Here is a 144179-nt window from a genome sequence, read left to right on the forward strand (position 1 = left end):
TCCTTCATTCCTGTCTACTTGCCTTAACTCCCAGCATAGATTGGCACACACACACAAAAAGGTGCATTGTCAGGGCTTGTGGACCGCATACATATCTGAATAAATCAATGAATGATTATCTCACTTTTCGCCTGGCTTTGGGCAGCACGTACTCTGAGTCATATTTAATTCCCTTGCTCCCAGGCTGAACTCTTTAAAAGATCCTAATTAGATTCTTAGAAGAAATAATACCCATCAGACAAACAAATGACAGGAGGTTGCCTGTGGAGCTAAACTCCCGGCTGGGAAAATGTAATAAGAGGGCCTATCCCTCTGGGGACTAGACAGATATGGGAAAAAAGGTCATGCCAATTCTTAGCAGGCGCACTGCCCATAAATAGTGTCCTTCAGGGATCAACGCCCCATTTGCTGATAGTCTGATGAGGAAGAGGGAACACTTTTATGTGACTATAAGGACGTACTTTTTTGGATGAAATTAAGCTCCAGAGTGTTCTGGATTGTTAACAAGGGTGTTTATAACTGAAAAGACTGTATTATGAGGAATATTTCAGAACCATCTCTATTCTGCACCTTGTTAAGCAAGTTTTCCTGGGAAGGCATAAGACACTTTTATGTTCTTGCCTATTTATTATTCTCCTTGTGAATACACGTAGTTTGTCACAGTATCCTATTCAGTCTCAAAAGGAACCTCTGAAATTTTCTAGAACAACCAGCTCACTTTACAGATGAGGAAATCAAGAACCAGACAAACATGTTAAATTTTGCATGATTTAATATCTGGCTGAGCAGGCTGTGTGCTGCACAACTCTAGGGGGTGCTATGAACACAGACTGTTGTATGAATGGCACCTCCTGGAATTGTACAGCTTAATGGTCCTATATGCTTCTATGGTGAAGAAAGAATGGTCTTAAATTTCTATGTTTAAAAAATGATTTTTTGTTGCTTTGAATGAAAAATGTACATACATTTCAAGTATCGTTTGACTAGATGAATTCACGAATATTAGCATAGCTTTGCAAAGTAAGATTCTTAAACTCCTGAAAAGTTCCATATTTTTTGTGTTCTTTCTGAGAGTCAATATTCCATTGTAGCTAAGAGCTCAGACTCTGGAATCAGGCAGAAATGTGATTTGACCATTGATTAGCTGGAACCTTAGGCAAATCGTGTTAGGTCTCTAATATCAGGCTCTTTCTTTATAGTATGAGCATAATATCATCACTGGGCTGGAAAATGTGGCCTACAAATTACCCATTCCCCCTACTTCTTTGTCTACTCTGAATTTGTTCCAGTTAAGAGTGGGCTCACTCTAGACTATGGATGATGGTTGGTCACTAAGCCAATCAATTACTCAATTCCATTCCCTGCTTTCCCAGACTCCTTTGCAGCTAGATGGTCATGTGATCCCATTTTGGCCAATGGGAGTGTTGCTGCCATTTCCAGGAGGTTCCATTACACTTAAGCTCGTTTCATGATTTTACAGAGTTGTATAGGTCCTGAAGACTGGGTCCAATTGGGAAGAGCTACCAGTTGGGTCAATTGGGTCCAATCTACCAAGCTCTCAATCAGAAATCAGAAAGCCAGGTTCTCACTCCAGCTGTGCCAATGGTCCTGTTGTGTGGCCCTGGGCTAGCCTCTTTCTAACTGGGAATCTCAGTTTTCTCATCTGTGAAGTGTAGGGGTTGGACGGTGCCTGGGAGGTTCTTTATTCATCTATTTAGGCAGAGAGGACTCTTCAGATTGCATGTCTGGCCACTCTCTCCCTGTTATCCTTTTAGCTCCTCTGCAAGGAGAAGGTGCTAGTTTGCTCCATCAAAGTCCTAGACACTTTCTGGGCCATGTGTCCCTAGTATCACTGTGTGGCAAGGGCTGTAGCTCTGCCCTTCTTCCCTGTCACAGGCTGTGCAGTGCTCTGATCTAACAGCCTGCCTGAGCTCTTTCATGTTGCCTTACATGTGGGCCACTGGGTTGGGGTCTATATGGTAAGACTCCAATATTTATATGAATGGACTGGGAGGCGGGATGGGACTAGAACGACTGTTCAGGTTACAGACTAAACCAAGTGCTCTAATCTAACTTTCTTTTCTCTCTCTCTCTTTTTTTTTCTCTCTCTCTCTCCTTTGACAGGGCCTCGCTCTGTCACCCAGCTGTAATGCAATGGTGTGAGCATAGCTCATTGCAGCCTCAAACTCCTGAGGTCAAGTGATATTCTAACTTTTTAAAGGGAGCTCTACATTGGTGATGATTAGGTCCAGATTCAACCATTAATAAAGATGTGTTTTGATTCCCGTTTGGCTGCTGCTTCTTGCACGTAGCTCCCTAAGGAAATATGGCAGGAGGGTGGAGTGAACAGGAGGGTGTTAGGAGCTGGATTACAAGATCCAGGAATTCCTGGGTCCCTGTTCTCAGTGACATCAAAAAGATGAGCAAAATCACAACCCAAGCTAATCCCTACTTAACTTTCAACAAGTGTTTCTGAAACACCCAACTTCTGGCACCTCCCAGCCAGCTCTGATGTTCTGAGATGCAAATTCCTACTACCTTGGTTGGGATCAACACTGAAGTCCAAACTCCCATCCTCCTGGTGATTTGTGGTTTCCTTCCCTGAGACCTGAATACCAGTGGTGGCTCCATGGGGGCAGCACTGGGAGGTTTAACATTTCCCATCCCCCAGTTTCTATTCGCCCACCAATGTTTAATATGGGCACCTGGCATTTTCTTATCGTGATGTGGTAGCAAAGGTCCCCATCTTCAAGTCTTCTTCCCTACTAGAGTCTCAACTCTAAGTCCCTTCTTGGGTCTCCTCCTCAGAGCTACCTTTTCTGAATAGCCCCCAAAGATTTACACTTGCTAAAATAGCAGAATGGGTTCTGTTCAGACACAATACTTCGGTGAAAAATTAACATCAGACTGGCACAGCTGAATCCTGGCCCTGGCTTCGAACAGCTTTGTCGGGGGGTTAGCTCTGCAAAGGCTGGAGTTTATCTAAGGCACTAGGAACCCCGGGGCATTGTCAGGCCTTGCACTTTTAATGTGAAACAGACTATTGTTGAGGACACAGGCAAGCGTTTTTAAATTGGTCATGCACAACGTATTCTTTTTCTTTTTCCCAGGCAGGATATAAAGAAAAAGAGAATGGCCGGGCACAGTGGCTCATGCCTGTAATCCCAGCACTTTGTAAGGCCGAGGCAGGAAGATCACCTGAGATCAGGAGTTCGAGACCAGCCTGGCCAACAGAATGAAACCCTGTCTCTATTAAAAATGTAAAAATGAGTTGGGTGTGATGGAATGTGCCTGTAATCCCAGCTACCTGGGAGACTGAGGCAGGAGAATCGCTGGAACCTGGGAGGCAGAAGCTGCAGTGAGCCGAGGTCGCGCCACTGCACTCCAGCCTGGACCACAGAGTGAGACTCCATCTTAAATAAATAAATAAAGCAAACGAGCAAAAGAGAAAAGGAAGTGGGTTAGTTTACAGAAACCCCAGTGGGTGAATGGGTGGGAAAAGAAGAACTTGATTCATTATCTGGTCCAGGTAGTTACTATGCCAAGCTCTATAGCAGATGTTCAGAAAATAGAGTGGTGAAGAAAAGGACAGTCCTTGCCCTTGTAGGGTTCTGGCCTAGGGGTGAAACAGATGAGTAACTAACATACAGGCTAGCCTCGGCCAGTGCCTCTCATAATGTAATGTTCCCATGAACCACCTGGGATCTTTCTGAAATGCAGATTCTGATTCAGTAGATTTGGGTTATGGCCTGAGATCTGAGATTCTGTGTTTCTCACAAGCTCCCAGGTGATGCTAATGGTCCAAGAACTACACTTTGGTTGGCAAGGATCCAGGTATTAAAAGCACGGTCAGTCAGGTGGAATCATATGTGCTTGTAGTCCCAGCTACTCAGGAGGCTGAGGTGGGAGGATTGCTTGTACTGGGGAGTTAAAGGCTGCAGGGAGCTATGATTGCCCCATTGTACTCCAGCTTGTCTGAAAAAAAAAGACTTAATGTGACTTGGATTTGGCAGAGGCTCAGCTGTTTTTGCTCCTTCTGTTTCTTATTCATGCCTGCTGTCACGTTGCTCTGGAAGGGGCATGTGTAAGAATCTGTGTGGAACCACTCTGTCCAATATGGTAGCCACAGGTGTCTAATCAACGCTTGCAATGTGCTTAGTGCCACATGTTGAAATGATAATATGTTACATAAACTGGGTTAAAGAAATGTATAATAAGGCTGGGTGCGGCGGCTCACACCTATAATCCCAGTGCTTTGGGAGACCAAGGCGATCGGATCACCTGAGGTTGGGACTTCGAGACCAGCCAGACCAACATGGAGAAACCCCATCTCTACTAAAAATACAAAATTAGCCGGATGTGGTGGCACGTGCCTGTGGTCCCAGCTAACTCGGGAGGCTGAGGCAGGAGAATTGCTTGACCTAGGAGGTGGTGGTTGCTGTGAGCTGAGATTGTGCCATTGCACTCCAGCCTGGGCAACAAGAACAAAACTCCGTCTCCAGAAAAAAAAAAAGAAAGAAAAAAGAAATGTATAATAAAATAAAATATGCAGTAAAGTATGTTATGAAAATTGATTTCACTGTTTCCTTTTACCTCTTTTAAAAATGTGGCTACTAGAAAATTTTAAACTAAATATGAGGCTCACATTATGTTTCTATTGGCCACCATGCTGTTCTTGTGACAGTGAGCGAGTTCTCAGGAGATCTGGTGGTTTTACAAGTGTTCACAAATTCCTCCTTTGCGCTTCTCTCTCCTGCTGCCATGTGAAGGTCCTTGCTTTCCCTTTCCCTTCCGCCATGATTGCATGTTTCCTGAGGCCTTCCCACCCATGTTGGAACTGTGAGTCAATTAAACCTCTTTCCTTTATAAATTACCCAGTCTTGGATATTTCTTTTTTTTTTTTTTTTGAGACGGAGTTTCGCTCTTGTTACCCAGGCTGGAGTGCAATGGCACGATCTCGGCTCACTGCAACCTCCTCCTCCTGGGTTCAGGCAATTCTCCTGCCTCAGCCTCCTGAGTAGCTGGGACTACAGGCACGCGCCACCATGCCCAGCTAATTTTTTGTAGTTTTAGTAGTGATGGGGTTTCACCATGTTGACCAGGATGGTCTTGATCTCTTGACCTCGTGATCCACCCGCCTCGGCCTCCCAAAGTGCTGGGATTACAGGCTTGAGCCACCGCGCCCGGCTTGGATATTTCTTTATAGCAGTGTGACAATAGATGAACACAATATTTAAAAAGAAGAAAAAAAGAGAGAGATTGCAGGTCTCAGAGTAATGCGCTTTGGCAGGGCACCACATCAAGATGATGTGGGAATGGTAGATGAACAGAGGGAAGACGTGGAGTGGGGATGAACTTAAGGACAGCCTCCCAGACCCTGGACTGGTGCTGAACACCCCAACCCAGGGGCTTACAACACTCCTCACATTCCAGACCCAGATGAGTAGAATTATGAAACAGAAAATCTTGCTCATTTTGCACAACTGAATCACAGGGGATAAGTGTCAAGTTTGCTGTGGAGCATTTCACAGTTGACTAAGTTGTACCAAAAGGTTTTCATAAACAAAGATGATCTGTCTGAGACTAGAAAGTGTTTGTGCCTTGTAATGCATCGGTTTGCAGGGGAAGAGTTGGTAGGAGGCTCAGATATGCCTGTAAAGATCCCAAGTAATACCTGATAGGCAGTTCGGTAGGAGTAAAGGTCGCTTTCTCAGAGAAGCTGAACTGACAGCATTAGAGCTAACTTGCCGTCAAGGGGACCAGCCCCGCTTACTAACTACATGGTTACTCTCTGCAGCATTTTCTTTGGAGGTGGGAATTGAGAAGCGGGAGAAGTCTCTCTGGGTCACTCCAGATCCAGGGGAAAGGCTTACAGTTATTGGCTGAACTTACCCCAATACGAGGATTGAGGGTTATGCACTTGGTGTTGGATGCCATTCTTTCTGAGACTGTGGTGGGGGATCCACTCTCCTCGTCAGGGAGGCAAAATGTGGTCCACCAGTGAAGACAGCCCAACCACAGAGAAGAGTCACTGTTAACTCAGGGTATGTCAGGAGACACTTCCTCCTTCTGAAGGTTCCACACTGTTTTCCTTTCTATTTGTGTTTTTTTTTAGAGACAGTCTCACTCTGCCACCCAGGCTATAGTGCAGTGGCGCCATCACGGCTTACTGCAGCCTCCACCTCCCAGGTTCTAGCAATGTTCCTGCCTCAGCCTCCCAAGTAGCTGGGATGACAGGTGCATGCCACCACACCTGGCTAATTTTTTGTATTTTAGTAGAGATGGGGTTTCAGTGTGTTGCCCAGGCTGGTCTCGAATTCCTGAGCTCAGGCAATCCACCCACTCGGCCTCCCAAAGTGCTACGATTACAGGCATGGGCCACTGTGCCCGGCCTGACACTGCTCTTTTAATTCTTCTCTCCCTTTATCATCCTTCCCCTTCTCCTGCTTTCCATGCATTGTATACATGACCTGTACCAGAGGGGTGAAGCCTACAAGCCTTCAATGCTGAGCAATGGGAGCATGAAAGCTTCTTTTTAAAATTTTGAGGCTGGTCTCAAACTTTTGAGCTCAAGTGATCCACCTGCCTCAGCCTCCCAAGGTGCTAGGATTACAGGTGTGAGCCACCGTGTCCAGTGAAGGTAGTTATTATTAAACACCATGAAGTGGTGGCAGCCCTTGTGACTGGGGCTCCGTTCTGGATCCTACTCTCTTCATTGTCTTCCACCCAAGTCCCACAAAGAATACTGGGGTTGTTTCTGGGCAAGGATGAGAGTAAAGTGAGACACACTTTAAGAATCTGGAGACAACAGATGCTGGAGAGGATGTGGAGAAATAGGAACAATTTTACACTGTTGGTGGGAGTGTAAACTAGTTCAACCATTGTGGAAGACAGTGTGGTGCTTCCTCAAGGACCTAGAAATAGAAATTCCATTTGACCCAGCAATCCCGTTATTGGGTATATATCCAAAGGATTTTAAATCATTCGACGATAAAGACACATGCACATGTATGTTCATTGTGGCACTGTTTACAATAGCAAAGACCTGGAACCAGTGCAAATGCCCATCGATGATAGACTGGACAGGGAAAATGTGGCACATATACACCATGGAATACTATGCAGCCATAAAAAACAATGAGTTCGTGTCCTTTGTAGGGACATGGATGAATCTGGAAACCATCATTCTCAGCAAACTGACACAGAACAGAGAATCAAACACCGCATGTTCTCACTCCTAGGGGGATGTTGAACAATGAGAACACAGGGACACAGGGAGGCGAGCATCACACACTGGGGCCTGTTGGGGGCACTGAGGAGGGACAGCGGGGGTAGGGAGTTGGGGAGGGATAACATGGGGAGAAATGCCAGATGTATGTGACGGGGGGGATGGAGGCAGCAAACCACATTGCCATGTGTGTGCCTATGCAGCAATCATGCTTGATCTGCACATGTACCCCAGAACCTAAAGTACAATAATAAAAAAAAGAATAAACTATTTTTTAAAATTGAATTTTTAAGTTTTTCAGAGACAGAGTGTGGCTCTGTCACCCAGCCTGGAGTATAACTGTGGGACCATAGCTCACTGCAGCCTTCAACTCCCAGGCTCAAGCCGTCCTCCTGCCTCACCCCCTGAGTAGCTATGACTCCAGATGTGCCCCATCATGCCCAGCTAAAGGATAAACTCTTAAACATGTGAATTTCTTTTTCTTCACAGAGTTCTCTAGCCTCGGAAATATTTGGGTTTAAACTTGCAGAGGGAAGTGGCTGTTCTGATCGTTTGGCTTTTTTGTTTCCTGTTTTAGTTCTCAATTCGGGAGAAGGGGATGTGCTGTGGATGAAGGAAGAGACAGTGCAGGGATGACTCAGAGGAGAAGGGGAGAAGGTACTGGAGTCCCCTAGGTGCGATAAGGAAGAAGACATTTATGTCACGAGGACAGGATTGGTGACATGAACATAGGACCTGGGCAGTGGCATAAGTCCAGTGCTCAGAGGGATCCCCTACTTGGTTTGATGCATTGCTGTAGTCACCTTGCAATCCTTAGTAATTTTGAATAAGGGGTCTTGAATTTTCATCTTGCACAGAATCCTGCTACTTTTCTGTAGCCAGATCTGCACAAACGTAAGTCTTAGAAGTGGAAGGGAATTGGCATTGAGATGCCTACCATGTGGGTCATCCAGGGACAATCACCTTTGCAACACATGCCCTCCCAGAGTCCTCAACATGAGTACATTCCATTGACTGGAGACAGAAGACTTGGATGGGTATAAGGCTGACTTTAACGAGGGGTATCACTATAACCAGGTGGGCACTGTCCCTTGAGCATCTGTTAAACTGTCACTTACAACACTGACTGCCCTTATCCACAGGGCATCTTGACCCATCATGATTTTTCTGCAAATGGGAATAATATAAGCTACCTGGTGTTTCTGTCTCATCATTTTCTTTTCTTTTCTGGGAACTATCCATCTCTTGTTCTATATGTTTCTAGTGGGGCTATGAATCTTGGTGTGCTACCCCTCTCCATAGGCATGGACAAGTGACGCAGGCTGGGCCAATTGCAGTGCTACATTCTCCCTTGCGCCTGCCATTGATCCAGGGTAGTACTTTAGGAGCTACCAAAGTTGAGATTACCTCCATCCCCCTTTGATTGCATTGAAATGGAAATTGCAGGTCACTACAAGACAGGGAAATCAGAGCATTTTACTCTTCCACAATCCCCTGTAGTAACATTGCAAGACTTTGCTTTCACTATTCCTGTTCTCTGTGTGAATGTGGCATTTGTCAGTTGCTTTGATGGGCAGTGGTCCCTGGAGCTGGTGCAGGTCACTCAGTGATGAGGTCAGACAACAATGGCTCCAGAAACATGACCAGAAAACCATTTCAAAAGTCAGAATGTTATGGCCCCTTTCATTGCCTTACACAGGGCAGAAACCAGGCCATTTAGAAGTATTAATTAATTTATTTATAAATGTCATTTATATTTTTGAGACCCTGAAGGGACCTTTTACATTGATCTTTCATGGAAACATCTAAAAAGGAAGGAAACATAATTCTGAAAGACAATTTGACAGAAGATCCTTTCAACATAGAATAAAAAAAGTTTAGCAAGAGCTTTTCATTTTCTTTTCTTTTTAAGAACAGCTTTGTTCACATATAATTTACATACCATAAAATTCACCATTTTAAGTGCACAGTTTAATGATTTACAAAATGATCACACAATTTAGCGATTCACAGTCATGCAATCATCACCATAGTACAGTTTTAGAATGTTTCCATCACCACCGCCACCCCCCAGTCTGTGCTGTCTACATCCATTCCCCATTTCCCATTCCCAGTCCTAGGACACCACAAGTTTACTTTCTGTCTTTGTAGATTTTCCCTTTCTGGATATTTCATATAAATGGAGCCATACAATACGTGTTTTTTGTTTTTGTTTTTTCCCAAGGAGGGGGTGGTGGTACGGCTGGCTTCTTTCACTTAGTATAACATGTTTGAGGCTATCTAAGTTGCAGCATCCATCAGCAGTTCATTCCTTTTTATTGCAGAAAAGCATTGCTTTGTGTGACTATACCATATTTTGTTTATCCATTAATCTATCAATGGACCTCTGGATTGTTTCTACTTGTTGAAAATTATGAATAATGCTGCCATGAACATTGGCATGTAAGTCTTTGTGCAGAGCGATGGCTCTTTAGACAATGCTGAATTCTTTCTCCCCCAGAGAAACAAGCTCTTTCCTGGCATAGTACATAGGTAGGACTCATTGAGCCTTATTTGAGAACAATGGATAAAGTGTTAAAACTCTTCTGCTACCCTTGAGAAGGCAAAACTGCTATGGGGGTGTCAGAAGATCTCAGGCTTTCCTTAGGACATTTTCCTATGTTTCTCTTAACAAGGAGGGACAAGATCCAAGTAGGGCCATTGGGCCTTTTCTGGATAGATATAGATGGATGTCTAGAAAATCTCTTTTCTCATTGGGATTGCTGTGCTAAGAAATTGTAAAGCTGACATCCACTAGTGCCATTTGTCCACTTTTATAGAAGGAGAATGTCAACAGAATTCATTCATTCATTGATTCACTCATTCATCTAACAATATTATTGGGTGCCTTCTACGTGCGAGGCACTGTTCTATACATTAGCGATTCAACTGTGGAAGAAACAAAACCCCTGTGCTCAAAGAGTTTACTTCTAGTTGAGGAAACAGAACACAAAAATATATTTTTATGTGATACATCACATGGTGATATGTATTAGGGAGAAAAATTAGGCAGAGCAGGGGAACTGAGAGTTCCTAGGCAAGAATAAAGGTTGGTACTTTAAAGAGAAAAGTCAAAGGAGATCAGATCAAGAAGGTAAAGTATTATCTAATGCTGTCTAACAAATCACTCTACACTTAGCTGCTGAAAAGAACAGATATTTATTAACTTACAGTTTCTGTAGTCCAGGAGTTGGGCATAGCTTAGCTAGATCTTCTACTTCAGGATCTCTCACAAGTCTTTAATTAAGGTGCTGGCTGGGCTGTGTTCTCATCTGAAGGCTCAGTGAAGGAAGGATCAGCTTCCAAACTCATGTGGTTGTTCACAGAATTTCAGTTCCTCTTGGTCTGTTGGATTGAGGATCTCAGTTCCTAGCTAGGCACCCTCACTTCTTTGCATTGTGGGTCTCTCCAACATGCCAACTTGCTTCTCCAAAACAAGCAAGGGAGGGAATCTGCTGCCAAGAGAGAAATTACTGCTGTATGTGGCCTAATCACAGAAGTGATATCCATCACCTGTGATAGGTCCTTCCCACACTCAGTGGGAGGAGATTACACAGGGGTGTTAATCATTGTGGGCCATCTTAGAATCTGCCTGTCATAGAGGTGAAGGAGTGAGCCATGGAAGATTTCAGAGGGGTGGGTGAAGCAGGCAGATGTTTCAAGTGCAGGGGCTCTGGGCTGGGAGCTTTCCTGGTTCTTGAGGAACAGCAAGGAGGCTTGTGTGGCTAGAATGGAACGAGGGGAGGGTAGTAAAGATGGGAACAAAGAGGTAGGTGATAGAGGGCCAGGTTATGTTGAATCTTTTTGACTTTAACTGAGATGGAAATTTACTGGAGGGCTTTGAGTAGAGGAATGACATAGTATGATCTATGTCTCTACAGCTCATGTGGGCTGCTGGTTGAGAATAGAGTATCAGGTAAGAGTCAGTGCTGGAGAAAATGGAGAGTCCAGCTAGGAACCTACTGAAATAATCCAGGGGAGAGATAATGGGACCTCAACATCTCTCATGGGACCTCATGGGAAATAATGATAAATTGTTAGATTCTGGATATATCTGGAATGTAAAGATGACAAGATTTGACAGGGCTTTTCTGATTAGGCATAGGGTACAAGAGAATCATGTATTTTTATATCTATATCTCAAGGATGGCTCCAAGGGTACTGACTTGAGCAACTTGGAGAGGGAAGACAGTGGGAGACACGGATTTAGGAGATTAAGAGGCAGGTCAGAAATTTGGTTTTGGAATATAAAACTTGTTATGCTTCTTAGACAGGGTTGGAATGTTTTTTTTTTTTTTTCTGTAAAGGGCCAGATAGCAAATATTTTGGGCTTTGCAAGCCCTACAGTCTCTGTCACAATTCAACCCTGCCACTGCTGCACGAAAACTCTCATAGAAAATGTGTGTTCCAATAAAACTGTATTTATAAAAACAGGTGGGAAACTGGGTTTAACCATAATTTGAGAGCCTCCTTTCTTATACATGCAGATGGAGAAAAAGCGGCCGGTTATATATGGTGTCCTGGAATTCGGAGATAGCATCCAGGCTGGGAACACACCTTGGAAATTTGTGTAGATGGACCAAAGAAAGAATGAGAGGTGGAGAGGCAGAGAACCAGCTTCATGGCTGGAGCTCCTGAGTCCGGATCCACCAGAAACTCGGGTACGTCAGTCACTCATGTAGATTCTAGCTGGGCAGCTACACGCCCAGCCATAACTCTATTTCCACAGGAGAAAGGAAGGTGGAATTTGGTGGGTATCTTGCATTTTCTGCTAGATAACAAGGCTCTAAAAGGCAGGCAGTTGGTCAAGGCAGAAAGAGAGAAAGAACACCTTGCTGGTGTTGGTGTTGGTGTGACTGATGGGTGCCCCCAATCATGATGGGCCCCAGATCATCACATGAGACCTGGTTATTCAGAGGAAAGGGAATTATATGGCAGAGTAGGTACCACATGCCAGGCACCATGCCAGGAGCTTTCAACTCCTTCATTTCATCTGTGCCTCCAACCATCTGGGATGTCATATATCCCAGGAAAGCGGATTACATGCCCACTTGCTGATGAAGAAACTGAGGCTCACAAAACTGGTGAGCAACATAGTCCCTATTTGAACCCAGATCTCTGTGACTCCACATTCTTTTGACTGTGTCCCACCTGCTTGGGGACAGGGTCTCTCTGCCTTCTGTTCCTTTTCATGCTTCCTGTGGAAGTGGGCTGAGCCCTCAGGTGTGTGCAGGGGTAAATGCATCTATTCTAGATCCTTGCTACTCAATCTGTGGTCTGTGGACTAGCAGCATCAGTGTCACTTAGAACTTGTAAGCAATGCAGAAGCTCCCAGCAATCCGATTGCTGGGTTATACCCAAAGGAAAATAAATCATTCTACCAAAAAGACACATGTACTCATATGTTCATCGCAGCCCTATTTACAAGAGCAAAGACATGGAATCAACCCAAGTGCTCATCAAGAGTGGACTGAATAAAGAAAATGTGGTACATACACACCATGGAATACTATGCAGCCGCCAAAAAAGAATAAAAATCACATCTTCTGCAGCAATAGGGATGCAGCTGGACGCTGTTATCCTAAGGGAATTAATGCAGAAACAGAAAACCAAACACCAAGTGTTCTTTTTTTTTTTTTTTGAGACGGAGTTTCGCTCTTGTTACCCAGGCTGGAGTGCAATGGCGCGATCTCGGCTCACCGCAACCTCCGCCTCCTGGGTTCAGGCAATTCTCCTGCCTCAGCCTCCTGAGTAGCTGGGATTACAGGCACGTGCCACCATGCCCAGCTAATTTTGTGTATTTTTAGTAGAGACAGGGTTTCACCATGTTGACCAGGATGGTCTCGATCTCTTGACCTCGTGATCCACCCACCTCGGCCTCCCAAAGTGCTGGGATTACAGGCTTGAGCCACCGCGCCCGGCCCACCGAGTGTTCTTACTTGTAAGTGGGAGCTAAACATTGGGTACACATGGACATAAATATGGGATCACAAAGCACTAGAGATTCCAAAAGGGAGGAGAAGGAAGGGGGGAGGGTCAAGGGTTGAAAAACAATCTTTTGGGTACTGTGTTCACCATCTGGGCAACAGAATCATTATGAGCCCAAACCTCAATATACACAATATACACACGTAACATCACACAATATACCCACGTAACAAAACTGCACATGTACACTCGAACCTATATTTTAAAAAATAATAAATAGGTTTTAAAATGCAGAATCTCAGGCCATGACCCAGACTTACTAAATCTTTCACAAGATTCCCTGAGTGAAATGCACAGTAAACTTGAAAACATCATGGTTCTCACACTTCAGCCAGCATCAGAATCACCTGGAGGATCTCTTGGCCCCTAGAGGCTCTGATTCAGTCCGTGTGGGAGGGACCTGGGATTCTGCATTTCTGGAAAGGTCCCAGGCGATGATGATGCTGCTAATCCAGGGACCATGCTTTGAGAACTGCTGGTCTACAGTGTGCCAGGTGCCAGGGATCTGGGCTGAGCTAGACAAAATCCCTGTCTCGAAGTTGCTCACAGCCTCACATGCCCTCCTCCCTGCCTTCAGAGGAAACACCACATCAGATCCAATGCTTCCTCCCTTGTCATAAGTGCCAGGAAAGCAGATGTAATATGCTGACCCTTGTAACCACATCAGTGCTAACAATGCTTACGCCTACCCTGAAACTCTCTTTGATTTCTGCAGGTAAATCCTACCTCTGTTCTTCCTAGCAGCTGCTGAGAGAGGGAACAGGTGGTCACCAGCTTTCTACTAATAACCCTTCATATGTTTGCAGCCCATTATTAAATTGCCCTCAGATTTTCCTTCTTGAAGACTACATAATTAGCTACCGTTTTCTGAATCATGGGGTGGAGAGGGTTTGGCTGGCTATAGCTACCAGCCTCGGGAACATTGGTGGTGGAAATTCTTGAACCGATGTGGAGGCTGGAGGGGATGGGGTGGGGGCTTCAGGGGGTTTCAAAAGTGAGACCATCAGACTCCTTCTCCTAAGCAAGATTCTTAGGATTTAGCAGACAGGATGCAGGATGAAGAGATGTCTGGGAGGAGGCAGGGACCGGCTGGAGGTCAAGTGCCACGGATGAGTCAAACATCTTCAGGGCTTTATGAGCACCACTGGGCTCATCCTGCCCCTCTGTGCAATCCCCCACCCTGACCCGTTTTAGCCAATGGAACATCCCTTGGGGTCGGGGGTCAGGGGTGCAGCCTAGCTGGTGGTGCGCATTGTCCTAGGCAGGAAGTATGTGAACATCACCAAAATGATGTCCCAGCATGCCAACATCAAGGTCAAAGTTTAGACCACCTGCATCAGCATCTCTAGGGAAGCTTGTTAGGAAATGCAAACCCCCAACCTCACTTCTAAATCTATTGCATGAGAATCTCTGGGTGAGGAGTCTGAAAATAAGGCGTTTCAGGATATATCACAGCTCTCTACTTTCTGTGCACAGCCAAGTTTGATGAATGGCTGTCCTCTTGTCTGATGTGTTGTTTTCTCTTCTCAATCATATATATATATATACGTATATATACGTTTGTATATATACGTGTGTGTATATATACACGTATATATATGTGTGTGTATATATACGTATATATATGTGTGTGTGTATATATATATATATATATATTTTATTTATTTTTTTTTTTTTGAGACAGGGTCTTACTCTGTTACCCAAGCTGGAGTATAGTGGCGTGATCTTGGCTCACTGCAGCCTCAACCTCCCAGGCTCAAGCAATCCTCCCACCTCAGCCTCCCAAGTTGCTGGGAAAACAGGTGCACACCACCATGCCCGGCTAATTTTTGCATTTTTTGCAGAGATGGAATTTCATCATATTGCCCAGGCTGGTCTGGAACTTCTGAGCTCAAGTGATCTATCTACCTCAGCCTCCCAAAGTGCTGGGATTACAGGTGTGAGCCACAAACAAAAAAAGAAATTGTTCTCAGTGTAAATAAAGCACCTAGTACAATGACTAGTAATAATATAACCTGTCTGCGTGATGTGTTTATATTTTTAAAATAAAAAATAGTACTAGCTAGCATTTATTGAGTAAATAAATGGCGGCAGGCACCGTGAAAAGGGATAAATCTAGATTGGCCCACTAAATCCTCACTCCCACTAAATGGTGCCTGTTAGTATCCTGTTCGCTGAGAAGGAAGCTGAGCCACACAGAGAAGCATGTCCAAGGTCACACGGCTAGTAAGTGGCAGGCTGGCTCCAAAGTCGAGGATTTTACCTTCCATGTTATCCCTTCTTCCTCTCTAACATGATCTTCTCTTCCAACTAAGAAATTAAAAAAAACAGAGGACTGGGTATAGCGGCTCATGCCTGTAATCCCAACACTTTGAGTGATGGAGGCAGGAGAATTGCTTGAGCCCAGGAGTTCAAGATCAGCCTGGGCAACATAGTGAGACCTTATCTCTGCAAAAAAATTTCTTTTAAAAAATTAGCCAGGCATGGTGGCATGTGCTTGTAGTCTGAGCTACTTGAGAGGCTGAAATGGGAGGATCACTTGAGCCCTGGTGGTCGAGGCTGCAGTGAGCTGTGATTGCACCACTGCACTCCAGCCTGGGTCACAGAGTGAGACCCTGTCTTGAAAAGAAAAGAAAACTAAAAGAAAGGAAATTAAACTTATGCTTTTAAGCAGAAGAAACAGAATTACTACTCATGAACTACACGTCAGTGTTTCGAGTATATTTTTCTCTTTTGCTTTATATCACGCCAGCCTGGCAGGGAAGCAAACCCATTCTGCAGATGAGGAAAATCGAGGCTCGCAGAGGTGAAGTGACTTACTTGAGATCACACAGCTATCATGTAAGCAAGACTGGACTTCTAGAAGTCAGATCTCTTGCTATCAAACCACATGGCCCCTGGGGAGGATGGAGATGAGAGGGGTCTGACTCCCATGTGGGGTTACCTGCTTATGTCCGCTCTTGGGATCATACTTAACAAGAGGCTGCCATTCCTACTTCAGACTAAGCTGTTTAATTAGCCTGGGACCTTCTTACTTCCCTGGCATTCAAAAACACTGGCCAGGGTTACAGGTACAGCCAAAACAGGATCTGAATGGCATGTTCAGGAAGCTGTATAATTAAAACGGACCTAGGAGACAAGTGCCGCCAGCCTCTATGGCAGAAATAGAAAGTCACCTAACCAGAATCTGTGTTGTTCATATGAATGCCAGGGCTGCTTTTGCAGTTCTGGTGCTTTTTAATTATAATAGGTATTTTCAGGACCGTAGTTTGCCTTGGCATCGCTAACTACCTATCTAAGGATCCTGAAGAGAAGACCGTTATGATGTGTAATGTGTCTGCCATCCAGGGCTGGGTGGGAGGGGGTTCAAAGGAAGAAGGTGAAAAGCCTGGTTCCTTTTAGAAGCTGGAGATAAAAATGAGCCCCTGGGTGCCTTCGGGAGGTGACTGAAGTCTCATTCCCTGCTCATCAGCTTTGAATATCATTCTGTGTTAAGACGGTGTGAATTTCAGAACCATCTAATCTGCCCATTGGACACCACTTCCTGCGTGTTCCAACGCGACCTCCCTGTGGCCACGTTTTTTGTTTTCTTGTTTGTCTCCCAGCAGCTGTTTCTTAGAGAACCTACTCCTCCCCTCTCTATGTAGCCTTTGTGGAATCACAGCTCATGGTTCTCACACATGCCTGGTCGCCTGGTCGCCTGGTCACCTGGTCCAGGTCAACCGAAGCAGAGTACAGGGTCCTCTGGACAACAGTAGGCAAGAAACTTAAGTAGGACCAGAAGTTTCAATATGACCTGAAGATCTCTTTTCTTGCTGGGCACAGTGGTTCATGCACCTCAGCCTCCCAAAGCACTGGGATTACAGGCATGAACCACTATGGTCTAAGAAGAATCAGTATTCACAGTTCAGAGCTAAGGAATCCGGGAGTGGCCAACCTAGAGATTCACTCCGTATCTGTGAAGGATGTCTGAGTCTCCTGCCTATCCCATGGAATGCAGGCTGTACAGGCAATTGAGGCCCTTTGTTTTGAGTTAAAGAGCCAAAACCCTTGGTGAAAGGGCCGAAAGGAAGTTGCTTAGATAGAGAGTGCTAAGTGAAAATGCTATATAAACTACATTTTTTTTTTTTTTTTGAGACAGAGTCTCACTTTGTCACCCAGGCTAGAGTGCAGTGGCACGATCTCAGCTCACTGCAACCTCCGCCTCCTGGGTTCAAGCTATTCTCCTGCCTCAGCCTCCTAAGTAGCTGGGACTACAGGCACGCACCACCATTCCTGGCTAATTTTTTAAAATTTTTAGTAGAGACAGGGTTTCACCATGTTAGCCAGGATGGCTTCGATCTCCTGACCTTGTGATCCGCCCGCTGGCCTCCCAAAGTGCTGGTATTATAGGCATGAGCCCCTTTGCCCGACAACTGTGTGCTTTTTATATAAACAATCGAGGCTCTTTGTTTTGGGTTAAAGGGCCAAAAGGAAGTTGTGAGGTGGAGGGCGCTAAGTGAAAATGCTGTGTAAATGGCATGCTTTTTTACATAAACAGTAGAGGTTCTCCTGTCCAGCCCGCTGTCACTGGATTGTCTGTGTATGTAAGTTCCTCCAATAAACCCTGTCTCAGTGTCTCTAAGTCTCTTTTTTGGCCTCTTGGACATGGCGCCATACCATTTCTATAAAAGTTAATGGTGGTCTGGCATGGCATGCCTTGGGCAAATGATGTCATCTCTCTCTCTCTTTTTTTTTTTTTTTTTTTCTGAAACAGGGTCTTATTCTGTTACCCAAGCTGGAATGCAGTGGCGTGATCTCAGCTCACTGCAGCCTCAATCTCCTGGGCTCCAGCAATTCTCCAGCCTCAGCCTCCCAAATAGCTAGGACTACAGGTGTGAAAATTAGCCGGGCTAATATTCGTATTTTGTAGAGAAGATTTTTGTTGGGTTTCACCATGTTGCCAGGCTGGTCTTGAACTCCTGGCCTCAAGTGATCCACCCACCTCGGCCTCCCAAAGTGGTAGGATTACAGGAGTGAGCTACTGCACCGGGCCAACCTTGCCTCTTTATGCCTCTTCTCACGCAAAGGGTGAGATAGTACTAGTGTCTACCTCATAGTAATCAGAGAATTAAAAGATTGAAATTTGTGTAAAGGGCTGAAAACTGCCTGGCACACAGACCTCAACAAGGGTTAACTTTTTTTTTTTTTTTTTTTTTTTTGAGACAGTATCTTGCTCTGTTGCCCAGGCTGGAGTGCAGTGACACACTCTCGGCTCACTGCAACCTCCGCCTCCCAGGTTCAAGTGATTCTCCTAGCCTCAGCCTCCTGAGTAGTTGGGATTACAGGCACCTGCCACCAGGCCTGACTAATTGATGCATTTTTACTAGAGACAGGGTTTCACCATGTTGGCCAGGCTGGTCTTGAACTGACCTCAGGTAAAAAGGGTTAACTATTTTCACTTATGGGAACACCTGGCAAATTCCTCCATCTCCCTCAAGTGCCCCCAGGGAGCACCTGTCCCAATAGGCATCCTCCTCTGTGAGGCCCACTTCCCACCTGGCACGCCTTGCCATCAGTGCTGGAGAAAGATTGTGGATATGTGCCACAAAGTGGTGAGGAATGGCCACTTTGGGTTCGTTCCTGGACTTGTGCGTTCATAGGTCAGTGCCCCCAGCTACCAGCTGTCAGGCCTTCGTAGAGGCTTTCTTTCTCTGCACACCAGCCTCTTGTAAATTGCAGATAATCATAGCACCTCCCTCAGCAAGCTGAGTGAATAAGGGCAACAAAACAACTATTGAGTGCCTACTCTGGCTGGACAGGGTGCTAGCTAATAGGAGTGACCAAGGTACTGCAGGCTGAAATGAAATAATACTTGTGAAGTGTCGAAGTTTGTATGCCTGCAGAATCATAACTGCTCAATATGCATTACATGCTATATACTACAAACCAAATATATCACACTCAAAAATGTATAGGTCTGCTAGACTTTTAGACAAAAAATATATGCATCTGAATATCACATTTTTTGTTACTTCCATATTCATTTTCTCATTTTTCCCACCAAACAGCCCTGGAGGATAGGCAGGGCGGAGATTGTCTCCCGTTTTTACTGAGGAAAAGACAGAGGCACTGGGAGGTTAAAACTAAAAGGCTGATAAGCTGGTGCCCAGCAACAGGAGATGGCTGGGCATATTAGAAAGAAATCTGGGCTGGCACAGTGGCTCACGCCCGAAATCCCAGCACTTTGGGAGGCTGAAGCGGGCCGAACCCTTGAGGCCAGGAGTTCGAGACCAGCTTGGCTCACATGGTGAAACCCCTGCTCTATTAAAAATACAAAAATTAGCAGGCATGGTGGCGTGCGCCTATAGTCCCATCTACTTAGGAGGCCGAGGCACGAGAATCCCTTGAACCCAGGAGGCAGAGGTTGCAGTGAGTCAAGATCGGGCCACTGCACTCCAGCCTGGGTGACAGTGAGACTGTATCAAAAATAAAATAAAAAATCCAGCGGAGACCAATGTCCCTCCTCGAATCTCCAACTGGAGAGCCAGAAGCCTTGGGCTGGGAGGTTTGGTAGAGCCTGCGGGTCCAGGGCGCCCCAGCCACGCGGACAGGCAGGTGAGGGCGGCGGTGGACACGCCCCGGGGCGCACGCTCGCTGGCGGCCGGCTGCGGGAGAACGAAGGAGCGCGCCAGGCCGGGCACCCCCGCTAGACGCTGGGTGGCGCTGCCGGGCCGCCCCGCGCTAGACCTGTTGCGTCCAGGGCGCAACTCCGGCAGGTTTAGGGTAAAGGGGCGCTCCGCTCTCTCCGCGCGACCCCTGCAGCCCTGGACGCAGCACCTCCCTTTGGGGCACTCTACGCCCACCTTAACCTGAGGCTCCCAACCAAGCAGCCTCGGCGAGCCACACCGCAACCGTGCTAGGCGCGTCGGGTGGGGCAGGAATAAAGTTTTACCAACCCAGTTTGGGGAGAGGGCTGGATAGGGAGGACCCTCCCTGCTGCAGACTTCATGGCAGGCTGCACTGTGTCCCCTCCGCTCCACGGCCGCCTCGGGGACCCTGCTTTCGGTAGGTGCCAGCCCCCGTGCCAGCAGGATGGACTGACCTGTGTACCGCCCCCTCCCACCCCCTTCCCCATCCGCATCCCCTCCCCCGCCTCCCGTGCGCTCGGGCCCCAGCGTCTCCGGCCCCGCCCGCGCTGGGGTCGCTGCAGTCCCCGCGGCTGCCCCGGGCTCCCTGCCCAGGCGCCCCGGCCTTATTCCAGCCTGGGGAGCGCCTCGGGAGGGGGAGCACGGGACAGCGAGGGAGGCCGAGGCGGGGGCCCTGGGCGCCCTATCTCTCCGAACCGGGGAGGCGGCCCCGATTCCAAGAGCCGGAACGCAGGGAAAGGCAAGGACGGGGCGGCCGGCGGAGGGGCGGGCGCCGCTCATCAGCCACGCCAGTCACGTCTGGGGCCACCGGCTGCCTTTTTCTTCCTTTCCCCCCTTGTTTTCTTCCCCCTCGGCTGTTGGCGAGGGCAAAGTGGCCGTGGCGGCGCCATGCCCGGGCCGGAGTGAGTGCGCGCGGGCGAAAATGGCGTACATCCAGGTAGGGCTGACGCTGGGGGCAAGGTCCGGGGTGGGGGTAGGGGGTGCCGCGCCCCCTCCGGCTGGGAGTGCGCGGAAGGGAGGGCCCACGGCTAGGCTCCCACAAACTTGCTTCAAGAAAAAGGGTGCCCGTGCGCGGTCAACCTGTGCAGCAACAGGGGTGTGCCCCGGGAGGAGAGACTGGGGACCCGCAAACCCCGGGATGGAGGGTCCTGTGTAGACTCTGCAACGCGCGCCCTTGCTTCCTGGGGAGGGAATGGGGGGTGGGGTGGACTTTTCTTCCCCCACCCCCGTCCCCTGTCCCCCGTCCCCTCCTTCCCCTTGGCACCCCACCCCAGGGGAGGGGCCGTGGGGAGGGCCGCCCGGGGCGCGCCAGCCGCCCGGCCCGCCAGCTGCCGTTGCCGTGGTGACGGCTCCGGCTAATTGGCCGGCGGAGCAAGCCTGAGGCAGCTGTTCCGACCAAGAGGGACAAGGACGTCGTCTCTCCCGGGCACTGGGTGCTGAGGGGTGGGGGACACCTGGTGGCCAGAAGCGCGCTGGTGAAGAGAAAGGAGCCTGCTACTTTAGTCCGCTGCATTGGGGTCTGAGAGATGTGGACCCTCTTAACCTTGAAGAAACGTCCCCCAAGAATCCTTGGGCTGAAATAATTCTGAAATAATTTCTAAGCAGCCTTTCTGGGCGGGAGGGGGTGAAGGGGTGGACCGGGCTTCTTCACGAAAAGACCTTTCTCCTCTGCACTAAGGGAAGTGACCGCAGGTCAGCGCCAAGGTCAAGCAGGCAGACCCGCAGTGAGACCAGTTGAGCTGTTTGCTTCTGGGGCTAGCGCTTCTGAGCTGGGCGGAGAAGCTTAGACTCCCACGTCCAGGGTGCGCCTCGGCTCACATCTTGTCCCCTCAGCCACAGATGGGGGTGCTGCTGGTCCCCCCATTCCCCTCTGGCTCACATATCCCCTCAATCGTGTCCTTAGACACTTAAGCCTGCCAGGAAACTCCATGCTGTGTCACCTGGCGGAGCCTCTTCCGTTCCTCTCCTGCTTTAGATTCCCTGGATTGGCTTATTTCCTGAAATCGACGGTTTCTCTTTTCAAGTTCAATGAAGGTCACATTACTGTCCACCCACTGTGTGCTGTGTGTTGTGTGTTGTCCAGAGGCCATTCAATAGTCGCCCGACAAACACCTGTGTGACCACCTACTAAGTGCTGGCACTGAGGATACAGTGATGAAAACAGCACAGTTCCTGCCCCTCTGAGTGCATAATTTAGTGAGAAATGAACATGATTACTGGCTCCTTGGGTTCTTAATGGCCGCCTTCAGCACAGAGAAATTAAGTGACTTGCCCAAGGCCACACAGCTGCTTAGAGGTCAAGGTGGGATCTCAAGAGGGGATGGCGGTTGATAGGTTAAGCATTTCATATGACGATGATCCAATGATGTTGGTTTTTCTTTTAGAACAAGGTGTTAACTTTTTTTTCCTGTAAAGTGCCAGATAGTATTCTTTTTTATTCCCTGGGAGGCTCACGTGCTCTCTGTCACAACTCTTCCTGTCTGACTATAGCACCAAAGCAGTTATAGACAGTAGTAAATGAGTGGGCATGGCTGCGTTCCAATAAAACTTTATTTGCAGGCACCAAAATGTGAATTTTGTATACTTTGCACCAGTTAAGAGGCATGCATCTTCTTTTTAGTTCTCAACCATTTAAAAATGGTTGCAAATTATTCTTAGCTCAAGGGCTGCAGCAAAACAGGCTGCGGGGCTGGTTTTGGTCTTGAGCCTTAGTTTGCCAACCTCTGTTTAGCTTGAATGGGTTCTCTTTCTTCCTCTTTCTGGTGTGAATTAGTTCTCTTCCATTGGTGTCAAACACATGAACCCAGGAGACGCAACGCTAGAAAGACTCAGCATGCAGCATGCCTGGGAACGTCAGGGCACCTTCTTTCATCTTCTTTGGTTTCTCTCTGTTCCTTGACATTCATCTTGCACCTGGGCTTTGAGAAAGCTGGGGAGGATGTTTTTCAGCAGGGGTATGAGGTGGCCTCATCTCTGTTCACTTTGGTTTCATAAATGGCCTTTTTTGACCACCACACGTCTAGGAAACACTTCCCTGTATTCAGAAAATAGTCATAGATTATTATGAAAAAGTATCACTTTATCCTAAACATTCTAAAACACTTTTTCATGAAAGCCCTATGAGGGCATAATATTTTGCTGTTTTGTGCCCTGCTGTACCTTCTGGGACAATACCTGGTGCCTACTGGGTTCCACTAGGTCTTGACGGTCACCTAACTCTCATCACAGACAGGGTGCATTTTATTTTTCAGCTGGACAGCAAGCATTTGCATAGTCAGTGTCCTGTTCCACCTCAACAGCACCCCTTTGAGGTACAGAGCAGCTTTTCCACTAAAGAGGAAACCGAAGCTCAGAGAGGCCCCTGACTTGCCCAAGTCACATGATCAGTTGATGGTGAGACTAGGACTCTAGAACTTCTTGACTCAGCTTGTTGCGTGGCCCCTTAGCACCTTTGGGTCTTGTTCTGTGTATGGTTTTGGCTTTAGAGACATTTGTAATGAATGCCTTTAGGCTGTTTCCCAAGCTGTTGTTATTCCCTTATCACTTCAAGGATTTTGAATTTTTCACAAGCCATGTACCACCTGCGCTACTACTATTATTGTTATTATTATTTTAGATGGAGTATCACTCTGTTGCCCAGGCTGGAGTGCAGTGGTGCGATCTCGGCTCACTGCAACCTCCTGGCTCAAGCAATTCTCCCGCCTCAACCTCCCCAGCAGCTGAGATTACAGGCACCTGCCACCACACCTGGCTACTACTTTGTATTTTTAAAAGAGACAGGGTTTCACCATGTGGGCCAGGCTGGTCTCAAACTCCCGACCTCAGGTGATCCACCCACCTTGGCCTCCCAAAATACTGGGATTACAGGTGTGAGCTGCTGCACTCAGCCCTACCTATGCTATTATTAACTTAATTTTTTTTTCTATAAATGGGCTCACTTTAATTTTTTACCTTAAAAAAATCGTATGATAAGGAAACATTATGTTACGACTCTTACAGGAAATCCAGATCATGTGACATAGGCAGAAGGCAACTAGAAGAATAAACATAATTGGAATAATGCCACATTACCGAATTCTAGGTGGATGTGGCTATCTCCAAGGCTCTGAGCTAGATCAACTTTGTTTAAAAGGAAGGGGTTGGGGGAGGTAGGAATTGTTAAGTGGTAAAAAGACGTTAACATACAATGGTATGAAATTGAGACTTTCTCATCCTTGAAGGAGAATGGGGGGAGGGAGGTAATAACTTTCTCCCCATTGATTCAAAGTTCTGAGTTTGAGTCCCACCTCAGTTCACCTCGGGACATGCCCGAGGTTGGGGTGCAGGACTTCTAACCTATTTAGTCCACTTGGCCTATTTGGAAACCCATCTTAAAGAGAAGGAGGGAGTCTGTGCCTTGAGAACCCAGGAGAGGAAGATGGGGAGGCGGGGTGGGACCACAAGAGGAAGGGAGGGCCTCCCTCCTCAAGAGGACCAGATTAGGGCTTCCTTTTTAGTTCCATCTATTTGTGGGTGGTGATAGGAAACACCCCACTATCACCATTGGAGCAGAATTGGAAGGTAGGGCCTCCGGGAGGGCGGGGGACCCAAGTACCATCCACTGTGTGCCTGCCTGCATGTTAGCTAATCATGTCCTTTCGGGTTGGCTACATGGCTATTTCTGTATAGGAAGGTTTGCTCTTCTCCTGAAGTGTGGCTGTATTGGATAGCATGACTATCTATCCGCCCGCTCTGATTCATAACAGCATACGGTGCAAATCAAATCGAAATGCTAGAGTTTCCCATTTATTTGGTGTTGGTTAACCAGGAGGCTACCAGCAGCCCTGAAAATAGCAACACCTTGTTAGGAAGTCAGCTCCCTTCCCAGGATGGTAAGTGGAAATATGCAGGGCTTTTTTTTTTTTTTTTTTTTTGTAAATTTTTTTTTGAGTTGCTGGAATATTGCTAAACTGGTCTTGTCTCTCTTTAACCCCTTCATTCCCTTATACCCTTGGCTTCATCGTGGATCTTAAAAGGGCAGCTGGAACCATTAAACGAGGTGGGTTCATTTGATGATTTGTTTGGTCTGGTTTCTAATCAAGAAATGCCTGACTTTCATTTTGGAGTCTTATGTGGGGCTGTGGGGATGTTGAATATTCGACAATAACCTGGTGTTAATAACAGCTCAGTTTCCATTCCTTTCTACCGAAAGGAGATCCCGGTTTTGAAAAGACACCAGTTGACAAGCTTCCCTCTCCACCTCTACTTATTCCGTTTGATTATCTCTGTCTGTTTCATGTCACCGAGATTCTTTTTTAAAATCTTTTTCCCTGCTTTCCAGAAGACAGAGTAATATGCATTCTGTTTCAAGAACATATTGTATAGCCCTCATGATGTCCTATAAACCACCCACATGTCAAGAAAGACGTTCACATAAACTACAAAAGAAAATACCTGCAAATGTTTTGCTTGCTGCTAATGGCTCCAGCGAGTTGATGTTTGCTATCTTTGTGCCTGCAGTTGGTAAATAGAAATGGAAAACATTTTGTTCTAAGTGCTGAGCAGCAGAGCCAGAACTCTTGAATGTCTTTTTCCCATCCAAGATCGGCTGCTTGTAATTTTGGGTGTTGTTTCTCCTCTTCCTCTTCCTCACTCTGCCCACCTCCCCTCTCCCCCTGCTCCCCACCCCCCTCCCCCAATGGCCTCAGGGTTTTCTTTCTAGAATCTCTGATCTGCTGCTGTGCAGATGGACCTGCCGGCACTGCTGTCAGAAGTGCTACGAGTCCAGCTGTTGCCAGTCGAGTGAGGATGAAGTTGAAATTCTGGGACCTTTCCCTGCTCAGACCCCTCCCTGGCTGTAAGTAAAACGGCTCTGAACTTCTCTGAAAGCAATTTCAAGACTTTTCCCTTTTTCTAAGAAGGGGGCTGGGGGCCTGGGCCACGGGAGGGAGGATTTGACGGGCATGAAAGAGCAGCAGGCTGAGTTTCCATGGACATCTTTGCTGCAGACTGGGGCTATGTTCTGTACCCCTCATTTTGTTCAGCAAGCCGGCAAGACCAGCTGGTGGTGTGGTTTTAGTTCACCTAGTAGCACATTGGGCCTTTGGAGATATGGACTGTGTAATGCTAAGTGTGTGGGAATTTTTAGTCATGTGGAATGTTGCTCTGAGCAGAACAGGTCTGTGAGCCTCTGTATTCTTCAAGCGCTAACCACATTCTGAGGTTTCCATCCAAGTCAGTGTGACAAGATTTCCTGGCATCCAGTCCAGGGCCTGCAAGTAGTAAAGGCTCGATCAATATCCATTGCATGGATGGGTAGACGGAATAAAGAAACAAGTGCCTTTTTGCTGCTCTGAACAAGAACTTCAGCAACAGGGAAGCAGAAAAGCACCTCCGGGCTCCATCCTGTCCTCCAACGCTGTTTATGTTCTCTCTGGCATCTTTCATTTTATTTCTAATTCGCTCTCCTCCCGCGCCTGCATACAACATCTCCATCTGCCAGTCGCTCAGATATTTTGGGAACGCAGTTTTGAAGCTTCTCAGCCATGTGTCTGGTCCACCTCTCCGTGACTGAGAGAGGGATGTGGTCAGAGAGCCTGGGTACAGTCAAGAAGGTCAGGGCTGGGAAGGGTCAGGAAGTCATCAAGCGAGCTGCTCATGACTCCGAGGGGCAGGCCCAGGAGGGAGAGACTGCAGCCAGGACCCACAGCTGGAGCCTGGCAGGGTGGAAGGAGAGAGTGCTGTCTTAGCTCAGTCCTTGGCCTGAGATTCCAAAAGTCTCTGGTGCCCCGTCTTTCTCTCCAAGTTGGGGCTCATGCCTCAGGCCTCTCATTTTCTCTTCTGAGAAGCAAGTATCAAATATTTCCATAGCAAAATGGCTCCGTATCCAGGCTGTGTAATCTCAACGGCTATTTCTAGTTCTGTGACCTCAAGCAAGTTGTTTGATGTCTCTGTGCCTTGATGTCCCATCTGTAAAATGCGATGCTAGAAAGAATAGTTTTTCTATCAGAGTTGTTGTGGGGAGTCAATGAATCTGGTATGTGGAAAAGTAGTTAGGAATGCTTGATACCTTGTTGGCGATTATAAATGTAAGCAACTCTGGCTGGGCGCAGCGGCTCATGGCTGTTAGCAGTTTGGGAGGCAGAGGGGGCCGGATCACTTGAATTCAGGAGTTCAAGACCAGCCTGGGCCACATAGGGAGACCCCTCCGCCACCCCAAGCTCACCAAAACATCAGAAAATTAGCCAGGTATGGTGATGAGTGCCTGTCGTCCCAGCTACTCTGGAGGCTGAGGTGGGAGGATTGCTTGAGCCTAGGAGATGGAGGCTACAGTGAGCTGTGATTGCACCACTGCACTCCAGCCTGCGCAAGAGTGAGACCCTGTCTCAAAAAAAACAAACAAACAAAAAAGTAAATGAGATATGCATATAATATGCTTAGCACAGAGTAAATGTTCTATGAGCATTTATTTCTGTTAGTATTAGATATCAATAGAGATTAATTAAACTGATATAAACACAGTGTTAAGGAACTCTTCCATTATTCATTATTCCTAAGTTGTGGCCTGACTCCTGCAGGCGTGTGTAAAGTTGAGATTTTTAGTGAAAGCAACTCATTAATCAAGACATAATACACAGCTGCGTGCTGTGGCTAAAGTCTGTAATCCCAGTGCTTTGAAAGGCTGAGACGGGGTGACTGCCTGGGGCCAGGCGTTTGAGACCAGCCTGGGCAACACGAGGAGACCCCTATCTCTACTAAATATTTAAAAATTAGCTGGGCATGTTGGTGCCTAGCATTCCAGCTATTCAGGAGGATCGCTTAAGCCCAGGACGTCAGGGCTGCAGTGTGCTATAATATACCACTGCTCTCCAGCTTGAGCAACAGAGCAAGACTTTCTTTTTAAATTTTTGTTTAAAAAAAAAAAAAAAAAAGGATTCCACGGGTCTATGCAGCAGAAGTTAGTTCAGTCCATCTAATGTCTTTAAAGCTATGCTCACAAGATTGCCAGCTCCACGTGGGCAGGGATTTTTGCCTGTCTTGTTCACTCAGAAAAAGTTACTGATTGGCAGACTATCCTACAGGCAGAACCTGAATCCTAAAAGTGCCAGTCATCCAGTTGAAAAGTTAACCTTGGTTCCTTTTGTAGTTATTTTTCAAGCACATGGTGTGCCAAGCACTATGGTATACACAGGGCTACATAGGATCCTGTGACTGTGTTCAGGGAATTTTCAATCTCATGTAGTAGGTAAGGCAGGTGTATAAGTGAGGTTGCCTCCTAGAGTTGTGGATTTACACCCTGCATACCATATATGACAGTCCCGCATAAGGTCTTGTTATGAAAGAATTCAGGAATGATGGCTTCAGGCATAGCTGGATCCAGGAGCAGAAATGATGTCAACAGAGCCTTTCTCACGCTCTCTCTGTTTCTTCTGTATAGGCCTCATTCTTAAGCTTGTTTTCCCCATGTGGCAGCACTCGACTTGCATTCGGTTGCCATTGTATAAAAAACAAACAAATAAACAAACAAAACCAGAAAAGACTCCCATTAGCCTCGCTTGGATTATGTACCAATCACTTTCACTTGGAGGAAATGGTGCTAGAATCATGCTGGTTACCTGCCCACCCAAGAAACCAGGAAAATAGTCATTACCACCTGAAACACATGAACTAAACTACTAGACCAGGGGTTGGCAAGCTTTTAACATAAAGGCCCAAATAGTAAATATATTAGCCTCATGGGCCATATGGCCTCTGTTGCAGCTATTTATTTCTACCATTGCTGTGCGAAAGCAGCCTTAGACAGTAAATGAACGGGCACGCCTGTGTTCCAGTAACCCCTCATTTACAAAATCAGGTAGTGAATTTGGCTCTGTAGTTTGCAGACCCCTGTAATAGACAACTGGGGGGTCACAACTGGGTATCTCCCCAGTAGAGAGGAGGGAATAGAATACAGAAATGGGCAGAGACCACAAATGGACGCTGCGTCTGGGAGGAGCTGGGGGACGCATGGAAAATGAGCCTACAGGCTCAGGTTGAACTGGGTCTTGAATGCTGGAATGAGGAGTTTGGATTTTCCTCTGTACCGGGGGAGACCCTTCATAGGTATTGAAAATTGCTGTCAGGTACCTATTTGCCCCCTGGATATCCAGATGTTGAGTGTTACAGATGCACAGCCTAGGTTTTGATGCTTAGTTGGAGGACAGTTGTGTTTGGCCTTGCTGACCCTTTGTGTAAGCAGGGGCAAGAGGGCTGGGACCCTCTGGGCAGACACTTTTTTTGGTTTTGTCGCCAGTAGAGAAGTGGACTGGAACTTTCCCAGCAGGGCCAATATACCACACAACTCCAGGTGGCACCATTCACATGGTGGCCATTATGAATGGCACCACCTAGGGTTATGCAGTCTGCAGCCTGAACAACTGTACATGACCTTCATGCTTCCCAGGATGAATGTGGTCTCTTCTGAACCCTGTGCAATGCTTAACACGTTTTTGGCACTCAGCATAATGCAAAATGGTAAGAGAAATCTGTAAAGGGAAGATAGGCTAAATCATTCAAAAAGCAAATTTACAGCTTGTGTTTCCCCAGATTTATTTACCAAGCGGCCAGCTGCATGTTATCAAACAGACAGGAAGTAGAAATATCAAGTGTATGGGCTTTGCAGTGCTGTTCCTCCTGTGGCATTTGAGCCAAGAGCCATGGGACTTGCCTCTGTGGACTGGCACGTGGCAGAATGAGTGACCCTTTGTGTGTGCTGTGCATGTGATCTTGGGCATACAACATTAATTGTCACATGTGCTCATGTCCTGTGGGCACCCGACTTTTCTTGGCTGGGCTGGGCTGGTGAAGATTAGGAAAATTGTACAGTCTGACCGGTGCGTTTTGAAGCAATGCCAGAAAGACCCTCATTGAAGAGTGAATTAAAGTCAAGTTGGTGGGTTGGTTGTCGAACAAGCATGTGTTGAATACCTACAATGCGCAGGGCTCTTACAGGTCTCTCAGAGATGCCCGACTTGGAGACATTTAGAGTTTAGCATGACTGGCTCAGTTGTGGTTCTACCATTTAACAGTGGTGCAAATTATTCATCCTTCCCCCAACCTGTATTAGTTTGTTTTGTGTGGCTGTAGAGGGATACCCAAGACTGGGTAATTAACAAGGAAAAGAGATTTATTTGGCTCGGTTCTGCAGGCTGTCCAAGCATAGCTCTAGCTTCTGCTTCTAGTGAGGGCCTCAGGAAACTTACATCCACGGCGTAAGGTGAAGGAGGGAGCAGGCATCATATGGTGAGAGCGGAAGCAAGGGGAGAGGACGTGCCCCACCAGCAGATCTCATGGGAACTCATACAGTGAGAACTCACTCATTATTTTGAGGCCAACACCAAACCATTCATGAGGGATCTGCCCCCATGATCTAATCACCTCCCACCAGGCCCCACCTCCAACATTGGGGTCACATTTTCAATATGAAATTTGGAGGAGAAGAACATCCAAACCATAGCAGGGCTTCTCTGAGGAGGTGCTGTTGAAGCAGAGACCTCAGTTATGGGAAGGAATTAGATAGGTAGAGGGAACAGGAAGAGCTTTCTTTTTCTTTTTCCCCTTCCTCCCCTTCCCTCCTCTCTCCTCCCCTTTTTTGTTTTTGAGATGGAGTCTTGCTCTGTCACCCAGGCTGGAGTGCAGTGGTGCGATCTTGGCTCACTGCAACCTCCACCTCCCGGGTTCAAGCAATTCTCCTGCCTCAGCCTCCCAAGTAGCTGGGACTACAGGCACGTGCCACGACGCTCAGCTATTTCTTGGTATTTTTAGTAGAGAGGGGGTTTTACCATTAGCCAGGATAGTCTTGATCTCCTGACCTTGTGATCTTCCGTCCTCGGCCTCCCAATGCGCTGGGATTACGGGCGTGAGCCACCTCACCTGGCCAGACACCCGGCTCGGCCAAAACGTTTCAGTCCTTCCTTCCTTGGAAGATGCTGCTGCTGTCGTTTAAGGGAGGTCCACTGCAGCCTCAAACTCCTGGGCTCAAGTGATCCTCACACTTTAGCCTCCTGAGTAACTATGACTACAAATGCAGGTCATCACACGCAGCTAATTTTTAAGAAGTTTTGGTAGAAATAGGATCCTGCCATATAGATGCAGTATGATCTTATGTCTGTCTCCGCCCCCCATTCCCCCTGCCCCCCATTCCCCCTACCCCCCACGCCCCTGACATTTCATCTACTACCTTCACCTTTTACCAACCAGGAGCAGGGAGCAAGCAGATATTCCATTTTCCCCCTTATAACATACCTAATCTTGCCCTGGCTGTGACCCTAATACCTCTTAAAATTTTTTTTATTTTAATTTATTTTTACTTTTTTATGATGCAATCTCACTCTGTCACCCAGGCTGGAGTGCAGTGGTATGATCTCGGCTCACTACAACCTCTGCCTCCCAGGTACAAGTGATTCTCATGTCTCAGCCTCCTAAGTACCCGGGACTACAGGTGTGTGCCACCATGCCAGGCTAATTTCTGTATTTTTAGTAGCGACAGGGTTTCGCCATGTCAGCCAGGTTGATCTCGAACTCCTGACCTCAAGTGATCCACCCACCTCAGTCTCCCAAAGTGCTGGGATTACAGGCGAGAGCCACTGCTCCTGGCTCCTGATACCACTTTTGAAGAGCATCAGATCAGTCTCATTTCATGCACAGGATGGGTCTGAAGACCTCATAGAATTCAAAACTTGCATGTTTCAAGATGAGTTTCTCCGTAGACTTTAATGTCAAGTTGGGGGGATGCAGTCTCGGAAGCCATAAATCTGCAGCCATTATGACTTCGGGGCATGTTGTTAGCAGCGTCAGTCTCAAAACCACATCACCCGCTGTTTTTCTACTTCCTCTCCCATCCCTCCAGCACCCTTACCCAGCTTTATGAGTATTGGGTGTGTGGGTGGGTGGATCTTAAAGCCACCTCTGTTGTAATAGTATCAACTAAGCTGAGCATGAAGGTATGCACCTGTAGTCCCAGCTACTCGGGAGGCTGGGGGTGGGAGGATCACTTTGAGCCCAAGAGTTTGAGTCCAGCCTGGGCAACATAGTGAGACCCTGTTTCTTTAAAAAAAAAAAAATAATACACAAGAGCAGAAAATCAAACACCGCATGTTCTCACTCATAGGCGGCTGTTGAACAACGAGAACACATGGACACAGGGAGGGGAGCATCACACACTGGGGTCTGTCAGGGGGAAATAGGGGAGGGACACCAGGGGGTGGGGAGTTGGGGAGAGATAGCATGGGGAGAAATGCCAGATATAGATGAAGGGGAGGAAGGCAGCAAATCACACTGCCATGTGTGTACCTATGCAACAGTCTTGCATGTTCTTCACATGTACCCCAAAACCTAAAATGCAATAAAAAATAAAAGAAAAAAATCAATGAATTGATCGATTGATCAGTCAATTAAAAATGTTTAAAAATGTACTGAGCGCCTGTTTACTATATAACCAAGCCCTGTTCTAAGCATAATTTTATTTATTTTGTTTTGAGACAGGGTCTCTTGCTGTGTCACCCAGGCTGGAGTGCAGTCGCTCAGTCATAGCTCACTGCAGCCTCGGACTCCTGGACTCAAGCAGTCCTCCCATCTTAGCCTCCCAAGTAACTATGACTGCAAACACAGGTCATCACGCCCAGCTAATATTTAAATTTTTTTGGTAGAAACAGAGTTCTGCCATGTTGCCCAGGCTGGTCTCGAACTTTCACGCTCAAGTGATCCTCTTGCCTCAACTTCCCAAAGTGCTGGGATTACAGTCGTGAGCCATCAGGCCTAGCCGACTTTCAGTAGAGGTGGGGTCCTGCTATATTGCCCAAGCTGGTCTCAAACTCCTGGCCTCAAGCGATCCTCATGCCTTGGCCTCCCAAAATGCTAGGATTATATGTGTGAGCCACCATGCTCGGCCTTTAAGTATTTTATATGTATTAACTCATTCAGTGTTTACAACCACCATTTAATGTGGGTACTGTCAATATTTCCACTTTACAGATGGGGAAATGGAAGTATGGGAAGGGAAAGGGACTTGCCCCAGGCCACCTGGCCAGGGTTCAGCCCCAGAGGTTCTCTCAATCACTACCCTGTATTACCTTCCTTCTCCATCCGTCCTACTCCCGTCTTTCCCAGTTTCTCAGCAATTCTTTATTGCGAGCACATTGAGTGACGGCTGCTGCTAATTTATAGCTGTTTCTTTACATCAAGCTTCTGTTCAGAAATTGCTGGTTTTCAGGACCATTTCTGCCACTCAAAGAACCCTCGAGTGATACTGTTATCGGATATTTTTAAAATATCTTAAATTAAGGGCCGGGCGCGGTGGCTCAAGCCTGTAATCCCAGCACTTTGGGAGGCCGAGGCGGGTGGAGCACGAGGTCAAGAGATCGAGACCATCCTCGTCAACATGGTGAAACCCCGTCTCTACTAAAAAACTACAAAAAATGAGCTGGGCATGGTGGCGCGTGCCTGTAATCCCAGCTACTCAGGAGGCTGAGGCAGGAGAATTGCCTGAACCCAGGAGGCGGAGGTTGCGGTGAGCCGAGATCGCGCCATTGCACTCCAGCCTGGGTAACAAGAGCGAAACTGTCTCAAAAAAAAAAAAAAAAAAAAAAAAAAGATCTTAAATTATAGACACAGTGGCTGTTGAAATAGCAGAAGACTTGTAACCAAAAGCAGAAGTTTGAATGCTTGTAAAACAACCAGACGGTTCACTCAGGGCTGGAGATTGACAGGTCTCGGGCTTCGCTGAGCCAAAGTGGCGCCCCCACGTGGCGACAGCCGAAGTATACACAGCTCTCTGCCCAACCCCAGCTTTGAAATTATGCAAGTTCTTGACAGATTGTTCTAAATTGGGGAGTATTTCTTCATATCATTTCACATTTTGTGCAAAAAGCAAGACGTTGTTGAGCGTTTAAGGACACCACAGTATTTCAAATTTGCATTATTCCATGTTGCATAAAATGGGTGTGAGAACTGTTTCATCATGGGTTTTTTTTTTTTTTAAATATATATTTTCTTGTGTTTTAGGTTTTGGGGAACATGCAAGATTGTTGCATAGGTACATATATGGCAATGTGGTTTGCTGCCTTCCTCCCCATCACCTATATCTGGCATTTCTCCCCATGTTATCCCTCCCCAACTCCCCACCCCTCACTGTCCCTCGCCTAGTTACCCCCCGACAGATCCCAGTGTGTGATGCTCGCCTCCCTGTGTCCATGTGTTCTCACTGTTTGACACCCGCCTATGAGTGAGAACATGCTGTGTTTGATTTTCTGTTCTTGTGTCAATTTGCTGAGAATGATGGTTTCCGGGTTCATCCATGTCCCTACAAAGGACATGAACTCATTGTTTTTCATGGCTGCATAGTATTCCATGGCATATATGTGCCACATCTTCCCTGTCCAGTCTATCATCAATGGGCATTTGGGTTGGTTCCAAGTCTTTGCTATTGTAAACAGTGCTGCAGTGAACATTCGTGTGCATGTGTCCTTATAATAGAATGATTTATAATCCTTTGGATGTATACCCAGTAATGGGATTGCTGGTCAAATGGAATTTCTATTTCCAGGTCCTTGAGGAATCGCCACAGTGTCTTCCACAATGGTTGAATAAATTTACACTCCCACCAACAGTGTAAAAGTGTTCCTGTTTCTCCACATCCTCTCCAGCATCTATTGTCTCCAGATTTTTTAATGATCGCCATTCTAACTGGTGTGAGATGGTGTCTCAATGTAGTTTTGATTTGCATTTCTCTGATGACCAGTGATGATGAGCATTTTTTCATGTGTGTTGGCCTCATGTATGTCTTCTTTTGTAAAGTGTCTGTTCATATCATTCGCCCACTTTTGAATGGGCTTGTTTTTCTCTTGTAAATCTGTTTTAATTCTTTGTAGATTGTGGCTATTAGCTCATTGTCAGATGGGTAGATTACAAAAATTTTTTCCTATTTTGTTGGTTGCCAGTTCACTCTAATGACTGTTTCTTTTGCTGTGCAGAAGCTCTGGAGTTTAATTAGGTCCCATTTGTCTATTTTGACTTTTGTTGTCAATGCTTTTGGTGTTTTAGTCATGAAGTCCTTGCCTATGCCTATGTCCTGAATGGTTTTGCCTAGGTTTTCTTCTAGGGTTTTTATGGTGTTAGGCCTTGTGGTTAAGTCTTTAATCCATCTGGAGTTAATTTTAGTGTAAGGTGTCAGGAAGGGGTCCAGTTTCTGCTTTCTGCACATGACTAGGCAGTTTTCCCAACACCAGTTATTAAACAGGGAATCCTTTCCCCATTGCTTGTTTTTGTCAGGTTTGTCAAAGATCAGATGGTTGTAGATGTGTGGCGTTGCCTCTGAGGCCTCTGTTCTGTTCCATTGGCCTATATCTCTGTTTTGGTACCAGTACCATGCTGTTTTGACTATTGTAGCCTTGTAGCATAGTTTGAAGTCAGGTAGTGTGATGCCACCAGCTTTGTTCTTTTTGCTTAGAATTGACTTGGCTATGCAGGCTCTCTTTTGGTTCCATATGAAGTTTAAGGTGGTTTTTTCCAGTTCTGTGAAGAAGGTCATTGGTAGCTTCATGGGGATAGTGTTGAATCTGTAAATTACTTTGGGCAGTATGGCCATTTTCACGATATTGATTCTTCCTAACCATGAGCATGGAATGTTTCTCCATCTGTTTGTGTCCTTATTTCATTGAGCAGTGGTTTGTAGTTCTCCTTGAAGAGGTCCTTTACATTCTTTGTTAATTGTATTCCTAGGTATTTTATTCTCTTTGTAGCAATTGTGAATGGCAGTTCGTTCTTGATTTGGCTCTCTTTAAGTCTGTTATTGGTGTATAGGAATGCTTGTGATTTTTGCACATTGATTTTGTATCCCGAGACTTTGCTGAAGCTTCTTATCAGTTTCAGGAGATTTTGGGCTGAGACAATGGGGTCTTCTAAATATACAATCATGTGGTCTGCAAATAGAGACAATTTGACTTCCTCCTTTCCTAATTGAACACTTTTTATTTCTTTTTCTTGCCTGATTGCTCTGGCTAGAACTTCCAATACTATGTTGAATAGGAGTGGTGAGAGAGGGCATCCTTGTCTAGTGCCAGATTTCAAAGGGAATGCTTCCCGTTTTTGCCCATTCAGTATGATATTGGCTGTGCATTTGTCATAAATAGCTTTTATTATTTTGAGATATGTTCCATCAATACCTAGTTTATTGAGAGTTTTTAGCATAAAGGGCTGTTGAATTTTGTCAAAGGCCTTCTCTGCATCTATTGAGATAATCATGTGGTTTTTGTCTTTGGTTCTGTTTATATGGCAGATTAGATTTACAGACTTGCGTATTTTGAACCAGCCTTGTATCCCTGGGATGAAGCCTACATGATTGTGATGGATAAGCTTTTTGATGTGCTGTTGCAATTGGTTTGCCAGTATTTTATTGAAGATTTTTGCACCTATGTTCATCATGGATATTGGCCTGAAGTTTTCTTTTCTTGTTGAGTCTCTGCCGGGTTGTGGTATCAGGATGATGTTGGTGTCATAAAATGATTTGGGAAGAATTCCTTCTTTTTGGATTGTTTGGAATAGTTTCAGAAGGAATGGTACCAGCTCCTCTTTGTATGTCTGGTAGAATTCAGCTGTGAACCCATCTGGACCTTGGCCTTTTTTTGGTTGGTAGGCTGTTGATTGCTGCCTCAACTGTAGCCCTTGTTATTGATCTAGTCAGGGTTTTGACTTCTTCGTGGTTTAGGCTTGGGAGGCTGCAAGTGTCCAGGAATTTATCCATTTCTTCCAGATTTACTGGTTTAGGTGCATAGAGTTGTTTGTAGTAATCTTTGATCGTGGTTTGTATTTCTATGGAATCTGTGGTGATATCCCCTTTATTGTTTTTTATTGCATCTATTTGATTTTTCTCTCTTCTCTTTTTTATTAATCTGGCTAGTGGTCTACTTTGTTGATCTTTTCAAAAAACCAGATACTGGATTTATTGATTTTTTGAAGGGTTTTTTGTGTCTCTATCTCCTTCAGTTCTGCTCTGATCTTAGTTATTTCTTGTCTCCTGCTAGGTTTTGAGTTTTTTTTTTTTTTTTTTTTTTTTGGTTTTTTCTCCCTTAGCTTTTTCAATTTTAATGATAGGGTGTTGATTTTAGCTCTTTCCTTGATTCTCATGTGGGCATTTATTGCTATGTATTTTCCTCTACACTGCTGTAAATGTGTCCCAGACATTCTGATATGTTGTGTCTTCGTTCTCGTTGGTTTTGAAGAACATCTTTATTTCTGCCTTCATTTCATTGTTTATCCAGTCAATGTTCAAGAGCCAGTTGTTCAGTTTCCATGAAATTGTGTAGTTCTGAATTAGTTTCTGAAATCTGAGTTCTAACTTGATTGCACTGTGGTCTGAGAGACTGTTATGATTTCCGTTCTTTTGCATTTGCTGAGGAGTGATTTACTTCCAATTATATGGTCAATTTTAGAGTAGGTGTGATGTGGTGCTGAGAATAATGTATATTCTGTGGATTTGGGGTGGAGAGCTCTCTAAATGTCTATTAGGTTTGGTTGGTCCAGGTCTGAGTTCAATTCCTGTATATCCGTGTTAATTTTCTGTCTCGTTGATCTGTCTGATATTGACAGTGGAGTGTTAAAGTATTCCACTATTATTGTGTGTGGGAGTCTAAGTCTCTTTGTGTGTCGTTAAGAACTTGCTTTATCTATCTGGGTGCTCCTGTATTGGGGTGCGTATATATTTAGGATCAATAGCTCTTCTTGTTGCATAGATCCTTTTACCATTATGTAATGTCCTTCTTTGTCTCTTTTGATTTTTGTTGGTTTAAAGTCTATTTTATCAGAGACTAGAATTGTAACTTCTGCTTTTTTTTGCTCTCCATTTTCTTGGTAAATCTTCCTCCATCCCTTTATTTTGACCCTATGTGTATCCTTGCATGTGAGATGGGTTTCCTAGATACAGCACACCAATGGGTTTGGCTTTTTATCCAATTTGCCAGTCTGTGTCTTTTGATTGGGGCATCTAGCCCATTTACATTTAGGGTTAATATTGTTATGTGTGAATTTGATCCTGCCATATTGATTTGATCCTGCTAGCTGGTTGTTTTGCCTGTTAGTTGACACAGTTTCTTCATTGTGTCGACGCTCTTTACCATGTTTTTGGAGTGGCTGGTACTGGTTGTTCCTTTCTGTGTTTAGTGCTTCTTTCAGGAGCTCTTGTGAGGCAGGCTTTGTGGTGATGAAATCTCTGAGTAATTGCTTGTTTGCAAAGGATTTTATTTCTCCTTCGCTTATGATACTTAGTTGGGCTGGATATGAAATTCTAGGTTGAAAGTTCTTTTCTTTAAGGATGTTGAATATTGACCCCCACTCTCTTCTGGCTTGTAGGGTTTCTGCTGAGAGATCCCCTATGAGTCTGATGGGCTTCCCTTTGTGGGTAACCCGACCTTTCTCTCTGGCTGCTCTTAGCATTTTCTCCTTCATTTCAACCCTGGTGAATCTGATGATTATGTGCCTTGGGGTTGCTTTTTTTGAGGGATATCTTTGTGGTGGTCTCTGTATTTCCTGGGCTTGAATATTGGCCTGCCTTGCTAGGTTGGGGAAGTTTTCCCGGATAATATGCTGAAGAGTGTTTTCCAGCTTGGATTCATTCTCTCCATCACATTCAGGTACACCTATCAAACGTACATTAGGTCTTTTCACATAATCCCATATTTCTTGGAGGCTTTGTTTGTTTCTTTTTATTCTTTTTTTCTCTAATGTTGCCTTCTCATTTTATTTCATTGAGTTTATCTTCAACCTCTGATATCCTTTCTTCTGCCCAGTCAATTCGGCCATTGAAACTTGTATAAGCTTCACGAAGTTCTCGTGTTGTGTTTTTCAGCTCCATCAATTCATTTATATTCCTCTCTAAGCTGTTTGTTCTTATTAGCATTTCGCCAAACCTTTTTTCAAGGTCCTTAGTTTCTTTGCATTGGTTTAGAACATGTTCTTTTAGCTCAGAGAAGTTTCTTATTACCCACCTTTTGAAGCCTGTTTCTGTCAATTCATGAGACTCATTCTCTATCCAGCCTTGTTCCCTTGCTGGTGAGGAGTTGTGATCCCTTGGAGGAGGAGAGGTGTTCTGGTTTTGGGTATTTTCATCTTTTTTATGCTGGTTTCTTCTCATCTTTGTGGATTTATTTACCTGTGGTCTTTGTAGTTGGTGATCTTCAGATGGAGTCTCTGAGTAGACATCCTGTTTGTTGATGATGAAGTTATTTCTTTCTGTTTCTTAGTTTTCCTTCTAACAGGCCCCTCTGCTGTAGGACTGCTGGAGGTCCACTCCAGACCCTGCTTGCCTGGGGATCACCTGCAGCAGCTCCAGAACAGTAAGCATTGCTGGCAGTTTCTTCTTCTGCTATCTTTGTCCCAGAAGGATACCTGCCAGATGTCAGTCTGAGCTCTCCTTTATGGGGTGACTCTTTGGATATACAGGGGCCAGGGAGCTGCTTGAGGAGACAGTCTGTCCTTTATAGGAACTCAAGTGCTGAGCTGTGAGCTCTGTTGTTCCATTCAGAGGTTCTGGGCAGGTACTTTTAAGTGTACTGCAGCAGAACTCATAACCGCCTTTTCTTCCCAGGTGCTCTGTCCTGGGAAGGTAGGGCTTTATTTATAAGTTTCTGTCCTGCTGCTGCTTTTTTTCAGGGCTGCCCTGCCCAGCGAGGAGGCAGCCTAGTCACAGTCTTCCAGCAGAGGCGTTGCTGAGCTGCTGTGAGCTTTGCCCATCTGCTGTGTGAACTTCCCTGCAGTCCTGTTTATACAGGTGTAGTTAGAACTGCCTCGGCAATGGCGGCCTGCCTCTGTAATGGCGGACTCTCTCTGTAATGGTGGGCTGCCTTGGCAACGGCAGGCTGCCCTCGGCAATGGTGGACCACCTCTGTAGTGGTGGAGTGCCTCGGTAAACGCCCCTCCCCAGAGCTGGACCATCCCCAGTTCAGTTGTGCTTGCTGTGAAACTCTCAATCCAGAGCATTTCAGATTGCTGGTGTTTGTGGGGATGGGACCAGCCATGCCTGATCACCTGGCTCCCTGCCTCAGACCGCTTTTTTTCAGTTAAACGGGTGACTCTGTCTCCCAGGCGTTCCAGTCACCAGTTGAAATGGTGCCCAGATTTGTGTGAGTTCTTGTGCAGAGACCTGCTGCGCCAGTTGAAACAGCCACACTGGGGGCTTGTGGGGCTTTTCTGCCCGGGAATCTCCTGGCCTGGCTCCGTGTTTCAGCCCCCTTCTTATCAGTTGAATGGTGACTCTGTCTCCCAGGTGCTCCAGTCGCCAGCTGAAAGGGCACCCCCACCCATGTGAGTTTTTTATGTGGAGACCCGTGTGCCGGCCGAAACAGCTATACTGGAGACCCGTGCACTCCTCCACCAGGGAATCTCCTGGTCTGTGGGCAATAAAAATCCATCTGGAAATGCGGCGTCCACTCACCCTCCATGCTCTCGCTGGGAGCTGCAATCCAGAGCTGCTTCTACTCGGCCATCTTGGATCCCGCTTCTCATCGTGGGTCTTAACCCCCCAGGGACGTAGATGTCAGTCCCCGGGAATTCCTGGACAGCCATTGAGACCTATCCTTTCCTATAGGATGGCCAGCCGGAGCAGTGACAAGGATGGCGACTCTGTCCACACGGCCAGCGAAGTCCCACTGACCCCACGGACCAATTCCCCAGATGGAAGACGCTCGTCTTCAGACACATCCAAGTCCACATACAGCCTGACGCGGAGGATTTCGAGTAAGTATCTGTGCTGTGCCCGTCTGGGGACCCTGGCTGGCTTTCCCAGACGCTCTCCCAAGGAGAGTCATATCATGAAGGGCAGGGTTGTTGCTGGAGGAGGGCAGCAGAGTAGGGTGACAGTCCCGGAGACAGGGAGAGAGAGAGATAATGACAGTGTGACAGAGGAGGGCATCGCACCTGATTGCTGCTGAGTTTAATCAAAAGCAATCATTTTGCTTGATTTTTGCTTTTATTAATTTTAGGTTTAATTGAATTGGCTGAATTGATTAACATTGTCAGTGTATATCATTTCAGATCCTGAAAGATGAGTGTGGCTATATTATATAGGAGGGCTTGTTAATTCTGGTGACTTCGGGGGCCAGGTGGGTTGCATCAGTGGCCGAGTGCAGAGGTTGATCAGAGATAAAAATTGCCTCAGTATAGTGATGACTGGCAGCTGCTGCTCTGTCTGGAGTGTTTACTAGGGCAGGGTGGGGACTTTGGCCAATTGAAAAGCTAATGTCCTGCCGGGCGCGGTGGCTCAAGCCTGTAATCCCAGCACTTTGGGAGGCCGAGGCGGGTGGATCATGAGGTCAAGAGATCGAGACCATCCTGGTCAACATGGTGAAACGCCGTCTCTACTAAAAATACAAAAAATTAGCTGGGCATGGTGGTGCGTGCCTGTAATCCCAGCTACTCAGGAGGCTGAGGCAGGAGAATTGCCTGAACCCAGGAGGCGGTGGTTGCGGTGAGCCGAGATCGTGCCATTGCACTCCAGCCTGGGTAACATGAGTGAAACTCCGTCTCAAAAAAAAAAAAAAGAAAAAAAAAAAAAAAGAAAAGCTAATGTCCCATTGAAAGGAGGGCAGGGTGGCTTTTACTCACCCCTGGCCAATGGTAGCTGTATGGGATAGGGCTCCCGGTATTGTCTGATTTTTTTTAAAAGAGATATTGGCAATCTGGGTTTTTTTTTTTTTTTTTAAATATGTAACATTCTTACTTTTAAGCCTAAATGAACTGTATGTGTGACTGTCAAAGTTGGCCACCCAATTTGTCCACTCTGTTGTGTGGCATATGTGTTTGACGAAATGGCATGATTTGGGGGAAGAGGAGAAAAGAGGATAAACACCCAGAGACTCCCAATCCCCTTCTGCTTCACAAAAGTATCTGTGCTCTCTGTGAGCCGATGTCTGAAATTCATGAAACAGAGGGAGAAGCTTAAAATGGGTGAAACAAATTCATTCAGGTAGAGATCATTGGTGTCAAACCTTCCCTGGGGGGAGAGGGAAAATAAAAAAGTAGGAAAAAAAAAAAGAGTTCAAGGGCATAAAATGGTGAAAAACAGAGGGAGCATTGGACTTCTATTTAGGCCTCGGTCTTCCCATCTGTAAAATGAGAGGGCTGGTCTAGATCTGTGCTGTCTGGTATCACAATCACCAACCACGTGTAGCTGTTGAGTACCTAAATGGTACAAGACTGAATGTTACTGATATTCTGTAAGTGCAAAATACATACTGGACTTTCAAGAGAGTAAGAAAAAAAAAAAAAAAAGAGGCCAGGTACAGTGGCTTATGCCTGTAATCCCAGCACTTTGGAAGGCTGAGGCAGGAGGATCACCTGAGGTCAGGAGTTCAAGACCAGCCTGGCCAACATGGTGAAACCCCATCTCTACTAAAAATACAAAAGTAGCCAGGCATGGTCGTGCATGCCTGTAACTCCAGCTGCTTGGAAGGCTGAGGCAGGAGAACTGCTTGAACCTGGGAGGCAGAGGTTGCAATGAGCCGAGATCACGCCACTGCACTCTAGCCTGGGCAACAAAAGTGAAACCCTGTCTCAAAAAAAAAAAAAAAAAAAAGCCAATTTAAAATAACTCACTAAAATATTTTTGTATTGGCTCCATGTCGAAATGATTTTATATTAGATATAATGGGTTAAATAAAATATTAAAATTAATCTTGCAGGCTGGGCACGGTGACTTATGCCTGTAATTCCAGCAGTTTGGGAGGGTGAGGCAGGTGGATGACTTGAGGCCAGGAGTTCAAGACCATCCTGGCCAACATGATGAAACCCTGTCTCTACTAAAAATACAAAAATTAGCCAGGTGTGGTGGCACAACCTGTGGTCCCAAGGCTGAGGCATGAGAATCATTTGCACCTGGAAGGGGGAGGCTGCAGTGAGCCGAAATCACGCCACTGCACCCCTGCCTGAGCAACAGAGCAAGACTCTGTCTCAAGATAAATAAAATTAAATTAATTTTGCTCTTTTTTTTTTTTTTTGTATGTTTTAAAAGCTGTGGCTGCCAGGACATTTTAAGTTACACGTGCGGCTTACATTTCTGGCTTGCATTATCTTTCTGTGGATAGTGTGGGTCTAGATGATTTCTAAGTCTCATGCTCAGCTCTCAACATAGGTGATTTCCATTTAGCACACATCTATCAGAGTACCTCCCATGCCTCAGGCAAATGTCTCAGAAAGACAGCTGTGTGGGCAATTAGCAAGAATGCCACGGGCTCATTGCTAGAAGAGAGGGATGTGCAGATGTTAGAATGATGAACTTGGGATCAATGGACTTGGCTGGTTCATGGAAGGGAGAGAGGCCGCCTGTATGCGATGAGGTTTGAGTATGAACCTTGAAGTATGATCGTTCCCATTTATTGGTCTGTGCCTACGAGCACATCCTGTGCCATGCCCTTTCCATGCTCTGGCTCAGTGAATCTTCACCGCATTCTTTGAGGTGGGTGCTATTATTGAGTTTGTTTTACTGATGGGAAAATGGAGCCCCAGAGAGTTAAAATAATATCCCTGGAGTCACATGACTCACTGGTAATGAGCACATGAGTAGTGACAAGTAGTGACTAAGTGGTTGAGTTGGGATTTCACCCAGACACTCTGGTCCCAGAGCTCCCTCTCTTAAAGTGGAGGCATCATAGGATAATGGTTACAGCCAGACTCAGGCCAGCAAGGCCAGCCTGACCCCTGGCTCCTCCACCTGCAAGTGTGTGACCTTTGAGAAGTTACTTAAAGCTTCTGTTTCCTCATCTATAAAGTGGGGATAATAGTAATTATCTAAGAATTCAAGGGAATGTGGAGATTGTACATAGGAAGTGATGTAATGTACGCAGTCCTGTAGAGCAGTGCCTGGCACCTGGCTGCCCTGATAATGGCAGTGGTGACATAGTACCACCATAGTGTCTGTCAAAGAATCAGTGAGTATTTTAGAGTGTGGAGAAAGGTGGCAAAGATTATTTTGAAGCAGAGCAAACAATGTAAGCATCTGCTCACCTATAAAGTGGCCCAGGTCAGCCCCATACATGGCGGTCTTCACTGTTATTTCTGGTGGCTCTCAGGTCTTGAGTCAAGACGTCCCAGCTCTCCACTCATCGATATTAAACCCATCGAGTTTGGCGTTCTCAGCTCCAAGAAGGAGCCCATCCAGCCTTCGGTGCTCAGACGGACCTATACTCCTGACGACTATTTCAGGAAGTTCGAACCCCACCTGTACTCCCTTGACTCCAACAGCGACGACGTGGACTCTCTGACGGACGAGGAGATCCTGACCAAGTACCAGCTGGGCATGCTGCATTTTAGCACCCAGTACGACCTCCTGCACAACCACCTCACCGTGCGTGTGATCGAGGCCAGGGACCTGCCACCTCCCATCTCCCACGACGGCTCTCGCCAGGACATGGCACACTCCAACCCCTATGTCAAGATTTGTCTCCTGCCAGACCAGAAGAACTCGAAGCAGACTGGGGTCAAACGCAAGACCCAGAAGCCCGTGTTTGAGGAGCGCTACACCTTCGAGATCCCGTTCCTGGAAGCCCAGAGGAGGACCCTGCTCCTGACCGTGGTGGATTTTGATAAGTTCTCCCGCCACTGTGTCATTGGGAAAGTTTCCGTGCCTTTGTGTGAAGTTGACCTGGTCAAGGGCGGGCACTGGTGGAAGGCGCTGATTCCCAGTTCTCAGGTAAGGGTTGGGTTTGTGGTGTCTCCTCCTGGGAGCTTTTTAAAAAAGTGATTATTTTTACTTGACTGTTTAAAAGGGTTTTTTTTGGATTTTTAAAAGTGTTTATCTTTTTATTTTTACTTTTTTGAGACGGAGTCTTGCTCTGTCACCAGGCTGGAGTGCAGTGGTGCGATCTCGGCTCACTGCAACCTCCGCCTCCTGGGTTCAAGCGATTCTCCTGCCTCAGCCTCCCGAGTAGCTGGAACTACAGGCACATGGCATCACACCAAGCTAATTTTTGTTTTTTTTTAGTAGAGATGGGGTTTCACCATGTTGGCCGGGATGGTCTCGATCTCCTGACCTCCTGATCTGCCCACCTCAGCCTCCCAAAGTGCTGGGATTACAGGTGTGAGCCACTGTGCCTGGTCAAACTTTTTGTTTTGAGATAATTTTTGACTCACAAGAGGTTGCAAAAATAGCAGAGAGTTCCTGTGTCCTCTGGATTCAGCATCCCACAGTGATAATGTCTTACAGAACCAGGAAATAGACATTGGTAACTAACCTAGAGCTTATTTAGATGTCACTAGTTTTTACATGCATCACTTGTGTCATTCTGTGAAAGTTATCAGATATATAGATTCACGTAACCACCATCACTCTGGAAGCCTCTTTAAAATCATTGATGCTGAGTTATTTAATAAGGAGAGTGATTGCCCAGGGTATAAAGCTATCAATCATTTTGACTTTCAGAAATTGATTTTGAGGGAAAAAAGTGAAGGCTGGAAAACAGGATGATGCATGGATGTTTTTCAAGCCAACTGTTAGACTGGCTTCCTTCCCCCTGTCCAGCCCAGGGAAATATGGCTGGCTGCTCAGGAAGCCACCCACGGACCAGGCTGTGTCTCCGGTCCGCTGTTGGGCATTCCTGCATCTTAGAGGGTAACCGTCGACCCACTGTGGGTAGAAGGACATGGGGAGCCCAAGGAAAGGAAAAGACCTAGCCATGCAGAGGCCTATCAAGCCCCTCCCCACTGGGGACCACAGTCCTGTGGATGTGGGCAGGATTAATTTCTACCAAACACACTGAGGTGCTTCTCAAAGCTGTGCTCTGAAGGCTGGGTGCAGTGGCTCACGCCTGTAATCCCAGCGCTTTGGGAGGCCAAGGTGGGCGGATCATGAGGTCGGGAGTTCGAGACTCACCTGGCCAACATGGTGAAACCCCGTCTCTACAAAAAATACATAAATTAGCTGGGCGTGGAGGCAGGTGCCTGTAATCTCAGCTACTTGGGAGGCTGAGGCAGGAGAATCGCTTGAACCTGGGAGACGGAGGTTGCAGTGAGTCAAGACCGCATCATTGTACTCCAGCCTGGGCAACAGAGCAAGACTCTGTCTCAAAAAAAAAAAAAAAAAGCTGTGCCCTGCTGGCCAGGGATTTGATAACCCAGTATCACATTTGGGAATGCTTGTTTTAGTTATTTTTCATTTTTAAAATGATTTAAATTTTTTATTTTTGTAGATTTAGGGGTACAAGTGCAGTTTTCCATGGATGTGTTGTGTGGTGGTGAAGTCTGGGCTTTTGGTATCATCACCCATATTGCACAGATTATACCCATTATGTAATTTCTTGGGGTGCAGGTTTTAAACATTAGGACAAGAGGGACTGTTTCACTGTCAGTGTGTGTGACGTTAGGACAAGAGGGACTGTTTCACTATCAGTGTGTGTGTGGGGTGTGTGTGTGTGTGTGCATATCTTCAAAGATAGGAGATTTATTCCTTTCTTAATTTGGATTTTCCAGGAGGGAGACCCTCAGACACAGGAAGTCATTTGTGAGGGAGGTGACATCAGTAAGAAACACCAGGAGGGAGTGAGGAAGTCACATAAAGATATGTTTATTCAACTGACTGGCCACCTCTGGGGGTAGCTGGACCTTAAGCCTGCTGGGGAAGCTGGGAGCCCGTGCAAAGCACATGCTACAGGGTACAGGGAGGGAGCTGGGGTATTTAGACACCAACTCCTCCCAGCCATTGGATGAGGACAGTGGGAGGCAAGGAGGTTAATGCCCTGGCACTCTGGCCTGCTGTGGTGGCAGGTAAAGCCACCTGTGACATCCACAGATGCAGAGTACCACAGGAGCTGGTAGCTGGACACCAGGCTGTGAGCAGTGACATGGGGAGGGCAAGGACATAGAGGGGCAGGGTGTTAAGCAGCGTCAGCTGGGATCCTAAACCAGCACTGTGCCATTCCTCTTGGCTGATCTTCCTTCCTATCACATAGTCAGAATCTATGGGTGCTTCCTGGGTGTCTTCCTTGATACTTGATATCACTGGGATTTCAAAGAGTTGCACCGTCTCACCCAGCTAGAAACTTACAGTTTAACGAGGGAGACCCACTAGACTTAACAAATTCTATCTTGCCAAACTCCATTCTTAACTTCAGTGGATGTTGGAAACAGATGCTTGGTGCTGCAAAGAAAAAAATCAGCACTGAGACAAAGGATGTGTCAGCCAGCAATTTTCACTTCCTGGGCTGCAGGAAGGGTACTCTCGCTAGCCATCGTGCCATGAGAGTACAATGAATAAAGGAAGAGCAGACATATTTTATCCCTTACGCATTTGGGGGTCATCCTTACTGCTGTGTCTGATCTCTGTTGGCTGGAGCCAGACCTCACAATCTAAACTAAAAGCTGATTGATTAACAGCTTAAAACATTTTAAACAGGCAAGGGGCATAGGCTGCAAGCTGAGACACGCCTGTGGGCACGTCCAGCACAGATATTTTGGTTAAAGTAAAAGGACATAGAATATGCTACGTGCCTGTAAGCGCATGTTTAACAGCCACATATCCGGGCTTAACAAAGAGTTATTAGCACACTTATGATTTATTCTTTAACAAGAAAGGGAACTTTAAAGAGGAACTTTTCTACTTCCCGCAGTGGAAGACTTGGAGATACAGAGAATCTGGATGTCTGCACACCTCACTTCCTTTAAGTGGAGGCTCAGGTGTCACCTTTGCAGCTAAGTCCTCCTGCCATATCGCTGCACTTTGGTTTCCTCCCTTCTTCCCTCCTTCCCTTCTTTTCTCCTTCCCTCCCCCCTCTGTTTCCTTCTCCCTCCTTCCCTCCCTTCCTCCCCCTCTTTCTTCTTCTTTTCCTCCCTCCCACCTTCCTCCCTCCCTTCCTTTCCTGCTTCCTCCCTCCCTCCCTTTCTTTCTTTCTTTCTCCCTCCCTCCCGCCTCTTCCCTTCCTTTTCTCCCTGTCCTGTGGGATGGCTGGTGTAGGAACCGCTACGGGAGATGGAGAAACAGGGGAGGGGGCTTTGGCCACCATGAGGTCAATAAGAGTTGCCTTCCAGGCCAGGCGCTGTGACTCACGCCTGTAATCCCAGTGCTTCGAGAGGCTGAGGCAGGAGAACCAAGTGTCACCTTTGTAGCTAAGACCTCCTGCCATATCATTGGAGTTTCAAAGAATTGCTTGAGTCCAGGAGTTCGAGACCAGTGCGGGCAACACAGTGAGATCTCATCTGTACAAAAAATAATTTAAAAATTAGCCAAGCACGATGGTGCATACCTGTAATCCCAGCTACTTGGGAGGTTGAGGCAGGAGGGCCTCTTGAGGCCAGAGTTCGAGGCTGTAGTGAGCTATGGTTGAGCCACTGTGCTCACTCCAGCTCACTCCAGCCTGGGTGACAGAGCGAGACCCTGTCTCTTAAAAAAAATAAAAGTTACCTTTCCATTGGGAGCCATTTGGTGACATGCAGAGAAAATGGCTTTGGGTCCAACCTGCAACCTTTTCCCCACTGCCTAGCTGTTGCTGGACCCCTCTGCTCCCTCACTTCACCTTACAGCAAAGAGGTGAGGAGTAGACCAGATAACCCTGTTGAAGGGCCTGAAGGATGATGAGCTCTCCACAGTGGCAGCCCCGGTTGTCAGGAGTGGATGTCTTCCATTGTGAACCCATTCAGAGTGAGCCTGTGACGCATCGCCTTCCAGTACACTAAGCAGTAATCACACCTGGTGAATATCTAATTGGGTAGACAAGAGGCTGGGAGTGTTTCCCATCACTCCTGACGTGCAGCCTTCTTGCAGCAGAGGAGCTGGCCATCTCCTGAGCTGAGCTAATCTCGGAGCTGCCGTCTCCCTTACATCTGAAGAGGGACAGCAGGGCCTGTTTCATGTCACTGCTGGAGCAGGTTTCTCCCAGACAAGGGCTGGCTCGTCACCCTTGATAGAGCTGTAGGCCATGCCTTAGTTCCATGGGGACCTTTGGGTGCCTCTATGAATTGAAAGTATTCATGTGCATAGGGCTGAGTGCAATGGCTCACACCTATAATCCCAGCACTTTGAGAGGCTGAGGTGGGAGGGTGGCTTGAGCCCAGGAGTTCTAGACCAGCCTGGGCAACATAGTAACATTCTATTTCTACAAACATTAAAAAAAAAAAAAAAAATTAGCCAGGCATGGTAGCATGTGCCTGTAGTCCTAGGTGTTTGGGAGGCTGTGGCAGGAGGATTGCTTGAGCCCAGGAGTTTGAGGCTGCAATGAGCTATGATTGTACCAGTGCACTCCAGCCTGGGCAACAGAGTAAGACCTCATCTCTAAAAAAATAAAATGACAAAATGTGTCTAAAGTTGAACTATTTCAGGCAGGTCAGCTGCTCTAATTGCTCATCTGATTTACACTCTGGTCTGTCACACTGGGGCTTCCAGCCTTGCTGGTGCTGTTGTCAGCCCGATAGTGGCTGTAAATGCCTTTCACTGTGGGTTTGACTCTTCAATCCTGGCTGTAAACGCCTTCTCATTCCTGATGATGATGAATGTTTTCTTAGTACTGTTCTAAATAGTTTTTTGAAGTGTCATCTGGACCCTTAAGATATTTGTTTTTGGCCGGGCACGGTGGCTCATGCCTGTAATCCCAGCACTTTGGGAGGCCGAGGTAGGCGGATCTCGAGGTCAGGAGTTCAAGACCAGACTGGCCAACATGGTAAAACCCTGTGTCTCCTAAAAAATACAAAAATTAGCTGGGCTTAGTGGCTCTTGCCTATAATCCCAGCTACTTGGGAGGCTGAGGTGGGAGAATTCCTTGAACTGGGACCTGGGAGGCAGAGGCTGCAGTGAGCTGAGATCGTGCCACTGCACTGCAGCCTGGGCTACAGAGCGAGACTCCATCTAAAAAAAAAAAAAAAAAAGATATTTGTTTTCCTTCTCTTCACCCCTCTTTATTATTCTTTGTTTTTTCTTCTCTCATCTGCTTATTTCTTCATTCTGTTTTCCTTGAGGTCCTATTATATACCTGGCATTTCTAGTTGGATTAATAACAATAAATACCACACAATTCCTAGCAGCAGGAACTTCCATTCTGGTGGGAAAGACAGTTTGGTAAACAGCAAGTTTGGTAAACATGTGCTGCATGCAGTAATAAATTTGCAGTCACTCATTTTGAGTTTTTATAATTATTTTATTTTTTTTAGAAACAAGGTCTTGCTATATCGCCCAGGCTGGAATACAGTGGTGCAATCACAGCTCACTGCAGCCCCAAATTCCTGGGCTCAAGAGATCCTCCCACCTCAGCCTCCTGAGTAGCTAGGACTACAGTTGTATGCCACTGCACTTGGTTAATTTTTTTAAAAAATATATTTTGCAGAGATGGGGGTTTCACTATGTTGCCTAACCTGTTCTCCAACTGCTGGCCTCAGGCAATCCTCCCCTCTTGGCCTTCTAAAGTCGCTGAGATTAGAGGCATGAGCTACTGCACCCTGCCGGGACCCATTTTATTAAGAATGATGAAAACTGGCCTTGAAAATTGGCACCATATTGAAGACTGAGGTACCATCTCTCAGTAATGCCAACATAGTAGGTCTTGTACCATTGGAGTGGATCAAGATGTTATTTGCTCACATTTGTGGAGCAAATGTATTTTTTTTTTTTTTTTTTTGAGATGGAGTTTCGCTCTTGTTACCCAGGCTGGAGTGCAATGGCGCGATCTCGGCTCACCGCAACCTCCGCCCCCCGGGTTCAGGCAATTCTCTTGCCTCAGCCTCCTTAGTAGCTGGGATTACAGGCACGCGCCACCATGCCCAGCTAATTTTTGTATTTTTAGTAGAGACGGGGCTTCACCATGTTGACCAGGATGGTCTCGATCTCTTGACCTCGTGATCCACCCGCCTCGGCCTCCCAAAGTGCTGGGATTACAGGCTTGAGCCACCGCGCCCGGCCCGGAGCAAATGTATTTTAGGCAGAAGTTTTAAATGATGAAATCCACTAGGGAGGTGATGCTATATGGGTATTTCTCTTTGAATATCAGACTCATACTTAGTGAGGCAAGAAGTTCACACAAAGAAAGGCACTGGAGACTCTGACTGAGGGAGGAATGTGCTCCTATTGCCCAGCTCGTGCCTACTCTGGAATTTGTGCTGGCTGTCTTACACGCTGCCAACAATCATATGAAAAAAAGCTCATCACTGATCACTAGAGAAATGTAAATCAACAACACAATGAGATACCGTCTCACAACAGTCAGAATGGCTCCTATTAAGAAGTGAAAAATAGGCCAGGCGCGGTGGCTCAAGCCTGTAATCCCAGCACTTTGGGAGGCCGAGGTGGGTGGATCACGAGGTCAAGAGATCGAGGCCATCCTGGTCAACATAGTGAAACCCCGTCTCTACTAAAAATACAAAAAATTAGCTGGGCATGGTGGTGCGTGCCTGTAGTCCCAGCTACTCAGGAGGCTGAGGCAGGAGAATTGCCTGAACCCAGGAGGCGGAGGTTGCGGTGAGCCGAGATCGCGCCATTGCACTCCAGCCTGGGTAACATGAGTGAAACTCCGTCTCAAAAAACAAAACAAAAAAAAAGGCAAAAATAACAAATGTTAGGTTGTGGAGAAAAAGGAACACTTATATACTATTGGTGGGAGTGCACATTAGTTCAGCCATTGTGGAAGACAGTGTGGCAATTCCTCAAAGATCTAAAGACAAATACCTTTTGACCCAGCAATCCCATTACTGGGCATATACCCAAAGGAACATAAATTGTTATAAAGACACATGCACAGGTACATTCATTGCAGCACTATTCACAATAGGAGAAGCATGCAATCCACCTAAATGTCCATCAGTGATAGACTAGATAAAGAAAATGTGGTGCATATATACCGTGGAATACTATGCAGCCACGAAAAAGAACAAGATTATGTCCTTTGCAAGAACATCGATGGAGCTGGAGGCCATTATCCTCAGCAAACTAACACAGGAACAGAAAACCAAATACTGAATGTTCTCACTTATAAGTGGGAGCTAAATGCTGAGAACACGTGGACACAGAGAGGGGAGTACACACACTGGGGCCTTTCAGAGGTAGAGGGGGAGAGAGGGGGAGGATCAGAAAAAACAACTCATGAGTACTAGGCTTAATACCTGGGTGATAAAATAATCTATACAACAAACCCCCATGACACAAGTTTATCTGTGTAACAAATCTGCACTTGTACTCCTGAACTTAAAAAAAAATTAAGTTCTGCCAAAAAAAAAAAAAGAGAGAGAGAGAGAAACCAAGCTGGTTGTCTTTGGCTGGGTTCCCTAGAAGCAGAGCTGGAGATGGAGATTTGGATGCAGATTTGTTGCCAGGGCTGCCATAACAGAGCACTACAAATTGAGTGGCTTAAAGCAACACAAATTGATTGTCTCAGAGGCCTGGAGGCAAGGAGTTCTGGGTCAAGGCATTAGCAGGGCCATGTTCCCTCTGAAACCTGGAGGGGAAGCCTTGCCCCTTCCTCACTTCTGATGATTGCAGACAGTCCTCGGAGCTCCCTGGCTGGACCTGCATCACTCTAATCTCTGCCCCACCATTACATGACCATCTCTGCCCTGTGTGTGTCTGTGTCTCTTCTTAGAAGGACACCAGTCATATTGAATTGGGACCCACCTACCGAGACCAGCTCGGCCGTAGAGACCCCCATCCAGGTGATGCTGAAGGAACTAAGAGTCAGACACCCAGGTAGAACAGCAAAGTGGGCTCTCCAGGGGGCCAACAGCCTCCCGAGCTGAGAGCCTCAGCGGGCTGACAGCATTTTGGGCTGAAGGCCCCAGGTAGACACTGACTCCTGCATTTAGTCTCTCTGAACAGGTGATCATTATTAACAAAAAGGTGTTCGGTATTTTCCCATAACACAAAATATGCCAAGTAGGCAGCTGGTGCTCGCTAACCATTGATCACAGACAAACCCAAAAGTATTCTACACGAGGGAGCCACGGGGGCAGGGTCAGATAGCTTAAAGAACTGTTTTAACCGGTGTGCGGTATTGATGCATTGTCCTGCCACTTTGGAATGCCCCAAGTAGTTTTCTACTGGGGGGGGGGGGGGGGGGTGGGCAGCTAGGTTTTCCTTGCCATCATTCTTCCTAGCAAACAATATATTCTATCATACACTCAGCTTCTTAATATTCATACACTTAGCATTTTTCAACAACTTAACATTTCTTAACACCCACCCTATTCCAATGTGACCTCATCTTAATTTAAATAACCACATCTGCAATGACCTGATTTCCAAATAAGGTCCCATTCTGAGATACTAGGGGTCAGGGTTAGGGCGGCAACCTGTCTTTTTTTTTTTTTTTTTTTTTTTTTTTGTGAGACAGGGTCTTTTTCTGTCACCCAGGCTGGAATGCAGTGGTGTAATCATAGCTCAATGCAGCCTTGAACTCATGGGCTTAAGCAATCCTCCTACCTCAGCCTTTCACGGCTGGGACCATGTGATACTGCAAGTGTACACCAACATGCCCAGATAATTTTTAATTTTTTTGTAGAGGTGGAGTCTCACTATTTTGCCCAGGTTGGTCTCAAACCACTGGGTTCAAGAGATCCTCCTGCCTTGACTCTTCAAAGTGCTGGGATTACAGACATGAGTCAGTACAGCTGGCCTGATTGCTGATTTTCATTAGAGGCTAACATCTGCTTTCACCAAGTGGTTGGCTGATTAGTGGAACGGGAAGGAAACGAGGCAGTTGTGTAATGGTACATAAGGCAAAACTATTCCGTTTCTTCTTTTCAGCCTATTCTAATGGTGTATGGGGTTGGGCTAACTCTTAGGGTCTAGTTATACTTTCTCCTTGGAAAACCCATATGAAAGATGAATGGTGGCTTACGGGGCCAGCATATAGGCACCTCCTGGTTCCAGGCAGAACATCCCGTCCGTCTAGCAATGCCCCATCTAACTGCATCTTTGATCCTGGCATTCAGGAAACAGCAGTTAATGGGGGTCTCAATGTTAAGGTTGGTTGGAAGATGATGGAAATGAGACCATAGAGTAAGTGGGATGAGGGGATTGACATAGACATAAAATTATACTGGCCATTTAGAGAAATCCTGCTTACCTGAATGGATTGAAAGCCATTGAAATCTGTGTAGGCTCAAGTCTTTAAAAAAATTATTAGCCAACATGGTGGAACCCTGTCTCTACTAAAAATACAAATATTAGCTGGGTGTGGTGGTGGGCACCTGTAATCCCAGCTACTTGGGAGGCTGAGGCAGGAGAATCACTTGAACCTGGGAGGTGGAGGTTGTGGTGAGCTGAGATTACACCATTGCACTCTGGCCTGGGCAACAAGAGTGAAACTTAAAAAAAAAAATTATTAGTTTTAATTGTGGGGAAATACACACAACATGAAATTTATCATCTTAGCCATTTTTGACTGTACAGTTCGGGGACATTAAGTACATTCACATTGTGTGAACATCATCGCCATCTAGAACTCTTGCGAAACTGAAACCCTACACCCATTAATCAATAACTCCCCATCTCCCTCTCCCCCCAGCCCCTGGCAACCAACATTCTACTTTCTATGAATTTGACAGTTCTAGGTACCTCATGTAAGTAAAGTCATAGAGTATTTTTCTTGTGACTGGCTTGTTTCACTCAGGATAATGTCTTCAAATTTCACCTATGTCGTAGCATGAGTTAGAATTTCCTTTTTTTTTTTTTTAAGGCTGAATAATATTCCTCTGTGTGTGTGTGTGTGTGTGTGTGTGTGTGTGTCATATTTTATGTATTCATTCATCCATTAATGGACACTTAGGTTGCTTCTACCATTTGGCTATTGTAAATCATACTGCTATGAACACAGGTGTGCAGATGGCTTTTTGACCAATAGTGTGTGTATTTTTTAAGCTATAAAAATATCCACAGTGTAGTGGTTCATTTTCTCTTGAGTTCATGTGGCTTGGGGAAGGAAGAGCAAGGGCAGTGCAGAGATTAGATGCTCTCTGGTCATGCAGAACCTTTCTGAGCATTAGGAAGGATACACAGTTGTATCCATTAGGCAAGACTCATCCAGTATTCCTAAGGTTTGTGCATTTCGCTGTATATAAATTTAATCTAAAAAAAAAAAAACCCACCACGCTGGGCGCAGTGGCGCGCACCTGTAATCCTAGCGCTTTGGGAGGCCAAGGTGGGCAGATCACAAGGTCAAGAGATCGAGACCGTCTTGGCCAACATGATGAAACCCCGTCTCTACTAAAAATACAAAAATTAGCCAGGCATGGTGGCATGCACCTCTAGTCCCAGCTACTTGGGAGTCTGAGGCAGGAGAATCACTTGAACCCAGGAGGCAGAGGTTGCAGTGAGCCGCGATTGTGCCATTTGCACTCCAGCCTGGGTGACAGAGTAAGACTTCGTCTCAAAAAACAACAACAAAACCCCGCCATGAACAAACACTGAACCCTGGTTAATGATACACCTGTCGAAATGTGTAGGGGTGCCATGGTCTGAATGCTTCCTAAATTCATATGTTGACATCCTAACCCTGAGGTGATGGCATTAAGAGGTGGGGCCTTTTAGGGGGTGATTAGGCCATGAGGGCAGAGCCATCATGAATGGGATTAGTGCCCTTGTAAAGAGGCTCTAGAGAGTTGCCTTGTCCCTTTCTCCATGTGAGGCAAAACCAAAAGGTTCCATCTATGAGGAACGGCCTTCAGCAAACATGAAATCAGCTGGTGCCTTGATCTTAGACTTCCCAGCCCCCAGAAGCGTCAGAAGTAAATTTCTGTTGTTTTCAGGCTACCCAGTTTATGGTATTTTTGTAGCAGGAGCCTCTATGGACTAAGACAATGGAGAACTGTGCTAATGTCAGCAACTTATTTTGAAATGCATTCAAAAAAGAGCGATAGATAGATGGATAGGAATGAAGCAAATAGAGCATATTTAAAAAATAATTATAGCATTGTTAATATCAGTAACTGTTCATTATGGAATCTAGCGGATGTATCTAAGAGTGTGCACTGTATGATTCTTTTTTTTTTTTTGAGATGGAGTCTCGCTCTGTTGCCCAGGCTGGAGTGCAGTGGTGCAATCTCAGCTCACTGCAACCGTCACCTCTCAGGTTCAAGCAATTCTCCTACTTCAGCCTCCTGAGTGGCTAGGACTCCAGGCACGTGTCACCACACCTGCTAATATTTTGTGTTTTTAGTAGAGATGGGGTTTTACCATGTTAGTGGATGGTCTTGATCTCCTGACCTCATGATATCCCACCTTGGCCTCCCAAAGTGCTAAGATTATAAGCATGAGCCACCATGCCTGACCATACTGTATACTTATTTAAGCCTCTGTGTATTTGAAAGTGTTGAGAACGTAAGCCACAGCCAGGCACACTGGCTCACATATGTAATTCCAGCATCTTGGGAGGCTGAGGCAGGAGGATCTCTTGAGGGCAGGAGTTTGAGACCAGTCTGGCCAACATGGTGAAACCCCATCTCTACTAAAAATACAAAAATTAGCTGGACATGGTGGCGCATGCCTGTAGTCCCAGCTACTCAGGAGGCTGAGGCAAGAGACTCACTTGAACCCAAGAGGCAGAGCCTGCAGTGAGCCAAGAACGCTCCACTGCACTCCAGTCTGGGTGGCAGAGTGAGACCCTGTTTCAATAAATAAATAATTCAATAAATATGGACCTGGGTATGGTGGCTCATGACTAAAACCCCAACACTATGTGAAGCCAAAGTGGGAGGATCACTTCAGGCCAGGAGTTCGAGACCAGCCTGGGCAACATAATGAGACCCTGTTTCTACAGGAAAAAGAGAGAATGTTCATAAGAAGATATTGGGGAGCAAAAGACAAGAAGTACAGATGCCAGTCAGGAAAAGTTGCTGTGGTCTCTTAGGTGACAGGTGGTGACGATCTGGGCTCCGTGTAAGGTGGCGGTGACAGAGGATGCAGTTTGAAAGCAGAGTCTTGGATGTGCAGGAGCAGCCTTTCAGGAAACTGTAAACAAGGAATATCAAACAGTGCAGGGGCAGGGGTGGGGTGGGTTTCTCCTACCCAGATGGTTCTCTTACTTTAACAAGCATCAGAATCACCTGGGAGCTGTGACTGTGGAGGCTCCCAGACTTCAGCCTCCCTGATTCTGATTTCCCATGTCTTGGGTGAGAGGCCCATGAACCTGCACTTGAGCCAATGGGCTGGGAGATTCTAATGCAGGTGAATTCTGGACCTCAACCTGAGAAACTCTGGGTGGCTGGTGGAAGGTGGGAAGGGTTCAGCCGTTTAAGCTGGGCAGACTTGCATCTAAAACTTGGCTCTGCCACTTACGGGTTGGATGTTGTGATGATTTCATGAGCTGGCATGGCAAGGACGGTGCCCGGGTGGCTCGAGTGCCCGGTGTGCAGGGTGCACCCCATACAAGGCAGCCATTAAGATGATATTTTATGGAGCCATTCTGGGAAGAAGCAGATTCAAGTTAAAGTGCTCTTAGGAATTCATGGAGAAGAGTTCTGAGCCCTGTCAGGGTATGATATCTTACATTACAAAGCCAGACTGCCCACTGAAGAGGAACGTTTGATTTGAGTCTGGAAGAAGAAAATGTGTTTAGTCAAAAATGATATTTGCACACCCAAACGCTGGATATTTATGTTTCTGAACATTGCTTCAACCTGAGGTTTGCTCTGTTTAAAGAAAAACCTTTTAGGTTTTTGATGTCTGGAATTCAGGCATTGTGGCTTAGGAAGCAGAGTCTCTGTGTGTGGTCACTAAAAAAGCTGTGTTTTCCAGTGTCTGCTGACATCTGGGAGAGTCATCTGTCTTCCTAGATTGAGCTCTCTAGAAACAGACCTCAAGAAAGAGATGGGAGTGCGTGCATTATCTTTAGGAAGTGATGCTGAGAAACACCAGAAGAGAAGGGAGAAAATGAGACCAATAAAGGGTCTCACCACTATGGGCAACTAGAGCTTAATCCTACTGGGGAACGCAGTGTAGCCTACCCTAGGGGCGAGGGAGCTGGGGTATTTATTCACCCATTCCCATCTGGCATGGGTTGCAGGCTGCTCCCAAGAGTCCTTAATTCCCTGGGCTCCTACCTCCAGCTAGCCTTATGGACATGAGCAGGAAGGACTCCACTGGCCAGAGACTTAAGCAGAGATATAGGGCTGACAAAAGGTCGTCAATGGAGTCTGTTCTGGTTGGGGCTAGGTGCTGCGGTGGGCACCTTTAGCACTGCTACACTTTCTCTTGCCACCCTCAGGGCTCAGAATGCAGCATCTTCCATGCCTCTTCTTCTTCCTGCTTGCCGTCTCTCTTCATTTCCCCTTTCCTCTGATCAGGAAGGGCGCAATGCAGATGAATAATGCTGGCTAAGCAGAAACCTGTAAAGAAAAAGATGTTAGTTTCCCCTTCTTATAGAGACACCCAGTCTTTGCAAATGATTGTCTTGGCAGCCATGTCTCTCTCGGCTGTTGGGGGAACGGAGGACAAGGAAAATCTATAGCTGCCTCTACTCAGTGAGTGCTCCCTTTTACATGTTGATACTGGGAGTAAGGAGGATTGTGAACACTGCGGAACCGCCTCTCTGCCTCATAAATCCCAGAGATGTTCTGGCTCCTGGGTACTTCTCCTTGGTCCTCGCTTCGGGCCAGGGCAGCATGTTCTGGGGTCAACAGGACACACCATCACTCAGCATCCTACAATACCCTATGGGGTATCAGTATAGACATCAGCATTTGTTGTTATTCATGTTGGTACCTTTATTTATTTATTTATTTATGAGAGACAGGGTCTCACACTGTCACTGAGGCTGGAGTGCACTGGTGCTTTCATGATCACTACAGCCTCAAACTCCTGGGCTCAAATGATCTTCCCACCTTAGCCTCCCAAGTAGGTGGGACCACAGGTGTGAATCACCACGCCTAGCTAATTTTTAAATGATTTTTTTTGTAGTGACGGAGTCTTGCTATGTTGCCCAGCCTGGCCTCGAACTCTTGGCCTCCCAAAGTCCTGAGATGGCAGGTGTGAGCCATCATGCCCAGCCAAATAAAAGCATTCTATTCTTGATATCTTTAGCACTTGGAAGGAACTCAGTAGATGTCTTCTGAATTGAACAAACATTGCTGTATAAAGAGCATGTGTGTTTGAATTCGACTGACCTGGTTAAAAGTTCCAGCTTTGGTCGGGCGCGGTGGCGCACGCCTGTAATCCCAGCACTTTGGGAGGCCGAGGAGAGTGGATTACGAGGTCAAGACATCGAGATCATCCTGGCCAACATGGTGAAACCTCGTCTCCACTAAAAATACAAAAATTAGCTGGGTGTGGTGGCGCGGACCTGTAGTCCCAGCTTCTCGGGAGGCTGAAGCAGAAGAATCGCTTAAACCTGGGAGGGGGAGGTTGCAGTGAGCTGAGATCACACCATTGCACTCCAGCCTGGGCGACAGAGCGAGACTCTGTCTCAAAAAAAAAAAAAAAAAAAAAAAAGAAGTTCCAGCTTCACCATTTCCCAGCTGTGTGAACTTGGGTCTGTCCCCCAGGCTGTGAATTAGGGATAATAATTCTTCCTGCATGGAGAATTGAGGGAGCATTGTGAGGGCAGTGATGGTGGCAAGCTCTCACATAGCACTCACTGTGTGCCAGCCGTTCTGCTAAATGCTTTTGTTGTGTGAACTGTTATCATCATCCCATTTTATAGATGGAGAAACTGAGGGATGCATTAAGCAACACACATAAGCCACAGAACTGGGACTTGAACCCATATCATCCAGCTGCAGAGGCTGTACTCTCAGCCACTCTACTCCACGGCACTGCCTCTTTCATTTATTTATTTATTTTACCTTTAAAAAAACATACTCTCCTTTGTTTTAAAGAGATGGGGGTGCCAGACATGGTGGCTCACTCCTGTAACCCCTGAGCTTTGGGAGGCCGAGGCAGGTGGACCACCTGAGGTTAGGAGTTTGAGACCAGCCTGGCCAACATGGGAAACCTCGTCTTTACTAAAAATACAAAAATTAGCTGGATGTGGTGGCGCACACCTGTAATCCCAGCTACCCAGGAGGCCGTTGCAGGAGAATCACTTGAACCCGGGAGGCAGAGGTTGCATTGAGCCGAGATCACTCTGCTGCACTCCAGCCTGGGCAAACAGGCAAGACGCTGTCTCACCCCTGTAATCCTAGCACTTTGGGAGGCCAAGGTGGGAGGATGGTGTGAGTCAGGAGTTCAAGACCAGCCCGGGGGAACAGAGTGAGATTCCCATGTCTATAAAAAATTTAAAAATTAGCCCGATAGAGTGATGTACATCCACAGTCACAGCCACTCGGGGGGCTGAGGTGGGAGGATCGCTTGAGCACAGGAGGTGGAGGTGGCAGTGAGCTATGATGGCAACACTGCACTCCAGCCTGGGTGACAGAGCAAGGCCCTGTCTCAAAAAAAGACATCGAAACCAAAAAGACACAAAAACAGATGGAATCATGCTATACATGCTGAATAAATGGTGATTGGGAACCCAGATGCCAGGTCACAGGGAGGGACCTGAGGAGGGAACATGCCAGGAAGAGGGGAGATGGAGGCAGTATTGAGATTGAAACCACAAGGAACTGGCTTAGAATCGGGTTTGTGTTTCAGTTTATACACTTTGGCCATAACCGTGCCCCAGGCAGACAGCACATAGATTTTTTTTTTTTTTTTTTGAGACAAGTCTCACTCTGTCACTCAGGCTGGAGTGCAGTGGCGTGATCTCAGTTCACTGCAACCTCTGATACCCAGGTTCAAGCGATCTCCTGCGTCAGCCTCCTGAGCATCTGGGATTACAGGTGCCTGCCACCGTGCCTGGCTCATTTTTGTATTCTTTTTGGTAGTGACAGGGTTTCACTATGTTGGCCAGGCTGGTCTTGAACTCCTGACTTCATAATCCACCTGCCTTGGTCTTCCAAAGTGCTGGGATTACAGGTGTAAGCTACCATGCTCGGCCTTTTTTTTTTTTTTTCCTAAGACAGGGTCTTGCTCTGTTGCCCAGGCTGGAGTGCGATGGCGCGATTTTCGCTCACTGCAACCTCTGCCTCCTGGGATCAAGCAATTCTCCTGCCTTGGCCTCCTGAGTAGCTGGGATTATATGTGTGCACCACCACGCCTGGCTAATTTTTGTATTTTTAGTAGAGATGAAGTTTCACCACGTAGGCCAGGCTGGTCTCGAACTCCTGACCTCAACTGGTCCACCTGCCTTGGCCTCCCAAAGGGCAGGGATTACAGGTGTGAGTCACCAGCATCCAGCTGAAGAATTTTTTTTTAAAGACTTTATTTTTCAGGGCGGTCTTAGGTTCATAGGAAAATTGAGAGGAAGGGACAGAGGTTTCCCATGTACTCCCTGCCCTCACACATATATAATCTCCTTTGTTATCAGCATCTCCCGCCAGAATGGTGCATTTGTTACAACTGATAAACCTACACTGACACATCATTATTACCGCAAGTCCATAATTTACATTAGGATGGTCTTGGCGTTTTGCATTCTACGGGTTTGGACCAGTGTATAATGACATGGGTCATCGTTGTAATGTCATCCAGAATAGTTTCTCTGCAACATTCCTTTTAAGCCGAAATACTTGATAATTCAAGGTGCTCAGAATTATATGCTCATTGGACCCAGTACTTGGAAACTGCCTGGAGTTATAAACGCTTCCAGCCTGCCTTGCCAGCTGCCAAAAACAGCCTGGTAAACAGAGACACCTTACTGCATTTTGTATTTGGAGGTCACTCACCACCTGGTACCTTACTGGCCAGGCTGTTGACAGGGCAAATGTCAGGTTTTTCAATGAGAAATCCCTCTTTAACTTGCCCTGAGCTGTAGTCAGCCTTGACCCTCTCGGTAGAGTCCTGGCCTTCGTGTGTGTGTTAAAATTGTCTCCCGTGCAGGTTCTGATGAACAGCAGTGTTTTGGCAATGTTGTACAGCCAGAGTTGGGCCCAGGCCAGAGTCTTGCCAAGCAGCCATTAACTAGAAGGTTCTTTTCACATGGTCCTTCATGTTTGCTTTCTCCTTAAGTAGAAATTGATTTTGCATTTTAGACATCACCATGCACTTGTTTGTTTGTTTTGTTTTAAGAGACAGGGCCTCTAAAGAAAGAGGACAGGGTTTGTTTGTTTGTTTGTTTGTTTGTTGTGACAGGATCTCACTGTTGCCCAGAATGAAGTGCAGTGGCACAGTCACAGTTCACTGTAGCTTCTACCTCCTTGACTCAGGCAATCCACCTGCCTCAGCCTCTTGGGTAGCTGGGACCACAGACATAAGCCACCGTGCCTGGCTAATTTGCCCAGCCATGTTGCTCAGGCTGCTCTTGAACTTCTAGCTCAAGCAATCCACCTGCCTCAGCCTCCCAAAGTGCTGGGATTACAGGCATGAGCCTCCATGCCCAGGCTTAACATGCACTTTTGATTCCTAGTTATAAAATGAACTAGAAGAGGAACCAGGGATGATTTGAACAAGCTTCCCTATTATATAGACTAGAGAGCTATAGCACAGAAAGGCTGAGTGACTTGTTTAAAGTTACACAGCTTTCAGGCAGGAGGTCTTGCCATACTGTACCAACATGCACTTCTTTACCTCACAAGGGAAGTGATCTCATGATGGCTAAAAGCATAGACCCTGGAGTCACATAGACTTGGCTTCAGGTCTTGGCTTTGCTATCCACTAGAGGTGTAGGCTCAGGTGAGTTACTTGTCATCTCTAAGCCTCAGTTTCTTATTTCCTTGTCTGTAAATAGGGATCATGTGGTGTGCTGGCTCCCAGAGCCGATTGTTAAATTTTCAGGAATTTTGCAAGCTGGTTGATATACATTATCACATTGACAGCTAGTAACCAGCTATTGTGTATGAAATTGACAAGCGTCATAAGTTAGAACCTGTTTCCCTGCACGAGAACTCAACATTTACCATCACAACACTGATCACAGTAGTATTTACTTCAAAGGGTTATTGTGGGCAGTCAAACTTAATCCTTACGAAGCACCAAAAGCAGAGAGAGCCTAGCACGTGTTTACAGCGGTGCCATGTTGTGGTCAAGAGCACAGACCTCGTGTCCTTTAATTTTCAGGTCAGAGCCAGTCCAACTATTTCCAGCAGCGTGACTTTGGGTAATTGCTCAATGCCATTGAAGATAATCATTGCTAGGTCTCCCTGAGTACTTACCTTGGATCAAATACTGCTCTAAGGGCTTTCATTTTCACCCAAGGGCCATTATTATTCCCATTTTACAGTTAAAGAAACTCAGGCACAGAAAGTTTGAGTAACTTACCCAAGGTCATGAAGTTAGTGAATGGAGGAGGCTGTGTTCAAATCCTGGCATCTGCTCTTAACTTTTGCCCTGTCTCACTGAGGCTCAGCTTGTTGGAAAATGGAAAGAATAACAACCCCAACATCAAGTGTCACAGGCTGTCATCTGATAATGCCTGTGGTATGAGGCAAGGCCTCAATTAATGTGAACTTGCTACTGGTAACACGAAATAAATGTCACTGGCCGTCATTACCGTGATGATTGCATTGAAATCTTCCTAGCCAAGAAATTTCATCTCAGTTTGAGTAGGAGAATAAAGTAGTATTTGCCATCCAAGCAATTCATCAACTTCCTCTGGGATTGAGAAGATGAGGCTATAAGCTTTGGGTGGTCAGTGGGTGGGTGTCCCAGGTTTCTGGTGGTAAGCTCCAGAGAGAACATGAAGGGCTTTATTCAGAGAGTGAGAAGTTGAACATTTCCATGGACTGTCAACATTGAGCACATATGTATGGCAGGTTCCAGGGCTACAAACATGAGTGAGGACCTGGTCCCTGCCCTTGAGACTCTCATCATAATGTGATAAGTATGAGCATTTGTCAGATGTGTCCTGTTTCCCGACACTGTGCAAAGTGTTTTCTATATGTGGTCCCACTGCAGACTCACTCAAGCCTGTGAGGTATGGTGACCCATCCTCTTTCCACACAGGAGGAAACTGAGGTCCTGGTCAATGAGTGACTCACCTGAGGTTATTCAGGGAATAAATGATAGAATGTGGACGTGAACTTAGACAGGATGACATCTGAGCTCAGTACTTCTTATCACCTGAAATTTTGTTTGAAAAACAGTAATGGCCATCAATATCTATTATATTGGGCTGGGCACAGTGGCGGCATGTACCTGTAATCCCAGCACTTTGGGAGGCCCAGGCAGGAGGATGCTTGAGGCCAGGAATTCAAGACCAGCCTGGGCAACAAATCAAGACCCCTTCTCTACAAAACAAAAAATTAACCAGGCATGTTGGTGCACACCTATAGTCCTAGTTACTTGAGAGGCTAATGCAGGAGGCTCCCCTGAGGCCAGGAGTTCAAGGCTGCAGTGAGTTATGATTGCACCACTGCACTTCCAACTTGAGTGACAGAGCAAGACCCTGTCTCAAGAAAAAAAAAATCTATGATATTGATATCTATGAGGGGGAAAACAAATATTCTATAAGAAAAAAGTCTTTTTATTTCAAACAGCAGCAAAACTGACTTTGGTAGCTTAAGGAAAATGATGAATAAGATGATAATAGGCTCACTTATTAAATCTGGGCTGTAAGCCCTTCGTATATATTAACCCATTTAATTCTCACAACAACTATATGATTAGTGTCCTTACTATCCCCATTGTACAGATAAGAAAACTGAGGCCGGGGAGTTAGGAAACTTGCCCACAGTCATCCAGTTAATAAACAGTAGAGCTGGGACTCATGTCTGGCTCTCTGGGAGAGAGAGAGAGAGAGTGGCATTGAAAGGATAGTGGAGTAGTTTACAGAATCAAAAGAAGTAAATCACCAAGGCCTCTGGGACTGTCTAGACCAGGTCCCCATGGACTTCGCACTAGAGCAGAGCAGCCCAACAAATACAACACATCTGCATATTAATGGGCCCATATACGTGGGCCTATATACATGACCATAATTTTAAATTCCTGAGAAACACATTTTACAAACTGAAAGAAATAGGTGAAATTTATTATTATTTTATGCAATCTGATACATCCGAAGTGTTATCATTTCTACAAGACACCAAAGTAAAATATCGGTGTGAAATTTTACATTCATTTTTCACACTAAATGGTCAGATCCATTGCCTCTTTCATACTCACAGCACATCTCGATTTGCACTAGCCGTGTTCAAGAGTGCAGCAGCCGTAAGAGGCAAGGTGTTCCTCTGCTGACAGCAAAGCCTTAGAAGGATCAGATTAATTGACTTGACTCCATGGACTCAGGTCACTCGCTATTCATTTCTCTCCATTTAAGTTTTATTTCTAGGTGATAGAGAATCCAGTGGGTTGCCCCCTTGGACAGGGTGTCCAGGGCAGGTGCAATAAGGTATTTCTAGAAGGTGTGGCTAGAAAGTGTTTGATCTGGTCTTTTACTACAGCTGGTGTTGGCCTCTAGATGTGTGTAAACCCAGTGTTGAGAGAAAAAAGAGAAGAGGGGAAGTGAGATTGAGGGTTTAGTTTCAAAAGAGTTTTCTGTCCACACTGGTGACCCTGTGATCTTCCTTAGGGAGTTAAATTGGGCAACTGAGAGGTGATGTGTGGAGGCAGAAGGTCAGTTCAGCTCATCAACATCACTGGAATAAAGGCTGCACATTCCAGTGGGGGGAACAGCTGGGGGATGTTTCCAACTCCCCACCACCCAGGGCTTTCTTAATGGTACCTCAGTGTCCTTGAGGCCAAGAGTGGAAGTCTGCTTCAGCACCAGGTCCCACTGAGGCCCCAGCTATCACTGAACCATCCAAGAGACCACATCACCTGCACACAGAGCCTGTGTGAGGCAGGAAATTGGTTTCTAGGTGGCACCAAGGTGGTCATGGAGACCTGCTTATTTGCGGCATGGAAGGACTTGTCTTCCGAGATTTGTGTTATGTGCCAGGACCCTCTGGGCCACCAGGAACACAGTTCCAACTCAGACTCCCTTCGTGGGGGACAGGGGAAGAGGTACTTAGGGAACTGCAAATCCCAGGAGTTCCCTGAGCATCAGGCGCAGCTGAATTGAGGGGCTCAAACCTTGTCATCAGATAGACTCTTACACAGTAGATTGTTAGGATCAACGGACACCAGCTGACTCCTGTGCAAATGCCCAGTGTTAGCCGCACCCAAATCACAGCAAAAGAGCTTCTGACACTGGAAGAAGTGGGGAGGGGAGGAGTGCTAAATAGAAGCTACAGATACCTCCCCTACAGCCCCCCAAAACCAAAGACTGAGAGAAAGTGACATTTTCATGATAGGGAAGGCTTCTAAGGGCAGCAGACATAAGAAAGGAAAGTAGCTAAAAGGGATGCCCCTGCTTTAAAAAAAATAAATGGATCTGTTAGATTCTTACTGTGTGCCACTTACCAGTGTGGTAGTAAGGGGGTTGGCTTTAAAGTCTGACAGACCCAAGTTTCGATCCTGACTTGACCACTTACGCCTTCATTCATTCAACAGGTACTTACTGAGCACTTGCTTGGTCCAGGCACTAGTGTTCTGGGGATTACTCACTGTGTGACCTCGGGGAAGTTACTTGATTTCTCTGAGCCTCAGTTTTCAGTGGGGAAAGTGGGGGTAAAAGCCAAAAAGTATAGTTTTCAAGAGTTCAGGATCTAAAGTTAGTTTCTTATAAGGTTCAGACCTTGTAAACTATTTTCACTCACACTTCTGACACCAAATTTGTGGGTTTTTTTTTTTTTTTCCCTCATATCAACCAGTAGCTGGGACCACAGGCACACACCACCAGGCCTGGATAATTTCAAGAAAGATCTAGCCTCTGCCACTAGAACTTTGTGGGGTATGTGGTATGTGACCTCCTTTTCCTAGGAGGAAAGGAATGAGTCTCAGAGAGGTTCAGCAGGGTGGCTAAGGTCACACAGTCAGAGTACATGGGAGAGTTGGGATTGCAACAGATGTCTGTGACTCTTTGTCCTTTGTCTTAATCCACCAGTGTGTTAAATTTTCAGGGGCCACTGTAACACACACTGGGTGCCTTAAAACAACAGGAATTTATTCCCTTACAACTCGAGGCTCAGAGTCCAAATTCAAGGTGTCGGCAGAGTTGATTAAACCACTCCAGTCCTCTCCCCTGGTTTCTGATGGCTGCCAGCAATCCTGGTACTCTTTGGCTGAGAGCAGCATCCCTCCAGCCTCCATTTCTCTCCTCTCCTGGCATTCTCCCCTATGTGTCTTAGTCCATGTTTCTTCTCTCCTTATCATAAATCCAGTCCTATGGGATATAGGGCCCACCCTACTCCTGTATGACCTAATCTTGACTCAATTACATCTGCAAAACCTATATATTCAAATAAGGACTGTGGATCCCCATTGCTCTAGTTTGGATGTGTGTCCCCTGCCAAACCTGATGTTGAAATGTGATCCCCAGTGTTGGAGGTGGGACCTAATGGGAGGTATTGGGTCATGGGGGTGGGTCCTTCATGACTGGCTAGGCGCCATCCTCATGGTAATGAGTGAGTTCTTTCTCTGTTAGTTCTGCCCAAGAGCTGGCAGAAAGAGCCTGGCACCTTCCCCATCTCTCTTGCTTCCTTTCTTGCCCTGTGATCTTTGCACACGCTGGCTCCCTTTCCCCATCTGATGAAAGTGGAAGCAGCCTGAGGCCCTCACCAGAAGCAGAGGAGATGCTGATGCCATGCTTCTTGTACAGCCTGCAGGACCACAACCCACTTAAATCTCTTTTCTTTATAAACTATCCAGCCTCAAATATTCCTTTATAGCAATGCAAAATGGACAAAGACAGTCATATTTACAGGTGTATTAGTCTTTTCTCACACTGCTATAAAGAAATACCTGAGACTGGGTAATTCATAAAGAAGAGGTTTAATTGGCTCACAGTTCTACAGGCTGTACAGGAAGCATAGCTGGGGAGGCCTCAGGAAACTTACAATCATGGTGGAAGGCAAGGGGCAAATGAGATGTCTCACATGGCCAGAGCAGGAGGAACAGTGAATGGGGAGCTGCCACACACATTTTTAAACAACCAGATCTTCTGGAACAGCACCAAAGGGGGAAATCCACCTTCATGGTCCACTCACTTCCCACCAGGCCTCACCTCCAACATAGGGGAAAATTTACATAAGGTCACTAACCTCAATGAGCTCACAGCTTTGTGGAGAAGAAAGAGAGAACAAGGTGTCTACTCCCTCAAAAATGAAAATGGGGCCGGGTACAGTGACTCACACCTGTAATCCTTTGGGAAGCCGGGGCAAGAGGATCACTTGAGGCCGGGAGTTCAAGGCTGCAGTGAGCTGTGATCACAGCACTGCACTCTAGTTTGGGTGACACAGTGAGACCTTGTCTCTAACAAAATAGGAAAAAAATAAAAGAAAATGGAGCCTTACCTCACAACATACACGAAAATCAAGTCCTGATGGTCAGAAACTTACACTGGAATGGCCAAACTTTAAGTTTTATAAGGAAATAAAGATCTTTATGACCTTAGGATAGCAAAGCGCCTATTTAAAAATCAGAAAATAAAGTATGAATCAATGAAGGAAAAGATGGATACATTCTACCACATTAACATGATAAACTTCTGCTTATCAGGAAACATAGTAAAAAGAATTAAAAGGCAAGCCACAAACTGGGAGGATATGTTTTCTATACACATGTATTAGTTTTCTAGGGCTGTTGTAACAAAATGCCACAAACCGGTGGCTTGAAGAACAGAAATGTACTCTCTACAATTATTGGTGGTGTATTAGTCCTTCACGCTGCTGTAAAGAACTGCCTGAGACTGAGCCAACTACTAAGAAAAGAGGTTCAATTGACTCACAGTTCCGCATGGCTGCGGAGGCCTCAGGAAACTTACAATCATGGTGGAAGGTGAAGGGGAAGCAAGGCACAGTTTATAAGGCAGCAGGAGAGAGAGACTGAGGGGGGAAGTGCCAGACATTTTTAAACCATCAGATCTCATGAGAACTCACTCACTATCACAAGAACAGCATGGGGGAAATCCACTCCCACAATCCAATCACTTCCCACCATGTCCCTCCCCTGACACTTGGGGATTAAAATTCCGCATGAGATTTGGGTGGGGACACAGGGCCAAACCATGTCGGGGGGTGTTGACAAGGCTATTGTCTGTTCCAGGCCTCTGTCACAGCATCTGGTGGTTAGCTGGCAATCTTTGGTGCCCCTTGGCTTATAGATCTCTGCCTTCATCTTTGCGTAGTATTCTCCCTGTGCGCATGTCTGTATGTCTGTATGTAAATGTCCTCTTTTCATCAGGATATCAGTCATTGGATTAAGACTTAGTCTACTCCAGTATAACCTTACCTTAACTAAAATCACCTCTACAAAGACCTTCTTTTCTTCTTTTCTTTTCTTTTTTTTTTGAGATGGAGTCTCGTGCTGTCACCCAGGCTGGAGTGCAGTGGTGCAATCTCAGCTCACTGCCTTTCAGGTTCACGTGATTCTCCTGCCTCAGCCTCCTGAGTAGCTGGGACTACAGACACTCACTGCCATGCCTGGCTAATTTTTTGTATTTTTAGTAGAGATGGGGTTTCACCATGTTGGTCAGGCTGGTCTCGAACTTTAGACCTCAAATGATCTGCCTGCCTCAGCCTCCCAAAGTGGTGGAACTATAGGTGCAAGCCACCGCACCCTGCCAGGACCTTATTACTAAATAATGTCACATTTGGAGATCCCAGGGGTTGGAACTTAAACATGAATTTTAAGGAGGGACATAATTCAACCCATAAAAACACACAACTGCTGAATAATAGTATCCATAATACTTAAAGGCCCTTTTAGAAATTAATAACAGAAAGACAAATGCCCAATGATCAAAAAGAAATGAGCAGGATTTTCATAGGTGAGAAAGCATGAATAGCTAGTAACATGAAAATGTGCTCACCTCTTTGGCAGTTAAGGAAACCCAGATTAAAGCCACAAGATACCTGTCAGGTGAGAATAATGAAAAGCCTAACAATAATAGACCAATATAATCCAGTGTGAAATGTGGCTTGTCAGCCTCATTGGGAGCTTAGGGAGGAAGGGCACTAAACTCACATAGAAAGTCAACATTTCAGCACAAAAAAGGAAATGCAGTTATATCAATATATGACTAGATATTTAGTCAAAGAGATGCAAACAAAAAATACAGTGCCATCTTAGGTGTATATATTTGATCACTCACACTAACCCCACATCCACTTGTTGAAAGGTTAATACTCAGTCCTGGTAAGCCTGTGGGAAGATGTCTGTGCTCCCTTCTGTTACTGACCGTGACATTAGTGCAGTCCTTTTGGCAAATAGTCCAGCAGCCTATATCGAGTGGCAGAGAAATGTCTTGATATTCCTTGAGCCAGTGATCCCACTGCCGGGTTTTATTAGAAGGATGTAATATAAAAGAAAGAAAACTAGTCTGGGCACAAGGTTCCTGCTTGTAATCCCAGCACTTTGGGAGGCCAAGATGGGAGGATCGCTTGAGGCCAGGAGTTTGAGACCAGCTTAGGCAACCTAGTGAGACTCCATCTTTACAAAAAATTTAAAAATTAGCCGAGTGTGATGGTGCACATCTGTAGTCTCAGCTACTCAGGAAGCTGTGGCAGGAGGACTGCTTGAGCCCAGGAGTGTGAGGCTACAGTGAGCTGTAATCTTGCCATTGCACCCCAGCCTGGGCAACAAAGTGAGATCTTGTCTCTAAATAAATAAAAATTTAAATAAACAAAAGAAGAAAAAGTCTCCAATTTACATTGTTAAAAACAGCCTAAGTAGCTGGACGTGGTGACTCACGCCTGTAATCCTAGCACTTTGGGAGGCCAAGGCAGACAGTTTGCTTGAGCCCAGGAGTTCAAGAGCAGCCTGGGCAACATGGTGAAATCCCATCTCTACAAAAACTACAAAAAATAGCTGGGCATAGTCCCAGCTGCTTGGGAGGCTGAGGTGGGAGGATCACTTGAGCCCAGGAAGTAGAGGCTGCAGTGAGCCAAGATTGCACCACTGCACTCCAGCCTGGGCAATAAAGTGAGATCCTGTCTCAAAAAACAAAAACAAAAAATCCCTAAGTATCTAGCAATAGGAAAATGGTTAATATAGTATTTCAGCCTAATGGAATGTTATATGTGAACTTTCATAATGATACTTGTGATGTCTAGATAGTCACATAGAAAAAGTATGTGTGATGTGTGCAATTCTTTTAGTTTTATTATATATTTTTATTAGTACAGATGTATGGGATACACATGACATTTTTGTCCATATATAATGCATAGTGATCAAGTCAGGATATTTAGGGTTTTTATCATTCTAGTACAATACATTTTTGTTAAATATAGTCACTCTACTATCGAACATTTATTATTATTATTTTTTAAATGAGATGGGATCTCACTTGAGGCCAAAGTCCTGAGCTCCTGGCCTCAAGTGATCCTCCCACCTTGGCCTCCTGAAGTGCTTGGATTACAGGCGTGAGTCACTGTGCCCAGCTCCAAACACTGGATGTGTTCCTTCTCGCTGACTGTATGTTTGTACCCTTTAACCTACTTCTCTTCATCCTCTCTCCTCTCATCTAAGTTTTCTACTTAAAGAGTATTTCGGAATGTGCCTGTATTGTCAATGCAGCTACGCAAACACAGGGTTGGTGTATTGACAAGGACAGAAAGTGAAGAGAAGAAAAAAAAAAGGAAAGCCTTTGATGAAACGTGTAAAGTGCTGGTGTTGGCGGTTGGAGTTTGCTTTTTAAAAAATCCATTTCTAGGCTGGGCGCGATGGCTCAAGCCTGTAATCCCAGCACTTTGGGAGGCCGAGGCAGGTGGATCACAAGGTCAAGAGATCGAGACCATCCTGGTCAACATGGTGAAACCCCGTCTCTACTAAAAATACAAAAAATTAGCTGGGCATGGTGGTGCATGCCTGTAATCCCAGCTACTCAGGAGGCTGAGTGAGGCAGGAGAATTGCCTGAACCCAGGAGGAGGAGGTTGCGGTGAGCCGAGATCGCGCCATTGCACTCCAGCCTGGGTAACATGAGCGAAACTCCGTCTCAAAAAAAAAAAAAAAAAAAAAAAATCCATTTCTAAAAAGCAAACTCCAACCGCCAACACCAGCGCTTTACTTTTAACGCTGTTTGTGTGGCAGATTAAGAGACACTAGGCTTTAACTAACCCATGAGAACAAAAGCGTAAGGAGGCACAGAGCAGCTGTGTTTGGGCTTCGTTAAAAGCTGTGTGCACACATCTGAGACCGTCTTCTAGGTGAGAGAGAGCAAAAGGACCATCGAGAAGCACTTCAAAGGAAACCTGTCGGAGGAGAGCTGAGTTCTTGTTTTCTCCAGAAAATGTCTTTTGTCCCAGATAGATTTCTTTGATTTCCTTTTTATTGATTAGAAATTAACTGTGTTGAAAATCTGCAGAGAGAGAGAATTTTTGGGTAGAGAGGAGAGAGAGCCAAGCCACATTTGCCCAAGCCGGCTGCTGGATTCATCTGAGTAATTTACAGATCTTCTATTTCGGTTCTCCCTAGCCCACTCCACATGGTTCGACCAAATTAAGCTCATCAGGCTCTTACAAGAAAGGAAATGAGGACTGTTTATTTGCGACATTGCTTCCACAAGGGACAAGGTAGAAGTGGGCCTGTCACCCAGTTCCTTCTCCTGTCTTGGCTTAGATTCTCTGGGGGTTGGGTAGGACAGGGAATGGAACATCGTGCTGATGACCCTGTCGGCCCGTGGTGTGGTAGCAGCTCAGCCTGTGTGTTGGGGGCTGCACTGCTTGATCTTGGAGTCATCTGGATTGAAGTTGTTCCTGGTGCTTTGAATATAGTAGTAGACACATGGAGAAAAAGAAAATAGGTAAGGACCAAGTGCCATGAAGGAAATAAACAAAGTGGTGTGGTGGAAAGTGATGGAGGCAAAGGGCTGTTTTCAACTGAGTGTTCATGGAAAGCTTAGATGAGGAGGTGACTGTTGAGCTGAGATTCCCAGGGAAAAGCAGGCTCAAGCTTTGGGGCAGGTATGATCTTATATTTTCAAAGAATAGAAAGAAGGCAGAAGGGGTTTGGTGGGTGAGGTCTCAGAGGTAGGCAGATCATTTTGATCCTATAGAAAGATCCTTTTGGAGACCATTAGTTCTCAACTGGGTGATTTTTGCCCGCAGTGGACATTTGATGATATCTGGACACATTTTGAGTTTTTACAATTGGGGAGAGGGGTGATGCTGCTGGTATCCAGTGGGTAGAGGCCAGAGATGCTGCTAAACTTCCTGTAATACACAGGACAGCTCCCACAACAGAGTGCTCCAGCCCAAAGTGACAATAGTGCTGAGGTTGACAAACCCTGTGGTTGACTAGGCCGAGCACTTTGGATTTTATTCTGAGTGGAGGGTTTTAAACAGGGAAGTAAAGCCAGGTGCAGTGGCTCATACCTGTAATCCCAACCCTTAGGGAGGCCAAGGAGGGCAGATCACTTGAGGTCAGGAGTTCGAGACTAGCCTGGCCAACATGGTGAAATCCCATCTCTACTAAAAATAAAAAAATTAGCTGGGTGTGTTGGCACACACCTGTAATCCTAGCTACTCTGGAGACTGAGACATGAGAATCACTTGAACCCAGGAGGCAGAGGCTGCAGTGAGCCAAGACTATGCCAGTGCACTCCAACTTGAGCCACAGAGCAAGACTCTGTCTCAAAATAAATAAATAAATGTATGAATAAATAAAATAAACAGGGAAGTGAGATAATGGCATGGCTGTTTTCTTTTAGAAAATTAGAGTATTGATCTAACTTATTTCAGCTCTGACATTCCAACCTTACCTCACTAAATTTGGATAAGGAAGACTTCATAGAGTTGGAGATCCTCCCAAACAAGCAATCCATTTTCCTTGGGAGGGCTGAGCCCACTTTCTGGGAGGATTTTTGTATTTGGTGCTTGGGTGTCTACTTTGCAGAGAAGAAGAATGGCTTAAGGTGATAATGGAAGGAAGAAAATCTTAGCTGGATCTTTCTGGGCTCTGGCTTATAGCTGGTGCTTTGGCCTCTTCAGGTCCAGAGGGGACTGAAGACAAACTCAGCAGAGGTAGTGAATAGACTTTTCTTCCTTTTTAAGAGACAGGGTCTTGCTGTGCCACTCAGGCTAGAGTGCAGGGGTTCAATCATAGCTTACTAAAGCCTGGAACTCTTGGCTTCAAGCATTCCTCCTGGCTCAGCCTCCTGAGTATCTGGGACCACAGGTGCATGCCACCATGCTCAGCTAATTAAAAATAAAATGTTTAGAGATGGAAGGTGGGAAGGCTACATTGCCCAGGCTGGCCTTGAACTCCTGGCCTCAATCCGTCTTCCCACCTCAGCCTCCTGAGTAGCTGGGATTAGAGGCTCAAGCCACTGCACCTGACGAACTCGTCTTATACTCAAAGTTCCAAGTCTTTGGTTCCTATTAAAATTTTGTTCAAGGTGCAATTATGTATTAAAAAAATCTGAGTCAGCCCTAGATTGATAGGTTTAGTTCAGGATTTCTCAACTTTGGCACTAGTAATATTTTGGGCCAGACCATTTCTGGTTGAGGGGACTGTCCTGTATCTTGTAGGACAGGCAGCATCCCTGGCCTCTCTCTACCCGTTAGATGCCAGTAGCAGATACCCTCCCCACTCCCCAGTTATGACAACGAAAAATATCACCAGATGTTGCCAAATGTCCCTGGAGGTGGTAGGAGAGAGGACGAAATGACCCCAGATTGATGCAAGTTGAATGTCGCAGCACGCCATGGATATCTGTAAAGATCACCATTTATTTTATGATCTTCCTAAGAGGGACAAGCTGAGGAGCTGCTGGACTAGATGGTCCTGCTTTCTGTTCCTATATTGTAAGCTCCTTATTAGCTGTTTCCTGGTCAGCTTTTTCTGTTTTGTTTTAAATTAGAGACCAAGTTTTGCTGTGCTGCCCAGGCTGGAGTGCAGTGGCACCGCCAACACTCACTGCAGCCTTGAACTCCTGGGCTCAATTGATCTTCCCACTTTGACCTCCTAAAGTACTGGGATTATAGGCATGAGCCACTATGTTTGGCCCTGGTCAGCTTTTAGATGCAGCATCAGACACTTCTAGGGAAGGACTGAGAAGACTCTGGCTCCAGGAACCCCACAGGGCCATTTTTATTCACTGATTATTACCGCTGACATTTATGATATCTGACTGAATGGTGTTATTCATCCGTACAACATATTCTGGGGCAGAGGTCCTGAATGTGATGTTGACTCTCCGTTTTCTCCAGAGCTGGGTTAGGATAAGGCTTTGAGGCCCCCAAGCCCTGAAAATTATGGAGTCGCTCATCATATGTCATTCAAGACAATAGTTAGTCTTTTTTTTTTTGTCTTGCTCTGTTGCCCAGGCTGGAGTGCAGTGGTGCAATCTCAGCTCACTGAAACCTCCACCTTCTGGGTCAAGTGATGCTCCCACCTCAGCCTCCTGAGCAGCTGGGATTACAGACGCCCACCCTGACACCTGGCTAATTTTTGTATTTTTATTAGAGATGGGGTTTCACCATGTTGGCCAGGTTGGTCTCGAACTCCCAACCTCAAGTGGTCTGCCTGCCTTGGCCTCCCAAAGTGCTGGGATTACAAGCATGAGCCACCGTGCCTGGCCAAAAAGGACTGCTGCAATAATTCTCAAATGTAAATCTCGCCAATGTTCTAATTTCTCAATGGGTACCGCAGTGTAATTTCTGAAATATCAAATGCTTGCGAAAAATTCTATTTCTCTTTTTTAAAATGTATTTGATGTAGAAGTGGGGAGGGCGTCATCCGCTCCTAAGTGGCCAAGTGCACACCTGTTCTAAGGGAGAAACCAGTATTGTCTTCCACACTTAACGACAGCAACAAACCAAGAATGTAAATGGGTGACGGTGTTATTGTTCCTAAGGCGAATCCTCACAAATTTATCTCAAACATCCAAATTATTAACCATCTTTGGCTACTTTATTTATTTATTTATTTTTGAGATAGGGTCTCTCTCAGTTGCCCAAGCTCTATCAAAGCTCACTGCAGCCTCAGACTCCTGGGCTCATGCAATCCTCTCACCTCTGCCTGTCACATAGCTGGGACCACAGGCACTCACCACCACAGCTGGCTATTTTTTTAAAAAAATTTTTTGTAGCAATGGAGGGGAGTGTCACCATGTTGCCCAGGCTGGTCTTGAACTCACAGCCTCAAGCAATCCTCCTGCCTTGACCTCCCAAAGTGCTGGGATTACAGATATGAGCTACTGCACCCAGCCAACTTTATTATTAATAATAAGTTACTTGGCCCTTGTATTAGTCTGTTTTCACACTACTGATAAAGGCATACCTGAGACTGGGCAATTTACAATAGAAGGAGGTTTAATTGGACTTAAAATTCCACATGGCTGGGGAAGCCTCACAATCATGGCAGAAGGCAAGGGGAGCAAATCACATCTTACATGGATGGCAGCAGGCAAAGAGAGAGAACTTGTGCAGGGGAATTCTTCTTTTTAAGACCATCAGATCTCACGAGACTTACTCGCTATCACGAGGATGGCACAGGAAAGACTTGCCCCCATTATTCAATTACCTCCCACTGGGCCCCTTCCATTACATGTGGGAATTCAATGTGAGATTTGGGTGGGGACACAGCCAAACCATATCAACCTTTATGTAATAATATTAATAAATCCAGGATCACAATACAACAAAGAGTATTGGGACTTTAGCGAAGGCTTCCCTCATTCTGTTCCATCTGTATGGGGCCCCTTCTCTGCAATATTTGCTGGACCAAATCCTACTTATCAAGGCTTAACTCAAATGCCTCCCCATCCGTGAAGACTTCATTGACCATGTCCCTCCCAGAATGGATTGTGCTTCGGTCTGTCTTGGGTCTCGTTTATATGGCTGATCAATACTCGAGCCCTATAGTTATTTCTTAATTGAGGTGAAATTCACATCGTGTAAATGTAGTCATTTTAAATATACAATTCAGTGGCATTTAGTACATTCTCTGTGGTATGCAACCATCACCTCTAATTCCAGAACAGTCCCATAATCCAGAGGAGACCCTGTATCCGTTAAGCAGTCACGCCACAATTCCCCCTCCCCTCAGATCCCAGCAACCACTCATCTACTTTCTCTCTCTATGGATTTACCTATTCTGGATATTTTATCAGCAGAATCGTACAATATGTGATTTTTTGTGTGTGTCTGGCTTCTTTCACTTTTTCAAGGTTTCTCTACATTGTATCAATGCTTCATTTTTACGACTGAATAATCTGCCATTGCATAGATAGGTGATATTTTGTTTGTCTATCTGCTGATGGACATTTAGGCTGCTTCTACTTTTGGCTGTTGTGAGCAGTGCTGCTATGAACATCTGCATACAAGTTTTTGTGTGGACGTGTTTCCTGTTCTCAGGTATACAGCTAAGAATGGCACTGCTGGGCCATACAGCAACCTGTTTACCAAAGAAGCTGTACAGTTTTCATTACTGCCAGCAGTATACAGGGTGCTTGTTCACTACATCCTGTTTGTTATGGGTGTGTGTGTGTGTGTGTTTGTGTGTGTGTGTTTATTACAGCCATCCTACTGGGTGTGCAGCCCCTGGAATTTCGATTTGTTTTTATGTCTTCCTTGCTCTCCCCCAGTAGATGGTCAGTTGCTTGATGTCTGGGATTGCTGCTTAATCACCAGAAACCTTGTGTAAGAGTTAACCATGGGCTGAGTTTGAACCTTGTTCTTTTTGTTTATGATACATGATCTTGAGCAAGTCAGGCAGCTCAAGCTCTCTAAGCTTGAGTTCTTTCAACTGCACGATGGAAGCTTCTGGAGTTAAGGAAAAGAAATTTGATTCAGCTTTAGTGGCTAGGACGGGGCCTGGGCTATGGTGATTTCTCCGTAAAGGTTTGTTGTAAGGATCATGATCGTGACATCCCCAAGTGCGTAGGACCTAGTAACTGTGACATGAGCGTTTGCTAAATGAATCAATGAATCTTTTGCTATTGCACAATTAGCCCTCTTTTTTTACCTTCTATCAACTGCTCCCCTGACTCCAGACAACAGTGTTACCAATTGATCACTCCCCAGATGAGGCAGACAGAAAGAGTGGCCGGATCAGTGGGAATGGTTCCTTGGAAAAATACAACCTGAAAGCCACGATGTGCACGCTGTGTATTGAGAATGGGATGGGTAGAGAGTACAGCTGGCTTGTAGCCGCAAAGGGAAGGAGGTGTAAAAGAGCTTTGCTTTCTTAAGATGAAAAACACTCAGCCTTCTTAGAACAAGGATAACTCCAGGAAGTGGCTTGTTGAAACTTCGATCAATGGCCCCAGGGAAGGGAAGGAACAATTCTATCCACACTTGAAGGCTGCAGAGGGGGCATGAGAGCCTCTTAGGTATTGAGGGCCCAGAAGATGGCCTCACCTCTTCCTTCCAATTCTGTGAGGGCTGCCAGGATTGGGCAGAGCCCCTGGGGTCAACCACCGGACGGCTTGCCTTGGCTCCTGTAGGCGTCTCTAGAATCCATCTTTTGCCACATTCTACCCACACTGGCCTTTGCTTTCCTCCATTGAACACACCAACTGAGTGACGCCAGGTTTATTCCTCCCTCCCACCATCCCGACCCTGGCACCTGCTGTTCTCTCTGCCCCATGAGTCCCTATCCCTCCTTCCTCCCGCATTTCTGTTCAAACCTCGCCTCTCAGAGAAACCCTGGCCCATACTCCAACTGAAAGGGCAACTCCCACGTGAACCCCATCCATTCTCTGACTCTGCCAAATTTGTCTTGTTTTCCTTTTTCATATTTATTTTATGTTTTTAATGGGAATATTTCTCACATAAAACAATAAAACAAACACCCATGTAGCCAGGTACATGCCACCATGCCCGGCTAATACCTGTGTATCCATCTCACAGATTTCATAAGTCGGCAATATTTTGCCGCATTTGCTTACTTCAAATCCCCTCCCCTTTTAATCAATTGTATTGAGGTGGACCTTACATATAATAAACATGTACATGTTAAGTGTACTGTTCATTGGTTTTTGGCAAATGCACACGTAATGGCTACAACAATCCAGATATAGCATATTGCCATCACCCAAGAAAGGTTCTTCCTCTCTGTCACCCTGCTATATTTTTATTTCTAATACTTAGCATTACCTGAAATCAAAAATCTGTGTGCTGTCTATCTCCCTCACAGGAGTCTCTGTTCCATAAAGTCAGGGACCGGTCTCACTGATGTATCCCCAGTCCTGGTACGTAGTAAACTTGCTTTTAAAAGGAGGGAAATGTCACTGTGACTTATACACCTGGGAGGAGCGAAGTCCAGGAGGATGTGGATGGCCTGGGTTCCTGCCGAATTCTCAGCATTGCTCATACTAGAATAGATGAGTCAGCAGGGTCATGCCCTAAAGACACCGCATTTTCCAAGCTCTTGAGAAGCAGCAGGAAACCCCTAGCAACTGCTTCGAAAGGGGTGTGAACTTGTTTTATTACTCAAGACACTGAGTTGACCATTCCTATTTTGAAAATCGGCAGACGTGGGTACCCAGGGCAGGGCAGCAGGAATGTAAGGGGGCGAAAGTGGACAGATGAGGTATGATGTGAAGAGGGCAGGTCTCATCTAAAGGGGGCACTGCTCTGTGGCCAGATGTTGGGTTAAAGAAAAAATTATTCAATGACATATGATCAGACGTTTTCTAGAGGATGACAGAGAATGAGGAACCTGTCTGGGCATGATGGCTGACGCCTGTTATTCCAGCACTTTGGGAGGCTAAGGCAGGAGGATCACTTGAGGCCAGGAGTTCAAGGCCAGCCTGGGTAACATAGCAAGATCTCATCTCTTAAAAAAGAAAGTTAGCCAGGCATAGTGTCACATACCTGTAATCCCAGCTGTTCAGGAGATTACTGTAGTAGGATCCCTTGAGCCCAGGAGTTTGAAGTTGCAAGGAGCTATGATCATGCCATTGCTCCCGCCTGAGTGACAGAGTGAGACCTTGTCTCAGAAAGAGAGAGAGAGAGAGAGAGAAACCTGATTAGATAACGGGCGAGGGTTTCTTACTGAAATGACTTAGCAGGGTTCTTTGCAGAAACTGGATTTTACAAGGTGGTACATAGATGGGCCTAGGAGGTGTAAGAGCCTGACTAAAGTTTGGTCAAGTAAGGACTCTTTGTCACTTGTCTGGTGGGAATGCTGGTGTTACTACATCTTCCTGTTTTTCAAGCAAGGCAGGAAATCCAGATTTAAAAAAAAATGTGAAATAGCTTGATTCTTGAATTATATAATAATTAGCAAGTAATTATAAGTTAAAATGTGATGTGGGGCAAACAAAACCTGCAGGTTGTTTGCAACTTCTGATTTAACATACGAGGTTGTTTCTTGTTTGTTTGGGGACTAACTCACTTAGTACACGAGTCTTTTGGCTTGACTGTTCACCCTGCCAGCAGCTGTTTATTGAGTATCTGCTATGTGCTAGGCATTGTTCTAGAGCTGCTGGGTATTGTGCTAGGCATTTGGCATTAATTTGCTGAAAATGACTGACACCAAAAAAGATAGAGATGAAAGATAGATAAATATACATAGATACATAGATATATAGACACATAGATGATAGATAATGATAGATAATAGACATAGATAAATAGATGATTGATAGGTAATAAATGAAGAGATTATAGATAGATGAGATAGATGAATAGATTAGATAGATAGGGATCTTACACTTTAAAGATACATATTGAAATATTATAAATAATATAATGACTAAGAGTTACTTCAGAGGAATATGGGGAGTGGAATGAGGGTATAAGTGAATGGAGATTGACCATGGATGAGATTTTTGAAGCTGAGTGATGTTGGGGTATGAGGATGATGGAGTATACTCTTCCGTCTGGTTTTGAATATGATTGGAAATTTCCCACACTAAAATGCTTGTTTTAATGTCCTTCAGTTAAAGATGCGTTCTGAAGTATATACAGGTAAAATGACACCATGTCGAGGACTTAGTTTAAAATATTCAGCTAAAATGTTTTGCAAGTCAGGATATAGGCGAAACACCATTTGGCAAAATGTCGATAATCATTACAAATTTTTGATGGATAGATGGAGATTTGTTATGCTAGTCTATTATTTTGTATATAGTTGAAATTTTCTACAATATGTTGTTTTTTGTTAAGGGACAGAGAAGTAGGAGACCTCCTGTTTTCTAGGTATTTTTGGCAGTATAGAGTCATGCGCTTAGGTGTTCTGTGAATCTTCCACAGTGTGATAGAGTTGACATCAAGGGGATGGGTACTCTTCAACAGGGATGTCACTGTGCCGAGTGTTGCTATGGTGAGGTTAGAAGTGTGGGATCTGTTGGGGATTAGAGGTTAAGAACAGATTTTTCACTCAGATAGTTCCTCTGCAGGGCATTCTACCTCCCAGGTATCCCATGCCGTCAGAGTGTCTGGGATCAAATCAGCCTCCCTGGGTCTAAGTACCAGCTCTACCACTTTCTTGCTGTGGCTTTAGACAGGTTATTTAATCCCATGAGCCTCAGTTTCCTCATCTGTTAAACAGTTAATACTTCATTAGAAGGTTAGTCATTACATGTGAAGCACTTAGTGTAATACATGGCAGTGTAACATTTATTTATTTTTTTATTATTGCTGCTTTTGTTGTTATTGTTGTTGCTGTTGATTGATCTAAGAGTGGAAAAAACTCAGAGATAGATGGACCGCAATAATTGGAGGCAGAAATGAAAAGAAGTCATACATAGAGACACTTCTGTCCGTTGATGCACTCACAGCAACCCATTTGTGAGCTGCTGCAGTCAATTTCTTGCATGGTGGGTGCAAAAGGAGTAAGAGGAGAAAGCAACTTCCTATTTCCTTTCTCTGCAGAATGAAGTGGAGCTGGGGGAGCTGCTTCTGTCACTGAATTATCTCCCAAGTGCTGGCAGACTGAATGTTGATGTCATCCGAGCCAAGCAACTTCTTCAGACAGATGTGAGCCAAGGTTCAGGTACTGTGTGATTCCCTTCTTCTCTCACTTTATTAGTGAGGTATCTATGTTTGTGTGGGGGACCCGGTTTTCTTTTTCTGCATCCTGAATGAACATTATTCATCTCAGGATGAGGCAGGTAAATGATGCCATCTTAGTAACCCTGTTGGAATTGGAGAGTTGACTGAGACCAGCTGTAATAACTACTGGAAACCTACGTCTTTGAACCCAAGGAAGTGACTTGGCCTTTCCAAATGCTATTCCTGCAATAAAGACGCCATCCTCCAGGTGGCGATAGCGTGCATGGACTATGCTTCCCACCCCGCTACCTCCCCAGTGGGAGTCTTGCTCTGTCTCCCAGGCTGGAGTGCAGTGGTGCGATCGCAGCTCACTGCAACCTTTGCCTCCCAGGTTCAAGTGATTTTCCTGCCTCAGCCTCCTGAGCAGCTGGGACTGCAGGCGTGTGCCACCATGCCCAGCTAATTTTTGTAATTTTAGTAGAGATAGGGTTTCACCGTATTGGCCAGGCTGGTCTCGAACTCCTGATCTCATGATCTTCCCGCCTTGGCCTCCCATAGTGCTGAGATTACAGGCTTGAGCCACTGTGTTCACCCGATTATGCATTCTAAGCAGTGAGTATAGAGGACACACCCTGAGGTTTTTTTTTCCCAGCTCATTTCATGTGTACCATAAATCTTCATGAATTCCAGCTCTGAAAAGACTTGTATTTAAAGTGTGTACATTATAGCAAAAACCATTCAAACATGACTTTTAATGGAAGGGAACAGATTCCATTCCATCTGTCTGTTGCTTCTCCCATGACAGCAAAGGACATTACTGTGAAAGCAGCTGTAGTCACAGGGGTCTCTTCAGCTCAGTGGTGGAATTATTGTCTTCTCTAAGTGCAATAGCTAAAATAAATTACTTTTGCAATCAGGTGACAGCTAGAAGACACTTTGCATTCTCAAAAACCATATTATGAAAACAGGCTTAGAAAGGGCCAGTGGGGGCAATGGTATTAAGACTGAAGAGTTTCAGACTCACCGCAATGGGAGAGTCAGTATAATCAAATCATTAAGGGTTGAGGAGTCAAATGATGTGGCTTGCAAATAATGCGGCTTTGGGTAAGTTACTTAACCTCTATATGCCTCAATTTCTCAATCTCAAAAATTGACATAATAATGGTATTCATCTTGATAAGTTGTTTAAACAAATATTAAATCAGATAATGTACATGAATCCCTTTGTAAAATGTAAAATGATCTAAAGATGAATTATAATTCTGCCATCTCTATTCTCCTGTATATGGGCTATGGGCTTACTGAAATGATAATGGGTTTCCACAGACAGAAAGCCAGGGCAGGCTCTGAGTCTGGTTCGGTCTCCGCCAGCAAGATCTTTAAAAAATGATTTCTCACCTTGAGTCCTCAGTTTTTTCTCATCTGTAAAATAAACACAATGCTGACACATGGCAGGAGCTCAACAAATATTAGCTAAAGGAAAAAGGAAAGGGATAAACAGATAAGCAGATGGATGAAAAATGATGGTTGGATAATAGATGGATAGATGGTTGAACTGTTAAATAGATGGGAAACTGGATGGATAGAAAATGGGTAGATAAAAGAATGGTGAGATGATGAATGGATCAGTGAACTGACAGATGGATGGGAAGATGGATGGACAGCTGGATGAATGGATGGTCTGAGATGAATGAAAAGTTGAATGAGTGGATAATAGAAGAATGGATGAATGAAAAGATGGCTGGATGGATGGATGGGAGGTTGAATGGATCAATGACTGGACAAATTAGATTTCATGATTTCTAACATTCTGTGATGCTGTATCTAATTTTCAGACCCCTTTGTGAAAATCCAGCTGGTGCATGGACTCAAACTTGTGAAAACCAAGAAGACATCCTTCTTAAGAGGCACAATTGATCCTTTCTACAATGAATCCTTCAGCTTCAAAGTTCCCCAAGAAGAACTGGAAAATGCCAGCTTAGTGTTTACAGGTAGGTAGCATTCCAAAACCTGATGAACTGCAGGTGAGGCATGTTCAACTTACTGTCCTAGAGACAGAAGGCATTTAGAGAGAGTTATATTTAAGAACTTAATGTCTGGTGTTCAACTACATGAGGTTGAACCCATTTAACATCTATGAACTTGGGCAGGACTTTTACAGCCCTATAATATAATTGTTAGAAATGTGGACTTGAGCCACATTTCCTCAGACTGCCACGTAATAACTGAGGTCTTTGGCAAGTTACTTACCTCCTCTGAGCTTCAGTTTCCTCATCTACAAAATGCGAACAATAATAGTACTTGTGGCTTAGGTTTGTTGTGAATAGTAAATGGCTTATGACTTTGGAATATACTTGGTACATAATAAGTACTCACTATGTGTTGGTTTTGATGATGATGGTGGTGATGATTCAAGTTTCCTACAGTCAAATAAGAGAAGCATATGAGAAAACAGGGTCACCTAACTCAGAGAAAGGGATTATGAAAGTCTTCTCAGAGGATATAGTATTTAAGTAGAGGCCTCACGTGCCACTGCCTGGTAGAATGTAGTCTATTTTTCCAGGGTATAACCTAATCTATTATTTCCAGAGTATATTAGTTATTTATTGCTGCATAATAAATCACCCCAAAATTTAGTAGCTTGAAACAACAAACATTTATATCTCATCATCCCTGTGGGTCAGAAATCCAGGCATACAAAGCTTTGCTGTATAGTTCTGTCTGAATATCTCTGACAAGGCTGCAATCAAGGTATTGTCTAGAACTGCAGTCTCATCTGAAGGCTCAACTGCGGGAGGATCTCTTTTCAAGCTCACTCACAGTTTTCAGCAGGATTTAGTTCCCTGAAGGCTGTTGAACTGGGGAGTTCCTTCCTGGTTGTTGACCAGTGACCTTCCTCAATTTCTTGCCATATGGGCTTCCCCATAGAACAACTCACAACATGGCTTTCATCAGAGTGGTCAAATGAGGGAGAAAGAATGGCAAGGAAGAGTCTTTTTGTAATCTGATACTGGAAATGACATCCTCTTACTTTTATTATATTCTGTTCACTAGAAGCAATTCACTAGGTCCAACCCCCACTCAAGAGGAAGGGATAACACAAAGGCATGAAGGGTGGGAGGTGGAAACCACTGGGAGTCACAGTAGAAGCCACTCACCACAGTGGGGATCGAGTTGGTAGGAGTAATGGTTATCATTTCTTGTGTTCTAATTACAGTATGTACTTCCCTGTATCATTGCTAATATTTACCATAACCCACCCTGTCAAGTTGATATTATCATCCTCAACCTACAGATCTAGGGACTGAGGCTTAAAACCCAAGCAATCTACACAAAGTCTCAAGCTGATAGAATCAGGATTCAAGCTCTGGTCTTGCTAGCTCTGCATATCAAGGGATTTTCCTCAAGCACCCAGGGAGGGCTGGCTTTGGGGATCTGACACCCTCCTTTGAGACGTCCTTCTCCAGGGTAACTGGAAGCTCTCCTCTGTTTAGATCTGCTCTAGAACCCTGGGCTCCAGGTCTCCCAAGAAATCAAGCCATGGCTGAAAAACCCTTGCATGGAACATTTCCCATTTCCCCTACATAAGCTTATTGCCCCTTCTCACCAACATTGCAAATGTCTATCCTCTGAGACCCCTTCAAAGGAAGGTGGTTCTGGGCTTTCTCAAGGCCTGTCACCCATCGAGTCTACACTGAATCAGCGGATGCCTGCCCTATGCAGATATAATGATCCCTTCTAATGCAATCTGTGATGGCTGCTGTCCAGATGCAGTTACAAATAGACAAGGGCCTCACTCTCTCCTAGGTTTCAGGCCAACACAGAAGACAATCACTCCTGAATCCTTAAACAGTTGGCAGGCAGGCAGTGGGAACTACCATATATTAAACCAAGACACAGATCAAAACATGAAGTCTTTTTTCCCAAGTCCCTGCTAAGAATAAGGGACCTCCTATTGTAAGCTTAGATGAGGTGACGACCTCAGGGGAAACTGAGAGCCCACTTGGAAAGCCCTGACATTTCATATTTTACTTAAAATGTTGTGATAAATATAGCACACATGTGTTATAATGAGTGACACATTGAAAAGATGTGTAAGGACAGAGAATCAGAGGAGAACAGGGGTTATGTGCCTGTGCTGGGGAGCTGCTGTCTGGGCCCTGGCTTTGCCACTCACCCACTTTGGTGGCCCTAGGCAAGATCTGCATGCTTAGGTTTTCTCATCTCTAACATGGGGATAACAATACAGGACACGTCACAGGATTGTTATTTATATTCAGTAAGATCAATAAACACAGCGCTGAGCACTGTGCCGCCCACAGTAAGCACTCTAGAACTATTAACTATTAGTAAAAGGAAAGTTTAATGTCTTCCTTCCCAAGCTCCCCACCCGCCCACCATGGGGCAGCTACCACCTCCTCACTCACTCCCTCACATCCTCATCTAGTTTTGTTTAGTTCCGAATGTTTTCTTGCTGTGGAATCCCTTTTTTCTTTCTTTTCTTTTTTTTTTTTTTTGTGACAGTCACACTGTATTGCCCAGGCTGGAGTGTAGTGGCATGGTCTCGGCTCACTGCAACCTCTGCCTCCCATGCTCAAGCAATTCTCATGCCTCAGCCTCCCCAGTACTTGGGATTATAAGTGCATGCCACCACGCCAGACTAATTTTTTGTAATTTTTGTAGAGACGGGGTTTTACCATGTTGGCCAGGCCGGTCTCAAACTCCTGACCTCAAGCAATTCGCCCACCTTGGCCTCCCAAAGTGCTGGGATTATAGGCATGAGCCGCCATGCCCGGCTTAGGCCTAATATCTCCCTTTAATGCCTTCCCCTTTCCAGTTTCTTCTCCCTGAAGTCATGGCTTTAATGTGCTGCTGTGTATCATTCCACACTTTTTTCCTTGTTCACACAAACAATATCCACATACAGAGGGTTCTGTTCCTTTAAAACATTATTCATGATTTCAACAAGGGTGTATTGAACACCTTCTGTGCCAGGCACTGCTTCCAAGTTCTGGGAATGGAGCAGTGAACAAACAGACCTAATCCCTGTCCTGGCGGAGGTTACTGGGACATTCCATGGATACCACGCTGACACTTGCTTTGGTTTAATTAACAGTGAATGTGTTCATTGCCTTCAGGCCAATATGAATCCAAATGGACTTAACTTTTTACATTTAATAACTGCATTAGATAATGTTGCATGATGCAGTATGATAGAAGCTGAGGTTATTTATTCTGGGGATTGGCAGTATGACAGAGCTTCAGGGATTGTGATTAGAGCTCTGGATGCAAGTCCCCAGAAAAGTACATGGAAGTATGGAAAATTTTGCATATCATTGCAGAGGTTTTTGTTTGGAATTCCTTGAATCCCATACGGTCACCACATAAGGCTCAAACTAGAAGGGTAGTCACACCGCACCCCCCATACGTCTCTTATTCAACCCAGAGCACTTCAGGTGACAACTGTCCGCAGGGGCAGTGGTCAGCTGATGCCATCAGACAAGGCCTATGCTCTCCATGCACAGAAGACCTGCTTCTCTTCTGTAAGTTTTGGGACCCTGGCTTGGAAGTTCATGCTCCTCTGGTTAAAAGCTTATTGAAAATAGCTGGCTGCGGTGGCTCATGCCTGTAATCCCAGCACTTTGGGAGGCCAAGGTGGGTGGATCACTTGAGATCAGGAGTTCGAGACCAGCCTGGCCACCATGATGAATCCCTGTCTCTACTAAAAATACAAAAATTAGCCGGGCATGGTGGCACATGCCTGTCATCCCAGCTACTGGGGAGGCTGAGGCAGGAGAATTACTTGAACCCAGGAAGCGGAGGTTGCAGTGAGCCAAGAATGCGCCGATATTCTTTCTGGAGAAGGAAGCGCTGCCTCCCTGCCCCCTTAAATTAGGGATTCTCAACCCTGGCTGTGCCTTAGAATTAACTGGGTGCTTTAAAATGCTACCAGTGGTTGTACTGCATCCCACAGAGACTCTAAAGCAACTGAACTAGGCTGAGGCACTGAGCGTCTACAAGTAGCTATTTTTTCAAAGTACCCCAGATATTTCTATTGCTCATTCATTCAGAACCACAGCTGTGAGTGGAAATCCCAGCTAGGGTGGAATTTTACATAAAGGGTGCTGGCTGGAATCTTAAGCCAGTATGTATCTCAGCAAAGCTACAGTTCTCCTGAACTCGAATTCATAAGGTTCTAACCTGCTTTATTTGTCCACTGAGGGAAAGAGCTGTCACCTCTAGGCCAAGGATGCAAAACCCAGCTTATTAGCATGTTTCCAAACACTTCATAGCAAAAGTAAGGTTGACCTGCAATTTAGCGTTTGCCATGACTCCCTGATAGAAGCCTGTAATTAGCTGGTAAGCCGGACTTTCCGAGCAGTTCTTTTCCTGTGTGGGATGAGGATTCGTCTGCAATTTTCAATCAGGTGGTTTCTGCAGCTGAAGTTTAAAAATAAAAAACGAAAAGAGGGGCAAAATTGCTTTTCACCACCCAAGATAGCAACACACAGCCCAGAGGGCTTCCAGGAAATTCAGGAAGGTTTACTGAAGCGAAATCAAGTGAAGCTGGCCACTGAGGTGATTGGGCTCTTACTGGATGTTGGGGGAGAAAAGGAAAGAAAGTATATTAGTCCGTTCTTGCATTGTTACAAAGAAATACCTGAGACTGGGTGATTTATAAAGAAAAGAGTTTAATTGGCTTATGGTTCCTCAGGCTGTACAGGAAGCATGAGGCTGGCATCTGCTTGGCTTCCCAGGAGGCCTCAGGAAATGTACAATCAGGGAGGAAGGCAGAGAGGGAGCATGCACCTTATATGGCCAGAGCAGCAAGAAGAGAGAAGGGGGAGGTGCCACACACTTTTAAACAAGCAGATCTCAGGAGAACTCACTCACTATATAGTACTAAGGGGGATGGTGCTAACCCATTCATGAGAAATCCACCCTTATGATCCAGTCACCTCCCACCAGGCCCCACCTCCAACATTAGGGTTTATAATTTGACATGAGATTTGGGTGGGGACACAGATGCAAACCATATCAGAAAGGCAGAAAAAAGAAATGCAGCTTGATTTCAAATCTTCAGAAAGTTCAAAATAGAATTAACATGTGATCTAGCAATTGCACTTGTAGGTATATACCTAAAAGAATTGAAAGCAGGTACTCACAATGTTATTTGTATACCTACGTTCACAGCACCTTTATTTACAACCACCAGCAGGTGGAAGCAACCTGAACATTCATCACAGATAAATGGGTAAACAAAGTGGTGCATACAGGCAGTGGCATATGACTCAGCCTTAAATAGGAAGGAAATTTTTTTTTTTTTGAGATGGAGCCTTGCTCTGTTGCCCACGCTGGAGTGCAGTGGCAAGATCTTGGCTCACTGCATCCTCCGCCTCCCGAGTTCAAGTGATTCTCCTGCCTCAGCCTCCAGTGTAGCTGGGACTACAGGCATGCACCACCATGCCCTACTAATTTTTTTTTTGTTGTTGTATTTTTAGTAGAGACAGGGTTTCACCATGTTAGCCAGGATGATCTTGATCTCCTGATCTTGTGATCCACCCGCCTTGGCCTCCCAAAGTGCTGGGATTACAGGTGTGAGCCACTGTGCCTGGCCAACAAGAAGGAAATTCTGAGCCATGTTACAGCATGGATGAACTTGGAAGACATTATGCTAAGTGAAACAAGCCAGATATGAGAGGACAAATGCTGTATCATTCCACTTCTATGAAGTAGGTTAGTGAAATTCATATGCAGAAAGCAGAAGAGAAGTTATCAGGGGCTGGGGGAAGGAGAGGATGGTGTTATTACTTAATGGGTGCAGACTTTCAGTTGGGGAAGATAAAACAAAGCTCTGGAGGCTGGGCACGGTGGCTCACACCTGTAATCCCAGAAGTTTGGGAGGCCGAAGCGGGTAGATCACCAGCGTTCAGGAGTTTGAGACCAATCAGTCTGGCCAATATGGTGAAACCCCATCTTTACGAAAAATACAAAAATGAGCTGGGCGTGGTGGTGGGCACCTGTAATTCCAGCTACTCAGGAGGCTGAGGCAGGAGAATCACTTGAACCCAGGAGGCAGAGGTTACAGTGAGCGGAGATCATGCCATTGCACTCCAGCCTGGGTGACAAGTGTGAAACTCTATCTCAAAAAAAAAAAAAAAAAAAAAAAAAGGTTCTGGAGATGGATGATTGTGATGGTTATTCAACACTGTGAATATACTTAATGCCACTGACCTGTGTATCTCAAAATGGTTACTTTTATGTTACTTGCATTTTGCTACAATTAGAAAATGAATGAATGAATGAATGAATGAAACGAGCTCTGGAGATCCTGAGCAGTTCACAGAAGTACCTGGATGCTGATGCTGAAACCTGGCCTACTGTTCTTTTCCCTGAGGAAAGAATGTTTTCTTTCATTGCCGCTTTGAGGGAATAGTTAGGCGTAATAGGAACCAGAGCCTAGGCTTGAGTTCATATTTGTGACTTACTTGCTGTGTAATCTTGGCACTCTGCTTGGCCTCTCTTTGAATCAGCTTCCTCACCTGTAAAATGGGGATAATGGTACTTACTTCAGTGAATTGTTGCAAAGTCCAAATGGGTGAATAGGTGTAAGGGCTTAGAGCAAGGCTTGGCTCAGAGAAAGTCCTTTTTAAGTTTGAGACATTATTATTACTTGAAAGACATCCAATTTATGCAGCTAGATGCTACCTTGAGCTTGTCTGAAGACAGGCTACATATATATACATAAATAAATAATATAGTTTACCCTGTCAACGTAGAATTTGAGATTCTGTGGAAAACCCAAAGAGGGAAGGAAAAAATTATTTCGCAGAATTGCCTAGGTAGGGTATTCCTTCTGGATGTTAGAGAAATGCCCTCTGTCTTCATGGAGGTGAAGTTTTGGAGAAATCCCTAAATTTGAGGGAACTAAATGTCATGTGTTGAGCCTCTAGCCTTCTCCCTCCCTCAGTTTCCCCTAAGTGACCGGGATTTTCTGGCCTTCTGCAAGGCACTCAAAACCCTCTGTAGGCTGGACGCGGTGGCTCATGCCTGTAATCCCAATACTGTGGGAGGCCAAGGTGGGTGGATCACCTGAGGTCAGGAGTTCAAGACTGGTCTGGCCAACATGGTGTAACCCTGTCTCTACTAAAAATAACAAAAATTAGCTGTGCATGGTGGCGGGTGCCTGTTATCCCAGCTACTCTGGAGGTTGAGGCAGGAGAATCACTTGAACCCAGTGAGGTTGCAGTGAGCCAAGATTGTGCCATTGCACTCCAACCTGGGCGACAAGAGTGAAACTCTATCTCAAAAAAAAAAAAAAAAAAAGAAAGAAAGAAAGAAACTCTCTTGTTCCCTTAGCAAACTTGGTCAAGAGGCCCTTGGCTTAGGACGCATTCCCATTGCCTGAGGAAAGGCAGGTAGGGGAACTGCTGCTTGCTGGCCACCTGTTACGGCTGAGGTGGGAGGGGGTGGGACCAGCTCCCTTGGGCAGGAGCTGACCATTTGCCTGTCCTTATGAATTAAATTTTTGGAGCACCCACTATGTACCTGGCACCATGCTAGGTGTTATATATTCAATAGAGAACCAGACATTCACAACCTGTGTTCTCATGGAGTTTAATTCTAGTAGAGGCAGATGGACATTAATTAATTAAATGCCACACCAACAACTATTGAATTGTAAATTGGTCTAAGGGCTATGAAGGAGAGATGCAGGGCACATTTCAGAGTGCCTGACCCAGTCTGCGGAGTGAGAGGAGCTGACACGTGAGCTGAGAGCTGAAGGGCGAGGCGGTGTTAATCAGCAGATAGGATTGCAGGGGTCCGGGGAGGTCAGCCAGGCTCCAGCCCCAGAAGAGAAATTGAGGCTGACGTCATACTTCAACCTGGGAGCTAATAGGCTGCCAGAGGTTGGCATGAAAGACCCCCACACTCTGCTGCCTGCTACAGGAATTGACCTGGGTATTGGCTTAGAGGGACCTCATCAATAATAACCAGTGCAGGAGAGGTATGGAACACACAGGAAAGAAATGAGGCAATGACAGACGTGCCTCAGTTTTTGCCAAACCTTGGTGTCTCCAGCTAAGATTAGAGAATGTGGTGCCTCAAATTTTCACATGCATCTGCATCGTCCAGGGATTTGTTAAAATGCAAATTCTGACTCAGTAACTCAGGAGAGCCGAGGTGGGCCTGGAATTCTGCATTTCTAACAGTTCCCAGGTAATGCTGATGCTGTGGGGCTGCAGACCACATTTTGGGAAACGAAGAGACCCAAGAAGGGACTCAGGGTGGGTGATGATTGATTGTACCAGTGCATTAATAAGAATCAAACCTTTGGCGGGGCACGGTGGCTCACACCTGCAATCCCAGCACTTTGGGAGGCTGAGGTGGGTGGATCGTTTGAGTCCAGGAATTTGAGACCAGCCTGGGCAGCATGGCAAAACCCCATCTCTACTAAAAATACAAAAGTTAGCTGGGCACGGTGGTGCATGCCTATAGTCCCAGCTACTATGCGGGAGGCTTAGGTGGGAGGATCATTTGAACCTGGGGGATGGAGGTTGCAGTGAGCCGAGACTGTGGCACTGAACTCCAGCCTGGGTGACAGAGCCAGTCCCTGTCTCAAAAAAATAAAAAAATAAAAACTCTCTAGCACTGGTCCCTACCCCTGCACATCATTTGACTCCCTCACCCTGTCTGTACATTGGTGTTATTCAGGGACTTTAAAAAATTCTGATGCCCAGTTCCCACAGTAGATAAACTCAATCAGCTCAGGCATCTGGGTTTTTTGGGGTTTTGGAAAGCATCTGTATTCTTCAAAGCTCCCAGATGGCTCTCTTGTGCCAGCTGGGTTGGCCAATCTTTGCCTCTACTGTTCCGCCTCCCTCCCACCCTGCTGTCTGTCTGGAGGCCTCCCAGGCCCCTCTGTGAGAGTGCGAGCCAAGGCACCTGGTCTGTGTTCCGTAATTGCTTGGCTTTCTGCAGCTGTAGCATCAAATCAGCTAATTGGATCTGCTAGTGAGTTGAGATGGGTGGGGAGGCGTGGCAGGGAATGGCTGGGACGGCTGGAGGGCAATATGCCAGCCTCTTGCTTGGAAAGACCCCAGGTCAAATGGGCAGTGGAGGATGCTCTTTAAAGGGGTTGCAGGCCAGGCACGGTGACTCACATGTGTCATCCCAGTACTTTGGGAGGCTGAGGCAGAAGAATAGTTTGAATACAGGAGTTCAAGACCAGCCTGGACACATAGCAAGACCCCATTTCTACAAAAAATTTTTAAAATTAGCTGAGCACGGTGGTGCACACCTGTCATCCCAGCTACTTGGGAGGCTGAGGTGGGAGGATCACTTGAGTCCAGGAGGTCGAGGCTGCAGTGAGCTAGAATCATGCCGCTGCACTCCAACCTGGGCAACAGAGTGAGACCCTGTCTCAAAGAATAAAATTAGTTAAAAATAAAAAGTGTTGGAGTTTGGGAAGCAGGACAGTGGAGAGGCAGAGGATCTCCAGCAGAGAAGAAAAGAGGAAACAAGTTTGAATGGGGCAGAGCATTCTGAGAGAGCCTGAAATTCTCTTGAGATCGAGAGATGTATAGGCTTGTTCCAGGGCACAGATGCTTCCCCAGAGCCCCACGCCAGCCACAGCCCACCCATAACATACCTTCTCTCTGCAGCCATGCAGCAGCTTCTGTCTTTTCCCCTTCTAGTGTGACTTAGTAAGCACCAGGCCCAGCTTTGCCTCCTAGAGAGAGGGTTGCATGGCTATTCAGAGTATGGATTGGAATAAGCTAAAGTTTGGTTCAGATTTCACCTTTTGGCCAGTCACGGTGGTTCATACCTCATACCTATAATTCTGGCATTATGGGAAGCCGAGGCAGGAGGATTGCTTAAGGCCACATAGCGAGACCTTATCTCTGCAAAAAATTAAAAATTACCTGGGCATGGTGGTGCATGCATGTAGTCCCAGTTACTCAGGAGGCTGAGGTGGGAGGATTGCTTGAACCTGGGAGTCCAAGGCTACAGTAAACTATGGTCATGCCACTGCAGTCTGGGGACAGTGTGAGACCCTGTCTCAAAAAAAAAGAAAAGGAAGAAAGAAATTCACCATTGCCACCTAGCAAGTGTATGGATATTGGGAAAACTATTCTTTTGATGGATCTCAGGTTTCTCCTCTGTTTTAAGCTTTCAATCTCAATTTTTATTTTATATATTTATTTTTACCTTTCCTCTGATGCTGAAAATCTCACTATTATGTAAAACGCTTTAGAAAGTGCCTTGTGAAGTTAGTGGTCAATAAATGCCAAATATGATTGATGATGATCATGATGATGAAATAATTGATGGACTCTGTCATAGAGGAGCAGGCCCTGGAATTATGCAGACTTGAGTTTGAATCTTGGCCCCATGATGAATCAGCTGTGTGATCTCAAGCAAGTGACTCTGCCTCTCTGAGCCCCAGCTTGTTGTTGCGTAAAATGTAGCAATCATTCTTATTTTGGGGATTAAAGGCAAATCAGCCTGTGGGCCCATCCATAAGCGGCCACTTGGAAAATTGTATCTGTTTTAATCACTGCAGTCTGTGAAAGAGTTGAAATGCTGGTGCTTTGAAGGTATTTAATAGCTCAGCCGAGCAGCCTGTGGTTGTTGCCCCAGTATCTCCTTCACTTATTCACCATCACCCCACAGCTGTCAGCTGGTATGATGTCTGGGAGCCAGGAATTGACACCAAATCTGTGCCAACCCAGATGCAGAACCAGGCCAGTTTGTGCTCCCTGAAGTTCCTTGGGATTGGCAGTATGGGGAGATAGATCAGAGCAAGACCTGGCAGTAGGCACTAGCGCCAGACTAGTCACGGGAAGTGAGCTGCAGAGTGAAGGGGTTAAAGCCAGAGGACCACAGAAGTGGGCCCCTGGGAGCCACAGTATGAGGAGCATTATAGAGGGGAGGAACTTAAGGGATTCCATAAAACTGCATATGTTCTACTGGACTCATCTCCAAGCTATGCAAGTGGATATTATTCAAACAGTCCACTAAAGACACTGAAAACTGAACTATAGGGTGGCTCACCACCTAGATCCCTAGGGGACACATCTGAGGGGCAGATACAAATAGCATTGCAAAGCCTTTGAAAACTAAACTGACATCAAAATAACAGCAAACAGAAAGCAGGCTAGACCTTGTAGCCTGAACTTTTCCTTGTCAATTTCTTAAAAAGTCAACATGTTCAATAGGATTTAAGCAAGGCCTAGAGTCTCATAATATTAAAAATGTCCAGGATACAACCTCAAATGACTTGATTTACAAAGAACTAGCAAAATCTGGCGAATTCTTAGAGAAAGTGCAATTAACAAATGCCAACCACAAGATGGCCCAGATATTGGCATTATCAGATGAAGACTTTAAACAGCTATTATAATGATGCTCCAAGAAGTAAGGGTGAACCCTCTTGAAAAGAATGGTAAGGTAGAAGATGTCAGCAGATCAACAGAGAAATCACAGATATTAGAATTACACGGCAATTTTAGAACTGAGAAAGTACAATCACTGAAATAAAACATTCACTGGATGGACTCAATAGCAGGGACAGATCCAGGGAATTATGCAATGGAGAGTGAAAAAAGATCAGGAGGAAAGAGGAAGGTAGGAAGACCTATGGAGAAATATCAAAATGTCTAATGTTCATGCCGTATGAATTCCAGAACGTTTATGTCACATGAATCCCAGAAGAAAAGAAGAAAAAACAGTGGGGAGCATTGGTATGGAGGTGGGTGACTCACCCCAGAAAACCCCTGGGCTCCTTACCAGATTGCTAGGCTCCTGGCTCAACCAAACCACTCTTGTTCTTCCCTTCTCAGAAAACATTAGCAACCCATGGGGAAGCTGTGTAGCACCATGGTCAAAGTCAGCCAGAGCTGGCTTCTGTGTGACTGTGGGCAAGTTGCTTTACCACTCTGAACTTCAGTTTTCTTGTCTGAACAATGGGGACGGTAATATTTCTATTTATCATGAACCTCCTGTGTGTTCATTTTCTTATTTAACCTTTCAACAAACATATAAGTTTTGATCTATTTTATGGTCATTTTTCAGTTGGGGAAACCCGAAGCTTAGGGACGGGAAGTGCAATGAGCAAAGCCAACTGCCGAATAAGAGAACAGTTCACCCAAAACTGCCCTCACTTCAGATACCAGCTGTAAGTTCTGGGGTCCCTAGGACCACCTCCGTTCAGAACAGCAGCTACAAATTCAGGGTCTCTATGACCTCCCTCAGGTTCAGTAATTTGCTAGAAAGACTACTAGAACTCAGCAAAGTGCTACTTAGGACTGCAGTTTTACTACAGCAAAAGGGTGCAAATTAAAATCAGCCCAAGGAGGAGATGCCCAGGGCAGAGTCCAGGAGGGCTCAAACTCCGAGGCTCTAGTCATCTATCTGCCTTGTAAGTCACAGACAGCATGACCTCCACTCGGTCGCTGTGTGTGACAATATACACAGTATAGCCAGCCAGGGAAGCTCACCGCACCTTTGGCATCCACAGTTTTTACTGAGCCTCAATCACATACTGCTCAGGTGGCTGATCTTCAGTCTCTATCCCCTCCCAGAGGTCTGGCTAATACCTTTCGTGATCAGTTTCTCCAGAAGTCTGAACTGATCCTATGTGGTTCTAGAGCCCCCATCGTAAATCACATTGCTAGGCTATACAAGGGTCAAAGCCCCCAGATAGACAAAGATTCTCTTCTTAGGCAGAACATTACAGAGACCTAGAGATCATTTCCTAGGAGCCAAAGACAAAGGCTAGACCTCTGGGTAAGATCACTTTTTCACTGTTTAGGTAGTAACTAGTAACCTGTGCAGAGTCATCCAGCTGGTCAGTGGTTGAGCTGAGCTTCCAGCTAAAGCTGCTTGGTTCCAAAGCCCTTCTCACTCACTCTTAACCACGACATTGATGTTCTTGTCAATCAACTGGGGGTTCTGTTAAAATGCAGTTTTTGATTCCATTAGCCTGAGGAGGCACCTGAGCATCTGTTTTCTAATAAGTTCCAGGTGACACCTGTGCTGGTTTGAGACCCACACTTTTGAGGCAGGAGGTGGGACTTGGACACCAGACCAAACTGAAGGCTAGCTAAAATAGGGACAGGGGTAAACAGGTTTTCATAAGACATGCCCACCAGTGCACCATGTCAGTTTACCATTGCCATGGCAACACCTGGGAGTTACCGTCCCTTTCCATGGCAATGACCCGATAACCCAAAGTTACCACCCTTTTCCTAGAAATTTCTGCATAACCCACCTGTTAATCTACATGGAATTAAAAGTAGGTATAAATATGATTACAAAACTGCCCTGAGCTACTACTCAACACACTGCCTATGGGTAGCCCTGCTCTGCAGGAGCAGCCACAGGGCTGTCATGCTCCTGCTTCAATAAAGCTGTTTCCTTCTACCCTACCACCAGCTCACCCTTGAATTCTTTCCTGGGCAAAGCCAGGAACCCTCATGGCCTAAGCCCCACTTTGGGGCTCACCTGCCCTGCATCACTTTGAATAGCTAGGAGACTCTTCCTCTGTTCTCCCGTGTCACCCTAATACGGCCAGATCGGGGCTGGGGGACTGAGTTTGCAGAAATATCAGGGGGAGATCATGTAGACCCTGTAGGATAAGAATTTGGTGGTTTTTTCCTAAGCGCATTGAGTAGTCTTTGGAGGATGTTAACCAGGGAAGTGATGTGGCTCAGAACATGTTTGAAAAATATCCTTCCAGCTGTTGATAAGAGAATCACCTGAAAGACCACTGTGTTGATGGCAGCTTGGACTGGAGAGGCGGAAGAAGGGTTTCAGAGAAGTCATTCACTGGATTATAATGTTGGAGGTAGGGTCAGCAGAACTTGCTGATGGATCAGATGTAAAGGACCATTCCCTATCTTGGCCAAGTTACTAATCTCTTCTGAATCAGAATTTCTTGTCTCTAGCTCTCAGTTCCCGCCTCACAGGCTGTTGTGGGGACAAAAGGACATGATGTGTAATGGGCTTAGTGCAGAGCTTGGCATAAAGAGGGGCCTCAGATGATTGTGGCGTTGGACCTGGATATGGGCAGAGGCTAGAGCTCTAGCCAGGAGGTCAGGAGATGGAAGCATAGACCTGACCTGTCACGCTGGGGTTCTCCTGGTAAAGCACCCAGTAGCACTCCGACCTCAATTTCTCCTCCTGAGAGCTCCTTGAGCCTGCCAACATTCACCAGGTGGTAGAACTTGGCTGGGTCTTATACATTCATTTTGGGTTCCAACGGTAGCCTTTGAAGACCGGGCCGGCTGCCAGGGCTCCTGAGGGTTTTTACTCCACTTGAATGGCTGTTTAATGACTTTGGTGCCTTTGGATGGAACCTCGTTCCAGGCAGATCCCCATGGGGGAGAGCATCGGGGAGCAGAGGGTTTATCCAACCGCATGTGTGCCTGCAGGGCCTGAGCTACACTGGGGGGCCAGCAGAGGCCAGGTTTCAGGCTTGCTGTGTGCCTCAGTGCTGGCAAGATGCAATCTTGTGCTCAGAAGCTAGGGCTGGCACCTGGGTAGGTTCAAAATGAAGACTTATGCATGAAATCAAATCAGAAACCAAGCATATGCTTCCAGACATCCCTTCTAGCCATCACCTCATTCTAACTTCCCCAGTCCAGAGCTGCCCGTCAGCAGAATGCTTAACGTTTAAAATGCCAGGGCCTGGCCAGGTGCTGTGGCTCATACCTGTAATCCAAGCACTTTGGAAGGCCAGGGCAGGAGGGTTGCTTGAGGTCAGGAGTTTAAGACCAGTCTGGGCAACATAGAAAGACTCCTTCTCTATAAAAAATAAATGAAAAAAATTAGCTGGTCATATGGTGGCACGTGGCTGTAGTCCCAGCTACTCAGGAAGCCAAGGGGGGAAGATCACTTGAGCTGAGGAGTTGGAGGCTGCATTGAGCTATAATCACGCTACTGCTCTCCAGCCTGGACAACAGAACAAGACCCTGTCTCAAAATCAATTAATTAAACATTTAAAATATATGTATAATAAAATTTTAAAATGCCACAGCCTGCAGGACACAGCCTCTAGTGTCACCTCTCTGCCTACATTTCAAGGAAACCTTCTGCTGTAGTGAAAATAGCTTCGCCTTAGAAATCAGAAAACCAGACTGCCAGTTTAGTGCTGTATCATTTTGAGCAGAACCTTTTAATCTCTTTGAGCCTCTAGTTTTGTTCCATCAGATGCATATAAAATCTGTCGCAGGGTTGTTCCTGCAGTATTTGATGATAATAATGGCAAACACTTAAATAGTGCTTCCTGTGTGGCAGGCACTGCTCCAAGTATTTCAAATGAAATAACTCATTTAATCTGCATAGAAATGCTATGACATAGTGTTATGGGATCACTGGGGGTGTTGCTTTTCTGGCCAGAAACCTCTGTGACTGGTGGCGCCTTTGCCTGAGTTTTGCTCGGACCCACTGGGTCCACTCATCCTGGCAGGCTGCGCTCGGCTCATGCTACCAGGCTGGATCCCATGCCTCTGAAGAGACTGGAGGGGAGCAACGAGGGTCATGTGAGCAAGCAAGCATGGGGTTCAGCCACTGCACAGTCAGGCACACCAGCTACTGCAGTGGGGCAGGCAATTTGAGGTGCCAGCATGGGTGCCACGTCACTGCGAGGCTGCGGCTGGACCAGGCTCACGACAAGCAGCTTCAACGGCTGGCACTGGGAAGCAGAGTGGTGCCCAGAAGCTTGGAGACACCAGGAATCACAGGGCCCCAAAGGGGGAGTCACAGCCTGGCTCAGGGAACTCCCAGTGCTGGGCCCTAGGCAGGGCTGCAGCTCTCCTGTCCTTCCCTCGTCTCTCTTCTGTCCTTGTTGCCCGTAACGTGGCAGACAAGGGGCGTGTTTCACTCCTGTTTGTGTTAAAACTCCTTCAGCCCTGCCATTTGGCAAGGCCTGAGTTCTTGTCCTGCATCCAGGAAGAAGGAGGTACACAGACAAGTGGAGGGTGAGCAAGATGAAGAGGAGCTTTATACAACAGCTCAGAGGGAAGCGTAGCGCGTAGCTCCTCTCCATAGCCAGGGTGTCCCCATGAGTGTTCAGCTCTCAGCAAAGGGGGTTGTTCCTCTCTGCTAGGGAGGTCATCCCAATAAGTGTTCAGCTGTCAGCAGAGATGGTATCTCCTCTCTGCTAGGAAGGTCACTCTGACAAGTGTCCAGCTGTCAGCACAGAGGGTAGTTCCTCTGGCCAACATGGTGAAACCCCATCTCTACTAAAAATACAAAAAAAGTTAGCTGGGCATGGTAGCAGGCATCTGTAATCTCAGCCACTTGGGAGGCTGGTGCAGGAGAATGGCTTGAGCCGGGGAGGTGGAGGTTGCAGTGAGCTGAGATCGGCCATTGCACTCCAGCCTGGGCAACAAGAGTGAAACTGCATCTCAGAAAAAAAAAAAAAAAAGTCATCAGGACCTGAATTCACATCCTGCTCTACCACTGGACCACAGACTGGGTCCCAGGTGGGTCTCCTTCAGTTACTGGGATTTGACACCTTGTTCTGCATGAAGATTCCAGACAAATGCCACATTGACCCACGGTATAGGTTAAGGAATAGACTCTGCTGGATCATAAGGAAAAGGCCTGTAGGACAGGCATTGGCAAGAAAGGAAGAGGCTTGAATTCCCTCTGCCTAACCACCATCCTTTTGAGAGATGCACTGGGGCCAGATGCTGCAGGTCTGTGGTGTACGTCTGATTTCTAGAGCCAGGACCTACCATCCCACCATTTTATAGAGCAAGGGTGAGCAGGCAGCCATGTCAGTGGGGCAGGTGGGTTAGCACCAGTGACCAGAGAGACCTTAGGGTTCATGAGAAATTACAGCTCCCTCTTTCTAGGAGAGGAAGCCCCCAGGGTAGGGGGAGAGCTGGTCCCAGACAGTTCGTGGTCCAGACGTCTAGCCTAAGCTCCCAGAGCTGCTTTTGGACAATTCTGCTCATTGTACGTACACCCTGAGCCTCTGTCAATTTATCTGGAAAATGAGAGCATCTCACAACCTTCTCCCTAGGCTGCTGTGAGGATGGAAGGGGATTGTGTATACACAGGGTCATAGGGCCTCTACATGTGGGCTGCTGCTCTTTAAGTGACATTACCGTTATTCAAAACATATTTGAACTGAGCACGGTGGCTCATGCCTGTAACCCCAGCAATCTGGGAGGCTAAGGCAGCAGATCATTTGAAGTCAGGAGTTCGAGAGCAGCCTGGCCAATGTGGCAAAACCTCCATCTCTACTAAAAATACAAAAATTAGCTGAATGTGCTTGCTTGAACCCAGGAGGCAGAGGTTGTAGTGAGCTGAGATTGTGCCACTGCACTCTAGCCTGGGTGACAGAGCAAGACCGTCTCAAAGCAAAACAAAAAAATCTTGTTTGAGACATCTTTTTGAAATTACCTCGAGAGCCTGCCCCACATTGAAAGAGAACATAAATGTGGCAGAATTCTTCATCCTTTGAAATGAGATACATATGGTTTTTGTTTGTTTTGGGACAGGATCTCACTCTGTCATCGAGGCTGGAGTGCAGGGGCACCATCTCAGCTCACTGCAACCTCTGCCTCCCAGGTTCAAGCAATCCTCCCACCTCAGCCTTCCCAGTTGCTGGGACTACAGGTGCACACGACCATGCCTGGCTAATTTTTGTATTTTTAGTAGAGACAGGGTTTCACCATGTTGGCCAGGCTAGTCTCAAACTCTTGAGCTCAAGTGATCTGCCTGCCTTGACCTCCCAAAGTCCTGGGATTCCAGGAGTGAGCCACCATGTCTGGCTGAGACATATACATTTTTAAAAAATAACTTGAAGTCATGGAAAGCTGAATGATTCCTCTAGATTAGGCTCAGCAGCACTTTTAAAAAATTAGAAATGAAACATCATTCTAAAGAAACGAGGCTGATTTTTTTGGGTGTTTTGAAGAAGATTCTATTTTGCAACTTAAGGTTTGCATGAGGCACTTACTCTAAACCAGTGAATCTCAAACCTAGCTACACATTAGGGTCACCTGCGAAAACTTTTAAAAGTTGGGATGGATGCTTGGGTGGCACCTCCAGAGAGCGTGTCAGTTGGCCAGGAATATCCCCTCCCCCATCACTATAGTCTAAAAAGCTCCCTAGGTGGTTGTAATGTGTAGTCCTGCAGAGAACCAATGCTAAACTCCAGCATGCATCGGAATCAACAACAGAGTTGTTAAAACAGATTGCCGAGCCCTTGCCCAAGAGTTTCTGATTTGGTGTAGCTGAGAGGGCTTGAGAATTCTCAGTTCTAACAGGCTTCCAGGTGATGCTGCTACTGCTGGTGTGGCGACCACACTTCGGGAACCACTGCCTTAGATAGACCAGAGGTCGGTAAACTACAGCCCGCTCCCTGGTTTTGTAAATAGAGCTTTATTGGAACACAGCCACGTGCATTCATCAACATGTTGTTTGTGGCTGCTTTCTGCTAGTGTAGCAAAGTCGAATGCTTCCAATAGGGGCCATAGTGGCCCTCAAAGCCTAAAATATTTCCTCTCTGGGCCTTTATAGAAAAAGTATGTTGGCCTGGCATGGTGGCTCATGCTTGTAATCCCATGACTTAGTGAGGCTGAGGCGGGAGGATCGTATGAGCTCAGGAGTTCAAGATAATCCTTTGGGGTTGTGGGACCCCTTTCTTTATGCCTCAGTGTGAAGACTGAGCCACGTGCAGCCTGCACTGAAGGCTGGGCAATAAAGTGAGACCCTGAATCTACAAAAAAAAATTAAAAACTGTTTTTAATTAGCCAGATGTGGTGGTGTATGCCTGTAATCCCAGCTACTTGGGAAGCTGAGGCAGGAGGATCACTTGAGTCTAGGAGTTTAAGATTGCAGTGAGCTATGATCAGGCCACGACACTCCAGCCTGGGCAATGGAGCAAGATCCTACCTCTTAAGAAAAGAAAGAGAAAAATTGTGTGTATCCTGGCCCTAGAGAAACACCTCTGGACTTTTTTTTTTTCTTTTGAGATGGAATTTTGCTCTTGTTGCCCAGGCTTGAGTGCAATGGCGCGACCTTGGCTCGCTGCAACCTCTGCCTCCCGAGTTCAATGATTCTCCTGCCTTAGCCTCCCGAGTAGCTGGGATTACAGGTGCCCACCACCACACCCAGCTAATTTTTTGTATATTTAGTAGAGCTGGGGTTTCACCATGTTGGCTAGGCTGGTCTTGAACTCCTGACCTCAGGTGATCCACCTGCCTTGGCCTCCCAAAGTGCTACTATTACAGGGATGAGCCACCGTGCCTGGCCTTCTTTCAGTTCTTTATTTGTTCTTTCCAGGGAAGAAGTGACTTACGTATTCAGAACATAATGAGTGTGCATTTAGAGGTGCCAATCTCTGCGGGATGGGATTAAGTTGTTAAAAGTCTTCTTACTCTCCCTTCTTTCTGGGATCTGTCTGCCCACCATAGGCACCATCCTCTGCAACTCCCTCAGGGAGCCTGCTTGGCAGGCTTCAGCTTGCAGGGACAGACCTGCACAGTTATGATCAGAGAGGTTTAAATCAAGAAGAGGAAATGGCAGGATCAGGCCCCTTTCTACAACCCAGCTAAGCCACCAGTCAACCCATGTTTTGTTCTGCATGAGATTCTGCCCATGAGATTTACTTGGGGAGCCTTTGAAAACCACTGGCACTGAGCCCCCAACCCCAAACCAATCAACAGAATCTCTTGGGGGTAAAGGTGGGCACGGAAGGGGGGAAGATCTGATTTATTATCCCCTAAAGACAAAAATGATATTGGAAGATAACGTAACATTCTATTGATATCACCAAACTTGCTCAGGTGTTTATGGTGAACCTGGAATTTGATTCCAGACCTTCTGCACGCCTTACCTCATCCTCAAAGTGCCTGACATAGATGAAATGTTATAACTAGCTCTGTAGACAGTTTGCAGTGAACATTTCCCCCCAAGTGATGCCAGCATTTCTGAAACACATGTAGAGACGACCCTCAGTCAGAACATTTTGGTTGTTCATTTCAAAACAAGCACATTGCTTTATAGTCACACCTTTAAATGCTTCTTCTCATTGGTGTGATTCACACATGGATCTGAAAGTGATGCTTCAACTCATATATCTTCTTCAGTGCAGGCTGCACGTGGCTCCGTCTCCACATGGAGGCATAAAGAAAGGGGTCCCACAACCCCAAAGGAAGTTTAAAAGAAATTTCAACCTTGACTTTCATCTCTTGAGGATGGAGAAAGGGATCTAATTCATGAGCCGAAGCAATATTTCTCACAAGTTTCTTCTCTACTTCCCTGTTTCTCTCCCCTTAAGTTTGCTCTAATTTTTTTTTTTTTCCTGTGCTGAGCTCCCAAGCTCTGTCTAGCTCAATGGATGTGACTTTCCTCCCTCCTGCTCCTGAATCTCCCAGCTCCTTTACGCTGTAGATCTGCGTAGTCTTTTGAGTCTCAATGGCTTTCCTTTGCTTCGGAGAGGGGAGGATTCAGTTTTAATGAAGGGAACTCCCATCATTGCTGCTTTTCTTCTAGGCAGAGGTTTTCTACCTCCACGCTTATATTGACATTTGAGGCCGGATTATTCTTCACTGTAGGGCCTGTCCTGTGCTTTGTAGGATAGTGAGCAGCATCCATGAGCTCTACCTGCAAGAGGGCAGCAGCAGCCCCTCCCTCTAAGACATGACAGTAAAAAATGCCTCCAGATTGGTGGGGCAAAATTGGTCCCTGTTGAAAACAACTGCATTAAAAAATTCAGGCAGGGCACAGTGGCTCACACCTGTAATCCAATACTTTGGGAGGCCAATGAGAGTAAGATTGCTTGAGGCCAGGAGCTCAAGATCCGCCTGGACAACATAGCGAGACCCCATGTCTTAAAAAAAATTTTTAATTAGCCAGGCATGGTGAGGTGCTCCTGTAGTCCCAGCTACTCGGGACGCTGAGGAAGGACGATCATTTGAGCCCAGGAGGTTGAGGCTGCAGTGAGCTATAATCACGTCATGCCACTGCACTCCACTGCACTCTCTTAAGATAAAAATTACGAATTCGTTCTAAGCCAGTGTTGCCTGCAGACCAGGACAAAGAGAGCTTCTACCTTGGGCCACATGCTCTAAATGGGAGGAGGCAAGAAATTCATGGAGTGATGAGTCCAGGCATCAAGGGGCCCACATCTTCCTTTCTAGATCATCTCCAAATACCGGGAACCCGGAATTTCCCACCCACATAGCCGAAGCCTATTTCCAGGGCCTGCCCAGGGCTAGTCTAGGACAGTCCTCAGGAAGATGCAACGTCCTGCCACTGTGTGCCCTCTAGGCTCCAGAAAATAATAAAATAGAGGTAATAACAGCACATACCTAATAGATTTGTTGTGTGGATTAAATTTGTATATCGACATCCACAGGACAGGGCTGGTATGTGATAAGCACTGTAGAAGTGTTGGGTACTATCGTTATATTTTTCATATCAGGAGTCCCTAAACATAGGACACCTTCCTTACTTATCTGCTGCTTGACTGAACAGGCAGCCGCCCATTCAAACGTTGGAGCCAATCTTGAGTGTGCTGGACCCTAGAGAGATGGCATGAAGGGCCCCCACGTAGCGCCTTCATGAGGATTTTCATGGGATTTTCCAGGGCCATTCTGACTGTTGGCCTTTTCCCTTATATGCTGGTTGAGGTGTAAGTTCCCCTTCAAACACACGTGCACACACACACACACACACACACACACACACACACCATAAGTCTCTATTACCCAGTCTGGTCCTTGTCACATGGGAGGGTCAAGGGAAGTAGGAAATGGGTGAGACTTTTTTTTTTTTTTTTTTTTTTGAGACAGGGTCTTAGTCTTTTGACCAGGCTGGAGTGCAGTGTTGTGATCATGGCTCACTGCAACCTCAACCTCCCGGGCTCAAGCAGTCCTCCTGCCTCAGCCTCCCAAGTGGCTGGAACCACAGGCATGCACCTCCACGCGCAGCTAATTTTTAAATTTTTTGTAGGGATAGAGTCTCACTATGTTGCCCAGGCTGGACCTGAATTCCTGGGCTCAAGCGATCCTCCCACCTTGGCCTCTCAAAGTGCTGGGATTACAGGCATGAGCCACTGTGGCATGTGCCTGGTCTCTTCTTTTTGAGATAAGGGAAGAAAATATGCTGAACTTTGAGTTTCATTTTCTACTGTGCCTCGTGCTGGCTGGGTGGCTTTGGACATGTAGCCTCTTAACTTCTCTGAGCCTCAAGTTTCCCATCTGCAAAAGGGTGATAAAAACAGGGCTGTGATATGGATTTAGGTTTCAAAAAGAAAAACAACAACATACATAAAGTGCTTTTCTCAGTTCCTAATACACAGACCTCAGGATTTGCTATGACTGATTTTTAATTATTATAATACGGTTCTCTGAATCGTCATTGTGACTGTTGGAAGGAAAAACATGAAAAAAAAGTTCTGTCCCAGCAGCTGCTGTGAATCACAAAGTGAGCCAGAAAAGCTTGAAAAACACCATCCTTAAGTCACAGACGAAACTTCTTAGAACCAAAGAAATGTCATAGCTAAAAAAGAACTCAACATCAACATATACCAGCCCATTGTATAAAGGGGGAAACTGAGGCCCAGGGAAGGGGTATGATGTACCTTGTTTTGAAGAAAAACCTGAAAAAGCTTCTAGGTTTCTGAAAGAAGAAAAAAAGAGAGTGCTACAGCGAGAAGAGGTTTTGCAAAAGTCTTTTTTGAAAAGAGAATGAACACCACCTGTGTTGCGGTGTGTCAGCGCTGTACTGGGGGAAGAAAAGGGGAAGCAGCAGGCCTGTGTAGACTGCTTTGAGTCTCCGACAGATGGGACAGCTCATGGATAACCTGATGAATTGTGGGGACTCCTTGATGATGAGAAAGTAGGAAGGACTGTGAAATAGTCCAGGGTGGGTCTTGCTGATTTTGTGCATTTTTTCTTTTCAGAAATAGGGGAGCATCTTAACTAAGCACTGCAGAGGTAGATCTCAGGGTACAGTGATGAGGTTTTGGGGTTCCAGCTATAATCTGGGGGTGTCCCTGCACCGTGCTCTCAGACTCAGAGTTGCATACGGGAGCAGGAGAGCCTTGAGCACAGACGGGAGTCCTTCATTACCTTGTGAACCAAATATGCAAAATGAGAAGCTGTCGAGTCTGCTCCCATCGGTAAAGATGTTTTTTTTTTTTTCTTGTAATTTGCAGTGTTTATTACACCCACATTCTAAGTCATCCAGCTTCCCTTCCAGAACCGTCTGCCTTGGCAAGCTAAATTAACAACCAAATAATTTAGCTTTTATGGTGGAGAACAAATTCGTTTTTACAGCAAATATCAACAGGTGAAAGCCTCAACTTGTCCCTGACTCATTCAGGGCACTTAGGTTTTGACTGGAGCAGTGAGTGATCGCCCTTAACCTGCTAAACCTCAGTCTCCCCAGCTGTGAAATGAGCCAGTGAAAGCACTTCTTATATATGGGACGTGGGGGGCAGGAAGGGTGGCGATTGTGCCCCCAGGGTACATCTGGCAATGTCTAGAGATACTTTTGGTAGTCACAAGGGAGTTAGAGGATGCCAGGCTCATGCCTGTAATCCGAGGAATTTGGGAGGCTGAGGTGGGTGAATCACTTGAGATCAGGTGTTTGAGACTCACCTGGCCAACATGATGAAATCAAACCCCATCTCTACTAAAAATACGAAAATTAGCCAGGCATCATGGTGCATAGCTGTAATCCCAGCTACTCAGGAGGCTGAGGCAGGAGAATCGCTTGAACCCAGGAGGTGGAGGTTGCAGTGAGCCGAGATTGCACCACTGCACTCCAGCCTGGGTGACAGAGCGAGACTCCGTCTCAAAAATAAAATAACGGGAGATAGAGGAATTGCTAGTGATATTTGGTGTAGGATGATAGGTGCTACTAAACATTTTAGGGTCCTCAGGACAGCACTGCACAACATGTAGTGATCTGGCCCATAATGTCAGCAGTATCAAGGGTGAGAAGTCCTGCTCTGGAGGCTTGATGTGATGATTAAAGAGTCAATCCATTGATGTGCTTAGCCCTGGATCTAACACATAGTAGGTGCTTAATAAACTGATCTTTATCCCGGGTCCCCTCAAAGCCTGACCCTTGAGCCCTGGTGGGTGCCTCCCACCATATTTTAGTTTCCTGGTTGTGTTTCCACAACTTGAATTGCTGTGGTACGGTAGAAATAGACAGATATGTTGATAACTCTTTACGGCTAAGTTGGGTCTCAAATTCCTAAAAGTGGAATAGGTAGGATGTGTCCATGCGTTGTCTGAGGAAGGGAACTGGACTTCCATGCACTTGCCTGTCCCCAAAGGGTAACCTTAGGGCGCTGGAGATTCAGCCAGGTCCAGAAGAGAAAATATTAGTGCAAGGTACTGTGCAAGGTGTCATTCTATAATCACTGGGGGAGGAGAACTAAAAGCATTTTGTGAGAGTCAAGTTTCCACTTACTGATCACTTTCCCCTTAAGCTTTAAACAAGGCTTAACATTTTTAACTGTGTTTGATATCAGATTTTTCATACTTCTTTGATACATTCAGTGGAACATTCTAATGGATTCATGATCATAATTATAAAAATAAATGATCACACTGTGAATAGCCACCAGCCCTGTGAACGAGGAAAATGTTATTTGCCCCTTCACCAAATGGTCCCATTCTATTGTAGTTTTTTGAGTTCTTGTATCTGTCTGGTACTCACAATCCACTATATTAAGTTACTCCAGATGGGGAAACCAGATGACTGAGTTCATTTGAATTATGTCTAAATCCATGAGCAATAAATAGGTTCTTAGAGGAAGCCCTCTTCATAGATTTTGTGCAAAGACTTTGCGACATCAATTCTGACTGTTCCGATGTGTGTGTGTATGTGTGTGTGTATGTGTTTGCCACACTCCAGATTGTATAGGTTGTTGAGAAATTGCTTCCAGATGACTAAGGTACACTTAGAGTGTGTACATTTTGTAAACCAAAAAGTATCTGAGATAATCGCAATCATTTTAGGTGTTTATCTTGCCAAAGTTAAGGACCTGCCCATGAGACAGCCTCAGGAGGTCCTGAGGACATGTGCCAAGGGTAGTCAGGCTATAACTTGGTTTTATACATTTTAGGGAGACATAAGACATCAATCAATACATGTAAGAGGTACATTGCTTCAGTTCAGAAGGGCAGGACAGCTGGAAGCAGGGGTTGGGGAGTGTGTGTGTGAGGAACTTCCAGGTCATAGGTGGATTCAAAGATTGTCAAATTGGTTATTATCTAAAGACCTGAAATCAATGTCTAAATTACAATAAAGAGTTTTGGACACCAAGGTTTTATCATGCAGATAAAGCTTCTAGGTAGCAGGCTTCAAAGAGAATAGATTGTAAATGTTTCTTATCAGACTTAAAGAGTCTGTTCTGGCTGGGTGCGTTGGCTCACACCTGTAATCCCAGAGGCCAAGGTGGGAAGCTCACTTGAGCTCAGCAGTTAGAGACCAGCCCGGGCAACATGGTGAAACCCCATCTCTACAGAAAATACACACACACAAAATTAGCCAGACATGGTGGTGTGCACCTGTGGTCCCAGCTGTTTGGGAGACTGAGATAGAAGGATCACTTGATCCTGGGAGGCAGAGGTTGCAGTGACCTGAGATCATGCCACTGCACTTCGACCTGGGTAACGCAGTGAGACTCCTATCTCCAAAAATTAAAAAAAAAAATTAAAAAAAATTTTTAAAAAAGAGTTTATCAGTCTTAAGATCTGTGTTGATGTTAATGGTGGCATGTCTGACTTCCCCTTCCCAAATGGCCTGAACTAGCTTTTCAGGTTAACTTTGGAATGCCCTTGGCCAAGAGGAGGGTCCTATCAGATGGTTAGGGGGCTTAAAATTGTATTTTTGGCTTACATTCTCCAGAAATATATTAATAACTACATTAAAAGGAGTCCCCCATAACCATCAGTAGGAACATTTGGGGGAGGTGCTTTACAACAAAATTTTCAGTTGTGAATGTTTCTAAAGTGAAGAAATTTAGGAATATGGTTATAAGGAATTGGCTTCATTCATAGGTTATTCAAATACTACAAGTTTTGTCACCAATTAGCTATGTTACTTGGTTTCCTTACCTATAACCTGGAGAGGGCTGAGTTATCTGACCAACTGTCCCTAAGTCCCTTTCTGGATTCTACATGTCTAATCTTTAAAGAAAAAAAGTTGTAGAAACAGGGTCTGCCTATGTTGCCCAAGCTGGTCTCGAACTCCTGGGCTCAAGCGATCCTCCCACTTTGACCTCCCAAAGTACTGGGATTACAGGTGTGAGCCACTGCACCTGGCTCCTTACATGTCTAGTTTTAATTCTCTATTTTCTCCAACACACTTCTTAGAATTTACAGTGATGGCAATCTTGATACTCTCCCAGGCAACTTTTCTGCTAGAAGTCATTAGTTATCTTCAGCTTCACTTTATTATAATTTGCATTTTAAATTTTGGGTTTAAAAAAAAATAAGAGTGTTAAGAGTGCCATAACTTTACCAAGTGATTTGCAAGTGCCAGCGCCTGCTAATTAACTCAGATGGCCATGGCAGGAACTGCCTCCCATCAGAAAGGCTGAATCACTTAAGAGCTGCCACCTTTCAGGGCCAAGTGATTCACCAGCCAAGTCACTTTACAAATTGGGATGAAGAGCATAGGATATTAGACTTCCTTCTAGTTTTCTTCTCTTCTTGCAATTTAGATGTGGATTCTCTAATGGTGACTTATTTTTCCCTTGTTTTCTTTCCAAAATAATATATACTTGCTGTAAGAAGTTCAAACTATACATACTTATATAATGCAGACAGTGGAAATTTTCCTGTTTTCCCCTCCCCAGAGAGAGCCACTCTGAACAGTGTGATGAACATTCATCCAGATATTTTTTTCTGTATGTATATTAACATTCTTTTCAACAAAAAGATTGTGCTTACACATACTGTTTGGTAATGCACTTTTGTCTCCTAGCAATATGTCTTGGAGATTTTTCCATTTCATATAGATAAATCTGTCTCATTTTTAAGGGCAACATGGATTTCCGTGGTATTATTACTGTGGAAGTTATTTAATTCATTTCTTCCAGTCTTCTTCTGGGTACCTCCCAAAGACGAACTTAATGACTTGAGCACAAGTGACCTCAGGAAGCTTGAATAAGGGAGTGGTGAATGGGGCAGGAAAAGGGGGAAGACAAATTGAGGATGTTTGATGAGTGGATATCTGCAGTATAGGGGGGTCTTCAAAACCACCCTCAGGTTCAATGATTCACCAGAAGGATTCACAGAACTTGGAAAAACTGTTATTCTCATGGATACAGTTTATTACAGTAAAAGCACACAGCTGGGTGCAGTGGCTCACACCTGTAATCCCAGCACTTTGAGAGGCTGAGGTGGGTGGATCACGAGGTCAGGAGTTCAAGACTAGCCTGACCAACATGGTGAAACCCCATCTCTACTAAAAATACAAAAATTAGCTGGGCGTGGTAGTGGGAGAACCGCTTGAACCCGGGAGGTGGAGGTTGCAGTGAGCCAAGATCACGCCACTGCACTCCAGCCTGGGCGACAGAGCAAGACTGCATATCAAAAAAAAAAACAAAAAAACAAAACAAAACAAACAAACAAACAAACAAACAAAACGTACAGACTAAAATCAGCAAAGTGAAAGATTGCTGCTCTGGTCTGAATGTTGTTTCCCCAAAATTCTTATGTTGAATCCTAATCCCCATGGGGTTGGTGTCCTTGTAAGAGAAACCCAAGAGACCTGCCTTGTTACTTCTATTGCATGAGAAGGCACCACCTATGAAGAAGAGAAAGCCCTCCCCAGACACCGAATCTGATTATAGGTGTACCTTGATCTTGGACTTCCTAGCTTCTGGAACCATTAGGAAATAAATTCCTATTGTTTATAAGCCTCCCTGTTTATGGTAATTTGTTATAGCAGCCCAGACAGACTAACAAAGGGGAAAGGAGTCCTCTTTGTCATAGGAAAAAGTCCAAGAGAGACCAGGTGCAAGCTTCTAGTTGTTGTGTGTCCAGCATAGTTAGAAGATGTCAGTCATATGGTTATGGCTGATCATCTGGGTGGTTGAGCCTAGTCTCCAGCCCCTGCAGAGGTCAAGCTAATGTCCAGTGGCCCAAGGTCCCCACCATAAATGACAGTTAGCATAGACAAGCTGGCATGGCTCAGGCAGAAAGCTGCAGGTGCTTGAGGTAGGACATTATCCACAGAAACCATGAGTAGCCTCCAAGGTGGGCTGAGGGGTAGGCAGGGCACCACCAGCCCCAGCTATACTCCCTCAGGGACAGCCTTGTCATTTCCAGTTTTTCATTCTTACCAACAATGCCGGGTGAAAGGGTCAGGAAGCTTTTGTATAAGGAGCCAGATAGAGTCATTTTGTGTGTGTGTGTGTGTGTGTGTGTGTGTGTATATATATATATTCTCTTTTAGCAATTTTTAAAATTGGGATAAAATTCACATAACATAAAACTCACCCTTTTGGTGAATATGATTCAATGCTTTTTAGTATATTTTCACGGTTGTGCAACCAACACCACTATCTAATTCCAGAACATTTTTATCGCCCCAAAAAGGAGCTCTGTGCCAATTAGCTATCATTCCCCAATCCCCCTTTCCTCAGTTCTTGCTAACCACTAATGGTAATTTCTGTCTCTAAAGATTTACCTATTCTGGACATTTCATATAAATGGATCATAATATATGGCCTTAAAAACTTTGTACATAGGCCAGGTGTGGTGGCTTATGCCTGTAATCCCAGCATTTTGGGAGGCCGTGGCGGGTGGATCACCTGAGGTCAGGAGTTCAAGACCAGCCTGGCCAATGTGGCAAAACCCCATCTCCATTAAAAATGCAAAAATTAGCCGGGCATGGTAGCGGGTGCCTGTAATCCCAGCTACTTGGGAGCCTGAGGCAGGAGAATCGCTTCAACCCAGAGGCAGAGGTTGCAGTGAGCCAAGATTGTGCCACTGCACTCCAGCCTGGGTGACAGGAATGAAAGAGAGGGCGGGGCACGGTGGCTCATGCCTGTAATCCCAGCACTTTGGGAGGCTGAAGCCAGTAGATCACAAGGTCAAGAGATCAAGGCCATCCTGGTCAACATGGTGAAACCCTGTCTCTACTAAAAATACAAAAAATTTAGCTAGGCATGGTGGTGCATGCCTGCAATCCCAGCTACTCGGGAGGCTGAGGCAGGAGAATTGCCTGAACCCAGGAGGCGGAGGTTACGGTGAGCCAAGATCGCACCATTGCACTCCAGCCTGGGTAACAAGAGCGAAACTCTGTCTCAAAAAAAAAAGTAATGCTACAACATGGATGAACTAGACAGAGAGCAGATATTTGAGGCTTTGAGGGTCACATGGCTTCCAAATTATTCAGCTGCTGTGGTCTGAATAGTTGTGCCCCACCCTGCCAATTTGTGTCGAAATCCTAACCCAAAAAGTGATGGCATTATGAGGTGGGACTTTGGGAGATGATTAGGTCATGAGGGTTAGAGACCTCATAACTGGGATTAGTCCCCTTATAAAAGATGCCCCAAAGAACTAGCCTGACCCTTCCACCATGTGGGGACTCAGTGAGAAAATACCATCTATGCAGTCTCTGACCAGACACCGAATTTGCCAGTGTCTTGATCTTGAACTTCCCAGCTGCCAGAACTATGAGCAATAAATTTTCATTGCTTGTAAGCCACCTGGTTTATGGCATTTTGTTACAGCTGCCTGAATAAACTAAGACATCAACTCTGCCCTTTTTGCACAAAAGCAGCGTTATGTAAACAAATGGGTCTGAATGTGTTCCAATAAAACTTTATTTGCAAAAACAGGTAGTAGTCCATATTTGACTTGGAGGGTGTAGTTTATCTACTCCTGCTATATAAAATATCCTCGTATGTGTATTTTTGTCCATTTGTGTAGAAAATTTTATGGGATCAATTTCTGGAAGTGAAATTGCTGAGTCATGAGTTATGAAGTTATGACATATTTATTTTGAACAGACGCCGTGAACCACCCCAAAATTTGAACCAACTTGCTTTTCCACCAGTGGCACATGAGAGTACTTGAGACTGAGATTTTCTTTTTTCTTTTCTTTTCCTTTTTTTTTTTTTTTTTTTTTTTTTTGAGATAAGGACACTCTGCTACTACCCAGGCCATATCCAGTGCAGTGGCACCATCACTGCAGCCTTGACTTTCCCAGGCTCAGGTGATCCTCCCACCTCAGCCTCCCAAGTAGGTGGGACTACAGGCATGCACCACTATGTCTGGCTGATTTTTTGTATTTTTTAGTAGAGATGGGTTTCTGTGTTGCCCAGACTGGTCTCAGACTCCTGGGCTCAAGCAATCCACCTGCCTCAGGCTCCCAAAGTGCTGGGATTACAGATGTGAGTCCCCGTGTCCCATCAAAATTTCCTTTCTTAAACCCTTTTCCCAAAGAAGTAAAACCCATACCCATTGACAAGGGAAGTTTCTGCATTGTCATTCTTGAGCTTTGGAGAGGAAGAGGAAGATAGAACATTTTGCCCCTGGAGAAGAAAACCAAATGGGGCCTGAAGTGACCTCATAATAGTATCTTATTTTAGGTTGAGGCCCCCAGGGAAGGGGACTCTGGTAACTTGTCCTCATTTGGTAAGATCAAACCTTAGACTGCTCACTAAGTATCATTCCAAAAAGCCTTGAGTATTACCTATTCAAAAAATTTTTTTCAAATGCCGAGAGCTCCTTAGCAATTTCATTTATTAAGCAAAGCTTCCCTTCGTATTACTTCTCTTACATAAGTAATTTGCATGTAAATGAGGTCCACCTGTGCATACTGAGCATGTTACCAAATGTACAAAAAATATACATGGTCCAATTTTTCTCCACAGAGCTGACAGGTACCCATCCCTCTTGATAAAGATGACACAGTATTTCATGTAGCTTAGTTTTCCCTAAGTCTTTTTGGCTTTTGGATGATGCATGGAGTTTTTCCATTTTTCTTTTTCTCCCTCCTTTTCATCATTTGGAATTCGTAGTGTGAAACCCACAGGGGAGAACAGTGGCTCGTTAGCATTCAAGCTCTGTTTTTGGCTGCATATTTTAGTTGGTTTATATGATTCTCGGCATCCCTCCTGGGATCTAGCCCGCCTTTGCTCGGCTCACGCTGGGTGAATCTGTGATATTTCCCATTCTGTAGCCCTTCATTTATAACACAGGCATAGCCTGCTTTCCCATTAGTGAAACGGCATGCCTGGACTACCCACACAGATAAAGAATTAGGCGGAACTTGGCCAGGAAGATATATCAAGTTAACCATCTCATTAGGCTTAAAAGACACAAATTAAGCTTAAGTTGGGATTAACAGAGGAGCCTTTCAAAGAGACATGCAGCACAATAAGAGGTGGAAGAAATTGCCATAGCCATTACTCTCAGCAAATTTCTACCATTTGATGGAACAGAGGAAACATGAAGTCTCTTTTATAAAAGGTCAACAGACAGAAATTTAGGATCGAAATAGCAGTATAACATTTGTTGAGCTCTCATCACATGCTTGGGACTGTGTGCTGAGAGCTTTACACACATTATTTCATAGAAATTGCACATTGACCTATGAGAGAAGCACTATTAAAATTCCTGTTTAACTAACAAAGAAACTAAGGCTCAGAGAGGTTACTTCACCTGCCCTGGACTCCCAGAGCTTGGTCAAATGATGGAGCCAGGATTTGCCCCAGGATATTTGACCCCATGGCTTAACCTGGTGGTTCCCATTTGGAATGCATTGGCCTCCCCAGGGGCCATGACTGAAGACATTTTGGGTTGTCACAGTTGTAGAGAGGGCAGCTACCAGCATCTGGTACCAGTAGGTAGCAGTGATGCTGCTAAACCTCCTACAATGCACAAGACAGTTACAGCAAAGAATTATCCCACCCGTAACGTCAACAGTGCCGTGACTGAGAAACCCTTGTTGAATCACTCAGCTGGACTACAGTGACAAGCTTGCTGTTCCACTAGAACTATCCACTTACAGAGCTCTCTATGCAGTGTGGTGATGCCACAGGATGTACATTTAAGGCTGCATATTGCAAGCAGTGCAGCTGTCTGGCAGAAGGAACAGCCAATGCAAAGGCTGAGAGGTAGGAACCTGGCTGGCATGGGATGGCAGGAAGCCAGGTGCATCTGTAACAGAGACTCACAGGAGGATGCGATGAAGGAGTCGGAGTTCTCACCAAGAAATGGAAAAAGACAACGTGCCCTAAACGATGACCTCTATGTTAGCAGTTGACAAATGTGTAGACTAATGGCCTCTGTCTTCTCCCTGCCTTCCTGTTCTGTTCCCCTCCTTCCTCTTGCCTCCCTCCTGCCCTCAACCCTCTGGCTCCCTAGTTTTCGGCCACAACATGAAGAGCAGCAACGACTTCATCGGGAGGATTGTCATCGGCCAGTACTCTTCAGGCCCCTCTGAGTCCAACCACTGGCGGCGCATGCTCAACACGCACCGCACAGCCGTGGAGCAGTGGCACAGCCTGAGGTCCCGAGCTGAGTGTGACCGTGTGTCTCCTGCCTCCCTGGAGGTGACCTGAGGGCTTCAGGGAAGGCAACTTTCATTTGTTTAAAAAAAAAAAAAAAAAAAAGACAGGAAAAAAATGTCACATACTATTACATCCACACCTGCGTACACACTCGCAACATGTCTACACACGTCCACACACACAGACACACAGACACCCCAAATCCTCTCAGAACTGAGAGGAAGCAGACTATTGATCACAAAATGGCCGCCCTCAGTGAGACCTGGGAACTTTCTGGAAGCCCCATCTGTAGATCACAAGCTCAGTGGGCTCTGCCATGGGACTTATGTGCAGTGCCTGCTCTTGTCAATACCCCTGCCCCAAAATGCATTTTCAACCCTCAGGCCAGAGAAAGAACCTCCCAAAGGGTGCCAATCTCCATCAAGACTAAATTTACCAAGAGTTTGGCCAGTGTATGGGAGACCTGACCACCCCCCACTCCCCAAACACATGCCTACTGGGTAACCTCTGAACAGGCTGCTGTTCCCTGGGCTTCTTCAAACCTGATACCTTTCTCCAAAGGTGTAAGTATCTTTGTCTTCTCCTTAGTAAATGTGATAACTAGATTATGGACCATTTGGAGAAACCAAATGGCAACCATAACTATTCCAGTGTCAGAAGCCTCTCCTGGCTTAATGGAATTGTCCTTGTGTTAGCTCATTCCAGGGGACTCCCTGTGGGTATATATGTGTATGTTCTAGTGCATGTGCCCTCACAGGTGAACACATGCGTGTGCCTACGTGTCCTCTTGGAGAGCGTGGCGATGGTCGGGACTTCAATCCTGAGCACTGCCTTCTCTCTGCGTCTCCTGTCCAGTGAGATTCCAACCAGTGTCCTGTCTGTCAGAGACCCCACCTCGGGTAACAGTAATGTGCGTGTGAGTCAAGTAAATAGGAAATGATAGAGCAAAAGTAGCATTTTTTGGCTGAATCATGGTGATTGTGACCCACAAAAGACATACAAAGGACCCGATATATGGATTAAATGGCCACCACACCCATCCATGATGAGCTTCTTCCTTAACCATACTCTGAGGATTTTTCTGTGTTTGTCTGTGAACCAATGTCACGTCTCACGTGCTAAGGAATTAATGTAGTTAGAATAGATCTCTCTCTCTCTCTCTCTTTCTCTCTCTCTCTCTTTACTCTCTCTCTGTTGGATGCTTCTGTATCTTTTTCCACAGCATAATGTCTGGTGTGATGGGGAGCTATTTATTGAAATTAAAGATTATTTATTTGTGCCATGCATTCGAGTTATCTTTTCCTTCGTGAACACAGGACATAGAGGGTGGGAGGGCGCTGCAGTAATTTTCAGACAGAGTCTTACTCTGTTGCACAAGCTGGAGTGCAGTGGTGCAATCTCTGCCTCCTGCATTCAAGCAGTTCTCCTGCCTCAGCCTCCAGAGGAGCTGGGATTACAGGTGTGCACCACCATGCCTGACTAATTTTTGTATTTTTACTAGAGACGGGGTTTTGCCACGTTGGCCAGACTGGTCTTGAACTTCTGGCCTTAAGTGATCTGCCTGCCTCAGCCACCCAATGTGCTGGGATTACAGGCATGAGCCACCACACCCAGCCTCAAAACAATGATATTTATTATACTTATAGATTTTGGGGGTCAAGAATGTTCAGTATTTGCAATATGTCTGACTCGAGCAGTATGCTAATGCCAATTATTCCAGTTTTACTCTTCTCTATGAAACTTTGCACTTTTTTTTTTTTTTTTTGACAGAGTCTTGCTCTGTCACCAGGCTGGAATGCAGTGGCACAATCTTGGCTCACTGCAACCTCTACCTCCCAGATTCAAGTGATTCTCCTGCCTCAGCCCCCCAGTAGCTGGGGCTACAGGTGCATGCCACCATGCCCAGCTAATTTTTTGTATTTTTAGTAGAGATGAGGTTTCACCATGTTAGCCAGGTTGGCCTCGATTTCCTGAGCTCGTGTTCTGCCCTCCTTGGCCTCCCGAAGTGCTGGGATTACAGGTGTGAGCCACTGCGCCTGGCCCAGTTTTACTCTTCTCTATAAAACTTTCCACTTCCTCAGGGCAAGTTTCATGGCTTATTTGGCTTTTTATTGATCAGTCCCTGCTAAGAGCTTGACCCAGGTAAATACTCCTTGGGACAAAATGGCTTCACCTCTGAGGCTACACTGAGTATTGCAGAGAGAACCTCATGGTGTCTCCCACTCTGGAGTGGAAGTATGGAAGTCAAGGGGAAGAAACAGGAAGGCTGGGTGATGATTGCTAGCACACATCAGGCAGTGTTTGCTGGATGATCAGAGGTAACAGTGGTGGACATAGCAGAGCTTTTCACAACTCCAAGAATACAGCTCATCAGGAGACGAGAGGGATTGTTGAAAGGTGAAGGAAGGACTGAGTTTCTGCAAAAACCTGTGCCCAAGGTGCCCTATCATGGGCTGTGTGCTCATTTTAATTAACATCCTCCTCCTCTTCAAGTAGGAGTTGGGAAAGGAGATACACAGGCCACGTAAACACCCTCTTTGGGATAGGAACTTGAGCTCAAAGAAAAAATCTGGGTTGGGGATTTTTAAAGCCACTTCTATTTTCCCAGGACCATCCTAGAGTCCACTCATCTTGGGTGAAGCAACATCCCCGTTTCCCTCCTTGACGGTGATTCGGAGTTCATGGCTGACTCCAGAGTGCCCCAGGATTCCAGCCTACACCTTGGACTTGGCAGAAGCTAAGGACCCCTGCCCAGCTCTGCTCACATGGGATGGGTCCCAGGGTGCCAGGAATAGCGATTTCCTGAGCACTGATATTTCACTCCCAGAAAGCTGGGAATCACTGCAAAAAACTTCCTTTGCGTTCCTTTCTGGGTGGACTGTCACCCACTGGCAGTGGGATATCTGTCCTTTTTATGATCAAAATGATTTGTAGGTAAAAACTAAAATCTTATGCCTAGAAAAAAGACTGGATGGCAGTGCCCTACAGGCTGGCAGCAGCGATCTTTCGGGTCATGATTTTACTACCTAACTGTGTTAGTCAGGGCTCTCAGAGAGACAGTACCAGTGGGAAATATGGAAGGGGATTTAATTAGAGGAAATTGGTTCACATGATCATAGAGGCAGAGAAATTTCAGGGTAGGCCAGCTGCAAGCTGGAGAACCAGAGAAGCTGGGAGCGAGGCTCAGTCCAAGTCCAAAGCCTCATAACCAGGGAAGCCAACAGTGCAGCCTGCAGTCAGACCCAAAAGGCCCCTGAAGAACGCTGGTGCAAGTCCCAGAGTCCAAAAACCGAAGAACCTGGAGTCTGATGCCCCTTTAAAGGCAAAAAGAGGAAAAGTGTCCCACTCTGGAAGGGAGAGAGATCAGACATGGCCAATCTCCCTTCTGCCCGTTTGTCCCGGCCAGACTACCAGCCAATTGGATGGTGCCCACCACACTGAGGGTGCCTCCCTCTCTCAGCCGACCGACTCACGTGGCAATCTCCTCTGTAAATGGCATGCCCAGAAACAATGCTTGCCTAGGTGTCTAGGCATCCCTCAGTCCCGTCAGGCTGACACCTAAAATTAACCATCATAAGCCTACCCCTTGTCAGCCTGACACCCATGCATGTCTCCTTAAACCATACTTAATCTCCAAATAAAGACAACTACAAGGTCATAATTCCACCTAACATGATACAGCTAAAGTACACCCCAAATTCACTAATCCCATCCCCAGAAGAGAAGGCAAAGTTCTTGAATGATGTTTACTCTTCTTGAGTGATGTTTACTCTTCTAATATTTCATAACTGAAATACTAGGATGTACAATGAACAATGCTTAAATGCTGATATAAAGTTGATTAATCTGGCTGGGCACAGTGGCTTACACCTGTGATCCCAGCACTTTTGGAGGCTGAGGTGGGCTGATCACTTGAGACCAGGAGTTCGAGACCAGCCTGGCCAACATAGTGAAGCCTGTCTCTACTGAAAAATACAATAATTAGCCAGGCATGATGGTGCCTGCCTGTAGTCCTAGCTACTTGGGAGGCTGAGGCAGGAGACTTGCTTGAACCTGGAAAGCAGAGGTTGCAATGAGCCGAGATTGTGCCATTGCACTCCAGCCTGAGCAACAGAGTGAGACTCCGTCTCGAAAAAGATAAATAAATAAAAATAAAGTTGATAAATCTTATGTTACATGATGAAAGAATAAGGCAGGAGAAAAAACAAAGATATTTGCTTAATATATGTATATATATGCACAAGGGATTGAGGGGTGCCCTGTATGTATAATAGTTTCTTAACCAAGTAGGGCGGAAATGCCCGTAGAACTATAATCCTCATTTCTGTAACTATTACAGGTCATAGTTGATATTCATAACTACATTTTACCACCCACTGTGTATTCCCTTTGTTTTCAGCAAATACCTCAGCTGGTCATGTTTTCGTTTTGCTTTTATAGAGACAGGGCCTCCCTGTGTTGCCCAGGCTGGTCTTGAATTCCTGGACTTAAGCAATCCTCCCACCTCAGCCTCCCAAAGTGCCGGGTTATAGGTGTCAGTCGCTGTGCTCAGCCTGGTCATGGTTTTTTATAAGACAGTGTGACCCAAACTTTCATTTCTGAAGAGTCTGGGCCATTCACAGTTCTGCCTAGATTGGGTTATTGCAGTTTCCCATCCTCCTTAATCACAAGGCGTGGTACTACTACCAGATATCCTATGGGATCTCCTGTATTCCAGACATATTTTCCCGTTTCTGTATTGTGGAGTAATATCCAGCTCCCCCTTGGTAGTCCAGACCAATCACCCTACCCAACACCATAACTCCCTTCTTAGCCTATAGACTCAGAGGCAGGAGCAGCCCAAAGTGGCCAGGGGGTGGTCTGAACTTTCAGTTCAATAGAATCACTATTGCATCTCCTGGTAGAAACATTCCTCCCTCTAGAACTAAGATCTCTAGGGCAGCAGAATGTAATGTCGTGGATCAGGAAGCAAAAAATTTGCTAGTGGGTCACTAGGGGTAACAGTGAGTGGAGCTACTCCTATGCTCATTCCTTGATTCCTGGACCCATGAATACAAGCTCTCAGAGAAACAGCACCACATTGGATGCTGGTTCAGAGCATAAACAGCCTTCTGGAGAACCTTGCCCCACCCCTGTAAAGTATTATTAACTAGCTGGCTGCAATTTCAAAAGACCATTCCACTGTTCCATCAAGGCAGCTGCTTCAGGATGGTAGAGAACATGGTAATATCAGTGAATTCTGTGAGCATTAGCCCACCGCCACACTTCTTTCGCTGTGAAGTGAGTTCCTTGGTCAGAAGCAATGATGTGTGGAATACCATGATGGTGGATAAACCATTCTGTAAGTCCAAGCATGGTAGTTTTGTCAGAAGCATTGTGTGCAGGGAAGGCAAATCCATATTCAGAGTCAGTGTCTATTCCAGTAAGGACAAAATGCTGCCTTTTCCATGATGGAAGTGGTCCAATGTAATCAAAACTGCCACCAGGTAGTTAGCCAATCACTCCAAGGAATGGTGCCAAATTGGGTGCTCATTGCTGGGTTCTGCTGCTGGCAGACTGAGGACTCAGCAGTGACCACTGTAGCCAGGTCAGCCTTGGTGAGTGGAAGTCCATGTTGCTGAGTCCACGCATAAACTCCATCTCTGCCACCATGGCCACTTTGTTCATGAGCCCATTGGGCAACAATGGGGTGGCTGAGGAAAGAGACTGCCTGGTATTCATAGAACACGTCATCCTATTCATGTGATTATTAAAATCCTCCTATGCTGAGTCCACCCTTTGGTAAGTATTCACCTGGGACACAAACACCCCCATGTTTTTTGCCCATTCAGAGAGGTCTGTTTACATAACTCATCCCCAAATTTCTTTGTTACCAATTTTCCAATCAGGTTCTTTCCAAGTTCCTGACTATTCTGTCAAACCATTGGCTACAATATATCAATATATAGTTACATATCTGGCCACTTCTCCTTCCAAGCAGAGTGCACAGCCAGCTGCACTGCCCAAGGTTCTGGGAACTGAGAAGATCTCCCTTTACATTGTCCATCAGAAATGTCCTAGAAAGGGACTGTAGTGCTGCTACAAGCCACTGCTGAGTGAGACCATCCACTTCCAGGTGATGCCTGCATATTATCTGTAAACCAGACCCTAATCTTCTCTTTTCTAGTCATCTGATCATAAGGTACTCCCCATGAGCCCAAAGGTGCAGGCTGGGAGAGAGAAGATAGTGTAGCGGAAGTGGGGAGCATGGGCATCTGGTCCGCTTCTTCTCGTCCCTTTTACAAAGTGTCGTGTTGGTAATGTACTTGTGCCTTCAGGACCTGCTTTGATGTGGTCACATATATACCACTTCCATTTGATGAGGGAGAGCTGCTGTGCACGTCAAACTTTACGGCTTAGTGGATCAGATGACACCTAATTCATGATGGGCAGCTCAAGTGTCATGAGAGCTTGGTGACCCACAGTCAAGAGTTCAGCGTCTACTAAGGCCAAGTATCAGGCCAAGAGCAATCTCTCAACAGGATAGTAGTTATCTGTGGATGAAGAAAGGCCTTGCTCCAAAATCCAAACAGCATCCCCTTCTGCCACTGACACCTTATGATCTGCTGGATCACAGGAACCAAGTGGCAGAGCAGCTTTAACAGCAGTCTGGACCTGTTGCCAAGCCTTCTCCTGTTTTGAGCCCCACTTAGAGCCGACAGCTTTTTGGGTCACTCAGTGAATGGGCCAGAGTAACACACCCAAATGAGAAATGTGTTGCCTCCAAAATCCAAATAGGCCCACAAGACGTCACACCTATTTCTTGGTTGTAGAAAGGGCTAGATGCAACAACTTATCCCTCATCTTAGAAGGGGTATCTCAACAGGCCCTCATCACTGGATCCCTAGAAACCTCACTGAGGTAGAAGGTCCTTGATTTTTAGTTGAATTTATATTCCACCCACTGTCATACAAATGTCTTACCAATAAGTTCAGAATGGTCACTACTACTCACTATGTCCAATCAGCATAATATCACCAATGTAATGGACCAATGTGACACTTTTTAAAAGGGAAAGGCAGTCAAAATCCCTGCAAACAAAATTATGACCTAGGGCTGGAGAACTTATGTATCCCTGAGGTGGGACAGTAAAAGTGTATTGCTGGCCTTGTCAGCTGAAAGCAAATTACGGTGGATCCTATGGACAGATATGGTGAAAAATGCATTTTCCAGGTCAATAGTTGCATACTAGGTATCAGGAGATGTGTTAATTTGCTCAAGCAATGAAGCTACATCTGGTACAGCAGCTGCAGTTGGAGTCACCATTTGGTTAAGCTTACAATAATCTACTGAGGGTCCATAACAAATGAAAAACAACTCACAACTTTGTTACATAAAAGTTGAACTAGACTGGTCCCATTAGGTTACAGGACTTTTAAGAGGTGTCTGGGTTATGAGAACTCTTCCCTCATATATAGATCAAAGCTGTTATCACAAGAGTGGCTCAGGTATGGCCGGAGTGGGTTCATCCCCTCTTAGAGAGAGAAAGCGCGCTCTCTCTCTGTCTCTGTGTGTGTGTGTCTTGTCTCTCTTTTACCCTCTCACCTTCCACCATATGATGACTCAGCAAGAAAGCCCTCACCAGATGCCGGCACCTTGATCTTGGCCTTCCCAGTCTCTAGAACGTGAGCTAATAAATTCTGTTCATTATAAATTACCAATCTCAGATGTTCTAGTATAGCAGCACAAACAGACTAAGATAGACACTTTTAATTTCCAAGCAGCACCCAGGAACCTGACAGCGGGGGGCCCCAAATTTCAGCTCACAAGATGATAGGGAGTAGGGTGAAAATTTCCAAACTTTCTTCCATATTTCTATATTTTTATCAATGTTTAATAATGTCCATTGTGGGGGTGTGTTTTATAACAGAAATACTATATTAGTACAGTAAGTTGCATCTACACATCACTTATAAACATGTAATCAATACGTGCCATTTGTAAATAAATAAATGTACATCGTCTGGGATATGCACCAGCACACTAGTTTGGAGGCAACTGATCTACCCGAGGAGGCATCCCGTAGGTTGAAGCAGAGCCTCATCTGTGCTCGTATTCTGAGTCAGACCTTGGCAGACTTGCAGCTCCGGTGCCAGCAGGCAAAGCAAGCTGTGTGGGCACAAGTTAAGTTATTCCTCACAAGCACAGCAGCAGGTGTTCCAAAGAGAAAACTTGGAAGCCAAACTGACACATTCCAGTCCTCTCTGAGAGTGCCAGCCACATGAGGTGTCAGGGCACCTGGCTGAGCATTTCTGGAGAGAAATGAGAGAGTGCAGAGGAAGAGGATGTGGGTTATGCCAAGGAAAGCCTCGCACTAGATCAATGACAACAGCAGCAAATGTTGCTCTCATTTACTGAGCGCCTGCTTCTTGCCAGCATCTACGCCAAGGTTTAGAAACAAATTACTTTATTTAATCCTTGTGAGGTAGGTACTCTATTCCCCATTTTATAGAGGAGGAAACTGAGGTTCCGAGAGGCAAAATGACTTGCATTAAGGACACACAAAGTGAAGGAGAAACATTCTGGTTTTTAGAAATATCGGCTCTCCAAAAGTGCAGTGAGATCCCAATGGAAACACTAGAGATTTTTAAACATTGAATTCTGAGCAAGCCACACAATAGAGCTATGCGCTAATGATGATACTTTCACCTCTTTGTGGAGCACTTATTCTGTACAACGCTCTGCTGAACCTTCTACAGATGCCTCCTTTAACTCCCGAGGGACCCTGAGAGACCCTGAGAGGTGAAGGGAGAGGAAAGGAGGCTGACTCACGCAGGCTTCCTGGTGCTTCCTCAGCAGTGGGGCCTCTGATGCTGTCAGGGTCAGACCCATGGGATGGGGACCTTGGTGAACTGAAGCTCAAAGAGCCTGGCTGAAGGAGGTGCTCTTTCTCAGCCCCATGCAATTGTTGCCCCATGGAAATGAGGGCTAAGTTTTGTTGGATCTTCAGATTTTCCAATAGAAGACAGAAATCTGAACTTGTGCCTAGAATCTCCTGGTTTTATACTTTAACAAATTTTTTAGGATTTAAAACACTGCAGACCAAACAAATGGCATCCATGGCCCAGGAGACCTCTGCATTCAAGTATTCTTACCTTCTGGTATGTATTTACTCTGAGAGGTGTGAGATGCTTTATCTCCTATAACAGGCTGGAATGTGAGTTTTGTTATTATCCCATTTTACAGAGGAGGAAACTGAGTCTGAGAGAACTGCACACCCAAGGCCACAGCCTAGCTCAGAGACAAGACTGAGAGCTAAAATTTCTCCTGGTTCAGATGCAAGGCTAGGAGCTAAAATGTCTCTTGGTTCTTTGATGGGGGCTGGCCTAGGGCTGCTTTGCTTTCAGCTGTCATTTTGAGCTGTCTCCAGCAGTGTGAAGAGGAGGGAGGAGAAAAGATGAAAGGAGAGGACTGGAGTCCATCCAGTCTGTCCCAGCTCCTGCCAGCCTCCATCTGACCCTAGGAGAACACTCCTGGACCCAAGCTCCAGCCAAAGAGCCTCTCTCCCACGCAGGCCGGGAGGTTGCTTTCTAGGAGCTCAGGATGCAAAGGTGGACACTGTGGGCTGCAGCCTTCCTGACCCTCCACTGGGCACAGGCCTTTCCACAAACAGACATCAGTATCAGCCCAGGTAAGTGCAAGGACCAGGGCTGGAAGCAGGCAGAAAGGCGTACACTCTCAGGAACTTGTTCCATCAGTGAGGCCTGGCAGCTTCTGTTGGGGGGTTGGGGTGCCCTGACCCGAGTCTCCTGATATCTTTCCCCCTACTAGCTTTATCATGGGCACTCTTCTAGGCCCAGACACAAAAAGTACTGGGCTTAAATCCCAGTTTTGCAGTTTACAAGCTGCGTGACATAGAGCAAGTTTCTTAATCTCTCTGAGCCTCAGCTTCTTCTAGAAGGTTGGGTCACAATGGCACTCTCTTTGGGCTACTGTGCCAGGCAGATAAGATAACATGGGGAAAGTGCTTTGCACGGTTTCTAACACTACAGGAAGGTCTGACCATGGTAGTTTTGGGAGGGATTTGGCAACCGGGCCCCTACCCCACCTTGGCTGTGACAGCCTTCCTAGGGAGCTTTCAGAGCTGCTGCTGTGCCACCAGAGTTTAGGTGTACAGGGAGGGACACTTGTCCCTCTAATGACCTCCCTGCAGATACCCTCTAATTGCCTCTGCAGATACCTAGCAATACCCAGCCCTGTGGGGTTTATGGAGCATCCCCAGGGATGAGAACCTGTCCGCCTTGGGCATATGGCCCCCCAGTGTCCCATATGGAGGATGAGGGTCTTCACGTGAGCTCAATTACTTCTACTTTGCAATAGAAGGGCTGGGGGTGCTGATTCTGGGGGATCCCCATTTGGATGAGAAGAGTTCTGAATCCTATAATTTAGTGGCTGAGGGTCTTGATTGTTCCCTCTACCCGGTTCTTTCCAGGCATCGTTTAAAAAACATAACATTAGCAATATCAATAACAACAACTAAGACATAACCCTAGCTATGTGCCAGGCCCAGCTCTAAGCACTTTTCAGATGTGGATTTATTTAATCCTCATAATAACCTTCATATATGGATTTATTTATCATCACAATGGCAGAGATACCATTTTTCAATCCCCATTCAAATAAAACTAGGAATGAAATACCTGGATGGAGATTCTCATAAGGCCAAATTATTGGGCTGTGATAGTGTTAGGGTAAATTTAAACAGTGGGGTGATAATGTTGCCGGATAAAATACCAGTAAATAATTACCAATAAATTCTTTTTTAGTGTAAGCATCCCCCAAATGTTACATGGGACATACTTTTACCAAAAATTATCTGTTGTTTACCTGAAACCAAATTATCAAATTTAACTAGGTATCCTTTTTTTTTTTCTAGCATCCCTAGTGGTAACATTAAGGGGTAGTCTTAGTTCATTTGGGCAAGGGGTTTCAGTTCCGTCCTAAACTCTCTGAGTATACTAGTCAGCTCAGGTTGCCAGAGCTATCTATCACAGACTGGGAAGCTTAAGCAACAAACGTTTATTTCTCACAGTTCTGGAGGCTGGGAAGTCCGAGGTCAGGATGCCAGCAGATTTTGTACCTGGTGAGGACTCTCTTCCTGGCTTGCAGATGGCCGTCTTCTCACTGTACCCTTACATAGCAGAGAAAAAGAAAGCTCTGGTCTCTTCCTTTTATAAGGGCACTAATCCCATAATGAGGATGGGAATTCCATTCAAATCTAATCACTAGTGGGAGTAACCAGGGGTGTTTTCTTTCACTAGCTTGTGCCCATGGGACCTCTCTGAGACTCAAGTTTCCTCACCTCTCAGAGCCCCAAGTAGGGATAACAAGGGTCCCTATCAAGGATTTTGGAGATCTTCAATGAGCTCATGCAGCAGAAATGCCTAGCATATAATAAGCACTTGAAAAATGAGTTATTACCACGACCATGTTTGTCACTGTTGTTGTTGCCGTTATGCCAGAATTGGCCAGGAGACAGTTTTCTGTTCTGATAAAAGACTTAACCAGGCCGGGCGCGGTGGCTCACGCCTGTAATCCCAGCACTTTGGGAGGCCGAGGCGGGTGGATCACGAGGTCAAGAGATCGAGACCATCCCGGTCAACATGGTGAAACCCCGTCTCTACTAAAAATACAAAAAATTAGCTGGGCATGGTGGTGCGTGCCTGTAATCCCAGCTACCCAGGAGGCTGAGGCAGGAGAATTGCCTGAACCCAGGAGGCGGAGGTTGCGGTGAGCCGAGATCGCGCCATTGCACTCCAGCCTGGGTAACAAGAGCGAAACTCCGTCTCAAAAAAAAAAAAAAAGACTTAACCATTGAAAGGAACTTCTTTAGATATCAATCCCCAAGCCTTACTCCTACTCTATAGATAAGGGAACTGAGATTGTGTCAATCCCAGCTACCTGGGAGAGCTCAGAGTTTGGAATTGGAAGGATGGATTTTAGAAATCCACTCAGCCCAACCTTTCCATATTACGGCTATGGAAACTGAGCCTACAGAGGCCAGTTGAGCCAGCCATGGTCATCACTGTCCAAGTGGTAGTTCTACTGCTCCTCAGGCTCCCAGACCTGCAGAAAGCCCAGTTTCAGCCTATGCAGACAGATTCTTCAGAGGAAAGTGATTTCAACACGAGAGAATATGTGTGAGTTTATGAGTGCCTGTGAGCAGGAGCATGCATGTTGATGTGTTGTAGGAAGGATTTAAGGGTCTCTGTGGGCCTCTGCAGACCATGAGAATACATGCACCTCCAAGGCCCTCCTTATTGAGAATGGGCTTGGTTTTTCCTCTTCTTCTGGGTACCCCCAGCGTTTAGTGCAAGGCATAAGAGGGCACAAGTCATGGGTCATTCATCCCACTACTCCAGACCTTTCATCACTCACCCCCTGCATAGGCAAATATATGCAAATATATGCAAATAGCACAACTCCCCCTCCCCCTATGTTTTGGAAGAAAAAAAAATACTCTTCAGACATCTTTTAGAGACTTGGGAGGATTTAGCCAGACTAAATCCTTTTTCCAAAACCCCTTCTCTAAACCTGCCTTTGATCTCATTGTTTAAGTGGATTAATGAATGTGAAGTCCTCAGAACAGTGTCTGGCACCCAGTAAGAGCTATGTAAATATTTCTTCTTCTTCTTCAACCATCAAAAAGTTTACTTTCCCTGACCTGACACCAAGAACTCTCTGTAGCAAAGGAAATTTATAGCAAAGTGTTCTGCAGCTCAGGACCTGCTTCTGCAGGGCTCCAGGAGGGTAGATGGGGAATGAGTCAAGTTCTGTAGCCTCTTCCTCACCTGTCCAAGGGCCTTGCATTGCACTCTCAGCTCTGTGAAGGTTCTGGGACCCAGACTGTTTCTACTGTAATAATATCTAATACTTGCTAGAATGCCTACCTATGAGCTGGAACTGGCTTTTCTGTGAAGAAGGCACTATGATCATGACAACTGTACTGATGAGAAAACTGAGACCCCAAGAGCTGAGTTTCCCACCAGGACCATCTGACTCCAGAATCCAAGCTCTGAAGCTGGAGCACAGAGATCGAGGCAACAGTGTTCTTACCTCCCAGAGCAGCCCAGATCCCAAAGTGTCCCTTGGACATTCTGTCCAGTTTCCACTCCTCCTCTATGGTCACAGAGCAAGCACTCTGTACATGCTTCTAGAATACTTAGCATGCGATGACTCTGCCAGTGTGTGAGTTCCTCCTTCCAGACTGTGAGCAACCTAAATGCACAGACCTCAAGTCAAATAGGCACCCAGGAAACATCGACTTATTTGCTTGATTGTTAAATTTGATGTTTAATATGTTTATTTCACAAATGAGAAAACTAAGACCAGAAAGAAGATGTCTTCTTGAGGCGCTAGTCTGTTCAGGAATTTCTAAATCTGTCAGACTCGAGTCTCAGTCAAGTCTCAATTATGGCTCTGCCACTTTGGAGCCAAGATAGTAAGTGATTTACCTTCTCTGAGCCTTAGTCTTCTCATCTACAAAATGGGGAAGATACCAATTCCCTCCTAGGCTGATCTCAAGGAGTCACATACTAAACACCCAATGAATGACTGCTATTATTAGTAATGTAAAAAATTATGTAATGCTTTTTCCTCTGTATCATGTGGCCTCAAGAGTGGCTCACAGAAGGGACAGCGAAGCTTAGACAGGAGAGCCCTAGGGCCACCAGTTCCACTTCCCAGAGCCAGGGCTCACTGTGAAGGAAGCCACAGAACCCACAGGACAGCAGGAGGGGAGTGAAGGTGACCGATTCCTCAGGACACAGCAGCCACCTTCCTGGAGTCTGTGAGACACTTTCTTCCCCACCGCCCCGCCCCCCCGCCAGGAGTGTCTGGGGCCCAGTATGGGGACCGGGTGAACAAATGTGGCCCCTACGCCTCCCCACCTCCCCTGCTGGCTGAGTCCCAAGGCTGATCTGGGCAGGAGGCAGCAGGGTAGTGCATTCGTGGGCGGCTGGATTGGGGCCAGGGGAGCCAGCAGCCAGATTGAGTAGGAAGGTGACAATTTATTCCTTTAAAAAGAGTGGGGGTGGGGGAGCCCTGAATTCCACTGATGTGGTTTTTTTTTCCCCCTAACAAGCTCAGAGTTCCCAAAGGCTTTGACTCTCACCCCAGCTGGGGGACCTTGGGGGCCTCTGGTGCTGCTAATTGAAGGAAAAGACCATGTGGTTTGGCTTTCTGGTTTCCAGAGCAACAGCCCCTTTGTGTGTCCCCTCCCCTCTGCCTCTCTCCCTCCACTCCCCATCCCTCATGCCATTCTCATCTCTTCCCTCCTCTCCCTCTCAAATCCCCAGCCGTGCTAAACTATTTCTAATTCTCCAGTGGTCCATTCTCTCTCACACTCCCAGACCTCCGCACATGCAGTGCCCTACCCCTGGAACGATCTTTCTCTGACTCTCGTTCATCCTCTAGGTCTCAGTTGAGACAGCGCCTCTTCTAGGAAGCCTCCCAAATCTCCAGATCTGGGTTATGTTCCACTTTTAGGTGTTCCTGTGGCAGCACCCTCTTTTCCCCCATCCAGGAAGGGAACTCATGGTGCCTTGTCATAATCATCTGTGGGCTCCTTGAAGATGGGGACAGGTCAGCCACCAATTCAACTAGGGAGAGAAAGGGGCAAAGAAGCAGTTTCCAAAATAATCGAGAGGGCTGCTCCCTGAAGTTTTGCTGGCATGACACACATCCACAAATTATATTAATTGCATCTTCATTTTTGCACTTCTTTTTCGTTCTTTCTTTTTTGCTTATTTTAGAGACAAGGTGTTGCTCTGTTGCCTTCTGCCTGAGACCAAGTAGGTGCTCAAATAGTACTTGTTGAATGAATAAAGGAATGAATAAAGGGACAGACCATCAAGATTGGAGCAAAAGAAAATGGGCTTAAATGCAGTAGGAATCTCTAGGTTTGGGGCTAGACAGGCTGGCTTCAAATCCCAGCCGGGAGCTAGGAGATCTTGGGCAAGTTAGTCAACCTCTCTGAGCTTTGGCTTCTTCATCTGTGAAGTGGGGGTGATCGTGGCACCCACCTGGTAGGATGTGTGAAGATTGAATGCATTTTTCTGCATTAAGCATTTAACACAATGCCTGGCACACAGAGAATGCTGAGTCAGAGTTGGCGCTGGTTGTTGTGTTGCCATGGTTGACTGACTGTCAAGCTATAAAGCTGCAGAAATCCTTTGACAAGAGACAGATTAGCAAAGGCTGGTTTGGGGTCAGGCTGATGAAAGGTCTTCTATTCCCAATTCCTTAAACCCAAGAGGTAAAGGAGGAGGAGGAAATACCGTGCAGGTTGGAGTTAATGATCATCCCATTGCAAGCCAGTGCTCTTTTCCACCTCCCAGGTCCTCCCAATTAAAGGCCTTTGCCTGCTCTGTTGGAAAGGGGAGTAATTGAGCAGTGACCTGTCACAGCCCCATTTTCTGGTATGTTTCACCTCTGGCATCCATAACCACCATTTACTCAATGGAGAAAACATAAAGGACCAGAATGGGGAGGTGGGGTGTAAATGGCTCAAGGAGCTTGTTTTCAACTCTGGAAGGAGCAGACAGGGTTGAGGGCAGGGGTTCTTTTTGAAATATCCACAGTCTTTAGGACTAAGGACCCTTCCCCCTCTCACCCCACTCAGCCCCTTTCATTTAATTAATTATTAATTCCTCTTTGCCAGGCCATATTTAGTGAGAGAACGAATGAATGAGTAATTCTACAGGCTCCATCTTTCAGCCTGGCACACTGTAGACCAGGGCTTCCCAGTTTTTCACATGCACAATAATCACCTGGGGTTCTTGTTAAAATACAGACTCTAATTTGGAAGGCCTGGGGTGGGGCCCTGGAGTCTGAACGTCCTAGGGGATGCTGAGGTTGGCTTTTGCAGCAATCATTGTTTTAAACAATCTGTAAAACCAGGATCCGGCAACTTCTGATTTCAGGGCTTGGTTAGAAAACTCCAGAAATGCCATCCCAGCATCAGGACTCCTGGTTTCAAAGCAGAGGCAGTGCACACAGCCTTCTCACCGTTTTCCTGAGAGGTTGCACTGAAGAGTGATGTTTGATTCCCTACCTGTATTTGTACCTTCGAGCCTAGTCATTGTGCACCTACTATGTGCCAAGGCACCAGGGGGAGAGGAATGAACACAATAGACGCTGATGAGGATAGGGGAGGAACGTGTGAATGTTGAGATGCAAGGGGCTCTAAGAGCACTTATCTAAGAAGTCACTGTGCAGTAGAGACTCAAAGGACGAAAAGAATTGGCTGAAGTCAGGCCAAGGGAAGCATCTGCAAAGGTCTGGACACGCCTTTGAGAAATGGCAAATGTGTGGGCAAACGTGGAGTACAGAGTAAGGAGGATGTGAGTGACGGAGAATAAGCTAATGGCAAGCAGTTCCCAAGGGAGTTCCAAAGCAGTTCCAAAGGGAACACCTGTAGGGTTTCAGGGACATGAGGACACGCTGTTCAAAGGAGGAAGGATGCCTCTGGACCTGGGCGGTGAGACAAAGCTGGAAGAGCAGCTAAGAGGCATTGAGAAGGTATTCATGGGAAAAGGTCGAGAAGAATGTGGAAGGGGAAGAAAGAACGAGCTGAATTAGAGATGTGTTTAGGCGTTGGAATAGACACGACTCGAAAATTGATTGATTGTTAAGGAGGAGAAAAAAAGATGATTTTTGGCAAATTATCCAGCAATGCTAGGAAATTCTGAGCAATTCCAGCCAATTATTGTCAATTTTGTCTAATCTCAGCCAATCCTAGATAGAGTAGTTTATGTCAAATAAAACGTGCAGGTAGAGGAAATGTAACAGATATTCTAAGTTGGATCTGAGAACAGAAAAGGTAAACACTGAGTAACGTCCAGAGTTTAGGTAATCATGTTGTACCCGTGTTCATGTCTTGATCTTTTAAAATGTTAACATCAGAGGAAACTGAGTGAAAGGCATACAGGAACTCTCCACACACAATCTTTGGAACTTTTTTAATTTAAATTTTTTTTTTTTTTTTTTTTTTTTGAGACAGGCTCTTGCTCTGTCACCCAGACTGGAGTGCAGTGGTGCAATCCTGGCTCACTGAAGCCTTGACCTTCTGGGGTCACGCGATCCTCCCATCTCAGCCTCCCAAGTAGCTGAGACTACTGGCACATGCCACCATACCTGGCTAATTTTTGTATTTTTGGTAAGACACAGGGTCTCACTATGTTGCCCAGGCTGGTCTAAAACTCGTGGGCTCAAGCAATCTTCCAACCTTGACCTCCCAAAATGTTGAGATTACAGGTGTAAGCCACTGTGCCCAGCCTAATTTTTCATTTTTATGGGCCGTAGTAGGTATATATATTTATGGGGTACATGGAATATTTTGTTACAGGCATGCAGTGTGCAATAATCACATCAAGGTAAATGAGGCGTCCATCACCTCAAGCATTTATCATTTCTTTGTGTTACAAACACTCCAATGATATTCTTTTTGTTTTTGTTAAATGTGTAATGAATTATTGTTGACCGTAGTCACCCTGTTGTGCTATCAAAAACTAGGTCTTATTCATTCTACTTAACCATGTTTTTGTACCCATTAACCAGCCCCGCTTTTCCCCCAACTTCCCCACTACCTATCCCTCCTAGCCTTTGGTAACCATCACTGTACTCTCTGACAACTTTTCTGTAACTCTAAATTTATTCCAAAATAAAAAGTTTATTTAAAAAAGAGGGAGAAAACAGAGTGTGGAGATATCCAGATGACAGAATGTGGTGAATTTGAGACTACACGCTCTTTCCACTGTCGCCGTGCAGAAAGGCCACAGGGACATCTATAAACACCCTGCTAAAGTCAGACTGGACTTCCAAGGAAGTGAGGTGGGTACCCAGGGGACAGAAACCAAGATAGAGATAGAAAGCAAAGCAATCCTATTGCTCCAGAGCCCTGGGTAGGGCATCAGCCTCCATAATGCATGGACTGGGGTTTAACACCCACACAGGGTAGGAGGTGAAGTCAAAGCTATCTAAAGCAGGGAATTGAAACTGGAACCCTTTCTTAGAGCACAAACTCATGAAGAGTTTCATCTTCAGCGGAAGGGGAACCAGGGGGAAAAATAACCTCCTACGGTCACAGAGAGATGACAAAGAAGTTTGCTTCATTCTAAACTCAGGGAAGAAAGCGCTAGACGTCCCTTCTGCAGTCTTCGTTAGTGAGGTCCATGTTGTCAAATATAAACAGAATGTTAAAGCAATGCCTTCAGTGCTTTTAAGCCATGGGCTTAGATTAGTAATACATTTTTAACTCTAAAATTAGAGAAATAGCAGACACTATACTTCTCATTAGTTGCGGGGGTGGTGTCTTAACTTTTGTTGAAGAAAATATGAACAGGCTAAGAAATGTGAATGCTTACTGTGATGTTTTGTGTTGCTGCACTGTGGGGTTATTTTACATTGTTGGAGTCCTGTCTTCCATCTAGGGCAGGGTTTCTCAATCCTGGCACTACCGACATTTTGGGTCGAATCATTCTTTGTTGTGGGGACTTGTTCATTATAGAATGTTTAGCAGCACTCCTGGCCTCTACCCATTCGATGCCAGTAGCCCCACCACTTCCAGTGGTGATAAGCAAAAATATCTCCAGGCGTCGTCCAGTGTCTCCTGGCAAGGGGTGGGGGCAAAATCGCCCCTCACCGTTTGAGAGTGACCAACCAATTTCAGTTTGCTGGGAACTGTAGGGGTGCCCAGGATGTGGGACCCTCAGGGTTTTGTAGTAGCAGTTGTTGTTGTTGTTTTGAGTCAGGATCTTGCTCTATAACCCAGGCTGGATGGAGTGTAGTGGTGTGATCGTGGCTCATTGCAGTTTCGACTTTCCGTGCTCAATTAATCCTCCCACCTCACGGTAGTGAGGACTGCAGGCACACTCTACCACTCCCAGCTAATTTTTGTATTTTTATTTTTATTTTTTTATTTTTTGAGACAGAGCCTCATTCTATCGCCCAGGTTGGAGTGCAGTGGCGCGATCTTGGCTCACTGCAACCTCTGCCTCCCTGGTTCACGCAATTCTCCTGCCTCAGCCTCCCAAGTAGCTGGGACTATAGGCACCTGCCACCACGCCAGGCTAATTTTTTTTTTTTTGTATTTTTAGTGGAGACAGGGTTTCACCTTGTTAGCCAGGATGGTCTCCATCTCCTGACCTCGTGGTTCACCTGCCTCAGCCTTCCAAAGTGCTGGGATTACAGGCGTGAGCTACTGCACCTGGCAATTTTTGCATTTTTTATAGAGACGGGGTTTCACCATGTTGCCCAGTCTAGCCTCGAACTCCTGGATTCAAGAAATCCACCCACCTCGGCCTCCCAAAGTGCTGGGATTACAGGCATGAGCCACCGCTCCCAGCCAGGACTCTTGATTTTAAAACTGGGATGGTCCTGGGCACATTGGGATGGCTTGGCCACCCTACTTTCATCTCTAATACGAGTATTTAGGATGTCAAGTAATTTTAGGATGGGTGGGAGTGAGCAAAGTGGTTTATCACCAGCAAATACTGAGTCATTCCAGTCACTCCTGGACAAACTTAGCCAAGTTCTCACCGATGAGTGTCCTTGGTTACTGAGTGGAAAGAAGGTGGAAAGCATTTGCTACTTCTCGTCCATGCTAAGGGAGAAACTGATGAAAAAGTGGCCCTACGCAGCAATTCAGTGGAGCCTTTTTGTGTTGTAGGCAGGGCCCGCAAGTCCCCACAAAGAGCTCAGCAACACCCAGCATTACAAAGGGCCCATCAACCCTCTTGGCCATTGGCACTTTAAGGCATCGAGGTGATATTCTCCTAGACCAATGCTCTCCATCAAGAAAGATGGGACCTGAGTCCCAGAGGGGGGTGGGGACAGGCCAAGGTGCTATGCCCATTTACCTCCCCAAACAGAGGTCTTTCCTTTTGCCATGCAGAAGAGGATTAAGAGAGCAAATTCTGAAGCAACAGGCTCCAGTTTGGAGACTGGCATGCATTGAAAGAGAGTTGGCCAGGATTGAAAAGGATGGGTGGGGAGGTATCCCTGATCAGCACAGCTGCTGGGGTCGGGGAGAGGCCATTCTGGTCCAAGGGGAAAGCCCAGTGGCACTGACCAACCCTGAGAAGCATGGCCTGGAACCTGCCTGCCTAGCACAGCTGTCTTGATGAAAGCAACTGTCCCTTTCTTTCCCCAGAGAAATGCTCAGAGGTGCACACACAGTTTTGATTTTGCATTTGATTCTGGGGAATTCACTGGATCCCTGCAGCCCATCAATCTGGGTTATAAAGCCCTGAGCTAATCATTAATAACCATACATTACACAATCCATATATCGCAAGTACTTGGTGAATTTATTTGGCCCAGTCAATTGACCCAGTAACCCCATGAAGCAGATGCTATAAAGATCATGAACTATTCTTAGACCTGCTAATTTCCCATCATGAAGCATCATGCCAACTTTATGAGCAAAAACTTAGGAGTTGGGAAGCCTGGGTTCAAATCCTTACTATGCCACTTACCTGCAGGATGATCTTGGGCAAGTCACTCAACCTTAGCCTCAGTTTCCCTATATGTGCTCGGCATATAGGGAAACTATAATAAATGCTCAATGAATGTTGTTCATTACTTTATTACTTCATGAGCTCAGCCAACCACTATAGTGGCTTGAAGGCAAAAAATCCAGTAAAGAGTGACCTTCATCCCCCCTTGAGTGGGTGGCTGCAAAAGGCACCCCAGAGATCATCTAGTTTGAAGGTCAAGTTGGGAAAGAATGAACCAGCGTCTCACAGCGGGTCAGATACAGAGCTGGGGGTATGACCCAGGCTTCCCAATCCCCTAATAGATTTCACCCCCGCCCACTGCCTGTCTTCATGGACAAGCCATCCAACCTAGTATGAGAAAGGTTCTCAGCCTGCCTGTCTCTTCCCGCCAGTCATCCTGAGTCGTGGTTTCCAAAAAAAGTATCTCCTAAGAAGCTTTCAGAGGGGCTGAGACTTGAGAGAACTTTGCTGTCTAAACATGTTATTTAAAAAAAAATTCTTTTCAGAATTAAGAACAAATCCTGAACTCCAGGGGTTCGATGGGCAAAAGATATAAATAGTCTTGGCTATAGCTTGGCAATAAACACGTGGGAAGCTGTGTACTCTTGCCAGATAGCCCAGCATTGCAAATTGAAACAAGATACCCTTTTTTTTTGGCTTATAAAATTTGCCAAGATTGTCATGAAAGTGATAACACTCAGCTCTGGCAAGGGCAGAGTGAAATGGGCACTCTCAGACATTACCGTGGGAGGATAAATTGCTTCCAGGAGGCAATTTAGCAAATTGTATTAAAGCCTTAAAACTCTCTCCTCAGAAAATCATCAGAAATGCCAAAAAAAGCTTTATGCACAAAGCTGCTCATCTCAGAATTATTTGTAATGGTTTAAAAAATAGAGAAGCTATCTAATTATCCAAAAATAAGAGAATGGTTAAATAAACTTTAGGAGAGCCACTCAGTAGAGAACTCAAGAGCTATTTAAAACAATGTTTACAAAAATGTATAATGACATGGGAGAAATGCTTATACGCTTTAATTTTTAGAAATCAGAATACCGACTGGTATATAGAGTACCATATAATCACATTACATTAAAAAAATCACTGCATACAAATGTGACATGAGAAAAAAATGTATCAAGGCATTAACATTTTCCGGGTGTTCTATGATGTGCACGTATTATTTCTATAATTTAGTAAAATGTAGATATGTATGTGCTTTTTGGATCTTAAGCATATAATTGAATTGATGATAATGGAACATGTTTTACTTTCATTCTTGAAAGTATGTACAAGGAGGCACAGCGGCTCACACCTGCAATCCCAGCACTTTGGGAGGCTGAAGTGGGAGGATCACTTAAGCTCTGAACTTCAAGACCAGCCTGGTCAACATAGTAAGACCTCCTTTCTACAAAAAAAATCAAAAAATTAGGCAGGCATGTTGGCACACACCTGTGGTCCCAGCTACTCAGGAGGCTCAGGTGGAAGGATCATTTGGGCTGGGAGTTGGAGGCTGCAATGAGCTATGATTGAACCACTGCACTTCAGCCTGGTCAACAGAACGAGACTCTCTTAAAAAAAATTAAAATTAAAAGATTGTAAAGAAAAGAAAATAGGTAGGAAGCTGTGGAAACAATGTCCGCGCTGCCAACCTTCCTTCCTGTCTGTTTACTTTCTGCTTCCAGCCCTGCCGGAGCTGCCCCAGCCTTCCCTGTGCCCCCTGTTCTGGATGGAGTTCAAAGGCCACTGCTATCGATTCTTCCCTCTCAATAAGACCTGGGCCGAGGCTGACTTCTACTGTTCTGAGTTCTCTGTGGGCAGGAAATCCGCCAAGCTGGCCTCCATCCACAGGTAAGTGGGATCCCAGTTACCTTTAGTTCAACTAAGCACCCCTTTGGGAAACGGGATGGAAAATGGTATTTCCAAGTGGCATTTCTCTTTGGTAGTTGAAACTCTTTGAAAAAAAAAATAGAGATGGAGTCTTGCTACGTTGCCCAGGCCAGTCTCGAACTCCTGAGCTCAAGTGACTCCCCCTTCAGCCTCCCAAAGTACTGGGATTATAGGCATCAGCCACAGTGCCTGGCCAACTGAAACTACTTTTTATCCAACTCAATTGCTCATTGAAACCATCCTTGGCTATAGAAGGCAAAGCATTCAGCAGGGGTAGCAAATAGTATGCTGGAAGATCCACCTTTATAAGTGCCAATCTTGTGCTGCCTTCCGCTCCGTATCCTGTGATACAACTGATATATTACACATGTAAAGAATATAATGCAAAGCATATGACAAATCATAACACACTTATTTGCTGCATGTTTATGTACATCATCACATTGAAGTTCTGTTAAACCCTATCCCATGGGTATCTTCATTTTCCAGATTAGGAACATGAGACTCTGAAAAGGTAAGTAATTTGCTCAACGTTACACAGCTCTTAAGTGGGAGAACCTAGTTTTGAGCCTGTGGAGTCAAAATCATAGCCCACCCTGCAAGGCCTTCTTCCACATTCCTCTCTGTCTGAAGCCCCAGGCACACTGACCATCTCAGAGTTCTCCAGTTTGGTCCAGCTCTTTTACTCCTCCATACTCTTAGACACTCTATTCCCCCTCCTAGGAATTTCTTCCCTATCTTCTCCTCCAGGTAAATACCTCCTCAACCTTCAAGAAAGCTCTGACAACATCTCTTCACTGAATTAACTTCTGACACCCTAATTACACTCATTATCCAGCTCTCCTGGTACACTCCCTTTATGATAGCAGAGCCACCTGCATCTGACTTCTTTGCTGATTTGTGAATTTTCTCAGGCCAGGTGTGATGTGTTCCATTGGCACCCAAGCTGTAAATCACAATCTTACCTCTGTTCTTCAAGAATCTCAGAAACTACTTTAGAAAGAGAGTTGGATTTTCAACAACAACAACAACGACAACAACAAAAACTTTTATTGGTGACATTGAAGAAAAGGTAGCTGGGGGTGGGGGTGGGGAGGCTACGTGGGTGGCCCCTCCTGGTCTTCCCGCCCCATCCGTGCGATCAGCTGTTGCCGCCTGGCGCATGCGCATCATGACGAGGCTCTCGCGGTGCGTCTCCGGCAGCACTGAGCCCTTTGACAGTCCTGGGTGGCTGCGGCCCATGGTGTCCTGGGGCTGTCCCTCCAACCAGGAAATCTTCAGAGGGCTATCCACCAGGCCAGCTTCATTCTGAACAGCCAGCTCCGCAGCCCTGACAGTCGCGAACTCCACCGCAGCAGTGCCTGCCTTCTTACTGGAAAGTACCAGGTTGAGAACCTCACGTTACTTTTGCACAAGCCGTAGGAGGCCGTCTTTGGAGTAGCCACCTTCTGCCTCACCCTCCTTCTTGCACTTCCATTTTAGCTTTAGTCTGGAGGTTCCTTGGCCTTCAGTATTTTCTGTCTTTCCTGTCAACCTCTGGTCATGCTCCTGGCGTTTCTGCTCCCGGAGGAGCCTCTGCTGTTCCTCCGGCTGCCGGGAACCCTCGTCTCTCAGGTGCTCGATCTCTTGCTCTAGTGTCCTCGTGCTCCGGCTCTCCTCCTCCTCCTCCTCACTCTCCTGGGCCTGGGCCTGGGCCTGGGCCTGCCGTTCCCGGGCATCCAGATCAAGCTTCACTTTCTTCCCTTTCTCATCGTTTCTGGGTCCTCTCTGCTGCCTGCTTCTTGGCTTTCCTGACCCTGCCCTGGCTGCAGCATGGGCCAGCACCTCTAAGGCCTGAGAAAGCTGGTGGAAAAGTTCAGCTGCTCTAGGATTATCTGGATTTTTGTCTGGGTGGCAGGAGAGGGGCCTGAGAAAGCTGGTGGAAAAGTTCAGCTGCTCTGGGATTATCTGGATTTTTGTCTGGGTGGCAGGAGAGGGGCCTGAGAAAGCTGGTGGAAAAGTTCAACTGCTCTGGGATTATCTGGATTTTTGTCTGGGTGGCAGGAGACGGTCTTCTGCCTATAGGCCTTCTTCACCTCTTTGTCCTCCGCCTTCTCCTCAATGCCTAGCAGCGTGTACAGGTCCATTTGTAAGAGCTCCTTGGTCACTGCCATGGTTCCTGCCTGATGCAATCGTACTATCGAGAGTTGGTTTTTCATGTGCAGAGCCACTGACTTTTGTTAAGAATAGGGAAAGGGGACCAGGTGTGGTGGCTCACGCCTGTAATCCCAGCACTTTGGGAGGCTGAGGCAGGTGGACCACTTGAGGTCAGGAGTTGAGACCAGCCTGGCCAATGTGGCGACATCTTGTCTCTTCTAAAAATACAAAAATTAACCGAGTGTGGTGGTGCACGCCCGTAACCCCAGCACTTGGGAGGCTGAGGCAGGAGAATTGCTTGAACCCAGGAGACGGAGGTTGCAGTGAACCAAGATTGCGCCACTGCACTCCAGTCTGGGTGACAGAGGGAGACTCTCTCAAAAATAAATAAGTAAATAAATAAATAAGGGGCTGGGTGCAGTGTCTCATGCCTGTAATCCCAACACTTTGGGAGGCTAAGATGGGAGGATTGCTTGAGTCCAGGAGTTCAAGACCTGCCCAGGTAACACAGCAAGACCACATTGCTACAAAAAACACAAAATTAGCCTGACGAAGTGATGCACAACTGTAGTCTTAGCTACTCGGTAGGCTAAGGTGGGAGGATCACTTGGGCATGGAAGGTTGAGGCTGCAGTGAGCCATGTTCAGGCAACTGCACTCCAGCCTGGGTAACAGAGCAAGATCCTATCTCAAAAAAAAAAAAATAATAGAGAAGGGGTTCTTTATCTTAGTTTCCAAATACTTCTTGAATCCACTCATCTCTTCCTCCAACAGATGTATTGAACAACCAGTCTATTTTCAGTGGGACTGAGAAATATGCTGAGACAGTCAGGTTCCAACTAGGAAAACCAGAACTACTACTGGTATCTAAAACAGATAATTTAATATAGTCAAGCGATGGAAGCTCAGAACTTAAAAAGGAGTAGTGAGACAAACTAGAAATACATAAGAGCAGAAAGCCAATTCCATGCTTGAGTTGGAGGGCAGGCCAGTTCTATGGGATTTGGAGCCATGGAGGAGAGGCAGCCCCTGCCAGAGACTCCCAAGCAGAGGGGGAAAGAATGTTTTCTCCCTCCTACCCATCTGCCAATGACTCATAAGTGCCCTGCATTAACTGAAAGCCAGCTAACATGGAGCCCTAGGAAGGACATTCTTTAGGGATCAAATCTGCTATGAGAGCATAGCACAGTACAAGGTTGGCACTTGTAAAGGCAGAGGACATTCTCAAAGAATCCCCAGCCTAGAGAGGAAAATGAGGTATATGTAATAAAAAGCGAATGCAAAAGTGATTCCAAATCAAGGCTTTTCTCTAGAAAGCCCTCATTGTACTTGCAACCCCAACTGCATCAGAAAAACCCTGAAAGTGGAGAAGCAAACTAACCAGCCAGCCCCTGGGGGAACAGGATCTTTGGGCTGTTCAAGTGGTCAAGGATTGGATAGAAGATATTTGTGGAAGGTTTCCTGGAAGTACTGATCCTGGATCAGTATCTTAAAAGATTGGGAAGCTTAGGGGATGAGGGCAGCAGGTGTTCCAAATGAAGAAAGCTGTGGGGGACAGTATGAGCATTGATTAAGGGCATTAGAATCAGGCAGTTCTAGACTCTAGCCCCAGCTCCATCACTTCCTACCTGCACCATCTTAACCAAACCACGTAAACTCTAAGCCAAAGAGTTCTCAACTTGGAAAGAGCAGTAATCACACTGATCTTTTAAAGTGGTGAGGGATTAAAGGTGATCATGCATCTAATGTTCTTATACAGCACTTGGATAACTCCCTGTCCAACAGTAGGAGTTATTATTATCTTTATTAATTATAATAAATTATAATCCTGCCTTGAGGAGGCCAGTTCTTTAACATTCCATACCAGTTCATCTTTCTGAGAGTGAGCAAGCCTTGTCTCACTCTTCCTCTTTCCTTTCCTCCAAGAGTATTTGTTAAGTAACTCGCTGCATGTGACTGGCTGGAGCACTGTGTTAAGACAAATTCTGAGTGCCAGAACTTTAAGTGCTTCTAATATGGAATTGATTGCCAATCAATTCCACTTCACTAACACAAAACTTAGGAGAGTAAATATGAGTGCTTTGATTTACTATCAATGCCTCCAGAAGAAAGAAATCTTCCAGTGGTGGGTATTTTAGATAAGGTAGCAGCCTTCAGAGAGCAGTCATTTGGAAGAAGCTGATGGGAACAGATACACCTTATTGCAACATAAAGAGTACCCCAACATGGCCCTGTTTTGAAGTGAAGTATTAAGTTTATGGCTGATTATTATCATTCTGTATTGACTTCGTTGACATACTAAAGTTCACCGTTTAGTGGCATGTGAAAGCCAATAGTGGGAATCATTTGTTCAGTGGGATCTGTCATCTGGGTCTGTGAATGATTTCAGGGAAGTGTGCCTACCATGTGTCCATTTGCTGTCACAACCCTTGCCCATTCTTCTAACCTTTACAAACTGCCTTTGTCAGGCTTGTTGATATGGGCCCTGGATGAGCAGTTGTCGCAGCTTGTCTTCAGCATCTTCAGTTGCAGCAGCTCCAAATTTTGTGTCCAGACATGGCTACAACCTAAGGAGAAAGGGCAGTACTAGAAACTTGGACCTTCTCCACATACCTCCCTCCTTTCATCATGGAGGAAACTGTCCCCAAGATGTCCCCATAAACGTTGCCTTAAATCTAACTGGCTATGCTTGGTCATATGGCCAATGTCAGCTGCAAAGGGAGCTGGGAAAAATGAAATTTGGCTTTTCTGGGTCATAATGGAGTCAATGGGGTTAGAGATTAGGAATGGCCATGGGATAGACAAGCAGTAGTATCTGCCCTAGTGCCTGTTTGTTGTGAGAATAAAATGAGTTTCTACACGTATAGCACTTAGCTTAGTACCTGGTGTGAAGTCAATGCTCAAGAAACATTTTGATAGTAGGATGAAAATAATTATGTGTTGATTTCTCTACCTATCTATCAGTCTACCTGTTCATCTGTCCATCCATGTATTCATTCAATCCACCCATCCATCCACCTATCCACCAACCCATTCATTCATTTGTCTATCTATCCACTCATCCATCCATTTATTCATCAATCTATCCATCCATCTCTACTTCTTTGTTGGTTTTGGCGGTGGACTGTCAGCAGGGTCGTCCACCGATTCCTTTTGTTCGATGAATTATTTGATAAGCTCTTTGAAATAGAGGATAAGAATACCCCCACAAGACACCCGTGACGTCTAAGGATGGTGGGCTGTTAACTGAGAGGCTCAGTTTTGCTAAGTGGGCCATGCAAATTCAAGCCTAGAGCTGTGTTTCCCAGGAAAACAGACATTTTGGAGATGGTGTGTGAAAAAGGACT

General features: G+C 45.8%; 2 protein-coding genes and 1 pseudogene across 5 annotated transcripts in view; 2 read left to right on the forward strand and 1 right to left on the reverse strand.

The window, feature by feature from the left end:
• The first annotated feature begins 19996 nt into the window (after positions 1 to 19996).
• SYT17 (synaptotagmin 17) lies at positions 19997 to 117559 on the forward strand. 4 transcript variants are annotated; one of them, XM_032242821.1, is made up of 8 exons: positions 19997 to 20302; positions 24905 to 24922; positions 25572 to 25720; positions 40478 to 40626; positions 43956 to 44575; positions 81629 to 81749; positions 83584 to 83739; positions 116128 to 117559. In XM_032242821.1, the coding sequence occupies exons 4-8, from the start codon at positions 40479 to 40481 to the stop codon at positions 116322 to 116324; spliced, it is 1242 nt and encodes a 413-aa protein (XP_032098712.1). In that variant the 5' UTR covers positions 19997 to 20302; positions 24905 to 24922; positions 25572 to 25720; position 40478; the 3' UTR covers positions 116325 to 117559. The 4 variants fall into 4 exon arrangements, with proteins under 4 accessions (XP_032098712.1, XP_032098710.1, XP_032098711.1 ...); XM_032242819.1 differs by lacking the exon at positions 19997 to 20302 and adding an exon at positions 20376 to 20821; XM_032242820.1 differs by lacking the exon at positions 19997 to 20302 and adding an exon at positions 23699 to 24755.
• A 6785-nt stretch (positions 117560 to 124344) lies between these two features.
• The window catches only part of CLEC19A (C-type lectin domain containing 19A), a 25609-nt gene continuing 5774 nt past the window's right edge, over positions 124345 to 144179 (forward strand). Inside the window, exons 1-2 of the mRNA XM_032242823.1 lie at positions 124345 to 125943; positions 138493 to 138658. Of these exons, the coding sequence (XP_032098714.1) occupies positions 125856 to 125943; positions 138493 to 138658 (254 nt within the window). The 5' untranslated portion in view covers positions 124345 to 125855. The remainder of the gene's footprint in view (positions 125944 to 138492; positions 138659 to 144179) is intronic.
• On the reverse strand, positions 139795 to 140922 carry LOC116526501 (annotated as a pseudogene).

This window comes from Sapajus apella, unplaced genomic scaffold (assembly GCF_009761245.1).
Source record: "Sapajus apella isolate SASKATOON/1434 unplaced genomic scaffold, GSC_monkey_1.0 scaffold51, whole genome shotgun sequence".
Taxonomy (NCBI): domain Eukaryota; kingdom Metazoa; phylum Chordata; class Mammalia; order Primates; family Cebidae; genus Sapajus; species Sapajus apella.

Excerpts from the sequence above, each read along its gene's own strand:
- SYT17 (XM_032242818.1), top strand. The coding sequence starts at position 24,653 with ATGCTAGAGTTTCCCATTTATTTGGTGTTGGTTAACCAGGAGGCTACC. Across the intron at positions 24,756-24,899 it reads TCAGCTCCCTTCCCAGGATG|GGCAGCTGGAACCATTAAAC; the intron begins GTAAGTGGAAAT and ends GGATCTTAAAAG. Across the intron at positions 25,721-40,477 it reads GCTCAGACCCCTCCCTGGCT|GATGGCCAGCCGGAGCAGTG; the intron begins GTAAGTAAAACG and ends CCTTTCCTATAG.